We start from the raw sequence: 144,179 nt of genomic DNA on the forward strand, positions 1-144,179 counted from the left end.
AATTGAACTAAACTGGTACAAGGTTTTACTTATCTACTATGATATCTTAGTACTAGCACACAGTACTCTGTAATGTTTGTCCATTTCACACATTGGTAATGCTTTTGCAATAATTCGATTAATATTTGTAGGGTTTCTGATCAGTTTTGTTTTTGTGAAATTTCTCAAAATATATGGATTTATTCCCCCACCCCACCCATTGTCATAACACCTTTCCATGAACAGATTGAATTAGCTTTTACACTAATTACACTGAATTTAGCCAAATCCCATGTGGTTGATAACTCAAAAATGGACACATGCCAGATTTAAGTAAGAAAAACAGCATTTTCAAATTTGGGTGACCTGACCTGTTCTGGTGATTGTGTAAGATTTTGCCAGTTTTTTTGAGTTCAGGATACATTAAAGTGTCAAAACCGGGACCAAAATTGCCGCTGTAATTACAGGCAGATAAGAGATGCAGAGTAAAGTCGAGAATTGTTAACTGCTGAATACAAATTCACTGGCAATTTCAGGCATTTTGATGTTCAGAGTGTTTATGTTAGGGCACAACCAGAGCCAGGAGTTATTCCTACCCATTTCCCCACTTACAGTAAACCACAGGGTTATCACGTAGGGTTAGGCTCTGAGTACAACACAATTTCATCTCTAGGGCCCTCTACAGATGAAACAGGCTTGCATCTCAGAAAATATTACAGTTAAAAAGAGTGCATTGACCTGGGTCTGATCAGAACCTTTGAGCTAGTCGAGCTGAAGCAGCAACATCACAGAAGATGTGCCGCTCACATAATGGGGTCAAACTGTTTGTTGGATTTGCGCAGTGCTGACATTCTAGTGGGAAACTGCAGGTGAAAGGGAGTGCAGCAAACATTTTGGAGAGGAAAAACAGTTAAGTCCTCAAGTACTGACTGACCTATGTGAGTACAGTTACTGTGGTGTAGAAACACAATGGTTGTGGCTGAGACAGCGGCTTGTTCGCTGTTATTTGAGAGGGATTAGGCCTTCATCTCTAAGTTGCAAGAGTTCCATGTCTTGTACAAAGAAAATGTCAAACCAGCTACCTGACCTAGCCACCCTTGGGACCATATTGAATGACGAGAGGTCAAAGTTGGACACCTGTAGGTTCAAACGATAGGTTCAATTCATGAATGTTCTGGTTCAATGAGATGTTCAGAACACCCATCCGCAGGTTACCAGACATATTCGTACAGCTACAGCAAGGGACAGCTGTAAATTTACAGCTGATTATGTACTTCCAGATTCACCTAAACTCGATATCCTGGAGAATTTCCATTTTAACAGAACCCTCATTGATTCAGTTTTTTAGAGGAATTACAGCCTGGATCAGTTTACCTTGTTACATTGTCACACTATGTTCTGGTCTGATCTCCATGTCCATTTCCGCTCAGCCTCCCCTCCCAGTCACCACAGCGCTGTCCAACAGACTTTTCTTTGTCCCTGTGGCCAGCCATCCATTCCTAATCTCCAGTCTTTTACTGTGCTGGAGACATGCTGCATGCTTTCAAAGAGCAGGGTAAGCTGTTGATGGATGCCCTCCATCTCACTAATAAGGCTTTGAAGAAACCTTGTGGCCCAGTAGTGACAAATGACTTTGTATATGGGGTTCACTATTACAGATACCTTATAGCTTTAGGGAAGCAATTAGGTACAATATTAAATATAAGTAAAAACATCTACCTAAAAACCCTACTTTTTTTCCAAGTCTTTCAGCAAACCTCACTTTTACTTCTTAAATATTTGAAAAACAGTTTCAAATTATTTATGTCACGACTCCGTCATAGCAAAGTAACAACAGTGGTGACCAACAATCATGAAATAGAGACACTAATATGCATTTGTTACGTTTGGATGATTAAGAACATTACGATAGTTTGGACTCTAAAACACCAGAATTTAAACCAAAATGCTGCAGCATAATATCTAAGAACTACAGAGATAGAGCTGCATCGGCTGATTCCAAACCATTCCTGTTATTCTGCTGTATCCTAAGATGATTCAATAACGACACTACAGAAATAAAACAAACAAACAACAACAAAAATAGGACTGAGATGGTTGAGGCCACTTCAGTCCAAAATGGTAAAAATAACTAACTGAACCAACCAATAATCACATCTCTTTATTACAACAACACGTGGTACAAACATTTGATAACACTTGATAACTCAATGACCTAAAAACCCCACACACCAATGAATCAAGCAAGCATGCCTGAATAAATCAACTGAGAAGCATGGTTCAATGTATAATGAAATTACAGTAAAACGTGCATGCACCCACCACTTATCAGATATTTCCTTGAAGTCCTTCCCATACCAGACCATCTGATATTGCAAATATTGTTTGTCAAGTGCTTTGGAGAAAACAGTTCCTGAGGACTATGTAGGTTTAAATATGTATAGGCAATAAATTCATGAAAACACCTATAATTTCAAGCAATGTTGACTCAAACCACAAAACAACCAGTCTCAAAAATGTGCAGCAACCAATGTAAACAACTGAGTGATGGCTTTAAAACTACAGATGATCTACCCCTCAGGTAAACCAGTAAACAGACATTTGAAAAAGCGAGTAGCTTGAGTACAGTGTAATGATGTTTCAGGTAGACATGCCATACAGAAAGATACCATCAACAGAGAGAGCTGTTAGCTAAAGGCACTGATATCCTGTTGGGAATAACTTCATTATGACCACTGCCAGGCCCAGTAAATGCAATTGCTAGCTGTTAGCGCAGCTGTGGAAGCCTGGGCAACTGATGGAAAGTGACTCAGACACAGTTATGAATGGTGCTGGTTGCTGTGCCTGTGTGCTCTTGAATAGTTATCATCTCCTCCGTGCGGTGGAGCATATTAATAAAGCACCTTACAGTTCCACTGTCTAAACAGACCGTAAATAACTTCCGATTAAACCCACAGAGGCAGTTACATCCTCGGCCCTCGACGTGCCAGAGGCCACCGGTTTTTAACCGCCACAATTAACACATTAAACACTTCAGTCCTAAATCGGTGTGACACAATCAGCTTGCATAATGATTAATTAATGGCTAGTGTAAAGTGTGGGCCAGCTCTAGAAATTCAAAACAAGAGAAAGCTAATCGTGCTAATTGTCTGAAACCATCTACATTAACATAATATTGTCACTAAGGAGAATCAGGGAAATTGGCAAATGGGACCTTTTTTCTTTTTCCTTTTTTCCCCGATAAATGCGCACATAAAAACATCTGGAAGTCCTACAATATTGCAAAGTACAATCACTGCATGTTAAAATGCACTCAGTTTTTAAAAAATGCTACACACAAGTAAGCAATTTTTCTTCCCCTTGCTTCTTCAGTGCCATGTTGCGATGGCGATCCTGTTTGTATTATCTCCACACAGTCATATGCTGAGCGTGATGCTGTGAATGGCGTTTGCTGGGATTTTAGCATCTGATTCTTCGCCGCTGATCCTGAAGATCACAGAGGTGTTGGAGGGGATGGTGGTGGTGGCATTCAGGGACTTCCCCAGCCAGCTGTTAGATCCACGCTTATACATTTTAACGGTTACCTGCAAAGTGCCAAAGAGAGAAATAATTAGAAATTTTGTTGGATATTTCTTGGTTTTAGGACCGTGTATACAACCTACGTGGTGGTGGTGGGGTGGGGGGGAGAAAGTCATTCTGCCCGGTGGAAAAAATGACTTATTTTATTGGTGTAGAAAGTAAACATCTTTGTTTACCTTGAGGTCAACTTTCCCCAGAAGTCTAGATTTGGCAATCTATTATACTTCGTGGGTATTCTAAGGAATAATAGGATAAAAATAAACTATACTTGGGAGGTTTTTTTTAGACATCAAGATGATCTACATGATAACTATATGAATTTGTATAGAGCCGAATCATAAAGTCACTTCCAGATTAATTTAATTTCCAATACCATCTACAACATATAACTCAGAAAGAAAGTCTGTTCCACTGTTGGATTTTAAGTTACTGATGCAGTGAATTGCATTTTGAATGAGGTTTTTCAGCTGTTGTCTTTTAAGCTCTCTATAAAACTGAAGTAGAAGGTACTGGTATATATTTAGATGCATCACACCTGCAACGTACTAAAGTAGTACTTCAGGTAATGATGTTTTTCATGGCTGGAAAATCTACAGTTTCTTTTGTTATCACTGTATCAGTTTATAACAATGTTGAATGAAGGTACTTTCACCTGCTCCTTGTTACAATGGGTGTCTCTGCATATGAGTTTTAACGGCAGATGCCACGACCCAAAAAGGGATTTATGTCTTGCGCTAGAATAAAACCAGCGACTTGGCAATTGAATGTGTAAACCACAACACTATAGAATCAATTTATAATATGTAAACCTTACTAAAATAATTGTAGCGTATGCATATATATCTGTATGCACCCCATCTCCTCCCATCCTTAACTGCTGGGCCAATCTTGAATGAAACCTTGCGCCAACACTGACACGCATACAGCGATTATTACCATCTATGTTTTGTTTTTTTAAAGATGTATTATAATACCAAAATCTGTATCTGACTTACCTCTAAATATGGAATATGGAATTAGAAATAAAGTTCTTGGATATCACAGACATATAGCTCAACAGATGATGATTAATTATGGTAAAGTAGAAGGCGTTCCTGACGACCACCAAGACTGCATGACCCCATGTAAATTTTAAAATGTTATAAATTGTAAAACTGTATTTTTAATTTGACATTTTTTGTAGTTGTTAATTTTTCATGTATTATATACAGAACAGATTTAAATATAGACGTTCAGTTATTTACTATGAAGTCAGCAGTTTGAGGTTAACTGATCAGTGGGCAGGTACATTTCAGGTAAGATGTGTACAATGTGTATTACAACTGGGATCTTAAATTATTGACCAAACAAAATAATACATGCACTATATTACTATCTTTTTTTAAATTACAGGGTAAAGGCACATGTTTTTCTTTTTTTAGATTATCACAGACAACACCAACATTAAGGCATTTACTTAAACATCAAACTCAAGGTTTACAGGTTGGGTTTTGTGTGTCTTATAACTGAATATATAAATAATACATAATATCAAAGAAATTATAAATTATATAAGAAAAGGTAAAACTAGTAAAATATTTGCCAGTCTGCTAGTTTTGTTCATCAATATAATGCCCGTCTGCATGGCCTAGTCTAGTCTGAATTAGGTCAACTGTTTTACACAGTAAAACAAACCAGATTCTGCTTCTATTGGATGCTAATCCTTCAATACTCCTTAAAACATATTTAGAAACGTTCTTTTCAAGCTTGTTCGAATATTGAGCTCGAACTCTGTTAGAACAGTGATCCAAACGGTAGCCCGAAACAGACTAAATAATAAATTAACCTCGGTCTCACTGTGAATTTTAATTCCCTCCGCATCTTGAATGGAGTCATACCTCTCTTGATTCTATGTAGGTTGTAGGGCATAATACGCTTTAACACTACAAAAACTGCCTGTTATGTTTCGAGCCCGACAATGGAAGCCTTAACTAGATTTAGACATGCAGGTAATTGAACCACATCCATTTCAAAAAGAATGCCTTGCTGCATCTCTTGTTTGGCTGCATTTACCGGGGATAACAGAATATTACAGTGCCTTTTCACAGTTCCATTTTCTTTCACTTTAGCATTAGGCAATTTTTCAATTATTATTATTTTTTCCATGTACTTTCATCCCCGGCTCTCCATAATGTCTGGGCCTTTTAGTTAATGGTAGCGACAGTCAGAGCCCAGTATATCGGCCCTTGTCCATTTTGCAGGTCATTGTGAAAGCCCAATAGGCCTTTTATTACGCCGACATCAAAAGGCAGATAAGCATTAGAGGTGGGGAAAATACCCTGCACTAGATATGTTCCCTCTTTCCTTTGTCTGCTATTGAAAGTGATCATTTTAATAGTGAAGAGGTTGGTGAGCTTTGGGGCTGATGGAAAGTGCGACACCCCTGACAGCCTACGAATATGAGCAAGTCGATAACACAACATGAGCACACAGTACACCCTCAACACCTGCACACTCTTGCTGCTAACCTAATTATCTACAACAAAGGCCACTGCGATTTCAGACACACATCTTTCCAGCATTTACTTACTTATTACTGTGCATTAAAACAGGGATAAAGATGAAAAAAAGCTAAACAATTGCATCTTATATTGCAGCCTTGGCCAAATGCCATGTGGCTTCTGCTACAATAGCATCAGACACTTCAGAGTGAGTGAGTGTCTATTAATTTGGGATACATGAAAAAATAGCTTAATGACAGCTGGTGGCAGAGAGGCACACAAACCGAGACAAAGACATCAGAAAGGAATTATTCTAACAAATCACAGCGCAGCGCAATAGTTCATAATCAGCAATTAGCTGATTTAATGGAGCCAAAGTTGAGTACTTCCATACTTGTAGTGCACAAGAGGCAGACAATATAAAACCCACACTGAAGCAGGGAAGCTATAAAACCCGCCGCAGAACAATCCTGCAAATTATATTAAGAAACATATTTACAGTAACAACCATGCTAATTTGCTGCCCGTGGTTGCTTTGGAGTATACATAAATCCTGTCTGAGAATGTTAGCGTAGAGATGAATTGTGTCAAATTTAATTTACAGCCATTTAAATTCATCATCGTCCATTTCTGCGGCATCATCCGCCAAACAATAGTTACCAAGTAGGTAAGCTACAGATTTCAAATACAAAAGAGCAAAACAAGTTTCTGTGTGGTCTAGACAAGCTGCCTGCCAGATGTTGCTCAGCACGGACCACGTGCCAGGTACAGGAACTGTCACTGCATGTTATCCCTCAAGTGAATGAGAGGGTGTGTTAAAGAGTAAAAGATCATGCTGTATCTGACTTGCAGCAGAAGGAAAAAAAAGTAAAGTAGCTGCTGATAGAAACCAAAATGTCATTTAAAGTGCAATCTCTATCCGACACTTAAGATGTATTGCAACGTGTCACGGCGACACACTCTCCAATAAGCCAAAACGAACACTTTAAAGTCACTAAAATTAGGTATTAGGTTTTTCTGTGATTTGTTCACAATTGTAAGGGAACCATCGCTACTTCAAGCACCAGCAGGCCAAAATGGTGCATTTCATGGAAAGAACAAGACCCTTGGGGCTAAGGCTGGGTGTCACACAAAGGGCTGAGAGCTCACCTAACGGTGTCTACCCTGATCTCCCTCTCACTTTCAGTGTCGCAGAAGCCATGTGAATGACATCACTCCTCACATTTCAACAAGACAAACTCATTCTTCTTATTTACCGTCTGCTACTAGTCATAAATCCTATGTCTGGTTCACTGTTCACCTTTTAACCTCTTATACTCAACAAGACAACTCATTCTCTGAAAACTTCTCCATGCAAATTGCTGATAGACATCTCCAGTGGTTTCCTTATCTCCCATCTGCAGGGATCTCCACGGTACAGATTCAGAGCTAGTTCTTTTAAAGACCGTTCAGGCATCCTAAATCACTTCTGCTAATAAAACCAACATGAATCAATGATGTTTAATTGTGACTACAGAATTATTTCTGTATAAATGTATTTACTGGTCATTAAGGTCTGACAGGTATGACAAATCCGAGGAACTGTGTAATTGGGTAGGGACATGTCACCACCTGCATGTATTGCCATTCACAAAGTTCAGATTCTTCCCCTGATAAAGTCAAAGAATCCCAGCGGTGTATCAGTCAGCAGAGGCTGTTACCTGGAGCCATGGTGCAGTGTTTCAGGTGAACTCAGAGTGAGCGTAAAGCCACACCAGCTTCAGACGACGGGCTCTTTGTTCCACTTCGTGTCTCACTAGACACGGACAGAGGGGGGGGGGACACTGAGTAACACACCTTTGGTGCACCAAACCTCTTTGTCGATGGGCCAAATGTCATGGAAATGGACCAAAAATGGTTTGCAAGGCAATTAGGTAAGCACTGTGTGGTTTGGCTCGGAAGGTGAATATATTAACAATCTGTTGAGTGAGTGACTACCAGCGGTAATTTGATTCAACTCAAGTCATGATCTTGATGATCTGACTCAATGATTTTCCATTAAGACACAAAACAGAATCTGATTAACAATCAGCCAAAAGTGTCGTCCCCCCCCCCCCCATAGAAGCGGCTAAATTAAATAAGCCAGCTTTATTCTAATTTAATACATAATAGATTTTGTTTTTACCTGCTAATTTTTTGAGGTTACAAGATATTAAAAAAAAGAAAAAAGAAAAGAAATGTAAACAGCATCCCATATTCTGAGTCCAATCTCTATCTCTACAATACATTCACCCACTGAGTTAAATTCACCTGTTAAACTGCTTATTAATGCAAACAGCTAATCAGCCAGTCACACTACAGCAATGCATTTAAGCGTGTAGACATGGTCAAGATGACCTGCAAATGGTCAAAACGGGCATCAGGAATGGCTGTGTTGATACCAGACATCAGGGGAGAATGGCCAGACTGCCATATAACCACTTGTTACAATCAAAGCACATAGAAGAACATCTCTGATGACACAACATTTAAAACCTCAAAGCTAATGGGTAAGAGTAGCAGAAGACCACAACCTGGTGTCACTCCTATCAGTTAAGGACAGGAAACTGAGGCTACCGTTTGCACAGGCTCACCAAAACTGGGCAGTAGAAGATTGGAAAAATGTTAGTGATGAATGAGTGAACGAAGACGTCAAGAAACGATGGGAAGTGGCAATCACGGACAAGATGCGAGAGTCGAGGCTCCGATGGTACGGCCACGTAGTCCCTAGCGATGAGAACTCCATCGCTAAAACAGCCCAACGATTAGACCGGTAACAGGCCAAGAGGAAGACCAAAAAAAAAGCTCTGGATGGACCGAATCAAAAATGATATGAAGGCTGCGAATGTCACACCAGAAGACGCTCTGGATAGGAAGAAGTGGAGGAAGGCGTGCAAAACACCAGATCCTTCATGAGCGGGACATGAACCGCTAGGAAAGAGAGCTTTGAATAGAGGGCTAGAATTTGGCAAAATGAAAGCATTAGTTCATCTACAATTCAGGCTGACAGTGGCAGTATAATGGGTTGGGGGATATTCTTTTGAGAATACCTTTTTGAGCCCATAGTATCAACTGAGCATCATTTAAATGGCACATCTTACTCGAGTACTGTTGCTGACCCATCTTCTGATGGTTACTTCTTCCATAATGATGATGCACCATGTCACAAACCTCTCCCAAACTAGTTTCTTGAACATTACAGTGAGTTCACTGAAGAGCCTGCACAGTCACCAGACCTTTGTCCAATAGAGCACCTTTGGGATATGGTGGAACAGAAGATTTGCATCATAGTTGTGCAAGCAGAAAAATCTGCAGCTACTGTGTGCTGCTATCATTTCAATATGGATCAAAACATCTGAGGAATGTTTCCAGCACCTTGTTGAATCTATACCATGAAACGTATCAGAGCAAATCAGAGAGCTAGAGACATAAAGTGAATATCAATTAATTTAAACATTTAAATTCTGTATTTTGTTGTTTTTTTTCCTTTCATTTATATGAATCTTGGAATGGCTGTACTGTGATACCAATGTTATCTTGGGTAACGTACTGAATCATATCACGAGTTTCTATTTGACTCCCAACCCTATCCATTAAGATAGAGGTGGTGACATTACTGTCCATGTTAATCACTGTGCTCGTCTGAGGCCACAAAAAGAAATAAATAAATTATATATATTTTTAAAAAATGCCCGGTTAAGTTCCGATTAGATATGACTCCCCTTCCAACCTGCCTCAGCTAACAGGAAGCCATTAGGCTGGGCAATAACCATTTGCATGCAGTCACCCAGCTCTGACTGTATTTCCATCCACATAAGTGCATTTTCTGCGAGAGGTTAAAATATGAATCCCCCTCCTTTTTCTCCTCAATAGGTCTGGTTGTCTGGCTGACTTGAGAGGGCACAATCTATGACTGATTTAATTTGCTCTTTACGAACATCTCTAACAGCATTACCCCCAGAGCATACACTGACTGCCCCCATCTGACTCCATTAACTCCCAAATCAGGTTTAAAGACCATATTGATGCCGTCCGTTATTAAGGGTGATTATCAAAACAACAGACAATGGGCCAAAGTGTCTGTTAACTAGTTTATCCATAATTTCACATAACTGTAACAGATGGCAGGGCTGTCAATTATATACTGTATCTGCAGTGCACAGCAGTCACACACTGTCTGGATATGCAGCATATTAGCATTTACATTAAAAGAACGAGAGTCTGCTCACAAATGGTCAAAGAAAGCCTGAGAACAAAAATAAACTAAATATAAAATACAAATGTATCTATTTGAAAACAAAGGTGAGAACTTGGATCCATCTGGCTTTCAGGTAGAGGCTTGCTGTAATTTAAAAAAAGAAAAGTGACAAAAAAATTTTTTTTAATAATTTAAAAAAATTACAGTTTTTGCCGTTTAAGCCACTTCAGCACCTTTATTCTCCTCAATTAACGAGAATGGCTTTCGAAGCTGTAATTAAGTGCCTCTGCTCCACTCGGCCTCTTCATTATTCATGAATCCCTATTGATCATATCTTAGCACCTATGCTGCGGGGATCACTCTAATATCCTGAATCCATAAAACAAATAACTGAGCCTACAGAGATAAAAATGAACATGTTGGCCAATGACCGCAGAAAAGTTTCTTTTAAATACTAAAACCAGCATTTAATGCCAAATTAGATAATGTCACAGAACTGGGGAAAAAAAAGATATCTATGAAGCTTACATGGTCTTATTAAATGTGCTATGACAAAGGATTGTGCAACAATTCAATAATGGTTTCACAGGTGATCACAGAATCATATAGTAAGGGACATAGCTAATGATTTTCATTTCAAAATACTTTATTTTTGTTGTTGTTTAATTGTAAAACTGCACAAAAAAGGGAAAAAAATTCGTTCTAATTCTTTATTTATCTTGCAAAAGAATCAAAGACAGAGTTTTGATCTTCTAATTTTTTAAAATGTACCTATGCAATATTTATTATGCTTTCAATTCAACATTTGAATGTTGAAAATGTTCAAGTGAATATTTTACATAGCTGAACATTCGGATATTTGAACTGAGTGAAGAATCGCCCTGAAATACAGTTCACTGCATGGAACTTCATATTAATGGTGCTAACATATTTAAAAAGAAAATCCTGTTACTGCAACCATATTACAAAACCCTATTAATGCACGCGCTGTATTTTCTAGACAAAGTATACAAATTAACAATATTCTATATATATGCATGCAGTAGAGCAGATATTATTACCCACAGTGCCCTGCAAACCCGGGCTCATTCCACATTCACGGAAATTATTTGCTAATGAATAATAATGGCTTGGAGCTTAATCTTAAACATGTATTCAAATTTAGTGAAACTCAAACTCCACCTGTGTTAAGTAGGAATGTGTAAAACATGAACTCTAACGTTTCATGTTTAACTAAATTAACAAAAGAGCACTTGAAGAGCCCTCTAAAATGACTGGAACTGCATGCTGGGTGATGAATTTGGAGGAAACACATTGAGTCATCTTCAAATTGACAGATGCAGAATCTCTCCACGGGACTCTTCACTGCGGTTCAGTGCTCGAGTGAAAAAATAGATTTTTTTTTCTTTTTTTTTACTAAGTTTAATCACATGCTATTACAAGGCAGCTTTTATCATTGCCTTCCACTGTATAAGTGCCGGTGTCTTCACTAGTTCATTACAGACACTTGTGATTCTGCAGCACTCTTCTCATGCGTAATTGCATGGTTATTTTTCCTCCGTAGCTTCCTACACGCTCTTTGGCGCGAATTATTTCCAATTCCAGTTTCCTTTCGAGAGCGATCCTCCAATTACAGAAATCTGAACATCATGGTAGTGTCCACATAATTTTCATCTCTGCTGGGGAAATGCAATGCAACCAATAGATCTTTCTTTCTAGAAAAAAAAATCAATCTAAAAACTTTTCTTTGAAAACTTTTCCACAATGGAGATATCATCCTACGCACTGCGTCCCTACAGGCTTGTTGGGTACGCAATGAAATAAGTGAGCTATGAATCTGAAATTAGCGCCTAAATTGTAGTCTCAGTGACACAACTTTAAAGTGTGCTTTGTTTAATTTTGCATAACTGAAAAAAAAACTACAGTTGTCTTCTTTCTTTTTTTTTCTTTTAGTGAAACAGATCCTTTGATAAGTGGAGTTATAGCCATGCTCACACAGAACACATAGAATATGGTTTCTAATGATTATCATAAATATTTGAAAGTAAGAGTAATGGGGAAGGCATATATTTACCTCAAAGGGGTGAATGCTGTTTTTTTCACTACAGTAAAAGAAACCCCAAAAGACACAGTGGCTGACAATATTATCTATTTAGACAGCAGAATTTGCAGGCTTTGTAAATGGCCTGCTCCTGGCCTTTTGTGTGCCTCCATTCATTATCACACAAAGCAGTTGATGTCTACCCTCTCTGCCTTTTCTGTGCTAAGCACCAAGTGCACCAGCTGTCCATTACAGGCCCGTGACGCGTGCAGCCTGGGAGATGGCCAAATGGAGAGGAATGTCATGGTGGAGTTAAATTAACAAGCTACATTTGTGTGGAATCTGTAGCTCGTCAGGGAGACGAGATGTATCTCCGGCAACCGAGATCTGATTATTTGTACCATTCTCCGTTAGCCAAGATGTTGTCTGTGAATTTGCAGATTTTCACCTACCGGCTTTGCCTCTATTAATCAGCTAGGAGGGGCTGTGTAGTCAAGTTACGCTCAAAAGAACTTAATTGTTGCTTCACAGCTCTGCAATTAATAGATGCTCTGTATAGGCTGACTGCAAGTCAGAAACTTTTTTTTTTTTTTTTTTAAATCAGGGTCTTCTCTTGAATAAACTGCATTATATGAACTGGCCTTATTAGAAGAGGGGACAATATGAAGATGAATATCACAAGTAACCTGCACTTTAAATTATGACATGAATAGATCTTCAGCTCTTTCTTTCTCCTTAACACACACAGACACACACACACACACCGTAATTACCCCTCAATCCATACAAATTGAATGAAGCCAGAACCGTGGTCTAAGAATATAGACCATAATTAATAAATTACAGCCACTCCACTCAATCATTCTCCACTTTGGTGCATGTAGACATCCCATTCTCTGCAGAGTAATTGCCTGCGCTCACAGAATACACACCTACTGCCTCCATGGCAGCTTTCTGAATGCATCTGGTGCCACTTCATGCAACCTAACAGATGCCCGAGAGAAATCGTAGGTCATGTTGGAGATCTTCTAGCCTGTGTTTACAAGTTAAAAAAAAAAAAATCAAAAGCATGCATTATTTGTAGGCTCTGAAAATGGGGGTAGCTATCAGGTTTCTTTGCTGCCCCCCCAAACTTCCCCTGGCAGCTGCTGCACATGAGCAGAGAGCATTTTTTTCTCTCCTAAAGACAAAGTAGGTGACACAGTGAATTAAAAAGGCAAAACCTCCAAATATTAAAGTCGATTTCCCCCGGTGCGGACTGCATCAACACACCTAGAAACCGATCAGAGAAATAAAACCAATTTCACAAAAGCATATTAACCATCTATTCTCCAATTTCCTTTTTTTTTTGTTTTTAATATGAGGATGAGGTTTGCATCACTGTGCCTCCATTTGCAAATATCTCTTTGAAAATAATATATTTTCTTGTCATGTTTTGTGTCCCCCTGGGCAAGAAAAGAGCCCACTGGAGACTGTCTAATGACTGCTGGGTCATGTATCAAATACACAGCAGCTGGAGGCGAGGGGGGAGAGTACATACAGTCTGGGGTGCTGGGTGGTGGTGGGGGCAAACTAATGCCTGAGCAGGCTTGCATGGACATCGCAGGCTGAGTGTCTGGGTGTTCGAGGGTGGGTGTGAATCTGTAATGGATGCTGAGCTGGGTCGCACTCGCTGGTCTTTAAAGAGGTAACATTTAGTTAACTGACAAGCAGAAAAGAGGCACCACTGCCAAGTGAAAATAATTAAAGGTTCGATCCTGCTTTTTGGAAGAAAAGAAAATGTAACGAAATGACATTTTTTGTGTGTGAATCTAACGTTCTATCATCATTGCAATTTAACTTCTATATAAACCACCTTTTTCGGTCATTGCTCTAGTGACTGCTAAGATTTGCCAATCGCATCCCGAGAGGCAACATTTACCGAGTCTGAATGAAATCTGCTTATTAACCCAAAACATAAAATCAATTTTAATCAGCTCAAATTACTGTGATGCAAACAAAATACCTGCCCTAACGCTTCAATAACACCCAGGGTGTCCATTAAAATGATCTGAGAGAGAAAGAGTGTAGGTGGTCGAACTGGTTTAAAAAAAAAAAAAAAGAACCAAATTTACATTTTGTGAAAAAAGCATTTGTTTGGAAAATTGGTCAGTACAATTTAAATTAATTTATATCTAAATGCTGAACACTGTACTCAGTTAGACCGCTCTCTGTGGTGTGGTGAAAAAAAACAAAAAAAAAAACGGTTCACTTTCTTATCTTAATTGCTAAACTGTATCACTTCATCTGTGTTTATACAGTAATTTTCTCATACTTCTAAACAGAAATGATCCTAATTGCATTCAAATAACTGTGAAATTGGTGTCATGTTTTGGGGGTCTTCAGCACAAATCAAACCTGTGTTTTTCCAGTTACCAGAACAACAGAGGATAATTGATGGAGGCAGTCATAAAGTGCTACTGCCACCTGCTGGTTCATGATGAGCGTGATGCTTCACATTATCATTTGGACAAAGCATTCGATCCCAAGTTACAAATGGCGTTTATGTTTGTGACTGGTTCATCAGAACCACAGTAGTGGACTGACCTGAGGAACGTGTCCCAGCAGGGCCCAAAGCGAGTCAGCAGAAAGGGTCTTGACACTGGAAAACTCGAGGGTGTCCGTCTCCTGGCGGTTGAGAGCGATATACGGGCAGCTCTGGAAGTCTCCTTTTAGCTGCTCGCCACAGTGCAGCCGCACCAAATCCCACGTTCCCACCCTCCTCAGGACGTCTCGCACTGATTCCATCTGCCTGTACGACAGATGACCTGCAGGTCAAGAAAAACACAAGTTTAACTGGCTTTTTATGAGCCTTTGCCAATTTAGTCATAATTATTGCTAAATTTAAGTCAGAAGTTTACAAAACCCCATGAATGTCATGGTAATTTGGGTCGTAAATGATTTCTTTGAACTGTTCTGTTTACAGGTTGGAATAATTGCACAGCATAGATCTTCATAAAACAAGGGGTTCACAATTGTGAATTGATTTTGGATTGCCTCTAATCCACACACGGTCAAAAGTATAAATAAAGGCTAAAATCTATACATACATTTACTTCAACATTTTAATAAGTAGTGCTAAAAATTATACGATGTCTTTTAACTTGACAAGGCCAAGGCCAACTAAGTTTCTCTTTCTCATAAAAAGGATATGTTTGACAGCTCTCGTTGGATTGATCAACACGTAGAACAATGGAGAAGGAACTCAGTGAAGATCTAAGGAGCACTATAAAGTTACAGAAGTTGAGATGGTCTCTTGGAGGGATTGGTAAACTGCAGATTCCAAGACCATCAGCTCAAACAACTGTATGAAAGTACAAGTTATTCAAATGTATGACATCTTTGCCAAATGAGAAGAAAATGGTTACCATGCTCAGGACCAACTCAGGAACCACCAAGCCTGCCATGAATTAGAAATTGCTAGAATGCTAGCATCACTATCCTGTTGGTGGTAGCATCACTCTCTAGGGCTGTTTTGCTGCCAGTGGTAGTCGTGTATTGCACAAAGTGGATGATAGGGCTGTTCGATATAACGATATATATCGGATGACGATATAAAAACGTCTATCTTTAATTTTACGCTATCATTTGTTTCGTGGTGTCTCAAAATAAACTGTTTACGGCAATATTTTTTCTCCGTTTTGATGGTCACTGTAGTGGCTATATTAATTTCTTAAAGTTCTCTCTTTCTCTTATATTTAATATAACCACACTAAGGACGGATTGCGTGTCTGCTTGTTTATGTTCCACATAAACCTTTCACAATAAAGCTCAAGATCCTGTTGAGACTTTTCAAAATAAACTGAATCACGTGAAAGAGCAGATTATTTAGGGATGAGAAGCAAAAAAGAGACGCCAGGTGCTAAAAAATAAACCTTAGACTCAAACGTAAGAACAGGCTTTTCCCCGCAGCACGCCGTGTAATAAATACTCACAAAGAAAACGGCAGCCGTTACAACTTATGTCCAAAAATGTATCGTTTCATGCATCGGTTAAAACACTCGACTCCAGGTACCTGACGGGCAGCTGGAAACACTTCCCGCAAGTCGAGCTGCCCGAGATTCACAGAATTTACAGAAAATGTTTTTGTGATTTATATCGTTATCGGGACGATAGAATTTAAACATATATCCAGGCAGAATTATGCAAGACACTTGTTGATGGCAATCAAAGGTGTGGAACTTACTAAGGAACAGTTAACCAAATATTAGTGGGGGTATATGTTTATATTAGGCCTGTATTGATACTTTGGCCATGTATGGATTAGAGAAAATCCTAAATAAATTAAAAATTGATAAATGTATGCTGTACAAATTACCAAGACATTCAAGCCCATGATGAGTGTCTGTAAATTTTCGATTGATTCCACCAGAACTTTAGGCAGCAGTGGATATTTTCACAAGTTTTAGGACATAATAACAGACATATATCGTGTTATTATAGATCAGTTCTTTTTGCAATGTGTTGGAACACTGAGCGAAGTGTTAATGCATATTCACCAGAGATCCAGGAGGGCGTCACCGCATCTGATATCCAGGCAATATAGCCCTCCTTGAAAGATTTGAGGAAGTCCTCTATTTGGCTGTGGGAGACCAGCTCCCTCTTCTTCCTCAGCTCCTTATCCAGTTCACAATCTGGTGAGAGGAAGATGATTCTGGGGAAGAAGAGACTTTGGCGCACAGACACTCCACTCCTCTTCAAATGACTGCATAAGTTTGCTGTTTTAGTCTAAGAGACAGACATTAGGTAGATACTTATTATTTCATTTTCTTTATTAGTATCTAAGTAATAAAAACCTTTTCAGACGCCTGGATCGTTTTGGTTAAAAAGATGATTTGTTTCATCCAACACTGATATCCACTTTGCATAAAACACCTGGAGAAAAGTAGCAAAATGTTCAGCAGTTATCGAATTTAAAGGCCAGCCGATTAACTTATTAAATGTTCCAGTATTTACGTGAACAATGCTGAGACTCATCAAGTTTAGCATGCGCTCACATTCACAGGATGTCTCAACATTCCTCCTGCAATGACCTGAATCACACACTGTACTTTTAAATTTCAAAGAGGGCCCATTTAGAGAAATTATGTAACCTCAAATTTGTCGTGTTTTGTGTAGATTAATGAAGTTAATAGATCCAATTCACGCAGAACACGTTTCAATATTGCAGTGTGTGTTTGCCATTGAACTGTTCTGTCAAGCTTCAAGTCCAATTTGAGCATCTATAGAAATGGAAATGAATGACTCCTAACAGACCCAGCCACATAAGGTGACAGCTGTGTTTAGGCACCTGCCTGCTTTCATTCCCACCCCCCACCCCCACCCTCCTCAAACCGTGAATACAATTATGGCCTTTCAAATGAAGAGTGCCCACTTAGGAAGTTTAGGAAGCACTTCTGTATTTAAAATTTCCATATAAATTGTTATAGTGACTCAGAATCTCTTAACCCGACCACAGTTTGGATGAAAACAGTGTATTGGACAATTGGTTGGACCTTGGACTCAAGTGTGCCAGACAGTTTGACATTTAGGTTTTCATGGAGCCATTGCAACATTTCAGATAAAACTTGTCTTTTTTTAAAATTTTTTTACCATGATAGCTTTGAGTGGATCTTCAATCTGCTCAATGCACGTATTGGTAAAGTTCTGCTCCTCTTCTTTCACTTGCACATGCCAGTTTTGGTTGTGAGCAGACACTGTGCCTCTCCAGGGTTTAACATCTATGCAGAAGATCCCATGACCTTAGCAAAGAGATCAAGAAACATTAATCCTTGTCACTAGTCTTATAATATTAGTGTTATTGTTAGAATATAACTTATCCTTCCTAAAGCCATTTAATTCGTAGCATGCAGCAAAATAGACGATTACAAAAACTGTTGTCCGCTTAAATAATCTTAAACATTTAGATGGAGATGCTAAATCTTACATCCCTATGTCATATGCATATTATTTTCATATATTATTCCATGCATTTCTTCAGCAGATACCCACCTGAAAGGATAACAAGGTTGATGTCATCTTTGGTTGTCTGAAGCTGGTCGGGGATACGCAGATTACAGAAAACATATTCCTTTTTCAGCCCGGTGAGTTTCCTACAGAGGAAGTAAATGGTAAAAATATATATTTTTGTTATTCCACTTGAGCACAGTGGTACAAGCTGCAAGCAGAATTATCATTTTGCCTTTAAACTCCACCAATGCTACCCCCATAGAGGTTATATTAGATCACCATAAGCTGCTCCATCTCCACTATTATGCTGTTGGGTGCTGTCACAGGTTGTGGACACCAGTGTTAGGGTTGCAGGTTGTAGGCGATGGACAAGAACAATGAGGTGAAAGACACTGCAATGCTCAGAGTGAAGTGCATGGGCAGAGGATGGATTTCAGTGATGGGTAGGGGAACAGTAATTACAGGCAAAGATTGTTATAAGGGACAACTCTACCCAACTTAACCAAAAAAACAAAACAAAGATTATGGGCTTTATTGCCCACAATACTGCTAGCTGGGGGTTTGGTTGATGCATTACCTGTAATGGTAGGCAGGACCACAGCCACTTTTTCTCAGATGTTACAGAATTATTCTGTCTCTTAAATTTAAAGTATCTTATTTTATTTTATTTCATTGTTTTATGAACACAAATCTTCTATATTGCTACAAAAAAAGGGAAGCTGTACAAAATAAAATTCCTTTACAGTTTTTAGAATTTCTGATTTGGACTGTATTGCAACTCACTTCACTTTACTGCCTCAATAAAGCACTCTGTGCTGAAATAAAGTAGAAAAGCACCTCTCCACCACACTCTTACCTAATGGGACCAAGATCTAGTTTAAGGGTAGACTCTTCCGCTGCTCCTTAGAGTACAGGTGCTACACCTTTAATATGATGCATCAAGAAAAAGACAGATCTGGACTTCAATCATTTCTAAGCCCCATTTAGGGCCCAGTGACCCCCCCCCCCCCCCCAAATAAACTGTGCCCCTGGGGGTTTACCACTGCCAGTGTATCCCTGTACTTTACTTGACACACACTAACTGTACGACTAAGGTTAGTGCAGGTTTAAGTTGACCTAATACTTACATCACGCTTTGTAAAAAGTCAGGTACTGTCGGTGTCTGCTTTGGGATTTGGCCATGGGCAGCTTCTGACGCTTTGGAGGTTAGATGGAGCTGACTCAGCAGACTTCCAAGCTGAAACATTCTAGTCTTCATTATAAGCACATAAACAAAATGAGAATAAAGAAAAGCATAAGCATTCCAGTTGTTGGGGGTATTTTTACAGAAACAACGCCATTGTAAGGAAATGTAAATGATTTGTCTATATGTAACGGGAGATGTTTCCCTTAACTCGTAAACTGGAGACCGAAACCCTTGTTGTCGTAAAAACAGCATGTTTGTGTACACTTTTGTCCCCCTTTCTTTTCTCTTTTTTCAGTCCAATCAAACTTTTATCACTCCAGCATTTGCACTGTTTGCGTTTAACGGCGTGCTCACAGCTACACTCGGTTTAACCGCATTGTTGACGGTCTTTGGACGCTTGAACTTTAACGAACCTCAGAGAGGAGAACAAAGAGCGAGAGCAAAGCGGCATGCTGACGCCAAACAAATACGTACAGTTCAGGTATCGCGCTGTTTACGGAGCCTCTGAAGATGGAAACATCAGAGAATTCAGTTCGACATTTTCCCGACGTTAACGTCAGCCTGCGCGTCTTTTTCCCCCTCTCCACGGTAACCCTATCCAGGACAGCTGTTTCAAAATTTTGCCGACTCCCCCTCCTCCCCCTGTCTGGCTGCACTTCCACTGTTCCTGGAAGAAGTAAACAACAGACCACGTGCAAGACCTGCAGCATCAGATTTCTCCCACGGAGGAGTGACGTCACTCAGCCATCACTGCAGCGTTTGCATGATGATGCATTCAGGGAACCATTACTGTTGCTTTCATCCGCTGTGTAAATCGCAATAACACTGTGCAAAAGTACAAAGTCGGTACATGAAAAAGCCACACAATGATATGTGTGTGTAAATGTAAACAAGTGTAGGTGCATTTGGAGACTGACGTAGTGAAAAATGAACATTAGCAGAGTCTAGGAGAGGAAAAATATTAGACCAAGCTCCATCTGCTTCACACACACGGGCAAAACAGCCCCCCACCCCTCCACGTGACCTAAAGGAGGAACAAATAACCCCCCCAAAACCAACAAGAGGTAACATTATGCAAGAATCTCGAGGCTGCAGTGACCATACAGCTTATTCCAGAACTACAGAGGGGGAAGGGGGTCAACTGCCCACCCTGCTGTAGAGCCTTATTTATCCCTCCTTCCCCTATTTTAAGCTTAAGCTCTCCTAAAAGAAATAGATGACATTTGATTTAGATAAAACAGTAATTTAAGCTCTTTTCCTGAATTTGTTGTCTTTTTTATTCCTTTATTGCTGTATTTGTTTTGTATTTATTTGGGGGAAATGTTTTTGTTTTATTATACCTAAAATATTCGTTTTCTAAGAAGAGATCATGATACAATGAATCGTTTTAAAGTGTTTTTGTGTATATATTGTTGATTCCATTTACACATAAGGGATTTTGACATACTTTAATGAAGAGGTATCTGCCACCCTGTGTATACCTCTTCACACTCGTTTGCCCCCCCATGTAAAACTTTCTAGATCCACCTGTGACAGTTCTGCAATATCAGACAACTGGCAAGATGTAGATTAAGGTTGATGTAGTATTATTTTCTTTCTAATCAGAAACCATGTTTCTATTTCACTGTTCATGTGCAGCTTTAAATTTTACATCACGATCATTCTGTTTTCTTTCATAAAATTTCAAAAGGAATAGATAATAGAAATAAATAGTGTTGGGAGGAAAAATATCACTCCATTCCCATGGTATGAAAAACAGCTCGATAACTGGTACCAATTGGACATTCATTGGTCTTCTTTGGCTCTTGTCTGCCTTTGTTCTGGTATCTGTTGAGGTCCGGGTTCTGATGAGGCCAATCCATGACTGAAACTGCTGTCAGGCATTTTGTAGATGGCATTGCATGATGGATCAAAATCTAATCATACTTTTACTTTTCTGCATTCATAATTCCATCAAATGATGAAATGCAGGTCCAAACCATGAAAGAACCTCCACCTACAGCCACCTTTACAAATGGCTTACACCGACATGAATTTTAAATTTAGATTCATCGCTTCATAACACCCGCTGCCACTGATTTTCAGTCCAGTTTTTGTATAATTTGGCACATCTCATCCACTTCCCTTCTTTAAGAATGGCTTCTTGACAGCCATCCTTCCACTAAGACCATTTCTGATGAGGCTTCAGTGAACAGTAAATGGAGCAACTGAAGGGAATGACTAAAGACTGAAAATGTGTGAAAAAGCAGCAACCCCCCTGCAGAACTATTGCTCAAAACCATGTTAAAAAATACAAGAAAGTCTGGCCCCTTGGAGGCAAAACATGAAATGTGCGTCAAAACTTTTGCATACACGAATAACCTTGATTTGTCCAGGTAGTAGTGGGCTTTTTTTTTTTTTACATTACACTGTATCTGAGGTCACTGGAACATCTTGGACATGCTGATGAATATGAATGTGCTTTTGGGTTAATGGGTTAATATTCACGCTACCAAGTCCAGACTTCAAAATAACATAGTGAAGCTGCCTAAAATAGTGTGACTTAACATTTTCAAAGCATACACAGATGACAAATATATGTTCCACGCTGTTTTTTCTTCCTGAATTCATAGATCGTCAGCGAGGATTTGCTGGCACATCCAACAGGATTCTCACATCCTGCATGAGCCTACAGAGAGGATATTACAAAAGTGATGAAGAATATTTAATTCAGCAGTAAATACACAGTGAATATCTCAATGCGGTGATAAACAATATCCGGATAGCACAAAATACTATGAAAGAGCAGATAGCCAAATCAGCTCATATGGGCTCAATGGAAGCCAATAAACAGAGGCACTCTGCCTCTCCTGACCTTCACTTCTGGTTTAGATCGGGGCGATAAAGCAGGCGCAACCTCAATAAAACCCGTACAATGGAGTAAAATAAATAGATATTAAATTAAAGCAGAGGCGATACTGGCTGAACCGCCGCAGGAATTTGAGAACAAAAGCTCCTTTGTGAAGTTTAATATTGTCTACAATCACCACCTTATGATACATTTGCAATCAATTTCATCTCTTGCCTTGATGTATCAACACATATAATCATCTTGTATTGGAACTTGCAAATGACTTGTGTGTGCGAGAGGAGCCACGTTTAGATATTAAATGTGCTCCGTGCTCCCAGTTTGGCCTTTTCGGTCGGCATTAATATCAAATTCATAATCTCTGAGTCTCATCGGTGACTGGCCAAGGGAGGAGTTTATGGTGTCAAATACTGACATGAGTGTGTGTTTGTCTGGCACAAACTTTACACTGATTCATTCGATGCTCTTTTAGGCTCATCAAATTTTCAAAAAGAAGTATTTTGCAGATAAATTTGAAACTGTTTACAGATACTGCTGCTGCAGAACCTGCACTGTTATCTTCTGCCTTTTGTCCTGGACTAAAATATGGGTGCTCTTCAAGTCTATTGCATCCTTGAAGTGGATCCTGAAGCCACCATTGTTAGCGTCAATATAATTTTCACCTAATGCACCTGAAGAGCTCCACAGCGTGCACGTGAGGAGTTTCGGGTCCCCTTGTGAGGGTAATTAGGCTCAGAGTTCACACTTGGGGGCTTAGCTACTATTGTGTAAAGGGCTTGGTGGCAGTAGTAGAAGGAAACACCATAATCTAAAAAATGCTAGTAGTATGGATTTCATGCATTTACATTGCTAGTATTGTGCTGCAGTGTACATGAGGTGTCTTGCTCTGCAAAAGGAGGTCATTTTTCACACTGATGACATTTCCATTTTAAATCCTTCATATTAAATACCTCATTTGCAGAAGTAATGACTGCGCAACATCACTGATGCTCTGCTCACTAATTTTTACTCATTTCCTGTGAATTATTTATATGAGAGATTCTCCATATGCTCTCTGAGGATTCATGTCCATTCGTTTCACAGAGAATTAGCATTTTACAGTGAAGAGTATAAAGAGCTTAACTGCCCCAATCAAATAGGGTGATTTAAATCCTGTCTAATCAAGATGTTTAATAGGGGGGGTTGCAGCTGGATGTCTCAAATAAATGGTCTGAAAATATCCTAGGTCCCTGAAACAGACTGGATGCTTGAAAAAAAGTTGTTTTGGGGGTGCACTGCATAAAAAGGAAACTCAAAATGGACAAATAAAAATGTATTTGATACAATAAATACAGTTAAGCCTGATCTAATAATGAAAATCTGAACATCAGCCCCGGGACTGACCCTGGATAAGCTTCTTTGTGACTGGCCTGCTGTTATAATTAGTTGTGCTTTATGAAGAGGTAATTTGTCTGCTAAAGTTTAATTGTTCAATTATCACTGGATGTGAGAGGATGCCTTGATGCCATTTCATCAGGTTTGAAAATAGTGTTGAACCCCTCATGCCACGTATTGTAATAGTTGGCAATTACGAAGAGAGCCCTCTACCTAAGTTGAGTGATGCATGCTGGCCCTGCTGAAAAGCCTTTGCTACCTGCCTGCTGCAGTTGTTGGCAGTGAAGAGTGGGTCCATTCAGGCTCCAGAGCTGAACCAGACAGGCTCTCAGTGCAGAAAAGGACCTCAACCAGCTCCTGATAGACAGCATAAATACCAACTATATAAGCACTGCTGAGGACTACATGTCAAAACAACATTATCGCAGAGTAAACAAGAGAGGACAAATTGAGCTTTCAGTCTTTTCATAAAAGAAACGCTTGTTCCTTTTCGTTTTGAAAAGAGGGCGAAATCAGTATGAGCTGAAATAAACTGCCTCGTCCTCAACGTCACGTTTCAACCTGTGAAACACGGCACTGAAACACTGAAACTTCTGAATGCGTTTGTTGTTGAGCGCAACTCACCTGCTGATGAAGTACTTTCCAGTTGTTTTCTCGATTTCTCTGGAGAAACAGCAATATAAGAAAATGTACAAATGCATTATTATTCTATTTCAAACAAATTTTTCCTCAATGCCCTTATTGTCAGATTCATTATGTTCTATAAGAAAACATTTCATAAAAACTAAAAAAGACTAAGTAAATTAGGAGGCAATCCCTATTTAAGAAATCCACAGTATCCATAGTATACAGTCTGAAGAAAACAACAAAAATACTAAATCTGTGTGTTTTTAGGTATCGTTAACAAAGACATTTATCATGTAATTACAGCAATATCGTCAGTTTCAAATGACCTGGGTTGTTGACCAGTGATTATGGTCTTTTCAGGGGCCCAGATGGAAATCCAGGAGCTCACCCAGCAGCTTTTCAGTATTCTCATTAGTGCTTTAAATTACCATGTGTTACCAATGTGTGATTAGTCCCTATAGCACCAGGGATGACACGGCAGAGAAAAGGTCTACTCTATTAAAGGTGACAACACAAGATGTCTGTGATCAGTTTTTGGGGTTGTGACTAATCCTATTTGTAGTCAGGGAACCACTAACGTCCAAAATGTTAACACAGTAAAGCTATTTTTCTATAAGGATGTCAGCAGCAGAAATGTTTGCCCTCTCTAACGTATACATAAACTAAATGACGCGTGTTTGGTTTCATACTTGACCCTGTGACTCAGAAAAATTAGGAACTATTTTTCTGTCCACATTTGCCAATGCAAATAATCACTTTGAATTATCACTGGAACTCTGCTAAGGGGGGAATACATTTAGTTTTCTGTCAGGCTGTCACTACCATTTAGGAAGGTAGTTGGATGCTTTCATCTGTTAACTAACAAGGTGAGTAAAAAAAAAAAAGGAAAGCTAAAGCAAATTTTTTTTTACCAAAACAACGACCACAGGGAAGACATAAATTTGTTCTTTGTTTGAAAAATGCTTTTTACTCATTATTGCATCAGACTCTATTAATGTCTGATACAACATTAGTTTTTGTTCTGAAGAAACACTGTTGTATGTGTTTATTGCCTGTTTACAGGAGTTATAATTTAATATTTTTTAATATTACCCACAGAGCCACAGCAACCCCACTCTGGATCTGCAGAAGGACCAGGGAACCTCCTAATCAGAAGGTTGGTGGTTCGATACCTGTCCGCTGCAGTCTGTGTGCCAAATATTCTTGGGGAAGATGGGCAAGAATGTTAGACAGAAAGCACTTGTGGGGTTTTTTTGTATTTTTTTTAAGTGATTGTATGAATGAGGCAAGTTGTATAAACTGTGTTATGTACACAGAGTAGAAAATTACTATATAAGGGGGGAAAAGTAAATGTAATCAATTTGTTATTATCTTTTAGGATCATTATTATTATTATTATTATTATTATTATTATTATTATTATTATTATTATGAATTCTTACAATACTTTGGAATGTGTCAGGGAATTTTTTTTAAATTAGACTAGAAGAAACATAGCAATTTATACAACATGCATATCTGAATGCCATTATAAATTCTAATGTTTAAAATATTGACAATCATGTTGGCAAAAACCAAAAATTAAGGCAATTTCTGTACATTTTATTTTGTTTTAGTTAGTTTTATAAGTACAAAATACTAGTTTTTTTACTTATAGTTTCTTTTGTTGTAAAGCCTAAAAAAAGTTGTTTTTAAAAATAATAAATCTGTTTTACCTTTTTCATTTTCTGAAGTGATTTTGTGCACTTATTTAATTACTTATTTAACACACGAATCACTTGTTAAACATGTACGAATTCTATGGTAGTTGTATTTCTAAAAATAAAGATCATTCTTTTTCACTACTACAGCCTGTGGTAGTAACATTGAAAGTCCCTTTAATGAGTGATTTGTTAGACCAGGTACAACAGCAGATATTTTCAGCTCTATCCAAACAGTAAATATCCCTTTCATGTTCCTCCAACATGGCATTCACAATCTGAAACAAGGGTACAATTGTGGTTGTCACCAAACAATGACATTTTTTTCTTTCTTTTACTCCCTAAATTCCCCATATCATCTCTACACTGATGCGCAATTTGTCTGTCATGAAGTCCGGGTCATCGGCCCACTCTGGGCCTATTTCCACTGACAACACTGTTATTAGTGGTAAGCTGAGCCAGTGGCCAATGAATCTGCTTACTGTTCACAAGGCCGGGGCTCTTTTCAGCGATTAATTTGATAAATGTATTAATTATGAATCTGGATGACAGTACAATCAGATTGTCAGGCTTCCAGACTTGGCCTTTGTGATAATTTGGCTTTGAGATTGGGGCTCCTCGGGTTTCAGGAGCTATCATCCCCAGAGCTCAGCCTCTTATCAGCGCCTGACCCATTCACTCAGTAATTTCCTGTGTGTTGTAATTAAATGGGGGCTTTCTGATTGCAAGTGACTCTCTTTAAGAGGTCCTTCTTGGGTTTCAGGTGGATGGGATGTTCAGTGGACTGGCTGTCTCCTTCGCCCTCTGCAGGACTCAGTAGGCACTAAAATTGCCCAACGTATACAGACGTGTGTACACTTGTTGGCTGTTGTATAAGACACTGTTTGTCTAGCTGGTTATATATAGAGTATATAAACTGCTTCGTAACATCACAGTCTAAATACCACAAACTCCAACCACTACTCTCATATTGACTTTGCTTTGTGAAACCTGACTTATGGTATAGTTACTGGTGTGCTGGGATCTTATGTCTACTGCTACAAAGTTTAGGAAGTCCTCTGCTGGTTGATGACAGTAGACCACGGAGGTCCAAGTGGAGATAGATTCTACCAGTCTGTCTCCAGTTGGATACTGTTACAGAACTGGATGATCAGCATCCTGAGCTAAGGCGGGGCCTGAAGCAGCAGCCTGTCAGTCTAGCCTGAGTTTTTTCAGTGAAACACTTCTTCCTGCTGTATAATTTCTATACTTGTAATTAAAATAATAATAAGATAAATGGGATGATAAATGCCATTTTAACATTTATGTTTTAAAGTCAAAGCCTAATAATGTATATGACAAATACTTTTGCCCATAAACTGTGGCAAAAGGGCTATTTTTGCCCATATCCGAGTTGAATTTGGCTTGTAAAAATTGAACTTCATCAGTGGCGGGGAACACTAACTAGAGAAAGAAGACCAACAACACCACCCAGGGATTTGTACTCTACAAAATATGAATATAATAAACCTTAATTAAATTACCAGTTGGTAGTAAAAGCACACAGATTCAGCATGGCAGATTCTTTCCTTCAACAAAAGAAGGAAACTTAAAATTCCCTAAAACAATAGAAATAGATCAAATGTAAAAATAAGATTAAAATATTACCCTGAATATCATTTTTTCAAGAACTTGAGCCTGTGGAAATATCCACATTGTTTATGTTTGAAAGTCTCGCGATACACATTAAATTTTAATAACGAGCCATCTTGAGTCCCCTGTAGTAAAACACCTCCTTCTTTTGGTGACAGAAGGTCTCCCTGCTTCCCCCTTTTCACATTTTCCTTTTTGTTTCACCGAGGCTTACAGCTAAAAATCTTTTTCTTCTTTTTTTCTTTTTTCATGTGACCAGGGAGCATCATTAATATAGAGAATGGAGCCATTATGGAGGTTGTGGCTCCCTGGGTAGCACTGGGGAAGAGGTGGGACAATGGCTCCTCAGCATTAATGGCTCCTGTGTGCGCCTGCTATTAATCTCAACAAGGACTGAAGTGGCGTTACAGCAGCTGCAGAAGCAGGACAAACCAGTGCTGAGATTAAATGGAGTTAGTCTTGGGTCCTTTACTCTGACCTCTGACATCACCATAGCCGCAATTTACATTTGCTTAACATTACTTTGTGAATAAAATCAAGAATATTGCTATGCCTGAAATCCAGTTTTAGCACAAGCATCTTGGCATTTTGGACTGCCTCAAAAAATATGCTTTGGCTGGAAGCCATTTTTATGGGACGCATCCTGTTTAGCTTCAGAGATGTCAAATAATTCATGTAACCATGACAAGCTGGGCAAGCAATTTAGAGATTATGTTCAAGGAGTCAGGTACTTTAGCAGAAGGAATATGACAAAGTGGGTAAAAACAGCACTGACCTTGCTTTGCCACAAGGAGGACCCACTGATTAAATTTTGCTGCAGTCTCATTCATTCCAACAGTTCAAAAAACCCTTGGAGACTGCTTGTAATACTGCAGAGTTTCACTAGATGGCAGGAATACATGAGCTAACGAGCGAGATCCTGGCAATTAACTTCCAAGGCAATCTCTTTCAGAAGCAAACCACCTGAACAAACAGGACAGGCACACCTTTTGCTTTGTAGTTTAACAGCAGTGATCACTGAGCTATGAAGAAGGTTTCTCTGTAGCATTTTAATTAAATGATAATTAAATGGTCCGGTGCTAAATCCAAGCTACCATGCTACATCACATTCCTTCATAAACTTAATTAAGCTTGTCCTTCAGAAATCTGATCAGGTTTCCATCTGCACAGCAGCATATGTGTTAAAGAAAGGCTGGTAAGTTAATGAGACATTAATGGTTATATCACTGTATGAGCTGCATGCTTTAAAGGAGACACCAGAAGTTAATTGAAGTCTCGTCAAGCTTGATAAGGTGCCTCAATGCAAACGGAGGGTGGTGGGTATAGACACACATTCATGTAAACATGCTTATATGAGATTGTTTTTTTAGCTGATATCTGCTGTCATCCCCTTGTTCTCATGTATTCATGTGCTGGCTAGCTTAAGCTGGAAATAAAAGAATAATTATGCATTAGCGTTTCTAATTAGGGCTTCTCTCAACGGTGAATGGACCACTGATGAAATTTTGGGGGGACTTATTAAATTACTGTGAAATCAAATTAGAAAGGCAAATTAATCCTTGCAATGAATTAAATCAGTGAATGAGAAAATTGACTTTTCAACACAAAGCAGGGATGAGAAGGTGGGATTGGTATAAAGCACAAGAAGGACTGCAAGCAGCCGAGTTCAGATTACTATCGAGGAGGCATGGCAACAGCTCTTATTTCACTGACCACGCAAGTACCTTATTTACATTTAGGTGGGAGCAGAGAATCCACAACAAATCCAGGGGAACGAGAAACTGATTCGTCTTTTAATCTGGGGCTACTCCAGAGCACTTCGATTTATTCTCTCACACATAAGTGCATATGTGACATTGACTCTAGACATGCTCTTGCATACCATCACTTTGCTGGTATTTTCACAGTGACCTCAGAGTAAACCTCATCCAGGTAATATATTATTTTTGACTTATAGAACTGTTGTTTTAGTATGTTAAATATGAGGATGTATATACTTAATATACACTCACCAGCTACTTTGTTAAATGCACCTTTTTAATTGCTTGTTAACTCACATATCTAATCAACCAATCACATGGCAGAAACTCAAGTCAGCAACTCATTCTGCACATAGATATAGTCAAGACAACTTGATGTTCCATCTGAAGAATGAAGAAGAAAAGTGATTTAGAAAATGTTGAACATTGCATGGATGTTGGTGCCAGATGGGTTGGTCAGAGTATTTCAGAAGCTGCTGACCAATTAGGAGTCTCCTGAACAGCCATCTCTAGGGTTTAAGAGGAGAGTGAAAAAAGAGAAAATATCCAGTGAAGAGTAGTTCTCTGGGGAAAATGCCTTGTTGATGGTAAAGCACAGAAGAAAATGCCAGGCTGCTTGGAGTAGACAAAAGGTGACTCAAATAACCGCTTGTTACACCAAGGTATGCAGAACAATGGACAGCATGTTGAACCTTCAAGCAGATGTTAAATCCTGAATTCAACTCTTCTCCTTGCATACAAGGCCCACTAAGCCCAGTCTTATCTTAAAGACCTGTCCTGTCTTCCCCCCATTACCTCCAACTGGTTGTGACAGATGACTGCCCCTTTCTTGAGCCTGGCTCTGCCAAAGGTTGCCAAGCGTTTGCTCATAGGGGCTTGTCTCGCTGTTGTAGGGTTTTACCGAACAATAAAAAATGTCTTGAGGTGACTTTCGTTGTGATTTGGGGCTATATAAATAAAACTGAAGCAGATGAGGTCCAGCAGCAGAAGACCACACCAGGCGCAACTTAACTTTCCAGCAGCATGTTGAATAAGAGCAGTTCTGAAGTAAAAAATTCAGCCAAATTCTAAAAAGATGTAAATAACAAAGTGACTGGAAATCTCTGAATTCAAGGACAGATTTTGCTACCTTTGAACACAACTGTTTCTCAGTTTCTTCAGTCTTTATGCTAAGATGGACTGACAGCCTTCAAGGTCCAGTTTCGTACAGACAGACTTTCTTACAACACATTTACAAAAAAATATTCAACTTTTCCTTTAAGTGTCATCTGGTGTTTTAACATGATCTGTCAAATTCAACTTTTTCAGGGAGCATAGAAAGGTTGAGGGAAAGGCTGCGTAATCATTATTTGCTGTGTTATCACAAATAGTATCAATAAATTATCTCTAAATTATCTTCTTTATCTTTTTCTTTCATTTTTCCTGTCTTGGTTATCATTGTTATTTTTGTTACATCTCAGAGTTTTTCAACATTTTGTTTTTCGACTTCAGTAATTAACAGAACCAAATGGCTCCTGGATCATTGTCATCACAGGAGTAGATTATTTGTACTTTTTATGGCTGCCTTTACTGTCAGTGAAGCAGGTTTCACCTACAGTTTGATGGTGGGATAACACCCGCACTTAAAATAACAAATCTGGCACACTGCGTTAACTGTTGCTATTAACAGCATAAATTTCATGATTTGATATCAAAGGAAGATAAATATACAGCAGAGGTATTAGATTCAGGTTTTATTTGGGTCACAAGGTTCAGCCTCTGTCTCGATGGCTCATAGGGAGAACTGATTACCTGTCAGACATGCTCTGTAATTCTTAAGCCCTGCATTAAGGTGACTGACTCTTATCAAATTGTTGGTAGTAATAGACTATCTGGGTCCACAGGAAAAAGAGGATTGCTTTCTATTTTATGTATCTGAATGAAAAACTGATTTAAATGCTGTCAAGGGGAAAGGGTTCAGATCACAGTCCAACATGGGGGAGGAATCTAATCAAGTCCAAGTGAACTGCATTATGAAAAAATACAGGCCGCTAAAGTGCACCACAATAAAAGCTCTCATGCTCCAGAAACACTAGACAAAACATATTTCTCCCATCAGTGCTCATCTAGATACTTCCAGATAAAAAAAAACAAACTCTGCATCTTGGCATCACATCCTGACACTTCGTGTTCTGCCAGAGAATTGCTAATAACGAGATCAATACACCGCAAATTGTGTTTGCTTTCTCTCTTTGATGTACCACAGGCTTCGAGGAACGGCTGACAGTGTCGCTGTGAACTCGTCTGTGAAATCAAGAGATGAAAGACGGATGTATTTGACTTGATAAATGATCTAAATTTACAAGAGTGAAAGTGTCTTTTATTCTTATTTATTCTTAAGCCTATCCAGCTGATTTAAAGCTCCCTTGGATTTTTTTTTCTTTCTCCTTTGTCAACACTGGAAAAAATACAGCTCATTCCAGCTCCGTCCTGTAAGGTTCAACAGTTTTAGATAATTATGCTATAAAACTGACACCATCCTACAAAATCTGGGCAGCAAATGTTTGCATAAAACTGTCCCGCTAAAGATAATTATTGCACTCCATTGTTTTAGAGTACAAATATCAAGCAGGAGGCTGAAAGCAATTTGTCGGCACCTATAATAAAACACTGTCAAGCTGGAATGCTTTGTGCTTGTGTCTGTAGGAGTTGGCCAGCCTTGAACACACACAGCCAGCGCCTTCCAGGATCCATAATGAAAACAAGCTTGTACTAGCGTCTGTATTAACTGTGCACTGATTATACATTTCTGGTGGTGAGATCAGAATGGGTGCTGGGTTTTCTCTGCCTTGCCATATGTGGAAAGACAAGTCTCAGATACTACAGGAGGATCGGTATGGTGAGCAGCTCAGCAGGGCATACAGATGGAGGACATGAACAAAAGCTTCTTATGAGGGAGGCTTTTTTAAATTCATATGCAGCACTCAGTATTTTCTGTGATTACATTATTCTATTATTGTGCCCACAAGCATCAGTCGCATTTAATGTAGCTGATCGAGTTGGAATTCATTTCAAGTACTTCTGGATGTTGGTGCATCAATAATAAAATTAGAATTCGATATCTTTTAAAAGTCTTTGAATGCAGTTCAGTGGAGTACAACATTTTCAGGAAACCGATGACAGGAAAAGAACTGAAAGATTGTCCAAAATTTATGTAATTATGTAGTAGAAATGCAGCTGCTGATTGGTTCATGTTTTAAAAACTGTAAGGTGTCCAGTATATAAGTGAAAAACTACCTCAATACATTTAAATAAGATCAAGAGCCTATTTAGAACTTTTACTGTACTGTGGGCCATATTGTGATACAGAGAATGGTCTCAAAGAGAGAAAATATACATTGAGCAGCAGTTCTCCAGGCAAAAATGTCTTACTGATGTCAAAGGTCAGAGGAGAAAGGCCAGACTTCTTCAAGCTCATTATGCAGAAGAGCATCTTTGAATGCTGAATATGTTGAACTTTGAAGCAGATGGACTACAGCAGCAGAAGACCACACCAGGTGCAACTTTTATCAGCTAAGAGCAAGAAACTGAAGTTTGGAAAAACATTGCCTGGGCTTATGAGTGTTTGATTTGTCACAAACAACATGAAAGCATCGAGTCTCAGTTGTTCAGGCTTGTGGGAAAACTTTCCTAGCACAGTTTGGCTCCTTAGAAAAACTCGATAATAACACAAAGAATGTCCTAAAGCTCAGATCATTTCAAGAAATTTTCTTGAACATGACTCATTAAATAGTTTCCACACTCACCAATTTCAATCCAGTAAAGCACCTTTGGGATGGATGGGCAGCAAATCTGCAGCAACTGTGTGATGCTATGTCAATATGGACCAAAGTCTCTGAGGAGTGTTTCCAGTACATTGGATAATCAATGCCATACTTGTATATTTCTATTTCTAATCAGTACTCACTTTATGGTTACTAGACAACGACTCACACTGACTTTGGTACTCACCTGACTCTCCATACATCATCATGAAGTACAATGGGGCCAAGTTATGAAAACAAATTTACCTTTTATTGGTGTAAATGTCCTTTACCTGTGTAAATGCACTTTTTACTTTTTTATACGCCAGAATTTAGTCATTTGCAACAAATTATTATGTGGAGCTCTCGCCTACAGTATGTGTTGCACATCTCTGGGGGTTTTGGGACTCCACTTTGAGAACCAGTAATATCTGCTTCAAGGTAGTAATGCCAGTAATAGGTTTCAGAAACTCTACCAGCTTCACTCAGTAATTCTCTGCTGCTTCAGGTAACTGCTTTGTGTTTTAACATATGTACAAGCTTTATTAGATATCAGAGTGGTTGCATTGGTGATGACTAAGTCAGAAGTGACAGGAAACTGGCCTCTCTCAGCGTTATAGCTAGCTGTGTAAACACCTTCCTTTTCTCCTTACTTGCAAAGTGGCACTTCACGATGTTTATATAAAGCTTCTTGTATGAGTGAGCATCCCTACCGTCTTCACCGTGAGACCTTTATGAGCCATAAGGCTGCTGTTCTACAGCTTGCATGTACTCTTCTGAGTTACATAACTCAAGTCTTACTTTTACAAGTTTTCCAGTTGTCATATTTGCAGCACAACTTCTTCTCGGCTCAGAAATCCTGCATTATTTTTCTTGGGAAGGTTGGAAATATAAGTGACATGTCTATATTCACATGAGTCAGGAAAACCAAGAAGCTAAAGCACAGCCTATATCAACTGTGGGTTTTAAATATATACCAGCCTGCCAATCAGAGGGAAGTCAAGGGTGGAATTGGAACTGGCAGCAAATTCAAATTCACACTGTCACAGCATAAAGGAGGAGTGCCGCAGGCTCTCTCTCAACCTACTGTCTCTCACAGTCACGTCCTGCACTTGTTAAATCTTTTGACAAGAGGTATTATCTTCAAAGTGAAGATCTGCAGACTTGAGATTTTTTCTCAGCCACAGTAAACCCGAAGGATTCCCTTACAAAACAGAGATTTTAAGTAATAAAACCCCTAAGTTACACACTATGGGGCACTGTGATAGATTAGTAATTACAAAAGCTGTAATATTAAAAAAAATTAAGAACATATCAATATTCTCAATAATAATAATAATTCATATAATGCAGTGTGTGTCCCCAAACCTCCTCCTGACATTTCAGCTGACTCTAGGTGCCTTATCACTGTCTATTAAGTGTAATTGTTCCTTTTTGTGCCTTTCTGTAAAGTGATGGATATACACTCTCTCCATCTCCTGACAAAATGTTCGTGAAATTCATTTAACAGAAAAAAGGATGAATGACCTGAAGATGAATCCTATTTGTTCTTGTTCCAGTCGGTAATAGAAATAAATAATATAGTTGGTTGGTTTGGTCCAGGTCTTGTGCCACCAAGCAAAGACTCACTTACTGGGAGAAATACACTGGCTGGCCAATTTGTTAGGTACACCTGCTCACTTGCTCAAATTAGTAGCAAATTAGTGCATTTAGGTATGTAGAAAGAAATGTTATAGATGAATTTGATTGTTTAATTATCTGTAGAGATCATGATAGTGTTTATTCTTGATTGTTGTTTTTGTTCAAATGATCTTAGACTGTATCAGAAACCTTCCAGGTCTTAAAAGTGAAGTCTGTTTGGAAATGTCTTAGAGCTGCACTCTTTGCAATACTCAGCAGGGGGTAAATTCTCCTAGATGCAGCTGGATAGAAGCCTCTTATTGACGCCTGATCCATGCCTTCAGTAAAAAGTTTCCTGATGAAGCCTTAATTGCTAATTTCAAGTTTTACTTAGTAAAGCACGTATTTTATTTTGGAACTTATGGTCCCTATCAATGTCCCGAAGAATGAGTGGGGTATGTTGACAAAGAGCGTTTATACACTCAGTTAGCACTTTATTAGGGATACCGTGCTAAAACTGTTTTGAGCCTACTTTTGCCTTCAGAACTGCTTCAATTGTTTGTGGCTTTGATTCAACAGTTAGGTGCCAAGAAAATATCTCCCACACCATTACACCACAACCAGCCTTTACCTGAATAAAATGTCACTGCATAAATCAAAACACCTCATCGGGTCATGATTTTGAAATCATCTGTTGTTCAGTTTTGGTGAGTGTGAGTTGTAGCCTGTTCTTAGCTGACAGAATTGGCACATGCTATATTCTTCTGTTGCTCTAGCCAATCTGGTTCAAGGTTCAATGTGTTCATTTTATGTGAGATGGTTTTGCATTAAGATCCCAGTAGATGAACAGTTTCTCAAATACTCCACCAATACTAACAACCATGCCACACTGAAAGAGTCTTAAAACACCTTTCTTCCTCATTCTAATGCTTGACTTGAACTTGGACAGCAGGTCATCTTGACCGTATCTACATGCCTGAATACATTAAGTTGCTGCCATGTGACTGGCTGATTAAATATTTGCATTAACAAGGAGTTGAAGAAGGTGTACCCAATGAAGTGACCAGTCAATGTGTACATCTTGAAGCCCTAAACCTAAATTTTATTATTAATCAAGTTAGGGTATTAGTCAACAAAAATGAGAACTTATCCCAAAGGAAATAAGTCCAATTAAGCCCAGAAATCAAGACCCATCAATGTTTGTGTAAAGATGTGTAGATTTGGTGTTTTTGCACATGGGACTGGACCATTTTGAATGATCAGTACTTTTTGTTGCATTACACAAATATAATGTTGGTTGTGGGTAGACACAAACTTGAGACAACATATTGAATTATGTGTCATTCTTTAGCATTGTTTGATGAGTCAGTAAATGACCTCCATAATGTTAGTTTGTGTAATTCTTAATAAACCACAGTCGATAAGATTTGTGGGAACTAGGCATTATTTAATTGACACAACAGGAGCTGTGTACAGTGTTTTTATTCCGGGTAATCTCACGGGATGCCAGGAGGTATCAGAACCCATGTTTCCTTGAACCAGGCCATATTTGGATCTGTAAAGACACAGTGCTCTCTGAAAACAAGCCTTCTGTAAGGTGGTATTAAAATTAAAAGGTTTTCCTTGGCATATTTGTCTAATGTGGTGTAGTGCTGTGGAGAAATGTGAATGTTCTAAATAGTAAATCCTAATAAAAAAAATCTGCATTTTAAAGAATAGTATCCCCTTGTCTGTGGATATTGTTCATCCATGTCCCTCTGTCCCTTCTAAGCCATATTTTTAGAGCACTTTCCTTAGAGACATTATTGTCTCTGGACCTGACATTTAATTATGAAAAGAATAATTAAAATGATGCATACAAAAAGCTGCACTTGTGCCTGAGATCAACTGGTGGCTCTGTGCTGATAAGTCCCTTTAAGTGACGAGATAAAAGCCGCAGAAGCAGTTGCTTGACAGTATGCAAGTGTCCGCTCCTGCAAAAGCTGATTGTCCCATCACATGTACAACATGCTGATAATGCATCCATCACAGCCAAAGCCTCATGGGGTCCAAGATGGAGCTCCATTTCTGCCTAATCATACACAGCAGCTGCCAGGGTTGTCCACCCCTGCAGCCACCTTCTCTTTGCATCAAGAACAAACACCACCCCTATACTCCACTACCTCATAGTATACGACTTTAATGAGGCTCACTTTCAACACAAATCCTCCTCTTTTCCTCCTGTTTCTGTTCACGTTTAGCCAAAGAAAGAGGACACGGTAGACTGCATTTATTACATCCTCACACTCAAATATCACGTATGTGTGTGTGCACGGTAACAATAACTCCTTCCACCCACACACTACCCCCTCCCGTCCCCCTCCCCTTCTGAAAACCACAACCACCACCTCACACACACTGCTCCAGCGCCTTCAGTGGCTCACGTGCCACAGCACACTCCGCTGAATCCCACGCTTCAGAGGAAAAATTCTCCCCACACTGAAGTCCAGAGGGGCAGCAGAGTGTGGGGGTGTTATCCAGCTTTCAGGGAAATAGAGGATTTTGCTCTTTATCAATGTGATGATGCAGACTTAATTAGTAAAGATGAAGAAGCAGTACTGCTGGCAATCGTGATTTGGAAGAATGAGATCAGAATCAGGCACGAGAACTCATGTTAATCTCTGTTTTATTAATGAGTTTGACAGGTTTAAGGATTTTAGGTGATTTGGTGAAAAGTCAGATTCGTGCCTCTTAATTGTGTACCTTATATGCTCTTTAGTGTAGTATTTATATTCTTCTTTCACCTTGATTATGCTGTCTATCTTGTATTTATTGTCAAGATAATTCCAACTCCCTTTTTACAAAAGTCCTGAAGGAGAGTTTAAAATGGAAAAAAGCCGTTTTGCGAGTTTAACATTTACAATAGTCCAAAATAATAATTTTTTTTTAATTTTGAAAAAAACAAACAAACAAAACAAGCACGCTTATTTTGACCATATCTGCCATTTTCCGTTAAATGAGCTTAATAATTTCTCATTTTAGCTGTAACTAATGCTCTTTTTTTCCTCTTACTTTTACCCAGAAGAGGAGAGAGGAGAGAGATCAAGTAGCCCACACACTGTGCAATGTGTGCGGAGGGGTGATGCCTCGGGAGCGCATCACAGGACACAAAACCCCACTGCAAGACGCAGTGCCAGAAGAGAGCAGCTTTGGCAAGAGAGCTTGTTTTCTGTAGATTAGAGTGGGGAGAAAGAAGGAAGTTAAAAAACTAACAAACATAGGTTTTCTATCATGTCGGAATCCTCCTGAATATCTTTGCCGAAGAAGAAACAATGTAGTTGAAAGAAAAGGGAATCTCCACCGGTGAAGAGATCCGGGGATGCATGGACACGGTTACGGGTGATTAGTGTAATTTTGCAGCTGCAAAATAAAGACTGGATATGCGCAGAAAAACTGGAGAGAAGTGAGTTTCGGGTGTCCACAGGATGGACACTGCGGAGGTAATTCTCTCGGTGCTGGTGGTTGTGATTATTATAGTGTCGCTGCTGTCCAACGTCCTGGTGCTGATTTGCTTTTTGTATAACCCGGAGATCCGCAAGCAAGTCCCCGGTCTGTTCAACCTCAACCTCACCTTCTGCAACTTGTTGCTCACCGTCTCCAACATGCCGCTCACTTTGGTAGGACTTGTCAGTAAAGCTCAACCGGGGGGAGATGGCTTCTGCCAGATCGTGGGCTTCTTGGAGACTTTCCTGTCCACGAACTCGATGCTGAGCATGGCAGCTCTGAGCATCGACAGGTGGATCGCGGTGGTGTTCCCCCTGAGGTACCACTCCAAAATGCGCCACAAAGACGCGGCTTTTGTGCTCGCGTACACGTGGGCGCACTCCATGTCCTTCTCCACGGTGGCCGCCTGTCTCTCCTGGGTTGGATACCACCGGCTTTACGCATCCTGCACCCTGTCCAACCCCAGAGCGAGCAATCGGACACAGTTTGTCGTCTTCACCATCTTTTTCCACTCTTTCACCTTTCTTCTATCTTTCATAGTATTATGTGTCACATACCTCAAAGTACTTAAAGTAGCAAGGTTTCACTGTAAGAGGATCGACGTTATTACAATGCAAACTTTGGTGCTTCTAGTGGATATACACCCCAGGTGAGCTACTTTAAGTTATCAATCCTGCAACTATAACGTTATATGGTATAGCAATCTGGTACCTTTATATTTGTAGAGCTTGAAAAGTATTTAAAAATTAGTTAAAAGGAAGGGTTTAGCCTCTTTTATTCTCCTATCTAAAACAGCGAATCTTACATGTGAATTGAGTCCTCGCTCAAAATCTAATATAACTGAAATGTCATCTGGGGTGATTGCTTTATTCTGTCTCTGTGCAGAATAGCTCCCATGGAATTACTATACAATCTCTGAGTGTGTGTGTGTGTGTGTGTGTGGTTGAATAGCCTACTGCAGATTATAAATCCTGTTATTACTCACACAGATGACCTCTATTTCATAAAAAAAAAAAAATCTCCAAAGCAATGTGTCACCATGGCATCACAGCTGTGGTGCACTCAGGTATCACACAAAACCATACAGGCACAGAGAAAATGATTAAACTGGAATTCTTAAAAGGGAGATCCCCACTTTGAGCCTTTAATTTGACCCAGTTGATTTACCTGAACTCACCCTATACTGGATCTCCCCATGCTTTACCCCTACATGACACCCACTCCCTGTTGTCTCATATTAACCCACTTTGTGGGCATCCCTCTTTATGTGTTTGTGCTTGTAGTGTCCGTCAGCGTTGTCTGGAGGAGCAGAAGAGGCGACGACAGAGAGCGACAAGGAAGATCAGCACCTTTATCGGCACCTTCATGCTCTGCTTCGCTCCCTATGTGATCACGAGGTGAGTAGTAGAGAGACTGGGTGACCAGAGGGAATCCATGCTGGACCACCATGCAGAGTATGCAACCCTTGGATACCTCCTTGCACTCCAGTCACAGATACCCATATCCCTCCCCTCCTGCTTCCTTTCTCTCTCCCCTCCCCGCTTCCTCCTCACACTGGCCAGAGCTGGAAGATGAGATTGGCTGACCTTGTGATAAGTAATATGCCTCTGCTCTGCTGTTGCTGCTGCTGCATTAGCACTTTTTCTCTTCGAGTTCGCGGGGTGCATATCAGTTTGTCAGGTAGAATCCACTCACATCAATCACTAAACAAAGACAGGATACCAAATAAGGCCTGTAGTGAGTGAGACACATAAGTCATCGGGTTGCTGTCATGTGAGACATTTACTTTAATACAGTCAGACCCACAAGCATTTGGACAATGAGAACCCACCACCACAACAGAATTTAAATCAAACAATCAAGATTGTTGTGATTGAAGTGCAGAATTTCAGCTTTAGATTAAGAGATTTGACAAAAGAATCTTTATGCATAGACCTGCTGCACTGTAAAGGGGTTGCTGTAAAATCTACAGCAACTACATGGCAGCTGGATGCCAGTAACTTACTGTAAATAAAACTCACAGTAGAAAAAAATTGAAGTAGACGTGATCTGAGTTAAATAAAGTAGGCTTTGGCAGTAACCTGTTCTTCTATGTGGACAACAAGTGCTCCCAATTTATTGTGTTTTCAGTGGATAACAAAGCTTAGCTGCAAAAGTAGGTATGACCTCAAATTACTTTGTCATATCACCTAAGCCATAAGTTCTGGAGAATTTCCTTTCTCCTGGAAAAGCAGTTTTGCCCTCCTAACAATTTAACTGTAAATATAATTACAGTAGCCTATGTAATGTTACAATATGAGATAATATGTGCTGAAAGCTCTTGTGCTAACTGTGTATCTGTGTACGATAAACAGAGATTTTGAAAAATGGACTCTGCTTAAAATTGCTTTGGACCACTGCCTACCATTTCCCTAACGTCTTTACTTCTACATAATGGGATGAAACCTACTAGCTGCATCTTCAACCAGTTTCCAAGAGGTTCGGTTTGGGGTATTCATTTCATGTTAAATTTTCCGATTTCCCCTGATCCTCTGCTTTGTGGAGTTCTAGCTTCTTCTGTGTTAACTCGTGTGACAAAACACCTTTGCATTTGTGTGGCGCTGTGACCAACATTCACTCGTTCTGTGGAGTGTGTGTGAACAAATGACAGGGATGGCTAGTAGCCCATGTAAGGCCTGTGGTAATACGCTGACAGAGCTCTATTTTGGATGGCCTAATCATACAGAGTGCAAGTGTAGACAATCAGCGGTTTTATACAGCTTTATGATGGTTTAATAACTTACACTTCACACAAATGTGTCTAAAAGCAAAAACAAGTTGGGAGTGCCACGAACTGCTTTGAGATGCAGACCTCACAAGACTGTAAAGCTTATTAAGAGCTGCTTTAAATTAAATATTTATATTATATTATACACTAATGAGATGGTGTTTTTTTGTTTTTTACCAGACTGGAAGAATTCACTGTCTGACATTTTCTGCTCAGTCTTCAGTCTAATGTGGTTGTCAGTTACAATCAAACTTTGTTCACAGACACTCATTACTGCTTATCTGTTTTACTCTTCTTTTGTCTTTTCTGGCTTTAAATATTGCTGACTGCAAATTAGAAATGAAATCTAATATAGCCCCACACTGTAAATCCACATTCACGACAGAAAGGCGGGGAAATCTTGTACTGTCCTTTGACAGCTACCTACTTTTTTTCTTGTGGGTAGATGAGAAAAATAACTTTATACAAATATGTGTTTAATGGGATTCCTGTATTTATAAAGAAGCAGAACATTTTCGTAAGTAACTCCCTGCTTACTATGGGGGAAAAATAGAACACTGTGTTGCAAATGTATTTCAGTTTCTGCTCAATAAGCTTAAGGCATGCATGTCTTTTCCAGCATGTTGACTTGCCTTTCTACCACGCTCTCTCTCACCACCCTCTGTTTATGCTTCCCTGCAGGATCGTGGAGTTATTTCCAGCGGTGCCTATCAACCCTCACTGGGGAATTGTCTCCAAGTGCTTAGCTTACAGCAAGGCAGCTTGCGACCCATTTGTGTACTCCCTCCTCCGACACCAGTACAAGAAGACATGCACTGACATCATCAACAAGCTGCTGAAGCGCAGCTCCTTGAACGCGTCCGGACACCAGCACGAGAGCCAGGTGAACAGCATACCCACCGTGGAGTGACCGGCATTGCCCCGATGGGAAGGTTAACCCGACAACTGTCAGGGAAAAAAGAACCTAGTTTAGTGTCGATGAAGAAGTGGAATAAATTTTGGTAGTTCCTGTCCATGTCTGCTTGAATTTGGTCTACAAAAAAAGGAAAGAAAACAGAACAGACAAGGTCAACTCCCTGTACAGGAATACCACTGCGCTTTCATACCGAGTGCCCAGGGGCCCGTTCTTCGTACCTCGCTAAGTAGGTTAGCCGGATTAGATTGTTGACGATTTCGCGTGATCCTGGATCGTTCGGTTCCCCGAAGCTCATCCGGGACTTGCTGTCATAGCAACAGAGCCGTAAGCGTAAACCTGCTCGGGAGCAGGTTTACTTTATGTAAACAGGATTAGATCGCGGCCACGCAGGTATGTCCGCTTCATTTATACGAAAGCAACAGCGATAAATAAATAACATCAATGTAACTGAAGATAATGCAGCACTTGATCCTTTTATTGATGTCACACAGATACATACAGGTCATTTCCTAAAAAAGGGAAATGTACTATTAACATTCTATTACATGTATGTGATTATTACAGATGTAATTCATATTTCAGAGTAGTAATTGTAAATTACTTCGTGTAATCAAGATGAGAGACCACGGCTATAAAAGCCAAGGTGGATTTGGGAAGCCTGTCGCAGCCATGTCCTGTCCGTTTACGCGAGCAACCCATTGCGGAAGGTGCAAGATTGATAAGGAGAGTCCTCAGAATTCAGCGTATATTGCGGGACAGACAGGATCCTTTAGCTCAGCGCGACAGTGTGCTCATTGAGAGATATCGATTTTCCCGTGAGGATATTATTTACTTAACCAACTTGTTGACGAGGGGGTGCAGGACCACCACCTGTCTTTTTTTGCTCTGCCCTTTTCTTGGTTGCTGTTATAAACAAACAAACAGATTATTTCAGGCTCTCTTTCCAAGAGACGAAAAGCAATATAAGTGATAAATATTACCATTCTGTAGAATATTCTTATATTTCACTTTTACTTGTTCCCATGTTCTAGTGGGTCCTGTTGTGGCTCTAATGTGAAAGAGGATATAATATAACAATATAATATAATGTAATATAATATTGGATAATATAGTGTAATATAATAAATCTACCCTACCGCCTACTGGTGTTGGCCAGAGGGGCCGATGGCGCAATATGGCAGCCTCGCTTCTGTCAGTCTGCCCCAGGGCAGCTGTGGCTACAACCGTAGCTGCCTCCACCAGTGTGTGAATGTGAGAGTGAATGAATAGTGGCATTGTAAAGCGCTTTGGGTGCCTTGAAAAGCGCTATATAAATCCAATATATTATTATTATTATTATTAAATTACTTACGAGTTTAATTTGTCAGCAACTTTCTGCCAGCCCTCTCTCCTTGCTTTTGCAGCCTTTGCAGTGTTCCCTTGCGTTCTGATTAAACTCTGAAACTCCTGAAATCCCTCACTCAGGAGTTCTTGCTCTGCTGCCGAAAAATACCGAGCCGAGCGCGCTCCTTCGACATTTTCGCCGACCAATCAGAGGGTTGCCGATCAATGTTTCTACTATCGATGCGTAGCCCCTTTTATGACACCCAGTGATGTCACATTACTGCGTCCAGCTGTACTAATCGTCAACAGCAGGTGTGTTCGGGGAACCGGATTAGCGAGCTCACGGTTAGCGCGATGATTTGATCTTGGATGTAGTAAGCGACGTACGAAGAACGGGCCCCAGAACAGCAAATCAGTGCAGTGAACTTGCTGTGAGGACAACAAAGAGCAGCAGATTCCATGTCCACCTGGAGAGACAGATGTGCTTACCCAGGATGAATGGCCACCTAAAAGTTTTATTATTTTAGGGTAGCTTACAGTCAGATATGAGATACAGTTTATTATATACAGATTTTGCAGTGTGTCTGTTTGTTTTGACATAACTGTAATATTCATTTTATCTTACAAAAAAGGGGGGAGGGTGGGCTGTATGTCTGTTTTAGTCTGTGCAAAGTGTTTGCAGTAATTTATACATTAATTCTGTATGTAGCACTGAAGACTAGTCTAACCAAAACTTGACAAAGTAGAAGAACAAGTTCCCAAATTGTATTGTAGATGAAAACATACAGCAGACTGTGCACACTGCACAGGATGGCTCAGGTATAGCCCAGTCCGAATTAAGCAAATTCTTTGGGTATTTTTTATTTTTCAATACATTATCTGGCTGTATTAGCACCGGATGTAAATATATTTTGTTTTATGTGTACTGGCATCGTTCATGCTTTAGCACCCATTTTAAGGACTTACTGATCTGTCCAAGCAGAGTTTTAGCAGAAAGAAAAAACCTTCAAACCGACTGCCTTTGCTGTCATGACTGACATGTGGCCCTCAGGTTGTTAAGTCAAGTGAAGCATGATCAACTGTATTTGCCTGGGTTTGTACTCACAGTCACAAGTGACCCGTAGAGACTGCTCGATGCTTTTTCACACATACAGGAAGGAAAATGCACGGGACATGTCTTTTGGCAAAAAGATGAGATGATTTAATAGAGATGACAGCCACGGACACGAGAAAATAGTAGAGCAAAGCACCTCTGGATGCAGAAATAATCAGTTTGAATGGGTGAAGTAAAAAAAGAAATATCTCTGAACAGCTAAGGCCAACTAAATGTGCAATGGTAATAGTTGAGAGCACCTTTACCACATAATATTATTAAAATCAGTCTGAATTACTGAATATGCTCAAAACAAGGGATGATAATCCTAGCTAAACTAAGATAGGATTAATAACTTGGACCGCAAAACTAAATGATCCTAGTCTGTGATTCCTATTAGTCTTTTTTTTTTCTCAGATAACCAGCAGCAGGTTTTCCAACTACTTTGCCAGGAAGTCAGCGACAGGAAAGAGCTAGTAGTGATAATAGATAAGTGGGCAGCTAAGCTACTAACACAGATATTAGATATTGATACTAATGCAAGGACTAATAGAAGGACTCAATTGTATTTATAAATATAACATATTGTTGTCTTTGCTGATAAAAAGGTTTTTCTTTTAAATAATCACCTGAAAGCAGTAGAAGGCAGATGAAAATCATCCAGTGCCACTTATATTTGTAAAGCTTTGGCAAATGATGGTGGAAGGCACCAAGTAGAAATAATTATGACCTTATAAACTTTATTTAAAGGAGACGTGCAACAAACAAGTCTCTAACAACACCAGGCTACCAGTTGGACCCTAACTTTAACCCACCTGTCCCACTAACCCTAAGTTATTTCATTTTTTTTCTTGGTAAAGAGATAAAAAAAAAATAGTTTTAAGCAATTTAGAATTATTTTGTTGGTTTGGTCCATTAAATCGAAACAAAAACATCCAAAGATACTGTATTTGATTTTATAGAAGACTTTGATAGAAGACAATAGAAAACCAGTTATATTTACTCGTTTACAGTACATTTTAAAATTTTTTGTCATGTGGAAACAAAATGCATTAAACAGTACATCTGACAGTGAGATGGGGAGTGAAAATGCAGTGCCAAAATTACTGATGATGCCCAGTGAGCTAAATATAAGCAGATGTAATTAATTTTCTAAAAGCAGAAAAGAAAACAAAAGAAGTGAAGGCTATTTATGTAGGGTGTAAGGATTCATAATTTTACAAAGGAGAAACAGTTGTCTTGACTATATCATGCATTGTACGACGCTCCAAGACAGCTGATGCCTTAAATTCTATAATATGTTAGTTTTAAGTTTTTCCAGACATATAGATATCTAGAACTATATTACTGGAATCAATAATTGCCTTATTCACTTCTGTTCATCAACGTTACTCGAAATCTGCTTCCTTTTTGTTATCCTCTAATTCTGATTTCCTGAAGTTCTCACTTGCCCACATTAAATGTTTCTCATAAATGATGACTAAAACGAAACCTAAACCTAAAACATGTCGACATATTTAGATGAAAGGCAATGTGAAAAGTATTTTTGAGTCTTTTGATATATGTAAATGTAATTTATTGGGATAATTTATTGTATGTCTGAGTTTTACAGAATGTGCTGCTACAAATGCAAATGAAGTTTATCCTGTTGTGGATCGGTGGCAATGAGTGGAGTGTAATATACCTCATTTTGTTTATCAGTGACTGACCTGACTGCCTAAAGTGTTTTGTTATGTACCTCCTGATTTATAAAACCATGGCTCGATGCTGCTGCTGCTGCTAAAGATGGCTAAGATGACAAACCCACGATGTTGGCAGTGATGGGATGAATGCTTTTTCCATAATATTTTTTTTTAATGGAGATTGTAATTGTTATGTTGGTAAAAATGACAAAGATGACTGTTTTAGATTTTAACCATGATGATTAAACTGATGACAACTGTTATTGATGCGACAACAAAGAAACACTTACTCTCACACTCACACCATCGTAACACAGCTCACACTTGCACATATAACTTTAGTTCTATTTGACATAATGGATAAGATGAATCCATAAGAGGTCTTCATGAAGCTTCTCAGCCTCTCGTAATGGAGTCTTTGTGTCTTTGTTCACAGACATAAACACTAGTGCATCTTAAACAATTAAATATTGTGAAAAAGTCAAAATTTTCTGTGATTTAATTCAAAAAGGTAAAATTCACACAGTGAAATAATTCACGCCTTTTTGTTTTAATGTAGCTTTTTATGGTTTATAACTCACGACAATCAGAAACCCTGTATCTGAAATTACTAGAACATTTCATTTAGTGTTTTGAGTATATTGCTTTTCAGACAGTGTCTTATTCGCTACATGCAACCACAATCACAGGAAAGACTGCAGACTTTGCAGTTGTTCAGATGAAGGTCGTTAACACTCTCCACAAAGCACCGCAGAAGGTCACTGCTAAAAAGGCTGGCTGTTCACAGAATGCTGTATCAAAGCATATTAATGGAAAGTTGACCGGAATCGAAAAGCGCAGAAGGAAAAAGGTGCACAATCAACAGGGATGACTGCAGCCTTAAGAGGACTGACGTGCAAGGTTGATTCAAGAACTTGGGGAAGCTTTACAAGGAGTGGGCTGAGGATTGTGTCAGTGCATGAAGAGCTAGACACACAGAGCTCTTGAAAGGAGCTACAACTGATGCATTCCTAATATCAAGCCACACCTGAACCAGAGATGTCAGAAGGGTCTTACCCAGGCTGAGGAGAAAAAGAACTGGACTGTTGCTCAGTCCAAAGTCTTTGAGTTGCTGAAGTTGGTGTCCGTATCTTATCAGGAGCCATATTTCTTTTCCTTTTTTTCCCCTATTTTTTCTTTAACTTCCTGCTTTAGCAATAACAAGCAATAACTATTTGGTTTTTTTAGATTTTGAGAATGCATCTGTGTTGGACAGAAGGGGGGAAAAAGCAAGGGTTTGACGAGATGACTCTCATGTATCTGCGGCAATTCAGACTGTTACTACGAGCAATCAGTCTGAGTCACAGGGATGCCATTTTTTCTGTTCACACCACAATGCAGGTGGTAATGAAACAGCACCAGCTGACAGAGAAGGGCCTGGCTGTAAAACACTGATATCCTGTACACTGATTACCACCCCAGGAGCCAGTGATTATCTACAGGTGGGTGGCACTGACCATCTAATACGGTTTAATGGTGGTTAGCTTCAGCCCACTCGGGCTTTTTGGGGGGGGGGGAGTTTCAGTGAGAAATATGCCACAACTCAAAGTGAAAAGTAGACACCTCACACAAAAAGCAAAACACAAATCAAAAGAATATGTTGGGATCTTTTTTCCTCCATATGATACTTTTGTTTAGGACTGGTTAGGTTAGGTTCAGACATAGGTAACATAGGTACGATTTGTGAAACTCAATTATTATAAGAGTTTAATTTTTAAATGTAACTCAGGATGATTATTATCTTCCTGTGTGAAAAACCCCAAACATGTGGGGCTTATTCCTGCAGTTGTCCTTTTCTTTCTCTCCCATATGCTACCACATGCTTTTTGTTTGACTATATTTTTTTTTATATATATAAAAAAATGTGTGACATATTCTCACTATGCTGCTATGTGTGGCTGCTGCAAGAATATACTTTCACTAAAATGATAAATGTACTTGGCCTTTTTTTTTTGTTCCTTTGTTTTTCCTTTTTTTATTACATCCTTACACATGCTTTCACTTATTTGTCTGATTACACTTTTTTAAAGCAGCCCATTGGACAAAAACATGAAGTGCTTTATTAGCAAGGTGTGCCCAGAGGTGTATCAAACACTGAACACTGGTGCTCCACAGGTGTGTGTACTGAGCCCTCTCCTGTACTCACTCTACACCTACGACTGCACAGCCACTAACAGCTCCAACATCATTGTGAAGTTTGCGGACGACACTACAGTGGTGGGTCTTATCACCAACGGTGATGAGACGGCTTACAGGGAGGAGGTCAGCGCCCTGACCCACTGGTGTCAAGACAACCATCTCACCCTCAACGTCGCAAAGACAAAGGAGTTGATAGTGGACTTCCGGAGGTGCAGAGAAGTACACACCCCCATCACCATCAACGGCGCTGCTGTGGAGAGAGTGAGCAGCTTCCGGTTCCTTGGAGTACATCTGGCTGAGGATCTTACGTGGTCAGTACACACAAACAAAACAGTGAAGAAGGCGCAGCAGCGCCTCTTCTTTCTCAGGAGACTGAAAAGATTCGGCATGAGCCCCCGCATCCTCAGGACCTTCTATCACTGTGCCATTGAGAGCATCCTCACTGGATGCATCACCACCTGGTATGGCAACAGCACCGCCTACAACTGCAAAGCTCTCCAGCGAGTAGTGCGGTGCTCTGAACGGATAATTGGAGGTGAGCTTCCCTCCCTCCAAGACATCTACAGGAAGCGCTGCCTGAGGAAAGTGGGGAGGATCATCAAGGACTCCAGTCACCCCAGCCATAAACTGTTCAGACTGCTTCCATCAGGAAGGAGGTTCTGCAGCATCCGGTCCCGTACCAGCAGACTGAGAGACAGCTTTTTCCATCAGGCCATCAGACTGCTGAACACGTCATAGACACCTCAGCTTCACTACTGGAACTTCAACATTATGCACTCCACACTGTATATAAATGCCACTTGTTTTGCACATATTCAACTCTGTATATTTTATATATTTTATTATTATTATTATTATTATTATTATTATTTATTTATTTTTTTACTATTTAATTTGTAAAAATGTGTATACACACACACATACACACACACACACACGTAGGAAAATATTTAGTATACACATCCAGAAATGCATACACTATTATATATTGTACATATATTTATTAGTTTCAGGTTGGCCATTCTTGTATTTTGCTCGTTTGTGTTGTTGTGTTTGCACATCTCTGTTGCTTGTGGGGCTCGCACACAAGAATTTCACTCGCATGTGCTGTGCCAGTGTGCCTGCACATGTGATGTGACAATAAAAGTGATTTGATTTGATTTGATTTGAACAAATATACAAATCTGCTAATGAGCATCAATAACGTACCAATATAGTAAAAGAATTTCACTAACACTTGTAAACTTTTTTAGATTATAATGAACCATGCAGCAATTATTTCTCAGATTGCTGCACTGAAAATGTTCCTAAAGGTACCAAACAGCTAGCAGTCAGCTAGCAGCCAACCTACCAATCAAAGCTGACCTACTATAGATCATGCACAGTGTAGAGACTTTAAATTAAATTGTTATTTAAACAAAAAATCTGTTACCTTATAGTTTTCACAAAGTTGGTAATTAGCTATAATGACCAAAGTGGTTTTTGTTCCCATCTTGAATATACTGTATTGCCAAAAGTATTCACTCACTGATCCATATCACTGAATTCAGGTTTTCCTGTCCCTTCCATGGTCAAGTACCTAGGCTCGCTGTCACGAGTGAAGTCCTGTGCAGCAGGTCCACTCATAAAATCTCCTTGCTACTAAATATTCCACAATCAACTGTTAGTTGTATTATAACAAAGTGAAAGCAGTTGGGAATGACAGCAACTCAGCCACAAAGTGGTAGGCTATAGAGCGGGGTCATCGCACGCTGAGGCAGTGAGTGGGCAGAGGTCGGCAACTTTCTGCAGAATCAATCACTACAGACCTCCAAAGATTATATAGCCTTCTGATTAGGTCAAGAACAGCGCGTAGAGCTTCATGGGATGGCTTTCCATGGTTGAGCAGTTGCATCCAAGCCTGACGTCACCAAGCGCAATGCAAAGTTTCGGATGCACTGGACTCTAGAGCAGTGGAGACGTCTTCTCTGAGTCACACATCTGCACCTGTCAGCCTGGGTTTGTTGGTGGCCAGAAGTACTCGTCTGACTCCACTGTACCAAGTGTAAAGTTTATTAGGAGAGGGATTATGGTGTGGAATTGTTTTTCATGACTTGCCTCTTAGTTCCAGTGAAACTGGACCAACACATTTTGGACAATTTCATGCTCCCAACTTTGTGGGAACAGTTTAACGATGGCCCCTCCTGTTCCAACATGACTGCACACCAGTGCACAAAGCAAGGTCCATAGAGACATAAATGAGCAAGGTTGGTGTGGAAGAACTTGACTGGCCGCCACAGAGTCCTGAATTCAATACGACAGAACACCCTTGGGATGAATTAGAATGAGCCAAGCCTTCTCTTCTAATATCAGTATTTGACCTGACAAACGCACGTCTGGAAGAATGGTCAAAAATTCCTATAAATGCACTCTTTAACATTGTGGGAAGCCTTCCCATAAAAGTTGAAGCTCCAAAGGATGATCCAACATCATATTAAACCCTATGGAATAAGAATGGTATGTCATATGTAAGTGAATGCAGACAAAAGAATACTTTCCATTCTCGATTTGGGCATTCAATAAAAATAATTGACCATTGACACAGATCCAGCAAAAAGCATTAAAAGGCATTTATACATTTTTCCTTAAGCTCACCTGACTATCATCATTGAAGTAACATTAAGTACAGTAGTCTACAAAACCTCCCAAGTATAGACATATAAGATTTTACTGACTACAGATCTTTCAGAATACCATCTGTGTGTGATCACTCCGTGCATTGTGGTAGTGGTTGCATTTGGTTTGCTCATAACCTGCGACATCTGTGCTGGAGCTGCTACAGTTTAAAAAGTGTATCTCACAGGGTGGTAACCTCTTCTTGCAGTTTTTTTCTTTGTTTGTTTGCAACCTCCCACACGATACTTCACCACTAGTCTGCTCAGTAAGAGGCCAAATCTAAAATCAAAGTCTCTCTGCAGATTTTGATGCCTTCTTCCAGAATAATGTGGCCATTTCAGCTTTGTTTAAAACCTTTTAGTTGTCTGACTGCTCATGTTTCTTGCTTCATCAGACTTTGTATTATTTTTTCAAATTGGCATTTACTTTCTTAAACAGGCTATGTAGCATATGACCAGGCATGAAGACTAAAGCCAACTAAATGAGACTTTTTGAAATATTTGTTTTATGCTCATTAAGGAAATGTAAACGAGGAATAATGTGTCCAGTAAAATGAATCCAGAGTTTACAAAACTTCTCAACCACCATTTCTTCATGGATGTGCTTAACTAGCAGGGACCACTCCCTTGGTAACGATGGGCGATGAGGGATGAGGAAGTGTGATTAGTGCTGCGGTTTGGGGAAGGCCTTGAAGGGGACTGGCGACGGCTCTCGGGCCGGGCAGAACCCCCTGTACTAACGAGAAGTAAAGGGAGGAAAGGAAGAGAGGAGAGGACAGGAGAAGAGAAGAGAGAAAAAGGGGGGGGGGGGGGGGGGGGGGGGGGCATGAAAATGAGAACAGCGGGTATTGGACAAGGGGGGCTTTTATAGGCTGAGGCCAGAAGGGGCGTGAAGGAGGAGTGGTCCTGCTCCTGATATTCAGATGATATCTCCACTTGTCGCTATTAGATCAAAACCAGAGTGTGTAATCTGTCTCGGAGGCTCCAGAGAAGCAGAGGGGAGACAGGTTAAGAGCTGGTTTACCAAAGCTTTGTGACGTCTCACTCCTGTTATATCCAGAATGACGCTCTAACACTTCAAAGGCTGGACTGACTTCTGAAGAAGCACTGGCCTTTTAGCTTCTGGCAAGGTCAGCTGGTGCCTGTATTTTCCCACACATCTGCATGGTATCACAGCTGCTGGCCACAGCAGCTACACTGCACACACCCTACTTACAGTACAACTCCCCGACCCTCATACCCTGTCACGATTTACACAGATTTTATCTCACAGGGATTGTCTGCTATCCATATGGAGCAAGTATCATTAGTTTGTCTTGCAAGTTATTCATGAACATCACCAGTATTTTATAATCAATGTCCAATGTCCCATTTTTAACAAGTGACTTGCTTCTTTAGGTGGATTCAGCAGCTGTTTGATTTAACATTTATAAATACAGTAACATGCAAGACATTCAAAGGTAAGCATAGGAATGTAAATTAAGTACATAGTCAGCATTTTTTTTAAAAACAACTCTATATTCGAAGGTGTGGTGAACCGAAATAACCACATTTCTTCTCTTACAGTAGAGAAAAGGGTCTCCACTTAAATCAAAGGCTGAACCCTGGTTCTGATTTTTTACAGAAGCAGAAACAAAAGCTGAGCTGGAGACTTCAAGTAATTAAAAACTTTAAATAGAGGTACAAAGAAGTGTAACTGTTCAATGTCTATAAAAAAAAGTACAAGTAACTATGTAAGACTAACTCATAAATATGGTGATCTTGGGTTGTTGGGATGATGAGATGTGTCTGTGAAGGTTCTCAGTCATCCAGGTCATCGTAGTCTAAGGAGCTTGGAAAGAAAAGCGTCTGGACTTCTTTGAGTTGCTTGAAGATGTTTCACCTCCCATCCGAGAAGCTTCTTCAGTTCTAAGGGTCAAATGGTGGAGAATCCCACATTTAAACCCAGTGGGAGTAACCCCCCAAAGAGGGACAAAGGACCCCCTGATGATCCTCTACCTAATCACATGAGCCAAGGGGTGAAAGCGGGTGTGGGTCACAATCAGCCAGGGTTTCAGGTGAGCTCATTGTGAAACCTGGCCCCACCCTATCATGTGATTTCCTGAGGTCAGATGGCCCAGGATGTGAGTGGGCATTAAGGCGTCTGGGAAGGGATCTCAAAACTGGATTATAGATGGCAGACAGCTGGTGTCGTAAACCACCACCTCTGTTCAAAGATGGTCACTCACAGTGGACGTAAATGGCTTCTTTCACTCCTCTTTCAAACCATCTGTCCTCTCTGTCCAAAATGTGATCGCTGGCATCCTCAAAAGAGTGACCTTTGTCCTTTAGATGCAGATGAAATGCTGAGTCTTGTTCCGTGGAGGTGGCTCTTCTATGTTGTGCCATGCGCTTGTGAAGTGGTTGTTTGGTCTCTCTAATGTAGAGGTCTGGGCATTCCTCGCTGCACTGTACAGCATACACCACATTGTTAAGTTTGTGTTTTGGAGTTTGTCTTTTGGGTGAACCAGTTTCTGTCTGAGCGTGTTGCTGGGTCTGAAGTACACTGGAATGTCGTGCTTGGAGAAAACTCTCCTGAGTTTCCTGTGTTTCTTCTTCAGTCACCTTTTTCACTCACTATGTGTTTATACACCTCTCTGCACTTTCCAGCCAATGGGATGGGTAATTTTTATAGTTATTATTAATCTCTGGCTCAGATGGCCACCCCTCCCTGAGCCTGGTTCTGCTGCAGGTTTCCTCCTGTTAAAAGGAGGGTTTTCCTTCCCACTGTCGCCAAAGCCTTTGCTCATAGGATGGAACCTTAGATTTACATCAACGATATACCAGTGAAAATTCAAACCAGTACTTGCAAATTGTACCTATGAAGTGACCTGTGAGTCTATATCCCCCCCAAAAATGGCATTGAGTATTGTACTATTGGCAGGCTAAAATCAACCTTCTTCTTCTATTTTTATTACTAAATATCTGTAGCAGAAGTAAAACCACTCTGAGTGCTGTACAGTACAAATATACATATACTGTTTAGAAGCCCTGTGGTTTGTTTTAGTGGTTTTAAACTCTCCATCTCCCCATCTGCACATCATATACATCTCTGTTTCATTTGCCATCATATAAATCCACAGAAAATACATCAAATTAACAAGCTCTGTTCTTCTATTCTCCAGTGCTCTGAGATGATGACAGGTTTGCGAACCTCCGTTCAATAATCATTGAAGAACGAGTTAAGAGGCTGAGGTCCTCCTCTAATTGCATGTTGGTCGAACAGAAAGAAGGCTGGTGTTGTTGTCAGAATAATCCAGTGATGTGTAAAAGCCCCAACAGAGTTCTGATAATTAGAGTCTTCCTACCCTGACACTCCTACGATGCACCACTCGCCACTCCAGAAATCAAATTAGATGGTGCTTAAAATTAACCACAGTCGTTACTACTACAGTATGTTATGGGACTGAAATGGAGTTCCATCAGGGAGTTTCAGTCAAAAGGTGGAAGTAAAATGTTTCTCAGTTTGAAAATTAATCATACACATAACCTGCAACATCATAGTGAATCCCTTGTGGCTCAATCAGTTGATAATCTTGCTTGTTTTTTTAGTAGTATTTTAGTATTGATCTGCACTCCCCCTAAATTGCATGTTCGATGGGCTGAATGCTCGCCACTGCTGATGGATTCGGGGGTAGGTGTTTGCCTGTCAGTATGTGTTAGCACTCTGCTGGAAGGATTATCTTCTATTGCCCAGTGGAGACAAAATCCAACTCATATTGCCTTGGCAGGAATCAGTGTCTAAAAAGGGAATTTAACAGAGGTGTCTTTACTTACTTACATATATTTATAGAATCACTGGTATATGTTGTCAATAATCTCAAAGAAGCAATGACATAGTACAGTAGTTGCAGCAGAAATAAAATGCCTGGTACATCCAAAAGGGTTTTGTCTTTCATCTAATTTTTCCTTTCATGATTTCTGTATAGGGTTGAACTTTTATATGACTTCATAATGATAAGGTTTTAACTTATGCATGTTTTATGGCATGATCGCTTTGGGTGACAGGTAGCTGTCATCAAGCTGTCACCTGTCTTCAAGCATCAAAGTTATTTGAGTCACTGAACTGGGCCTTCTGACCGTTCTTGTGATGCTGCTCACGTCTGAAGACTTTTTAATGTATTTTTAAGTTTTTTAATTAAATTATCTGACAAGCAGGTTTTTTTACTGGCACATATCCATGCTACAGTATTGTTTGGCCTGTTTTAGCAACTTCATACTGTAATAATATATCCTGATAGTTGAGAATTTATCAAGCTGAACTACTTTAGAAACTAAAGTGATACACTGTTTTCATAAGCTATTATAGTGGATATATTATGTCTGATTTATCCACATATCATTATGTGCATACATGCTAAACGTGGTTAATTTTAGCCCACTGCTAAGTTGTTGCTAGGCAGCATGATGACATCATAATATCAGATATAGATAAGAACCTTCAGGTGCTTAAGATGAACCTGTGTGTCAAGTTTGGTTGCTCGGCTCCTGATCTCTAGAGAGAGTTCACCACACAGACAGACACAGATTTTGTGTATTATAGAAGATTTTAGTAGTAATAAGCATGTAGAGATCATGGATCACCCATGCCCTTTCCAAGCTATATGACCACTTCTGGCAAGATGGCAGTAATCAGTCGTGATGATTTTATGGTTTATAATGATTGCTGTGAAATTTTAATTTCTTATAACAAATACTTAGATATATATGTACAAAAAATTACATTTTTGCGTTTCTAATACCTCTTTGAATGTTTTAAACGTCACCTGAACCCCCCCACCCCCCACCTAGGGCAATGTGCATATTTTTGTAAATGAAAGAATTCATCTGTTTAGCCCAATTACTTTCCCTTATTTCTAATTATAGAATCATCTGGGTACTCCAGTAGGTTCTATTTGTATTAGACTATATTGATATTTTTGTTTTTGTGGTAGAGTCTGCTCAGCATGAAAATTGAATAAAAACAGCATTTTCTTAATTTCTGTTTCTATATGTAAGAAATTGTCTCTAGTTTTTTTTGGATATGTCTCTCCAAACTTACAGATTCTGATATGTAACTATTTTCAGGATGTCTCATGCAAATTATTAGAAGCTTAAAGTTTTATACATGTGGTGACAGGCATAGTGACTAGCAAAAATCTGTATTAAAAAGATGTTACACAGTTTGGCTTCCTGAGTTGAATTCACACACAACATAATCAGCTGAACGAGTTCACTTTGTGCAAAACACAGCTTTTATTTTAATAACTAAAAGAAAAGTGTATAAAACAGAATCAATGACAAAGGTCACTAAGTCCACAAGCTTTTTAAGGACTCAACATTATACAGCTGTTGGTAATAAAGCTTTTGTAACTGTTTATATAACTGTGTTACATAAGTTATTAAGTATGTGCATAATGACATTCATGGTAGTTCCTCACAGTGGCTTAAATTTCTATAGTCATTTATTAAAGAAAAATAGCTCTAATATGATGACAATCTCTTATCTGCTGTTATAGCTAATGCCACAAGATTTGCCCTATTAACAAACTTGACCTTCCACCAAATGAAAAGCATAAATGTTTCCCGTTGAGATGAGAGAAAAGTTGATGATGACAGTGAGTGCAAAGAAGCTCTAACCAAACAAGAAATCAAATAGAGTGCCCCGTTTAAATTAATCCACATTTTTAGTCTCAAAACACTAATTCCACTGACAGCACTCAGAAGGAATCTGACACAGATCCAAACCCAGGCTTGGCTTTCACCGCAGTCTGATCAGAGCAGATGTTTGTTTTTAATTCTTCCTCCAGCTACCTCATACGGTCATTATGTTCCCAGACGTCTCCTTCTGGACCCCCGGGCCGCAAGCTGCCTCATGGGCAATTTGATGGGTTGCTTTTTGAATTTTTCCATTATTTCTTTAATTCGTGACATGTTGGTGCGGCCAATGGTGAAGTCGCAACGGGTGGCACCCATCTCATAGCCCACCTCACACTTCTTGCTCAGGAGGCTGTATCCCTCAGCCCTCGCTGTTACTCTGTACTCCCCTGGGTTCAGCAGGCGCCAGTAATCACCGTCAGCAGCTGAAGACACAAACACTGAAAATTAACTTTGTTCGTAGGAAAGTGCTGTAGCTGTCATGGCTATCACTGAGTAAAGAGGTGAGCAGATTTTAGAAATACTAAGCACTTAGTGCTATCAAAATTAATATGTTAGCATCTGTGATTAAATGAATAACTTTCAGATAGTGTTCATTTGTTGTTTTTAGGCTTCCCACTTCTTTCATCCTTCATTTCTCCAGCTTCATCAAGTTTTTTAAGGACACACTGCATACAGTACTGTGACAGGTTTCTAGGTAATAACTCTTCGGGAATCACCTTGTTGGCACCAAAAGACTTTTTTCATGTCTGTAAAACTGTGTTATCGTTGGCATTTTTTGGCATATTCAACAAAATAAATAGCAACACATTTTGTTTTTAGTTTTTTTTGACAGACTGGTAGAGTATCAAAGTGTCTAAAGATACAAGTTCCTTTTCTTCCCTTTGCTAAATTGTTTAAGTGCAGACACAACACTGGTTCATCCCTTGAGTTAGGTAACTTTTTAAACTTGAATGAGTCACAGGTCAGTGTTAGGTGGCTTAACAAACAATGCAACACCATCCATCCATCAATTTTCTTCCACTTATCCAATTAAGTGTTACGGGAAGCTGGAGGCGATTCCAGCTGCCATAGGGCGAGAAGCAGGGTTCACCTTGGACAGGTTGCCAGTCTATCACAGGGCTAACACAGGAAACGATTCACACCTATGGGCAACTTAGAATCACCAGTTAATTTAACCTTACAAATTGCATGTTGTTGGACTCTAGGAGGAGGCCAGAGTACCTAGAGTAAACCTTGGGGGGAGAACATGGAGAAATCACACAGAAAGGTCTCAGTCCAGCCAGAATTTTAAAAAGCAAAACAAACAAACAAAAAAAAAAGAAAAAAAGAAAAGAAGAAAACAGGTTCCTCTGAAAATGGTTGGCTATAAGGACTGTATGGAAAATGAGTGAAAAAGCATGTTCATAGAAAAACCTTCTGAAATGTTCTGAAAGCCTGAAAAACTACCATTAAAAACCACCTAAATGTCAGGGTCCCTGTGCCTACCCGGTCGGCTCAGTACGGCTACATATGTTTTGTATTCCTTTTTTTAGTTTTTTCCTGCTCTCTCCTTTCCCCTCTTTCCCTCCTCCCTCTGCCTGGGCGGAGCTCACCTGCGGGCTCCTGCCCTTGGCCCACGCACCTGTGGCTCATCACGAGTGATCCAGCTCCTTTATAAGACGGCAGCCCTGTGTTTCTCGTCGCTGGACCGTTGCCGACCCTCGTCAGTGTAACCCCAGCTCAATGACTTCAGAAGTGTTTCATAGCGATTTACCTAACTACCCATTCGTGTCTCTGTGTACAGATTCCCTGGACCTACCCCTGTGTTACCCGAGTGAGTGGAGTGTGAGGAGGAGTGGACGGAGAGTGTGCGAGTGTGAAGAGGAGTGGACGGAGAGTGTGCGTGTCTTTCCCGTTCGTGTGTGGACCCCCGGAGCCCGGCTTTCCCCTCACTTTTGTAAATAATCACCTGGTGCATCATAATAAAGACTCTTGTGCTTTCAAGACCTAGAGCCTGCGCGTGAGTCCGTTCAGTCCCGTTGTGACACTAAAAGTTATCCTTGGAAACAAAATATAAAGAAATGACAGGTGGCTCAAAACTTGCACAGTACTGTATATGTCAAAAAAAAAAAGGAACATATGTCCATTTTAAGATTCTATAGAAAACTTTGTTCTCTTCAATGTTTTGCTTAATTTTACCTTAATTATTACTTAATTATGAGAAAAAAATGCAATTATGACCTTTAATTAATGGAAATAGTGCAATTAATTAGCTACTTTTTATCAGTTGACAGGACTTTGATGTGCTTGTGCATACTTGCCATACAGCCAAATTATTATTCCCTTCAGTTATACTGTTGGCCAACCAGTTTCTTTTCTCTTTTTCAAAAGCATGATGAGCACATTGATCAGAAGTAGTAAATTAGCTAATAACATCTTAATGGCTTGAGAAAAATATGCACCGACTCAGCAGTTCATCATAGAAGCTGACACCTAATGAATTTTAGTCTTTTAGATCCAGAGTTTTGTAATGCCCTTTGCATCTTTAGGCTTCACTTTTCTAATCCAGTGACTACGTCCATCTTTAATATACAGGCCATGATATAAAGCTGAAGCATAAATTATGGTGAAATTGATTTCTATAGTCTTGGCACAGCCACGAGTAAGAAATTTTACTATATGTGATGCACCCTTAAGTGTTTTACATATTATGGACTGTGAAAACACATTAAAGCACACTATTTTTGCCACAGTTGCAAAATGCAAATTCTGTCCTAGAAATCTGAATTTGAACAGCCCAGTAAGCAGTGGCAGAAAAACAAGCATCATAAAAGCCTTCATTTGATGCCTAAAATAAATGTTGGCGAGTTCTGTGTGTTCTACTTTTGACGAGGTAGGTGTTGTATAAAATTAGAAAGAAGCTCTTTTAAAAGGAGCTCTGCTTTGTTGTGTTGGATTTTCTTGGTCTCTCTGCGCCAAATACTGCCTTTACGTGACCTCAGTACACCAGTGCGCCTATGGAATATTTTCAGCCTTTGACTCACTCACAAAAACGACAGTGTTGCGTCCCTCCTGCCATCCAAACACCCACCTGACGCATCTGAACAACCACTGAGACAAATGAAATATGAAGGCAGGTCTGGTTCTGCTGCTGTCAGTCCAAATAGTTACACAACAGCATCCATGCTCATATTACTAGATGGAAGAAGAGAACTGAATTGTTTTCTGAAGTCACTGCATGAAAAATGCAATGGAACTAGAGCGTATTTCCATTATCTATTGGATATCAGTGTATCAGCAGTACCAAAGCTTTCTGTCATGTCTTCTTGGTGACTACAGCTGTTTCATCTTGATAAGAGAGAAACCGCCTTGCAAACGCCTGTTTCTAAAGGTCCATAAAGTTCCAAAGGAAATTCAAAGCAGCTGAAAAGGTACAGTCATCAAAGTAAATACCCTCACATCTTTCCTCTCTGCAGCTGAGAATAGTGAGAATCCTAAGAGGAAGCGCTGACTTAAACTTAGTTCCAGGAATAATAATGGCCAATGTCCTTTTGAACATTTGATTTCATGCTCTAAGTACAAAACTACTTTGGCTTGGAAAGCTGCATTTTTTAGGCATCAGAATAGATTGCCTTGAGGACTCACACTTGATTGTTAAATTCGGAGCAGGAGGCCTCGGCAGCACAGGCTATGACTGTGAATTGAGTCAGAGCTCCGCTAAAATACATAACCTGCTTTTGTTTGTGCCTTTTATCCCGTCTTATACCGAAATACCAACTCGTTGCAAGAATGATTCATTTCTGAGGAATAAGCTGGACTGTGGAGACAGTTGAGTCAGAGCGCCCCGAGGCAGCTTCTTCTGCTTTGATTGCAAAATCTGAGCTTACTCGCAAAAAATTTCAGATGAATGCAAAAACGCTGCTGCAAAACAGACGCTGACAGCTACCCAGGTCCAGACAATTGGAAGGGGGGGTTTCCTGTAAATATGTTTACTTTGTACTGGCTTACTAGCTCAAACCATTAACCGTTAATGACTCAGAGTACAAACAGAGATCAACAGTTAGTAGCTACTGCTATTGCATGAGCTAATGGGGATCTCAAAAAACTAAAACTAAGAAATGGCCTTTCATTTAGATGTCAAGCACACACATATAAAGTGGCAGACAAATAAAAAATAAACACACAGCTCACAGGCAACTTTGCAGCACCAGTCACAAGGACAATATTTTTCCATGTTTACACACATACAGAGGATAGACCGCACTGTCACAGTAATAAGAATCAGGTAAAAGCAGCATGATACCTGTACGAATGTCATGGTTGATGCCCTCCACAGAGATGATGGCATTAGCTATTCCACGACCTTGGTGGTCCTTGACTACACCTTTGATCCCACGGTGCACCTGTACGTGGAAGCATGGCACATGTCATCGTGTGTGGTTTAATGATGTGAAGTGTACCGTATGTTGACAGTTAAGGATTCTATAATATAGTTCCTCCTCATGTAGCACCGATATTCAAATAACAGCTAGCTAAACCTATATTTGACAACAGCATTAATTTAGTATAAAACAGTTATGGTATTGATATAACATTAGTAAATTAAAACCATGTACATTATAAAAAAGCTCTAAAATATTTAAAACACTCATGTTTAAGTGCCTTTATTGGTTATTTGTTAAGTTTTTTATGTACATGTGTGAAATTTAGGGGCTCCTTTGCCTCTGTACCTGCTCCATGAATACAAGAAGAGACTCGCGATTGTTCTCCCACTCCTCAGGCAGGTCACTCTCATGAGGAAATTTGTCACAACCCACATACATCGACAGCTCAAAGCAATTTGTGTGCAGATAGCTGAAATCATTCATACCTGCCAAGAAAAAGAGACAGCAGAAGCCGGTCAGGATTTAGTTCACTTACTGGCCAGATCTGTGAAATTAAAAGTGGGCTTAAAAAAGCCTTTCATTATTATTTGTTTGTCTGTGAATTATTACATAATGCTTTGGCTAAAACCTAGAAGCTCTGAAAGCAGAAGTTTTCCAAATATGCAGATATATGCTAACAAAAAGCTACAGCTCAAAGGCTCAGAGCTGAGCAGAGAAATCCACCCTCCAGATATGGACACTAACTGCCAGCTGCAGTGTGCCAGGATGCGCCGTTGATGGTGCCATCCTCCTTGGCAAAATCTTGTGTGTGGCAGACCCGTCGGTTGGCATCAGTCATCAGACGGTGGGTGGACGCGTAGGAGAAGGCCAGCCAGCGGAAGATGTGGTCATCTGGTGTCGAGGTTTGCTCCCTGACCACCCCTTGGGAGCGAGTTCTGTCATACGGGAAGGTCACCACAAGCTCCCCACCCTGGAGGTTACCACCCAGAACAAAGGGCATCTTCTCCATCCATGCTATCAGAGCTCGTGTCTCCAAGGCAACCTACAGGCGGGAGGGGATACAGGAAAGGGAATGATAATGTACTTCATGCAATCGTCTCGGCACAGTCACTAAATAAACTCACTCATGCTGAAAACAATTTGCTGCAATGTGCTGTCAAGAGGGAGTAATAACAATATTTAAATGTTAAAATACTGCAGTAGAATTTTAGTAAAATCCACTTTAAAAAGTGGACAAATATTCATCAAGAGGCAGGAAATTGATAAAATTGCCCCTGCTGTTCAGGCTCACGTAACCCCTTTTATCTCCAAGCACAGGCTGAACCAGTTAGCCAGGCAGGCAAGGATAGTTTTCACAGCTTTGTGAGCACAGATGGGGATCCCAGCTCTACAGCTGCAGCAGCTATTCTGGAGGCTTTGTATGACTCACTCGGGGCTCTCACCAACGTCAAAACACTCGTGAGGATGAGCTTTAAATAGATTGCTGGGTATATTTTAGCTCACAGCCCCTTTGTCATCACACAGCGAATGCATCCGCTTCTCCCAAAATAGACAGCACTGATATGCCCCCGTGAAATGTTTACCCTTTTCAAAAGACTGATAATCTTCTCTATGAAATTTGTTTGTTACGCTTCTAGGGAGTCCAAGACAAAAATACAGTGTCAGAATTTGTCACCTGAGGGAAAAGTCACTGGAAACCAAATGGCAATCACAATTTAAAAGACAGACTATGACGGGGAAGATTTACTGACTTACTGAGGCATTTGTGGACTGGTACCAATCTGGGATGGCGATATGGTGGTTGAACATTTTACGAGGAGCCCACTTCTTTGCCTCAACTGCCCACAGAATAGCGTTAAGATCAGGAAAGTTATGGTGAATGTCGATTCCATCGTTGCTCCATCGACCCAGAGACCAGCCGATGAGCTCGGAGCCCTGCGTAAAACAAAAGAAAACCACAATATTTGGAAAATTCAAAGACAGTGGGAACACAAATCTATGATCACAGATGGAATTCTGTCAGCGGCGGAGGTGGGAAGTGTGGAGTTATCATTAAGAGGCTTAGCAGAGGTATCAAGCCAGGCACAGGAGGGGCAGGGGTTGCAGAGACTGATCAAAAAATCCTGTGGTCCATCCGCACAGTTTGCCAAACAAACAACATGCTGTCGAGTGGAAGGTCATCACCTGCAAGCAAAAAGGGCTTAAAGCTGATTTAAGTGTTTTGTTTTGTTTTTTTATCACTGCAACACAGTTTAAAGCATCCTTAATAAAAATTTATGGAAGATATCTGTCCCTCCCTGCCTTCTTGCATGCCAAAACAGCATTTTGGGGCAAAGTCGCCATGCTTTTATTTGACTGATGATCCATGCAGCTTTAAACCCATCAAAATTAAAGTTAGTGGTCTTGTTTGCCAAAATATCTGATCAGAACTGGTGGCTGCCGAGTGCCATGGCAACTCATTTTTATTTGACAATATAAAGCCTAAATTTTTAATCTGTGTTCCGAGCTTGGTTAACCCATTTGTTACATCTTTCTTTTTGATCATTGCTTGTTTGGGAGTGGACACTGATAGTGTTTGCTGAAACTAATTGGCTATGGTTTGATGAGACTTGGGGCTAGCAGGAGCCAACTCAAACTTAAAGGGTATGTAGAGCCACAGGACCAAATGCTAAGTTGAGATGCAGAGCTGAGCATTTAGTTTAAATGAATGCAGCAGTTTTCATGTTACATAAGACTTTTATACACTGAACAAAAGAAACTGTGATCCAAGAAACTATTTTTAAAAAGTCAAGTATGAAAAAAGCACTAAAACTTTATAATACAGCCCACAACTAAGGGCATAATCCCCTATAATTAAATGCCATGTCAACATATTTTATTTGAAATTATAATGTAATTATATTTATCTACAAATACCTAAAGGTAGGTACACTAGAATAAGGGGGTAAAAAGTCTAATTTTTACAGGAAACAAAGAAATAATTGTAATGTAAGTAATTGTAAGTAATCGTAGGGCTTTTGCAACTGTTGTTGCAATTTGGCTTTATATAAATACCATAAAAAGCTTTAATCCATGGCTCCACAGTGTAGTAGTCATTCACCTAACAAGCTAAAGTTTCCTTGTTTTCCTGGGAGGAGACACAAATCCCTTTGGGATTGCATCAGAAAGGGCAGCTGGCGTAAAAGAAATCTGTCAAATCAAACATACACAGCTACCTGCTGTGCCAACCCTGGTGAATAAGTGAGCTACCAAAAGTAGCTTCTTCTTAAAAAAAAACTTTAATCACTTTAATCAGTCAGGAAAACAATAACTTTTAAAAAAACTGGCTTGCCTGCTGCCTTTATATAAGCGTCACAGGATTCAGTAGCTTCATCTCTTTTAACTTTGCATGTACTGAAGTAAAACATGACCCTGAAACTGGTTGTTAGCTTTTGTGAAAAGTGTGTTACAGTATGCGCTCACATTGAATGATGTACAGAAAACGAACAAACTAATTTTCCAGCACCACATGCACTTTTATTAGGAGGAGACCAAGCAGAGAGATGCTGCTTTCACCAGAGGCCAGATCGTGGTAGGAGGTCACAAATGGCTGTCTTGCAGACCTACCACTTCAAAGGCTTTCTCGTACCCATCAGGGTTGACAGATGGCAGTAGATGGATTCTAGTCTCTTCCACCAGGTGACGTATCCGCTGGTTGCCAGATAGGTACTCCAGGCACATGAACTGCATCAGCAGGAGGAGCAGTTCTCGTCCCAACACCTCATTACCATGCAATCCTGCCGTGTAACGAAACTCTGGTTCGCCTAATCAACAGTTTCACATTAAGGGAGAGATGGAGAGAGAGAACAGATGGAAATTTATAGAGCCATCACTACAACTGTAGAAAGAAAATAACTCTTAGGAACACTGTGTGTCTTTGATGTTCCTTTTTTCTGCATTATATTCAGCAATCATAATCCACTTACTTAACTACTCACCAACTTCATGTTCTCCCGGATTGTCAGAGATCTCGATCGCATACAATTTGAGGCCACTCTGACTTTTTCCTATGTTATAGATCCGGGTTATGTTGGGACACATTTCATTAACCACCTTCATAAGCTGTGGAAAGCAAATAATGAGGCATTAGCTACTGATACTCTATATAAAATCTGACCTAAATGTGAGAGCTAATATCTACTGCAGAACTCACATTATCTTTGGGGCTCCGAAAAACTACTTTCAGAGGTACAAGAGATCAAAAAATACATTTATTTAAACAGCTAGGTGGAATTTTTGTGGTATTTACAGCTGAGATACAAAATTTTCAAAGTCACAGAAGTGCTCAGAGGGACAGAAAATCACGGCACATCAGTCATTTCATGACAAGACAACAGCTGTCATCTTCTGAAAGCTGCCCAACAAGCGAGCAAATCGACCTTGAGTTGAGATTGTTTTGACAACTGCTGTTTTCAAGATAATGAGCAAACTGTTAGGCTCACCATATGCACTAGTTTAAAGTTTCACATTTTTTAATCAGAAAATGGTGACGAGTGGGTTTGGTCACAAATTTGTCTGCTTCTTCACATTTGTCTGAGGAAACAGATAAAGCTTGTTTTGAGTTGCATGGATTATGTTGTATATCATCAATCAATCAATCAATCAATCAATCAATCAATCAATCAATCAATCAATCAATCAATCTTTATTTATAAAGCACTTTTCATACAAAAAATGTAGCACAAAGTGCTTTACATGGTTAAAAGCAGCCCACCCCGCCCTCCAACTCACTCCCCACACTCTCATTAACATAAACGATGTGAATACACACATCCCCCCCCCCCTCCACACACACACACACGCACACTTAAAGAGTAAAATTGGGCTTGGTACGCATGAGCCAAGTGAGGAAACACTATCACAGGGAGCCGTCTGCACCGGGAGCCGGTCACAGATCGCAGCCTCCAGGCTGGGCACACAGCAGGAGGGAGGGATCACAGCCCCGGTGCAGAGAGCGCCCTCTGAGGAAACACTGGAGATATGACACAATAGGATATATACAGGGTAAAAAGATGAAATAAATAAGAATGGGATACAATATAAAGTAAGAAGATAAAAAATGAATAAGAATAAAATCAATCATAACTGCAAATGCCTCCTACATGTTGTAACCTGGCATGCACCTCATTGGAAATTTCACATCTGCATGCCAGGTTACAGACTATAAAGATCCATCACTTAAATCTAAATCAATAGTTACACTAAGTTTCTTAAATGTCCACTGAGAGCTGGCATCCAGAAGTGAGTTAATCTGCATACGTTTGCTTAAAATATTCAAATTTAATGATTAAATTAACAAATTAGCACATATTAAAAATATATATTTTTGGTTTAGACAAAGTTTAAGCAAAGTGATGCCTTGGCTGTTCGCAAGAGGTCACCTTAGCTAATTCACTGAACTGGGTCTCTCTACCTTGTTTGTGTTATTAGTGCCCTTTGGAGCAATTGTGATTAGTTTGAGTTTTATTGCTAACAACTTGTTCAAGAGCACTAATTCAATCTATCTATCTATCTATCTATCTTAATAATGGCATTGCTTAGTTGTAAGAACATGTGCACATATCCTTAAAATATAAAAATAAATGACACTCCAGAAACACATTCTCCAGTGCTGTGTTAAAGCCCTTATTTGATAACACTGCAGCCAGTGTGAGGGGCTTTGCAGCAGCAGTCAAGGCAATTATGAAGCCTGCAAGAAAGGCCCATTGAATGTCCCCCACAGAGGCAGATTAAAATAGAAATAATTATTGTATACTCCTCTTTGTAAGAGTGGTGACACAAAGAAAATGTGCAGTTGGAGAAAGACTAACTAGCTGTTAAGTAAAGAAACCCCAGTAATGTCAGACATTTGTGTGTGCTAGCTCTTTCAGCTGCAGCAGAAGTTATTAGCCGGTCATGGGGTTTAAATCAAGTCTGTGTTTAACGTAACTTCTCATGTAAATCATTAAACAAACGTCTGCTTTTTATTGATAGAAATATAGGATCCTAAGTCTCAGCTCAATAAAGCACAGCATGCCCTTGATAAATAAACCTGGGCTGTTATTTACCATGATCACTGGGGGACAATCTGCCTTAGAAGAAGGAATCTTTTGCCCACTTCTCTGTAATTTTTTCTTACGGAAACATAATAAAACAGAACACAGCGCATGCTATATGCTTAAACTTTCTACTTACGCTAAAGCTGTTATCAAAGAGAAGCATCTCTGCCACCGTGTTCTTGGGCAATATTAATTTAGAGCGTGAAAAGTGCTCTTTCCTCACCATTTATAATGTCTTTTCACTGTCTGTGTTTGGCAATATCAGTAATCCCAAGGGCGCTGTATTATAATCAGCCGTGGTTTACAGAAAGGACAGTCCTTGAGCATCATAACGGATATCTTGTTCATTCCCTTCATTGGACACGTGCTTTATTCGGGAAGCCGCAAAGGGCTATTTCCAATTTAAAGTTCTGGCACAGCAGTATTTAAACAGCAACAGATGAAGGGGAGATATGGTACATACAAGAAGAAGCAAAATGCCAAGGGTGCAAGAGCCCTACAAAAGGAGTTTTAAAAATAGCCTTTCTTTATGGAGGCCTATTGGTGCTTGAACTTCCTGTGTGAGACATGTTAGCTTTAAAAGAAAAGAAAGCAAAGAAAAGCAGAAACTTTGATATTTCTATAATATAATTTCAGGCACTCACAGCAGCTTTCTAAAGACTCATACATAGCAGTCTGAGTGTGTTAAAGAGCAGTTCAGAGCACCTGTAGTCGAATGTTTGACACATAGAACTGCTACATTAGAGACAATTACAATTCACAGTCACCCTGGCAGAGTGTACGCAGTGACAAATACAGCTGTCCTCCTTCTCAGTACAAACTAGGCTTCTGCTCTTGACAACTATATGAATAAGTAATGTCACAAGCAGAGATGCTTTATGAATTTTTATGTGGCTGGCACTGTTCGCTTCATTTGTTACACTTGTACACTTTGTTCTTGCAAAGGACACAACTTGTCTAGTGTTGGCTCGAAGTTATACGCCATTTTTATTGCTTCACGCTCTGGTCTGAATAAGAAATAGGTTGAGTCTTTTCTCTTTTTTTACTACTGGTCTGCTTACTGTAACTCACCTGCCTCATTTCTTTGTAGCTGTGATGTCTGAAGTCCAAGTCATCTGTTGTTATGACTTCATTGCGTCTGTGATAATAATTATTTGGATCTGGAATCAGAAGACATACAGTTACTGGTTTTTAAAGATTAAAAAGCTTCAGAAAGATTTAAAATTTGCTCTCTTGGTTTCAGTTTAGGTTTAGCCTGTGCAAAATGAAAACATTTTCTTTCTTGTCTTGTCCTGTCTTTTGCACCAACAGTGTCATGATTACTGTGGATAATCTCTGCAGATAGAAAACCTTTAACTGGGAAAAGCAAAAGTAAATGCATAAAAGCAAAATCTTCCCTGCGAGAAAAATTAAGGACTAATTGTATCTGCTTTGTCCATACAAACCCGTCACCTGGCATAGGACAACCAAGGATCTCCACTCGCATACAGATGCTGCCCCTGGTAAACCAAGAGCGAGGGTTAATTCGAATGTATCGACTGACCACAGGTTCTGGGAAGATGTTCCGGACTGGGATCTCTTTTTCCCTGTTGCCCTTGAATATCTACTGAGACAAAAAGATAGACTTACATAAAATAAATGCTAAAGAGGCTTTTAAAATATATATAAAAACAACCAAAATATTATAAATATAAATACTTATTAAAAGAAAAAAGAGGTTGTACAGTTAGAACCTGAAAAGACCAACGAAAAATATAAAAACACACATAAATGCACCTGTACAATGTCATGAGACTTTGATACCACTGGGAGTTTATTGTAAATTTTAACACCCACGGTTGGAGCTGTCATCCGCACCTTTTGGCATTTTGAAAGACCAACAGAACAGTTTGGCATTTGGCTCAAAAGGTGGATGAGAGGGAGGCTTGTAGCAGACATTAAATTACCATAGGGATATTATCTCCCACACTGATGACATCACTAGCCAAGGGAGTGCACAGTTACACCAAAATTTAATTAACTGGGATGTGAACCACAGAGGGAGCAATGAGGATATGATTTTCCACAAAAATATTAACTTGATCCGATTTGCATGTGCAGAAGAGATTATTAATCTTTCCTTTTTTCTTTCTTGCTTTCTTTCTTTCAGCTGTATTTGGTTTCTGTCTATTCAGTTACATAAACTGCAGAAGTGTTAAGTGGGGAGAAAGATCCATCTCTGACAATGAGCCAGGATGAAGTTCCTATCTGCTTCAGCATCCGCACTGTTTTTCTATTGCACTTCAGCTAAGCTAAGAAATAACCAGGCGTCTAAATCTCTCTGTGTAATTACTCTGTAGCCTTTTTTAAAAAATGGTTCCATCCAACCATGGACACGGAAAACAAGAATCCTTATTAAGCTATGGTTAATAGGAATATTAACAGTATAAGTATTTTTCAGTATGATACATATGTCAGAAGACTTTAAATACACAATACTGTATGAAAGTCTTGAGTGGAAAAACAGTATAAGAGTTTTTGCAATTCTAACGAGCTTGAAAGTCAATATTTGGTTGGATAGTGGCTGATTGATTTCATTGTATGTTTTTCTATGCAAGTATGTTTTAGTGCATTGGAGTGTGTTTGGCATCATTGTTGTGCTGAAAAACAAAGCTGTTGCCATTCAGATGCTGTCCACATGGTATTGCATGTTGGATCGAAATCTAATCTAATGAATCATAATTCTGTGAAATTTGAAGATCGCCAATACAGCTGACTGAGATACAGCTCTAAACAAGTCTCCATCGTCTTTTATAGATGGAGTAGACACTCACTGTTGTAGCTCTCTCCTGACCACAAATTGGATTTGTCACTCCAGAAGTCCTGTTGCCACTGATTTTCAGTCCTGTTTTTGCGTAATTAGAAATACCTCAGCCTTTTATCCCCGTTTCCCTTCTTTAAGAACGACTTATTCACAGAAAATCTTCCACTGAGCCCATTTCTAATAAAAAGCAGATGTATCAGCTGAAAGGCCAGATGCAAAAAAGAAATTCAGAAAAGCCTGAAAAACCTCAGAAGAAAGTCTGGCTCCTTGTCCAAAATATAAAGAAATGAGGGGTGGATAAAGCACTTTAAATGTCTAGATTGTTACTCACCAAGTCTTCTGAGCCATTGTTCAGTGTTATCCAGGTATGGCTGTCATTGCTAAACATGACCTTGTACGAGGTGACCCAATCACTCCTGTTAAAAATTATAAGAATAAGGGAGAAATGTCATTTGAGGCAGTGCATTAGAAAACTGCACTGCAACTATGAAATCAAGATTTTTTGTAGAGTATTAATCATGTTGAATAAAAGGAGCATTCAGGCCTAGACCAAGCAGTGTGCCAGATTCACTGGGGGTCTAGTGGGAAACACTCAATTATAATATCAGGCTTAAGAAGTTATCTTATTTAGATGGGTTCTGTGCTCTGAAAACCTTCTGTCTTTTAGTCATTTTAATCTATTTTCCAGGCTTTTCCAGGCATCACTTGAGCTCTATTAATCTCCTTAAAGACTAAATGTCATGATTCGTTGTGTGGCAGGCAGGAGAAGGACCCAAGATGCAGACTCACAGACACGGGGATAAACTTAAAGATCACAGTTTTAATGCTGGCTTAAAGGTGAAACACAAAACAGTACTGAACTAAACTGGAAAAACTAAACATGAGATGTACCAGGAACCACGGGGAGAATAACACACAACATGAGGGAGAACGCGACGCCGAACAGAGGAAGACGCAGACAGAAATACACAGAGGGTTAACGAGGAAAGTGGGAACACACGGGGAACACAGCTGACACAGATAACCATAACGAGACAGGGCGGGGTGAACATAACACTGACGGGAGACGGGCAGAGTCAAACAGGAAGTACACAGAGGTTCAGACAGTAGGAGAGAGCACGGGGAGAACACGGACATAACAGGCTGGGGAAAACATGGAATAAAACACGAAAGGGGACAAGGGCTCATGAATACATAGAGGGGCACACAGGGGGTGAGAGTCACAAAGGGAAAGCACACAGGGAACAACATAACAGGGCAACTCAGGAAACAGAACCTAAACAGGGAACTAAATACAAAAATACAAGAGAACTAAGAATACTGGGCCAACACGGCCCAGGACCATGACACTAAAATCTATTAGTGCACTCTTGTAACTTGCTCACGCTGTTTAATCCATCACAGTGAGCATCAAATCTGTAAGACTGAGGACAATATGCATCAATCCTTCCTAGAGTTACACCATACGAACTTTTAAAACCAGGCCTCGACGGCATTATCATAGAACAATCGGGGCCATTACACAATTTTTCTTTAGGGAGATGTTGGTGGGCTACGTTGCACATTTGAAACTCACCATGTTGACTGTTACATAGGCAGACTCCTGCAATTAAACATAAACATACTGAAAAATAAATGGTGAACTGAAAAAACTCAGTTATACATATTTCTATACAAACTAAAATAAACTAAACAGAAAGAAATGTAAAAAATAAAAAAGAGGAATTTTATAAATATGAGAACAGAGGAGAAGTAATTAATGAAGTGTGCAAATATACCAGCCATGTCCTTTAGAGGTACTTTATGTTGAACACAGACAGGTGAGACATCACTCAGTACAATGCCTTTTAAATATGCCTATATAAAGAACTCACAGATGGCTTAATGTCCCATAACACCAGACAGACCTCTAACCAAAGTCTGCAGTATGTAGGTTGGCAGTAACTCCCTTGTGCCTCCTATGCTTCTGGATAAAGACATCAGTGCTGAGCTGGTCTAGCCTGGTAAGAATTCCCAGCTCTGTTAATTAAAGCACTGTTATAGAAGGAAGCCCCTGAGCTGGCACTGCAGACAGTTACATACCCTACAGAGCTAATTGCAGAGAAATTCTGTCTCGGGCATCTGTGTCTTCTGTGCCATTAGGTTGCACCAGCATTGAAGGGAAATTACAAACACAACTTGGTAAAGTCTCTCATCTTGCTCTCTGACTACATAGCAGTTTTCTACAAAGTCTGTGCCACCCAGTCCACTTAATAAGTACAAAGGTCTGAAGTGTTCAAATAACATTGTTGAGGGAAGTTGAGAAAGGTAGATGGCAGGGGAAAATCTGCTGGCCTTCTCGCTTAAATGCAAATGTGGTCCTCAGTTCCCTCCAGTTTTCCACTTTCTTGTTGTCAAAATTGCTTTAACACTTATTCTAACAATTTATTTAAGGCTTTTAGGCTTAATAGATAAGTACTGCTGTCCATCAGTCCGGAAGGGCTTATAAGGGCATTTCCACATAACGTGAAGTCCACCATACTGCAGTTAAAAATATTATTCACAAGTGGAAAACATTTGCCAATCTTCTTGGGACTGAATGTCCCAACAAATTCACCCCAAGGTCAGACCACGCAATGCTCAAAGATCTTTTTAAAAACAAAAAGTCTAAAAACAACATCGCAGACTCTGCAAGTCTTGTTTAGGATGTTAAAAGTTAAAGATTATGACAGTACAATTAGAAAAAGTTTGAATGAGTATGGCTTGTTTGAAAAGACTGGTGGGAGAACACCTCCTCTCTCTAAAAAGACATCAGCAGCATGACTTAGGTTTAAAAAGTTGCATGTGAACAAACCACAAGATTTCTGGAACAATGTACTTTGGACAGACCAGACCAAAGTGGAGACTGGTCATAATGCACAGTGCCACATTTGGCGAACACCACACAGCATATCAGCACAAACACCTCATACCAGCTGTGAAGCACGGAGCTGGGTTTGTTTTGGGTTTGTTTTGCAGCCACAGAACCCTGGAAATTCTCAGTCATTGAGTCAAACATGAACTCCCCCGTACACCAAGTATTCTGGAGGCAAATGTGAGCCCATCTGTCCAATAGCTAAAGCTTGGCCACAATTGTATCATGAAAAAGACAATGATCCCAAGCACAGCAACAAATCTACAACAGAATGACTAAACCAGAAGAGAAGTCTAGACCTCAACCTGACTGACATGCTGTAGTGTGACCTTAAGAGAGCTGTGTGTAAACGACCACCTGCAAACCCTAATAAAATAGAGCAATGTTGTAAAGAAGAATGGACTAAAACGCCTCCATGATGTGACAGACTGATACTGAACAGTTACTTCGACATACGCAGCTAAAAGTGGTCCTAGAAGCTGGTAAATCATGGCATGTGCGTAGTTTTTCAGAGCACTGCTTCTGTTTTGTGGCTTCATTTTTGTTAAAATATTGACATGATGAAATTTGTTTATTTATGTTTATGTCATTTTAAAAACTTCAGAAGCTGCTACAGTACCAGACGATTTTTGGTTATGTCCTGATATATAAAACCTTGGAATTGACAGAGTGTGTGCTTTCTTTACAAAGGCTGTCAGTTTGTAAGTAATAAATTGACCAGATTGAAAAAGTAGAACACATATAGTATCATTCAGTCTAATGTTGGCCCATTTTGTTACCTTTTTGGCTACATGGGATGCAATCAAATCTAGTTTAAATATAGTTTTTTCACATTTGTGGGTCTCTGGTAGCAGAAAAGCTCTTTTGATGTACTAACATGTATAGTTGCAGTTTTGTATAACAAAAAATGAAGATGACAAGGTGTTGTGGAATGTGTTTGAAATGTTTTTTACCATTCTTACACACATGCTTACACACAAAATGACTGAAACAAAGCTGCGGCAGTTTCATAAATCAGTTGATACAAACCTAGATAACTTTCACTCCACCTAGGGTGACTTACCCACAGTGAAGTGTTTGTTTCCTGCTCTGTGCTGTGGAAAACACCCTGATTTGATTTTAAAATGGCTTTAAAAACAGTATACACTGCGGCACAGTAATTGAAGCAATAGTGACTTGTAGGTGGTTTCTAAATTTAAGAGTAAACGCATGTGTGGATACTCAAAGAAGACCTGGCACACTTGTTGTTCAGATGTAGCAGTGGGAGGTGGGAGATATTTATAATTAAGTACATAAGACTCCACTGAGCCATTATGGTGCTGCAGTTTTTGTTTTACATATAGCTGCACACTCTTTCTAAAAGCATTTTTAAATAATAATGCCTACTTGTTGCATCTCTTTTTCCCTCTACATCTGACTGTGTTCAACAAGTCCATAAGGCTGTACAGTCTCTCTCCTCTGATGTGTTATTTCTAAAAATGTGGTGACCTTTTAAGAGTAATGAAAGAATCAGGCTGCACTCCAATCAGTCATATTCATAAATCCTTAATCCCACTGTGAGGGGATCAGAAAAGCCTCATGAAAAGGCCAAACACCAGTGAAGGTTCGGTGCCATGTAGACAAGATTGAAAAGCTTGTTTTGTTTATGTTCGTGGAGTTAAATTTTCCAGATGGATTCAAGGGAAAATCCAAGAATTTCGGAATGGTTATGTCCGTCTACGTTCAGTTTTATTACGGAGAGTCATTTTGAAACTCGTGCAACATGTAAACTGTTTTATGACCATTTACTGTGCTTGAGTTTGTATTAGCAACGTTAAGGGCGCGGCTCCATGAGTGGCAAAGCTAAATCTGTGACTCTGCCATGCGAGATTTACAGATTCATACTGAAACAGTATAATGTCATACTGTACTGAACAATAACTGCATAAGAGCAGAGAAACAACATCTGCAAAGCAAAAGGATTCTCAATATTTACTCTTGATGGAAAATTATTCAAGTTTCTCTATTCAAAGTTCAGGTAAATGGTTGCATGATAATGTTTTCAGTCTTGATTTTATCTCCCTGTTGTATAAAACATAAAAAGGACTTAATCAAGGTAAGTGGTTAATGCAAAGATTGCCTACATTCATAAACATTACATAACACTGCGCTTGATATTCAGTTATAAATCTCCTTGCAGATTTTCTTTAGAATTTTTTTCACAAATATATCAAAACAGGCTCCAATAGCCTGCATAAAATCCATCCCACATATTTATCCTGTTATGTTTCATGGACAAGAACAATCTAGATCCTCACTGTGCAACCATCTGCAACTCTCCATACATGTCTGCTGGGTTCCTACTCACGACCAGAGGGAGCTCCTGCCTTGTGTGATGACCCCAGTAAACTTTGTCAGCCTCCTGGCATCCACCTCAAACCACTGTAGAGTGTCATCTCTCCCAGCACACCAGGCCCCGTCATAGAGGTCATCTTCATAAAGGCCAGCCTGCAGGTCAGAAAAAGCCAATTTAATTCCACGTGCGCTTACAGTCTGAATATGGTCCAACACACTGACTGGGAACATTTTTTCTTTTATAAAATTCTAATTAAAACTTACTATTGAAGTGTTTTATAATGGAGACAGTGAAGTGTGAAGAATATCTTCTGAAATAAGGTGTATTAACTATAAATTTTACTATGTACGTACAAGCCTACTCTTTTTTTCTGTCACATAAAAAGAGCGAACAAGAGAAAAAAACAGAGCCAGTGAAGCAGAGTTATAGGAATGAGCACGTCTATAAAACAGGGCTCAGTGTTGAAAACTGTCCTTCCTCTCCTGCAACTCTTTCCAAATCCCACCATTTCTGTTTTTGTGTAACTCTTTTAGTATGATGTACGAATCTGGTGCAATAGCTGAAAATGTTGCACTGATTATAAGGGATCAAATGCTACTCTGTAAAGCCTGTGCTGTACCAGTCAACACACTGGCTCAGAGTACGAACACTCATTTTCATATTGCATGCTTACAGGCTTGACTGTTTATTTTTATCATCTAAATTTAAACATTAGAATGAGATACTTCACTACAGATGTTAAGGGCATGGAGTCATTTCCTCCTTACCATGACTTTCACATGCTTTAATCAGAAAGATTAGGATGTTAAAGGCCATAATATAAATTCAACAGCTGATCCTAATTCCAGTTACAAAGGGGTTAGGCAAGGAAAGGGAAGATACATTAACTTATGAAATCCAACAGACATGTGAATGTCTTTATATGCTTCTTTAATTTATATTAGTGTGTAAAAATGTCTTGAGTCACTCCTCATTTCTTTATATTTTCCTTCCACAGAGTGAGAGTTTGTTGCAGGTTTTTAAGTTGTGTTCATTATAGTTCTCCAGGCTTTCTTTCAGCCAACATTTTCCTTGACCCTGACATTTTCAGGAAATATTTTTTGTTCTTGTTTGCTAAGGCAGTTAACACTGACTGACAAATTACTAAAGAATAAAAAAGACACCTAACTCAGGCATGAACCAGTGTTGTGTCTACACATAACAGACAACTTAGGAAAGAATCAATTTTAAATTGTATTTTTAGGCACTTTGTTACTAAACACTAATTTCTTTCGTCAAAGCAGCAAAAAGTGCCAAAGATATCACAGCTTGGCCTATATGAAATAGTATGTTTGTACCAATGAAGCTCTGTTTTCACTTCTATTTATCTTTGCATGTTTTGCTGCATTTTACTAGAATAACATAATGAAATATAGAGGGACTCAAGAGTTTTGCACAGTATTCGAGCCATAAGAATATTTGGCTTATTTGAATTAAACACCTGGTTCATAGATGACATTTGTAGTCTCTTTTATGTTCTGTTTGTCAGCCAGTTAGAAGGGCGTCTCGAGATATTTTAATGAAAGATGAAATGCGCTGGCTACAGAAAAAAATATTGACTCCCGTATCACGTGTCTTGTCCAGGTGCAGGCAGTGAGACCTTTTCATGAACTATTTAGTAGAATAAAAGAAAGATGGCACATCACTTCATACAGTATGTTCTGCTACCAGATGGAGACTCCGTTTTGAAACATTACATGTATTACAGATACAAAATTTATATAGGGCTTACTTTTCCTGGTTTTGCTTTCTTTCAATTTTGTTCCTCCATAGATTTTCCTTCTAATGCATGTCTTTCAAACTATAGTTAGGGGTTAGGGTTATATATAGTTATCTTATAGTAGTGTTTTATGTATAGTTAAATGAATCCCAGCTCTTTCAGTATCTTTCATCTAAACAACATATAACACTGAGCACAGGCCTGAGTCAACAGACATCTGCTTTTTGTGGTCCTCCTTATTCTCTTGACACCATCTGTCTTTCTATCATATCTGCGCTTACACACGCACGCGCACACACACATACACAAACACAACAAATCCTCTGTTTTGTCGTTTGCCATTTAATGTCGTCTTGAGTGGATTAAGTGTATTTGTGCGTGTCATTAATTGTGCAGATAGATTTGGGGCGGTGGAGCTTGCAGAATGTTAGGTTAGCTGCACACTGCATGCAGGCTAATGCACTCAAAGCAAAGCTTGCACTAACAGGAAACACTTCTCTTCTCCCAGATGCCAGTTATTTTTTATTAGGTTTGGGGATGTGCCCCTAGTTTGATGGTAACCTTATTACTTTCACTGTTTAGTTAGCTTTGGGGTATTAAAATATTCAGTGAGCTGAAACAAGAGGATAATGTCATTCAATCTTACAAGGGAAAAGCCAAGTTATCACAGCTCACATCGTTGAGTGCAGCTTAAATATGGATTAAAAATAATACTATCTTTCAATCTTATTTTTTTGTATTTATAATATGGAGCCGGAAAGAAAATGCCTTCACAAAATGTTAAAGCTTCCGAGGAAAGACGAGATAGCCCAGGGTATAATACGAGTCCCAACATTTCTGGTAAGTCTGCTATGCCAACACTTTACATTTCCGTCTCACCTGAATGTTAAGGCGACCTCTGTGTGCACCAAGGCCATAGCGTTTGGTAGATGATGCATGAAGCTGAAAATCATCAATCTTCAATGACTCCAGTCCAATGGGAGGGCATTCTAGGTAATGAGAATTACAAATTGGCTTGTGATGGTAATGTTATGTATCATGTGCAGCTGTGGTAGAAAGTTGCTTTTTGCAGAGTATGCAGATGCCCTGAGTCAGACACAATGCATCTGTATAGCTTGAGTAAACAGTAAGGTACAGTTTAGACTTTTCACAAGAAAATTAGAGGATCTAATGATACAACACATAGTTTTATGTGACCACTTTCATTCTAGTAAAAGGAACAATTCTCAACCTTTATCATAGCTGTTGGTGATCATTTTGTGCCTCAGTCCAACTTAGCATAGGGGTCTCACATGAACTACATTTACTTTAGCAGTCTCACAGTGTGATCTTTGTTTTGATTGTTAAACTGATATGAATTCCAAAATGTGTCAGCCTTCACGGGTGATTAATGACTCTGCTTTGAACGCTTGCTTTTTATAATTTAGCAAAGCACACCTATCAAAGTCATCAATCTACACCCTGAATACATGATTAAATAGCTAAAACGACTAAAGCGATATCAGTATCCCGAAGGAAGGAAAAAAAGGGGAAATTGCAGCAGCTACTGCTTTTAGCCTGCTGATAACTTTTTAATGTTATAAATGAGAACACGGCTTGATTTGGGGGGGGGGGGGGGGGGGGGGAGGTCTATTTTCATTGTTTTAACATGCATTAACCTGCACTAAATAATGAGAATATCAGATAAAAATGAAAACAGATGTTTCTATAACTTGTTTTTTTATGTTCGTTGGTGTAAAGCTAGGGTTAGAATTATGGGAAATTAAAATTAAAATAGATAAAACCATAACCACAATAAAACATCATCTTGAAATTTTATCTCTTATATGGATCAGGCCAAAGAAACTTTCAAGATGTGGCTTCCATTGTGGGATCATTTCCTGCAATGCAACCTGAGCCAACCCTTTCAGATAAACTTCACAACCACCATGTGTGTCATTTTGTTTTTGAACTCTTTCTATAAGCTGAAGGTAAAGTAATACTAATTGGATGTAGCATCATTTCGCAGACTTTCTGACTTTCAGACCCAGAGCATGCAATTGTCTTCACAGGCTGAAAGTCCCCATTTAACCACCATACATACGGTATGAAGTCAAGCAGAAATGCTAAAGTGTAAACAGAATACACTTGGCTTGCACAGATCATGCTAATTAACTGCAGATCTTATTTGTTTTTTTCTTTTAGCTTTTCCTCACTTGAGTCTCTCTGGAATATCTTTATACTTTCACAGTGTATGTGTCAAAAATGTTACTTTTATTATCACAAGCTTCACACTTTACAAACTGAGATGACACAACATATTTTTTTTACATCCTAAACTTTACGGTTTTATGTCCAAATTACAGATTTAGAAATCTACATGAATGCAACTCCAATAAAGAGATGTCTAATCTCTTATCCACTGGATCCCATAAAATACTGATAGTTTCAGTGATGACAATTAGCAGCCATCAAATCAAATAATCAACTGATAATTATCTCTGTGAGTGCAGAAGTTATTCAGTATCACCAACTGATGCTCCAGCAATGGGTTGGTTGCCTAGCACCCATACTCAAGATAGATTTCCGAAAAGCACGCAGATAAAACTCAGTCCCTGAGAGCTGCACATCACTAAAAGAGCTTTTGTTTGCTGCTGTAGAGCATTTGGAGTTTATTTGGACAGATGCCTGTATTTAAGTGATTGCAGAAACTGAGGTGACGTATACTGAACAGAACTACTTGGGTGATATTGGCTCATCTTTTAACAGTGCAAGGGAAATCATCCAGTGAGGGCCAAATGGGCAAATCAAAGTTGACGTGTGAAATCTCTGCTGCCCAAAAGCTCTTTAGGTCAGATCAGGCTGTTTGCAGACTTCCCTGGATCACAGCAATGGAATTTCAGCGCAAGAATTTCCGATTGGGCACCAGAGTGTTTGTACATGCGGCATATGCTGCACATGTCGCTGTCACACAGCCAGGCTGGCCTTCATAAATGAACAACCAGAAGTGTAACAGGCTGAAAAAAAAGACAAGTGAACTTTCCTTCTTTTACCTCTGCAGTAAGATTTAAATTTCTTCCAAAAGATGAAGCTGACTTTGCATACCTGACTGAAATATTTCAAACATTGCCAACCACAATCCCTGAGAGACACAACAGACAAAGAGGATCAGCATGCAGAATCTGCACATGCATGTCTTGATTTATGTTTGATGCATAAAGCAAACATAGCTCGAGCTCAAATTAATTCCTGCTGTAAAACTGAACCGTAAAATTTGATTAACAAGCCAAAGGCAAAGCCGCTGGGAAGACCAGCTAGCGTAGTATTTATAGTAACTCTATACAGTAATAAAATATGTGTTGCTGCACTTGCGACCCTGTGAATATATTTAAAATGCTCTCAGATTCACATTGTAAGTCCGTGGGGCTTCTGAATGCAGCGATCACAACATATTAGGGACAAGCCTAGCCCACAAAGCAGCCCAAGGATCAAGGTTAGCAGAACAAAAAAATAGATGGTTGTCTGCTTTCCTGCAAAGTCCTAAATCATCATTACCATCTGCATCCAATCCTTCACAAGAGGACCCCCACATACACACATCTGCCTTCAAAAGCAATGTGTAATAAAAATGACAAAATAGATACTGAAGGCATTGCTATTTAGGCTAACTGCCTACTTATCGCTGAGGCCAAAACCTAATTCTGTCAGTTACAAGCTCTCATTTTACATTTTGTGGTATAATAATGAAATATTTTCTGTGTATGATTTATTCATATTAGGATGTTTATGTGCTGTGAGTTTGAAACTGTTTCCAAACTAAAAGAAGTCAGCCCTTTATTTATTAGATACACTTTGAGGAAACACTTTGAACACTTGGGCAACAACTTCAACTGTTTCCAGTAAACTTTATTTAGTTTTTTAAACTAAGTAAATAGAATCACCATCCCTTGAGTTACAAAGCCCATATGATCACTTCACCATCAGTAAGTACTGCATCCAGTGCTAGGAAGTCAACTTTGGCACCCGCCAGTGTGTTGAATTTCTCGACATTTCCCAAGACTGTAACTCATTTTTAAATGACACAATACTTACTATTTATTCCCCTTACAAAAGCGACATTGTTTCGCCGTAATAGAAAAATTATTTAACAACTCAGTGTGCCAGAAGTAAGCCTCCCTACAACCCTTAATCCATTTTCTTTTCACTTTTCATCAGCCGAGCAGAAAGAAGAATGGGGTTTTTATCAAAGCCAGCATCTGCAGCTTTACAGAGTACATGTGACAAATCCTAGTTGAAATATTTGTTTCAGCTGATTTCTGTTACATCCGACGTGAATAATGAATGAGCTGTTGAAACATCTGCTGAATGAAACCTTGAAAATCCCTTTTGGTCTCAGATTACCAAAAACTCTCATTTGTTTTGGTATGTGCATGTGGCAGACACTCATGTTCTCCTTGACTTTTGACAACAGCCAAATAATTAACATTTCAGAGGTGGAACAAGTTCTGAGTATTGGAGGTCTTGATCTATAGAAAGTATAAGCCCTGAATTCCTGCCTCTGATAAATTAGCTGCTACCAGAAGCTGCTGAAACATATTCAAAAACCAGATTGAAGTTTAAGTCTTGATTTTTTAAGTCTGCACCGCATCTTGACAGTTCAAGGCATGCCAGGCATGTCGGCATAGAGTTCCTATTTTCCATCATGAAATAGTATCCAACTTTCTGCTCTGCTGCATGAATGCCAAATTAAAAATGGCAACCTTTCTCCCTGTCTTGTTTGCATAGCTTCAACATAAACACATAAATTTGCAGTTGGCCCCAGTCACTCTTAATTTCCCAGTATTAATAAATAGAGCTTCCTGCAATAGAAGAAAAAAAAAAAAAGAAAGGTCTTATCCTGTGTAAATAAGTCAAATAATGGCAATATTAGTACATTATGAGTTGTGGAAATTGTGAGGTTAAACCACACACACTTTGCACTGAATCACACTTTGAGTGGAGCAAGTTGACGTGCCAAAAACACAACTGGGGCATCCTGGTTTTAGTTTATATACAAATATACTGTGATCCATGGAAACCAAACACAATGCTTCATAGGCAAAGAAGACATCAGTGCCTCTGCGGCTAGACTCCAGTTCTGAGAGCATCATCTTATACTGCCAAACCTTTCCTCTCAGGGAAAATATGGTTTCTGAAAACACTTACTCTACCCAAAAGAGTTGTCATCTCTGAGAGAGCTTGTATCTTTTTTCCCAGCATAGAAATGATCCTTGCACAGTGCAGTATAGATGATTTTTTATGAAATCATGAATTTCCCATAACAAGTGAGTGTCAACTTTGATTTGCCCATTTGGCTTTTTTACTCACCCTTTTTTATCGGGTTGTATTGTTGTTCTCCTTCTGAGACGCTGTTTGGCTTTTTCACTGCAGTCTTCTTGGTTTTCTCTGCCTTTTTGTTGGGGGATTTTACTAAGGAAGGAATTGAAATGTTAAAAAGGGAAAAGAAAAGAAAATTATAAAAGGCTGAATCACATTTTAAATTGCTGATCCACTGATGTCAACGCAGAATTTGATAGGAAAAGTGATGACAAAGGAGAAAATGGTAATGGATTCAGGAATGGGGACTGAACCAAAAAATTATTTCTGGGCACAGAATCTGAAAACATTTAACTCTTGTGCTCCCTACATTCAGTTCATGTCTGTCTGCCTCTCACGTTAGATAAATAATGCATTTTAATTTGCACGTTTCTTGAAGTTCTCATATTAAATAATCAGGAAATCAAGGTTCAAATACATCATAAATACACCCAGTACATGCAGCAGGGTATGGGGCAGTGAGTTAACATTAAAGGTACTGAAAATGCTTTTTATTTGACTGAAGTTTGGGATGGGCTCCACATGACAACAGCTCTTCTCACATCTGTAAGTCTTTATCTGCATCTCTTTCTGGGGACAGGTTCAACTCCGCAGCGCTCTGAGCTCCACATGTGCTTCAGCAAAACCGATTAAGAAAGCACCAGCATATGGTTGTTGAGACACTGGTGAAATACTAGCACTACACATGACATTTAGTTAATCATAGTACAGTAGAAATATGACATTAAACTCCACTAAATGAATTCCAGAGATCCTACTTACGAGAAGCAGTGAAGGGATGGGTTCTTCCACGCAACAATCATCAATAAAAAATGCTCACTCTCCACATTTAAACTGTTCCCTACACTGACACTAAGATGTTAAGAAACTTCCATTCTTCTTCTCTCTTTAAGACTCTTAAGGTAAAGTAAAATATTGATTGTCATTGTGGATTTCAGTTGAAAGCAAATCTCAATTCATGACTAATTCTTTTTATTTTTTTGACACTTCAGTGCAGTCGTGAAAGCTGGAAATACAACATATATAACATGCAAGGAAACAATCGAGTCTTCTGCTGGCGCACCTCTAACTAATGGTCCTACACTAGCTTTGTTCACCAGCTAGTTTCTGTGCATTCCTGTTAGAAAAAGGTAACGTACAGCTTTTTTTGTTCTGTAGCTCGATGTCTATTTTGTCTGCAGAAAGATGTAGCTAGTTAATATTAGGTACAATTAATATTTAAAAAGAAAACCGTCTAAAAGTGCAGCTTTAAATACAACACTTGCATCTAAACATTTTCTTTGGCTTATCCAATTCAGGTTTGCATCTGGGCTGGAGCCTATCCCTGCTGTCATTGGGTAAGAGGCGGGGTACGTGCTTAGCAGGTCAACCAGACTGCCACGCGACTAACGCTGAGACATCTATTCACACCTACTTTCAATTTAGAATCAGCAAAAAAAACAGCAAGCTTGTGAACAGACTGCAGGAGGAAGCCTAAGTACCCAAAGAGGCACAGAGAGAACATGAGGATCACTCGCAGACAGGCCCCAGGCCCTGAGGCTCTGAGGTGACAGTGCCACCTCACCGACACAGATACTGTAAATAACTTTATCTGGAAGACACTAAAGTGATTAAGATGCATTTAATTCGATAAAAACTGTAATTGTAGGGAAGAAGCAGCTTCTGTATCACTGTTAACACCTTCCTCCTCCAGTCTCACCTGCAGCAGGTATCTCTGCTGAGACACGTGAAGTCAGATGCCTGAAACATGAGGTCACTTTCTACACAGCTGCACTACGCCATCAGCCACCAACCAACACAAACCCTCACAGCCTGTTACTGTCTCCCAATCACCTGGCAGCATTTCAAACACACCTACAAACCTGCTCCTGCATGAGCAGAAACTCTTTGAGAATGAGATTCAAGCTGTCCATTTCAACATGGACTACAGGAAGACCGCACTGCTGGTGCTTGTTACTTTTTGGGATAGCACAAGTTTCACATGTGCACTGCACACCACCACACAGTGCAATCCTAATCTCAACCATGCATGAAGCTTTAAATCCTGCTGTTGTGCTGCAGCCAAACAGAAACATGGGTCTGTATGCATACTGAGTAGTGAGGAGGACGACTACATCATGAGATCATTATTTTTATGAGTCAGTGAGCACATCAGGGTTGAATACGATGCCTCCAAATTTTTCATCTCTATTCATCGATTAGCATGAGCGTCGGCTGACTCTGGTGACTCTGAGAAAAGGTGATTATGAGTGATGTTTCCCTTTTTCCACACAGCAAGCACCCAATGATGCAAAATGCCAAATAATATGACATTTGTGATGTTATTTAATTCCAAATAATATTGACTATGAAAAATAAAATGCTAGAATGACTGTTTTAAAAACTGAAACCTGTCTCAACACTATCTCATAAGTTTACCTTTCCTATGGATTTAACAGAAAAAGAGGTTGCAGCAGCACAAGATACTGTTAGAATTGTCTGTTATCCAATCTTAAAGATCACTAATGCTCATTGATTGCTAATGATCATGCTTTTGTAGAGGATTTCTAAAAGAAAATGTACAGCAATACACAAAAAACTGATAAAAACTCACTGATATTGTTTTTCTTTAAAAGTTGCTTAAGTTGCTCTCTAAGTCACAGCAGTGTTTTTACCCGTTTTTGCATCTGCTGGGGTTTTATCTGTCTTCTTACTGCTGTCTGACTTCGCCTTGGCAGTCTTCTTGGCAGAATGCTCCTTTGGGTCTTCCTCACCATCGGGTATAAAGGAATTTTGCTTCTCCAACACCTGGACCTGGTTGTATTGTTCTCTTATCAGCAGCCCCTGCATGTAGTAATCCTCATCCTCACCGACAGAGCCGTGGCTAAGGTCTGCCAACCCCACAAGGAGTCCCAGCAGGGCCAGGGGGGTTAAGAGCCTGAGGTGTTTTCTTATCATTTTCTGGGGATTACCTCCAGTTGAGAGTCCTGATGCTGTCTCCAGAGGAGCCTGCTGCTGCTGCCATCAACTGCTCGCCTTTCTCTCCCTTCCCACTCCAACAGGAAGAGTTCACAAAGTTTTCAAAGCACTCCTAGTCACTGACGAAAGCTGGGAGCCAGAGGGTCCATGGACGCCTCTGCCTGAGAAAAATGCAGCGAGGGAGGGAGAAACAGAGAGCAGGAGATGAGGAAGCAGAAAGGGAAGAGGCAGGAAGACAGACAATACAGTTCTGTTTAGGATGCCACGAGGCATGGTAGAGACAGAAACTGACACATTTGGGATCAGCTGTCATATTCATCTCCTCCTACCTTCTCTGATCAGAGAAAAGTTTACTCTATCATGTGCGGGGGAAGCAACTGGGAGACCTAAGCAACCCTTAAACAGTTTTCAATTCTGGATCTTCAAAGGAAAAGCAGCACTAAGTATCCTTCTTGTGCCCACATGAGGTCTAAATTGGCACAACACATGTATCACCAAGCAAACAGGCACCGTGATCCACCTTTTTTTAGTTTGACGAGTCGGTTACAAATGTGTGTGCATCCGATAGTAAAAGTGTATTTAATCAGCGACCATTATACATCCTTTGCTTCAGCCAAGACATGTGTGGACTCTTCAGTAGTCTGCACGTTAACAAGCAGTGGAAATTAACAAAACACAGTCTCTGTGGAGCATTCAGGCATGTTCCAACACAGGGATGGAGCGCTGCCCTGTGTGTCACTGCTTATCACATCATGAAGCTTTTCCTCTTTTTTTTTCTTCCCCTCTCTCTCCCTCGCTTTCATACAGCCATGACTGCAGCAGCTGATGGAGCCTCACTTTCATAACAAGATGATAACAAAGCCTAAAGCGAGAGTCAAACTGGCAGATTCTTTATTAAACCATAATTTGTCCGCTGAAGAGATTTTTCTTTAGGTAAAATTAGAGGGGGGGGGGAAAGAGATAGAGAGAAAGGTTTTCTCTTGAGTGTGTGCTTTTTGTGTTAATGCTAAGAAAAGAAATGTCTAGCCTTGGGCTTAAAAGATGTAGTCATAAGGAACGGGGATTCCACCAAGCATTCGCACAACTAATAGCTACAGCTTCTGACATTTCATCAAGCTGAGGCAAGACAAACTAAGGCAGATATAATAATCTCTTAACAAGCCTGGTGGCCTGCCTGAATGCTGCCCAATTTAAATGTGCTGGTTCATTACACATAACTCATGTAGATGGACAGAAAACTGCAAAGGTTGCCTGGAAATCACTCACACCTGAGACTGAGACAGCCTCTGAACGGAGGCTAAAGTGGGCAGAGGCTGCAGGCTAATCACAGAAGAACAGGATCTGGAGTGGGTGGACAGCTCAGGGCTGGAAGACTCTGTTCAGCTGGCATAATCCTTCGCCAGCTAGGCAGCCATTCACTGCTCGCCCACTTCTCATCTAGACTACACCCATCCTGAGCCGTATGGGAGGAAAGGAAGGAGGGATGAGAAGAAGGCATCCAAAAAGGACTATAAAACTTTACTGAACAGGCTTTGAGACAAATGTCAGCCCTTTCTGCTAAAGCAACCACAACTGTCAGTGAGTTTCTCAAATGCAGGACCGCACCGTGGCTGTGATGCCTCTGCAGACAAGAATGTCTTGTATTAAAAGCTGGTAACATGACAGATCGCTTCTTTGAAACAGCCTCTAGGATTTCAGCTTTGATTCTCAACAAGTTGTGTTGCCCAGTTATTTTTTTTGTAACTGAATCTAACTAAAAGGAAGCTATATTTTGTTTTACTAAACGCAAAATAGGCACGCAAGAATTAAACAACCCCCTTTATCCCTCTGCACATCAGCTGACTCTTTATCTTTATTCTCAGGCACATCTTTCTTTTTATTTTAACATGGTGCACAAAACACGCTCTTCAAATATTTACCACAGGCGTCAGTGCATTATAATATTTGTGACATCAGTGGACAGATCATTTTGGCAGTTTCAACAGGTTCACCTTGCAAAGTTTCATATAAGAAGCATTAGAAACATTTTGGGGGAAATGGCAGCTTTTAGGATGAGGTTTGATTAAGTAATAATAATTTAATATTATGAGAAGAGAGTGTGTGTATGTGGACTAAAATGAAGGTGTTTGGAGTCTGCAGAATTATCTAGGTACTACTCCACTTGTCTTTGTGTTTTATTTTCAAGCTCCTGTTGTTTGCTTTGAAAATTAGTTTTCGCTGTTGTTGCTGTGCAGCTTTCAAAATGAAATGCGGATAGCAAAAAGGCCCAACAACCCTTATGTAATCTTCCACTTCATTTGTTAGTAGAAATGTGACCTACAGAACGGATATATTAGAGCGTAGACGCTATTTAATCTTGGTTAACATTTATTAAAGCATGAAATGATTTCCTAAACTCGACGTCAGAGTTTAATATACCTGATCTGGTGCCGGCTTATCAAACAGCTGCTTATCAGGCTGTGAAGTATAGAGCAGCTTGAGGCAGGAATGTTGTGACAATAGCTGTCTTTCTCAGTGAAGAACACCCAAGGTAGGAGTGATGGCCTCTGCCTCTCTCCATAATCTCTCACAGGGAGAAAATCCCCTGGCTGAATTCTCATTAACTGGGCGTCAGTGCCTAGAGTGACAGGTTAGAAACTCAATGGCAAATTTCTCCCTGCTGCTGCTTTGTCACTATGTAACTGATGAAAAAGGGGACACTGACTTGAGACTGTGAATCCATTGGTACAGTAGGGCATGGTAAGGCCAAGTTTGGTGGACAGTGGTAATTGTAATGAGTGCTTAAAATGGAGAGTGCTTTGCTTTTCATGCAAGGAGAGAACCTCATTAATGTTTTAAAGTCTCACACAAAGAGGCTGAAATGTATGCATGCAAACACCTTCAGTGATCATCCATCAAAAACAACCTTGGATGTGCCACACTGGCTTGTGCCCTATATTTCTACTAAATTCACATCCAAAGAGTTTATCCTGCCTGAGCGGGACAAACCCACCTTGACCTATTTATTTATTTACATGTAAAACAAAATGTGATATGACACATTTATAGATCCAAAACAGGGCATATTGCAACCTTGGGATTTACTGCTTTAAAGTATGTACATTTCATTAGGAACGACTCTCAAATCTTGGCACTACGTCTGACAAGCGGCAAGCTAAAGCTGAAAGCTAAATCACTGAAAGGTAAATGTGTTCCACACAAGGATGAGGCTGGTGCTGTCAGAGTTTGAATGTAAAAGCGGTGCTATATTAACCCAAATGACGCAGGAATACGATAAGTGCAGTAGAGCTTTGACACACTTAAGGCTTGGAATGCATATTAGAATGATCATATTTAACAATCCATAAAAAAAGGAATGTCTGCCACATAAAAAAGTTTAAAAAACTGTGTCTGTATCACTAAAATTGGCGAAATTAAGTGGTGAACATCTCTCATCACAGCATAGTGTGACAAGAAGGTAACAGCCCAGTGCTGGGTCTTAGCAATATTTCTTCTGTGTCCATGGAAACTGTGAGAAATGTGGCAATGGTCAATTTGCTCGACCAGCACACATGCAGAGCAGTCTGTTTTGAGACTGGAGGTCTGTGTCAGCTTATGTTTTCATGGTGTCCTTCATGGAACTCAGCTTGTTTCACCACTCAAGATGCCAGCAAATTTTTACTGGTCTGATTATAGCCAATAGATCCAATGCTTAATCTTGCTTTAGGTAGTGGGATCACAAAAGATGGTGAGATTTCTTTGCTGTTGTGTAATGCTATAATGAATGAATGAAATGAAATAACACTCCTCTCTATTTTTCACTTTTATTTGATTTGAACAGATGGCTTTAGCCTCTGGATATAAAGACAGTATAGAAATACTTTAGAATTATCTTAATATTTTAATGGCATGTAGAAGATGACTTATGTGGTTGCAAAGATAAGTCAGTGACAAAATGAACCTACTTCTCAACTGATTTGTGACCTCGGTAAGCAATTTCCTAATTACCTCCACCAAGGAGGTTATGTTTTTGGTACCATTTGTATGCGTGTCTGCATGTGTGTCACACTGTCTGTTTGAAAACAAGGTAGCACCAAAGGTTTTTATTGAATTCTGTTACATCTTTGTTGGGGTATAGAGTGGGATCATGTTAATAATCCACTAAAATTTGACTTACATCCACCAAGGCCCTCAACTAAGGTCACCTTAATGATTTACTGGTTGAAAATTGACGGAAAGCCTTATAACTTAGAAACTATGCTTCTTACAAGAGTAGTGTATATTGTAAACTAATCGAAAGAGTTAAAATGTCATGTCACATTTGACCTCTGACCCCTTTTTTAAGGTCAATAGTTTGATCTGAAGGTCAAATTCATAATAATGCTACACAGAGCTATTTAAAACAAAGTTTCTTACTGGTATTGTTTGTACTGCCAATACATGGGCATATAGGGAATTATATATGTGGGTTCCTCGGATCTCACTTTACCATTTCATATCTGCCTTTCTTTAAAAAATAACTCCACAATGTATTATATGTTTGTTTATGATGAGGTGATTAAGAAAATGGATGGATGGACTGATGTGATGACATTCAAATGATTCATTTCTTTCAGTTTTGTTTTTATTTATATATTAAATCAAATTATATTTAGTGCAGCATAGTGGCATCTTTTCCTAATCTTTATAATGAGAATATTGCTAAAGGAGAACTGCCCCGTCTGGACTGGAGCATGAAACGTCCTGCAGTTTCTATACACAGCATTTCAACAACTTTGAACATTGCTTTGATTGCTTTTTCATCTGGATTATTTCTAGAAGCTGTCAGCAGTTAATTCTACCCGTAAAAATACACCCCATTTCTTAAAATTAGCAGTTAGTTGGTTCAAAGAAAAGTGAATACTCATAATTCATAATATAATATTAGTATTATATGCAATTATACATTGTTTATAGCTTATTTCTACCATGGTTAACTAACTACAATACTTTCAGGGCTAAATATTACTGACCTCAATTAAAAAATCTGTTAAAGTTACTTCTTCTAAATCCTCAAAGCAAATGTTTAAACTGGAAGTGAATAGTGGTTTGTCACTGTGTGTAGTGTCTGGTTTATTCAGGCCAGCTAAATATACTTGGACATCTGTCTTTCACACTGGGTACAAACCAGTCTTTTGGTTTTCTACTTTCGCATTGACTGTGTTTTCATACAACAGCACTGCGTGGTTACTGTAGAAACTATTACATTTATTTTATTTCTGCAATTACGTGAAATTTATTTCTGTTTTTGGTTTGTTAAGCTCAGAATGTCGCCCCACTGGGGACCTGTAAAGCATTTTTATCTATTTATCACATACTCAGACCTCAAGCTGTTCTTCAACAATGTCAGTTTTATAACACAGTGGCCTGGAGCCTGTTGCTGTGCTGATGTGTTTCAGCACAGCCGCCCTCAGTTTCCTCCCAGAAAAGATTCCCTTCCTGAACACCTGTGTTTCTAATTCTTTGTCTAAATCTGCCCTGGCTATGACTGGGGCAGATTCCAGCTGGATGTGACCAAAATAAGGCCAGATGTTTACATCTAATGTCAGTGATATAAAGAGAGAGTTTTTTGAATGAATGAATGACTGAAACAAACTGGTTTAATATTGCAGCTGCATCCAGTGAACTGATACTAAAGCACTGTTCAAGAGTGGGCACCTCTAAGGACATGTGTCAGTTTTGCTTCAAGACGAGGATCCGCCCAGACACAGATGTAACCACATTAGAATTCTGTGCTGTTCTCAGATGCTTGGCTAGAGTCTGATGTGAAAGCTAATGCAGAGCAACGACCATAGATCCAGTGAACCTTGTTGAACAATGACACAATTTCAAGGGCACAAGAGGCTCAGAAGAAGCAAAGAAGTAACATCTGGTTTAACACATTCTCCACTTTTAAGAATTTGCCCTGATTAAAAATAGCTGAAGTGACAAATATGCCATATGGAGACTTGTCAACACTAAACAGAACCATATAAGGACAAGGAGGTAAACAAGCATGAAAGGCAGTGGCTTCCCTTATTTGTGGAGAAACGGCTTTCTAACAGTGCCATCGTGTCTTAGCTTAGTTTAGACTATGTGGAGAAAAAAACATAACCAGGCCAATCAGTAATAACAATCTCTGCCAAGGACCATTTCTATTTCTATGTGTGTCCAAAACAGATAAAACTGCATAGCACTGTATATCACAAGCAGATGTTTTCAGCTGAGCCCTTCCAACAAAATCAGAAAGCTGAACAGATCTCACAGGACTGTTCTGTTTAATATTATCAGCTTACTTTTGCATTCTTGTGTATACTATTAAAAAAGTTAACTGATTAATATTGCTATATTTTACCTAACTGAGGCAATGGTTTTATTTTAAAGATTGCGTTCCTCAGTCTCTCTAACGTCAGTGGGCATAACTGGGCCTCACACAGCCTCTTCAGATACAACTGGCAGGCTATCAGAGCACTCAATTAGCATGATGGATTGCAAATGTTTGTTGCATAAGCTTGTTTATCCAGTCTTTCTTTCTTGTTGTCACAAGAAACTCTCTGTGGCACTCTCTCTTACAGACAATAGAGACACACAGAACTGCGATTCAAAAGAATATACTTTTTCTTTTTTTTCTCAGCTCATTTCAGGGTATGAAGGATGGTTATGAGCAAGAATAGCAGCAGTAAGGTTCCTAATATAATTTTATACCCAGTTGGTCAAAAGTCTGAAGGTCTAACATTAACTTAAAGGACCACTATAGCATTAAGAATCCCGGAAGATCCGGGACAGTTTAATTTGACAGAAGACTAAAGAGAGCTGAGAAGGACAGCAGACAACTTGGAGGACAGCAAAAGAGTTAAGAGATATTTGATGAGAAGAAACGAAAAAACGATGGTGTAAAACAGGGAGCCCTCGCTGCTAAAGCCCTGCTTCGAAGCTTATCCAAACTGACAGAGAAGAAATGGACCTGGGGAGAAAAGGTCTCCCAAACACATCTAAGGTCCTGTAGTGAATATCATAAATGTGACCTGAAACACGATGTCTGCATCGTCATGCTGCTGGCATACACCCCCAACTCCTCTTTTTTCATGTTTTCCTTTTAGTCAACAAATCATATAAAAGAACGTTTTAACTTCTCATTATCTTCCAACCTTCCTAGCCTGTCTGTAAAACTTAGACACCAGCCCACTGATTTATACACAAACCTTTGCTTCTAACACAAAGTGGCAGTGGGGATCTAACATGTGTGCAGACTGACTGAAAATAAGAGAGTGGACGCATTTATAGTAAAAGACAAAAAGCATTAAAAAAAAAAAAGTGTAGCAACTTGTCTCATTCACATGTTTTTTGACAACAGGTCTCATCATAAAATTGAAAAATCGTATTTTGATGCTGCTACTATACCAGAGCTATATATTCACTCACAGGACATGAGGATATCTGTTTTATTTGTTACACCTTTCTAGTACCAGGATTCATAGACTCAACAAGGTGCTGGAAACATTCCTCAGAGATTTTGGTCCATATTGACATGAGAAGTTTCTGCAAATTTGTAGGCTACACATCCATTATGCAAATCACCACATCCAAAAGTTGCTCTGTTAGATTGAGATCTGGTGAATGTAGAGGTCATTTGAGTACAGTCAATTCATATTCAACCTGATGGGTACACTGCTCATAATCCCAATGTCACAGCAGAACTTGAGACTCATTAGACCAATCTTCCAATCTTCTATGGGGTCCAATTTTGGTCAACCCATGCAAACTGTAGCCTCAGTTTCCTGTTCTTAGCTAACAGAAGTGGCACCCTGTCATGGTGACTAGGCTGGACTCAAGTGCAGGACTTAGAACTGTTCAGACAGAACAAGGTTTATTTACAGCAGTGGGTGGAATAATTACATATGTACAGTGAGAGGGAGAAAAGGGGTCCAGGGATTCCAGGTGTAGGTCCAGGGTTGGGGAACAGTCACGCTCACAGTCCTCTTCAATCCGCTTGTGAAAAACACACACTCAGTCCAGATGTCCATACCTTTCCTCACTCACGCTCTTGCTCAACCAAAGGGTTTCCAGGGAAGGCAGGCTGGGGTCCAGGTAGGTCTGTGCAGGAGGAGATGGAGAACCAACAATTAGCCGCAGAACCAGGGAGCACAAGGAAAAATATCATGGAGAGCTGGGCTACACTAACTGAAAATAGCACAACAATCCAGCAAGGACCAACACTCCACTGAGGCCTTAAATGGTGTCAGGGGCAATTAGCCAGAACCAGCATCAGGTGAGTAGAAGGAGAGTGAGGCTCCAGGAAGGCACAGGTGTCCAGACGCCACCCTAGCAGAGAAGTTGAGTAACACATCTACAGCAGAAGCTTGACACACCTGGTATGGTCTTCTGCTGTTGTCACCAATCACATTCAAGTTTTGACATTACATACGTTCACAGATGGTTTTCTGAATACCTTGGCTCAGTTGTTCCTCTGAGCTTTGACATTAACAAGGAATTATCACCCTGAGAATTACTGGCCAATGGATATTTCTCCTTTTCTGACCATTTCATTGACTGTGTGGGAAAATCCCAGATTAGCAATAACGACCATGCCATGCTCAAAGTCACTTGAATCACCTTTCTTCCCCATTATGATGCTCGGTTTTAATTTCAGCAGGTCATCCTGACTACGTCCATGTATCTGCCATAAGAGGTTAAACAGGTGTACCTAACAAAGTGAGTTAGCGTATATCTACCTACTGCATATTTCTATAGTAATTTTTTTACTGATATTGTTCCATCATATTCTAAGTAAACTACTTTATGATTTATGACACTATTTCATAATTAAACCACCCTGCATACAACTGAAAGCTAATAATGTTGCATCCGGACAGTATGGAGAAGAAACAATTATAGAGCCTTTGATGCTACTAGCTAACTGTTTGCAACATTTCACCAACCTGGAATCTGATTTTCTTTTTCCTTCCTGGGATTTTAGTGACCACCTTTCCTGAAGGAGCTGTGGGGAATCACGTCTTCACGCATGTAAGTTTATTTGCTAATATTTATTTGTAATACGTGTTATGAGTTTCTTGGTGGCTTAGCTTGGAGTTTTGTTAGTAGCCGCTAGCACTTGCAGGCCGGTGTTGCTGAACCTCTTGCATGACGTAATTCTGGGATTAATATTGCAGTCATTTATGAATTATTACACTTATTTTAGTTAACTTTCTATGTTTTGGTCTCCTATTTGTGCACTATAATATTTATGTTATTGGTTTGTTTGAGTATGTTTTGTGTTGTTTCATTTTGCTGCATATTTCCTGCTGTCTTGTTTTTTTTTTTTTGGCTCACAACACTAAAGGACAGTAATATGTGTTGACTCTAGGAATGGAAATATGACAGCTTGTGCTAGAATATTTCACCTGATGCTTATGTCATCTAAGAATCAGGCAAATAATAGCTCAAAAATCCAACTTAGACCAATGCTACTTGATACTCTATATTTAGCTGGATTCCTTCCAACCCTCAGTGTTTATGTGCTGATAATTATGCTGATAATATATTTTCTAGATGTTATAATATCTACAGCTGATGCTGATATTATTATTATTATTATTATTATTATTATTATTATTATTATTATTATTATGATTATCATTATTATTATTATTAATATTATTATTATTGTCATCCAAAACATCCAAATTAAATTCAACCTTGTGCACCCAATTCTTGTTTTCTAAAGTTATTAAAGAAGAATTATTGCACCCTGGAAAAAGAACATCAATAAAAAAATCAATAAAAGCCCAAAATTGCCTTTCATGCCCATGATAAGTGTATGTTTCATACTGTAGTCTACATACTGTTACATGCCCGGGTCGTAACTTATGACCACAACCCACATGCACATTAGTGCACTGTATTTCCCTTATAGTCTTTGTTGCCCTTTGCCCTGCTATGCTTGCTCTGTCCAGCTCTTCTGCTGCACACTGCAGCATTTCATAAACTCCACCTACATCAGCAGGATTCATCTGTGGGCTAAATTTCAAAGTTCCCCTGAGCTAAAGTTTAAATTCCTCATTCTCCAGCTTCTGCAGTGCTAGTTTTAGTATATACCTGTGGGAAGTGTTGAGATCAGAACCTAAATGCCAATCTGTTCAATGTTTGGTTATTCATTAAGAAAATTGAAATAGTGTGATCTAAGTGTGCATTTCAGAAAGTCTCTTCTTCAGTTTCTTCTCAGTCACTGTAATCTGTATTCCAGATTAGGATGAAAGATACTTTGATAATATTTGTGAATTCAAAGACAACTGAAATTGGTTGGAGGCTCTCACTAAAGCCAAACTCCTTCAGCCAGTCATATACACATCCAACTCTAAACACAGTATGCAAATGACTTGGAGTCACTATTTTTCCATTCAGATTGTCTTGATTTCAGTGAGGATAAAGTAGCCAAAATTGCTGGCACTTCGGGTTTGCAGAGTGAAAGGGCTGCATTACCTTTTGAAAAACAGCAGCGAGAAGTAGAAGATCTCATGTCGTTAAACTGTTAAGCTCAAGTTTCTCATAGCTATTTGGGTCAAGTTGTCTTGAAGTTAAGATGGAAAACTACCACGGAATCCAAAGTACCATCAGGGTGTACACCCCACCCCTGGCGTCGTTGCCCACCTCTCAATGTTAAATACACGTAGACATTGAGGGCTAGCAGGAGGGACCATGCGTTTACCTGCTGCTCTCTGGCAGGTAGCTCCATGCCCTCCTGGGTTTTAAATGCACCTTAGAACACACATGCATCAACACTACAATGAGCGGGTGGAGGGAGGTTTGGAGTCTTCTCTCACCCCCATTCTCTGCGACCTGCTGGAGCGGGGGGGCTAGGAGGAGGAGTTGGCCGTCCGACTGCGGTCTGGAGTGTGGGGCCTCCCTGCTGCTGCGGAGTCGGGGCGGTCTGCCTCCCCCCACCGCAGGGAAAAGGGTAACACCACCTGGGTCTGGGTGCAGTTCCCCCCTCCAGGGGCAAGGGTACCTAGACCCGGTTTGTAGAGTACGCTTGGGGAGTGTGATCGTGTGTACAGCGTCTCTTTATGTCTGTCTCCACATTGGTTGAGTGTGGAGTAAGTGCATATGAGAGCATGAGGGTGGGAATGGATGTTTGTATATGTGTGTGCCTGTATGTCTGTGTCTATATGTCAGGTTGGGTGTCAGACGCCACCTCTCTGGGGACATCTCAGGCCCTCCCTGCCAGTGGCGGACTCCCTCAGACATCGGTGCGTTGGTGGTTCTTTGTGTCTGGGGGTGGGCGTCTAGGTACACACCGGCTCACTCCTTGGCCTGGGGCTCGCTCGGGCCACTTCGGAGGTGGGGTGCCCCCGGCCTGTCGGCCTGGGGCTTGGTCACTCAGGCACGGCTGGCTGCCGGCGGAGCTCACGGGCGCGTCACTGCAACTCCCCCTGGCTTCTGCTCCACGGCTGCTGAGTGAGCCCTCATCTGGGACTCTCCTCAGCTCTTACTGAGACAGTGGCGCGGCTGCCCCTCTGTTGGTCTTCCTTGGTCTCTCGTGTTCTGGGGGCCTCTGGATGTCTGGAGTTTTGATCTCTTCCATACCTGCTTCACGCCCTGGAGGACGGGGCTGTGGCCCCCCCCCCCACGCCCTCTAGCAGATCATTACATGAAGGAACCTTTAAAAAAAAAAAAACAAGCGCGTCCATGCTCACAGGTGTACACACGGGTGATCACACCCACAAACTACACCCTTTTTGGCTCCTACCTCAAAGCACACTGTGTTCTGTTGATCTTATGTGCTGCACAATAATGTTTAATATTTAGTATTTACTGTCATATTCCCATATATCATTGTGATGTTGTTTATTCTATTACTCTTGTTCTCTTCTGCTTGTTTTCTTTTTTCTTTCTCAGCAGGTGATCCAGGTGATTGATATATGCATTTTTTTTTCTGCTCATTCTGTTGGTTTTTGGTTTTTGCCCTTCTCCCCCGTCCCTCTTCTCAACTGTTTCTCTTTCCCTCTTTCTTTCTCCCCTTCTTTCCCCCAGTCAAGTCTGTCCCGTATTCAGTAAGTGAAAATAAAATAAACAATAAAAGGTGAATCAAATGGACCATTACGGCAAGGCTGGGATGGTCAATTTGGTATAGTAAATCCGTTGGGTATCTTTCTTTGCCTTTAGACAACAATTCTGATGGCAAAAGAGCCAAATGGGACAGGCAAAAAAAAAAAAAAAAAAAGATGGAAAACTATAAATATTGTCAGGAAAGAAAAATTACTGCATGATTTTTCTGTTTTTTTAACCCATATTCAAAATCGAGGCACATTTTCTTAAAGCATCACAATGTTTAATAATAATATTCTCATTAATGATGGCGTTAATAATTGCTGTAACTTACTAAACGTCCTGCTAAAATCGAAGTTACAATTAGGTATAGTTAAGTCTTGTCTGCCCTCTGGTGTAGAGAATAGATTGTACTCGAATTTCATTTTCACAGTCTCATATTTTCGTAATTGAAGTCATGCAACATTGTTTTAAAGACGTGAAATATTGTTTTTTGGGGGAATTTTTCTGGCAATATTTTGCTCCTTTGTAGGTGTGCTTCTGTATAAACTGTGAAATTATTTGCATTGTTAAATTAATTTGAGCTATGTGTTTCAGCAACACTCTGCAGCTACAGAAGTCCAAGAATAAACAATGCTATCAATCAATTTTCCCTCGAGTTTGGGCCTTCCTCCAGATGTTGGCAAAGCGGTGACTCATTCAGCACCACTTATTAAAAGAGTATTTTTTTTACCCTAGAGAAAATCCAAAAGTGGAGGAGTGGACATTGCAATCGTCTACATGCTGCTTATGATACTGATGACCCGACAAGACAGACTGCATGTAAGACTGTGCAGTGCTCTGTATGATTTGGTGATGTTCAGTACAGGAGCTCCACAGGAGACTGTGCTGTTTTCCTGCTCACCTTGCAAACCTCAGAACTTCTTTGTAAGTTTGATTCATGCCACCTGCAGAAATACTCTGATTACTCCGCAGTTGTTGGATGAGGTTGGAAGTGGAATGAGGAGCAGTACAGAGCACTAGTGGATAATTTTGTGGAGTGGTCTTGAAGAAATTGTCTTCTGGATGCAAATAAAGGACAGAGGACAGCTATAGAGCTTGTGGACCAGAAATGCTGATGTGGCGGAGGAGCACCTGGACATCCATGTCAGCAGCAGGCTGAACCAATACAGAGGCTGTATGCCAAAAAGGTACGAACAGGCTCTTCTTTCTTTTCTATAGAAAGAGATGATTTTTCAATGTGTACAGCAAAATGTTGGAGATTTTCTATCAGTCTGCTGTGATCAGTGTACTGTACTTTGCTGAGGTCTACTTGGGGAGCAGCATAGGAGGTAGTGACTCCAGCACTGGTTAACTAATGAGGTAGGCTGGTCTGTGACTGTACAGAGCCAGCCCAGAAGCTGTGATGGAGAGAAGGTTACTGAACAAACTGTTATCCATTATGGATTATCCTGACTCTCTGCACCTCTTACCGTACAGGCAGCAGAGCACCTTCTCTAACAGACTGATTAAGCTCTGCTGCAACAAAAACAGATACAGGAAATCTTTCATACCACATGGACTATTATGCATAATACAATATAACTATCTGGCAGGAAGTCATCTGCCAGATAATAAGTCCTTCAATTTAATTCAGAAACTATTTCTTTTAATTTCCTGTTAAAATCTCTGCTAACATTTAACATGAGACAAACCATTGTATTAATTTTGAGGATAACATATATTCCATTTCACATCTGTGTTTTTAACCTTTTAGTCTTGAATGAGGCCAATTTTAAGACTGCAGTTACACCTTCTTCACAGTAGAGGGCGCTGTTGTTTCACTAATCCATTGTGCCCCTACAAGCTCGTTTCACTATGCCATATTTACAATCCTTCTGATAAAGGTACAATCAAAGTAATTTGTCTCTGTGAGTATAGCTATCTTGGAAGAAAAGGACCAAAACTAGTAGATCTCATCTTTTCTCATCTCATCTTTCAGTCCTGTCGGACATCTTCCTCTTTAAATTAATTAAACATAAAGAGACAACGTAATATCTTCAGTTTCACTATTTAATTTTGGTACATCTGGTTAAAAAAAACAACAACAACAATCAGGGCCAAGAACAACTCAACTCTCGCTCACAGACTCTCACACAAAACCACCACACTTGCTTGTGCTATTTTTCTATCGTTGATTCATCTCTGCTTTTATAACTTAAAAAAATAATTTAAATAAAAAAACATAGATTTTATTGTTTTTGTTTTTTAATGGGCACTTGAGAGAGATGAAGTCCAAAGGGGCTGGTTGACACATCAGTGGTATTTTTTTTCTTTCTTTCTTTTTCTAAAATAACAGGAGTTGTGATGTTGGGATGTTCAGAGTTTAGAGTTATTCTCCCAGAGGAAGGAGTCATTCTGCAGCACTTTGGCCAATTTTTCATTGAACGGTGTGTAGAAGTCCCGCAGGATGTCTTTAGTGATGGGCAGCATGGGTCCTAGGTTTTTGTCAGCTGGCCTCCTGGTGTTTGACGCCGGGCTTCTTGTGATTTCTGACTCAATTTCTTTTGTCAGCGGCCCTGTGAAAAACACAGAAACATTTCTTTCACACCCCCTCGTTCTGGTCCACTTATTTTGATTTTGACGCAACACTAAACAAATGGAACAAAATAGTGAGAAAGGCAAAAGATTCTCTGGAAGGTAATCACACCTTAGATGGTGTTGGCAGCTCTTTGAAGAGCTAAGTCTGAGCTTTGGGGCAATTACACTGTGGGATAAACCAGTGAGTTCAGAGGAAGGAAGCTTCCACAAAGCTGGAAGGGGCTGTTTTTGGCTGTCATATTCATACACTCAAACCTGTGTGCGTGTGTGGTAAACTGTTCACGATTACTCCTAAGTGGAGATTTTATACTCCCGTATTCTGCATCGACAGATTTTAATTATATCGTTGCATGCCATTTTAAAGTGACATTTGTTTGCACAGGTTTTAGGTCGACGCATTTGTTTTTCTAATAATCACATTCACTGCTACACTACATATCCATATTTGTATGTATCTAGGGCACTGTTTGGAACTGTACTGATCAGAGTCCCCATGACTACACTTACTCACTTGTTCACTTACCCAGGTTAAGGAACTCGAAGACTTGATGCATTGTGTATTTCCTGTTAGAGGCATGGTCTTCCAACCTTAGGACCAGAATTTGTTTCCTGCTGAAGATGGTCAGCCAGTCCATTAAGTACACAATGTATAAGCCAACTTGCAATCTGACCTGAGGGCACAGAAGAAGAAAGTCAACATGAGATAAGAAATTCCTATGCAAGGCACTTTTTCTTAGCAAAGTGGTGCATGCATCCTCTTCTTTAAGGAGATAAACAGGTGGAGGGAGGAAATTTTAACTGCTTTCTTTTTCGTCTTCTCCATGAATTCGGCTCAGTGATGCTAGATGCTGTGTAGGCATGTAAATGTGTAGTGTTTATTATTTGAAGTGAGAGAGGGAGATAAGAAAGAGGGAAACCTGCATCATCATCACAACCAAACTAAATACTTTACGGCCAAACATTATATAGTATTTCAATTTAGTTTTGCATCATAATAAGGTGATTTTCCCTCTTTTGTAAAAGTGCAAATTGAAATAATCTAAAGATTTAATAATCTTTAAATTATTTTCTGGTCAAAACAAGTATTTTAAAGATCTCAACTTGGGCTCTGGGAACACAGGATAGACGTTTCTTTTAATTTTCTGAGGTTTTATTTGAGACGTAGATTAAACCACTACACAATTCATCAACCCCAGAAATAAATGAGCACACTGATCTTTTGTGAGATCTCATCAAAGCATTTGCTCGTAGCCTAACCCTTGTTGAAATTGATTTTTGGATTCCTTTGTGACAGTTCACTGCAGAACAGTAGGTGTGCACAAAATACGCTGTCCTTTCGCCTTTTTAGCGAAAATTGAAAGGCCATTTAGAATCGATGATTACAAGCCAGCTCAGCAATTCCTTCTTTGTTAAATCAATTTGGTACAACAGTTTAGGTCAGACGTGTTCTCATGCTGGGGTTTATTTGTTTTTTTTCTCTAAGACACTAATCCAAGCTCTAAAACCTTTATCAAGAAACCACAGGCATGAGAGTCTGCTGTAGGGACAGCTGTAATGCTTCTCACATGGGCTAATAACTCTTATAGATATTTGCGGATGAACAATTAGGTCATCGCTAGAGAGCAAACATGCTTATGAAGGGCCATAAAGACTGTTGGAGAACCTCTAAATACAAGGCAGCATAAAGGGAAAGCCAACAGAGGACAATCCTCATCCCCATCTCACACAGTCTGCCTCAGGGTGCTATGAGAAAAGCTGACCTAACACCAGCCCGGGCACTGGCTGGCACTAATACGTGGTCCATGAGTAAGAAGCAAGTTCACAGGAAAACGAGCTTTTGTAGTACACAAAGAGGCTTGAGGTGTTGAACTGCTCAGTGGTCCCACAGTGCTGCCAATCCTTTCCATTAAGTCTGTCCTGCGAACTTTAGCGTTTGCTAATGAAGCACGGACTTCTCTCCATCTGTCTTTTCTTACTTTCTTCGTTCCCACCAGCTAATCAACTGGTCACTAAGTGCCGCTTTTCAGCGGAGCTTTGAGACAAAAGCAGGAGGCGGGGAACACTCACTGGCATGGCGTTGTTGACGGTGGTGTTGTACACACAGGAGCGCATTGTGAACTCCGTAAGGCACCCCTCAAACAACTGCAGTGACTCTGACACCTTCTCGTGGAAATCCTCTGCAGACTTATTGGCACTACCAAAGTAAAGGTAGTCAGAGTACAGCCTGCAAGACAAGAGACAAATTTGAACATGGAAAAGACATCTCATTATGTTTCAGGTTTTTGTCTTCAAGCATTTACAAGCTGTAATATCACAGATATATTTCCTCTTCTCTGGTATTTTTAATATGTCTCCTAATTAAACTGTAGACAGTCATCATATTGGTCCAGCAAGAGGAATCCCCAGTGCCTCAGCCTCCTCTGACAGCAAATTATTTTAGCTTGTTAAGCCAGCCAGATGTTTATTGATGCTGGCACTGGTCTTGACTCTTATCTCTGTCATCTTAGTGCTTCCATTATACTTCTGTTGTTCTCTCTTAAAATGAAAAAAGATATTTCGATTTTAATTAAGCTGCCAGATTAAGTGACAATTAAATGAATCAAAATAATCATTTGGGGTTCAATTTACTAAAAATTGCTACTCTTGTTTGCTTTCAGCCAGCCCTTGTGAAAGATTTCTCTCTGTAATTAATTTGATCAGTCAGTAATGGGTTCCAGAATTGACAGGCCTTCACAGAGAAACCCAGATGTCCAAATTAGGACCTACAATTTGGTATTTTGTCGTTTCCAGTCAGTCTGTTAATGTTTTGTGTTTAGGCTTTTTTTCTAAGTCAACCAAAAGTATTCATAGTGAACTCAACTCAGTTCTTAATGGTTGACTCTATGACTGAAACATGTTTCTGCCCATATGTCAAATGAGAATGAAAGGGAATTGTGGCGACACTGATCCATATAAACTCTAAGTTGCAATTTAGTTTGAAATGTAAGATCGTATAGAGGAAATGCGGTACAGGGTGTAAACTGATCTCACCTAATAAAAATGACACAGCTAATCTAATTGAGCATGCAACTCATTTTTTCCTAGAATTGTTTCGGGGGAGAGGTTCCACGGGCCACGATTTGACAGACAGAAGCAATTACAGAGCATGCTTAGACATTCTCAGAAGTAAAAATCAACATTAACAGCGTTAAGAACCCTCCCCACCCCCGTCTAAACACATTATCACACAGGCATTCAGCTGTAAGGTCTCCACATGTCTGATAAAGGCATCATAATGATACTTTTGTAGCAGCCTGTCTGAGTAAAAGTCAACACATCTCTTGTGACAACAGGTCTTTTGTTTCTTATGAACCTGGAAAATGTCTGTCTGTGTCAGCAGTGTAAACACTTATGATAGGGGTGCAAAGACATGCACATCAGAACTAGATCTGCATCATCGCTAGCAAAGCAGATTTCTCCCACCTTTCCACTGGATCCCTGAGCATGACAATGAAGCGGGCATCAGGCTGCAGGGCATGGATGAAGTCCTGGATAAGGAAGGGAGGCTCTCCCTTTGTTGTGTTGTCATAGAAATATACCCAAGCGTTGTTATCCCACATGGTGGATGCGCTGGCTTCTCCTGGAAAATACAGCCACAGTGCTTCAAGTAAAAACATGCACACATACACAAAAATATTGTGCAGTCACAGACACTTTTAGTTTTTAGTGTAAGGCTCATTATTTGTGTTTTTTGTGTATTTTTACCAAATATACACAGTACAGGATCCCTGTTAAATTACATCAAATTACTGTTATATGTGTTATCTTACACCTAATAATCTAAAACAACATAAAAACATCATACTAATACACTTTTGTATTGTTATTTTAGCGTTACTATTCTTATCACCATAAACGTATTTTATTGTAAAATGTGATGTTGATTGATATTTAAAAAAACAAACAGAATTTGGTATCTCGTTTGGCTTAAATGTAAACTGGCCAAATGTTATTAATCACTGAAAGTTGGGTTTTAGATGGTGGACAATACAAAATAAACAGTTTGGTTATTAAGAAATAATGGGCATGTATTGGGAAAACCATTGTTGTTGTTGTTTTTGCAACTAATTTTTAAGCCTATTTTCATTTTTCATTTCCGTTTTAGTTTGTCATTACCTGCAAATGATTGTCTGAGATTTAAATCGCACGTTGTTATGAAACTTGAAACATACAGCCTCTAAATTAAAGCTTGAAGTAAAACATGAAAGCAAAGGTCAATAAAATGAGATGTTCTAAAGCAAGTGCTCAATGGGAGAAAAAAGAAAGAAAAAAGACAAACAGCAAGGGCAGCTAAATAGTACAATGACTGCAGTCTTCAAATCCTTGTCCAGACTGGTGCTCATACCAAGTCAGAGGACATTGTTTCTCAAACAATTTAGGACCATAAACTTTATCAAGCCAAGCTGAGAAATGATATCCTGGATTCATTAGACTGTCTGCGCCTTCATTATCCTCTTATCTGTGAAGCAAAGCTGTATTTGGAAGGAACACAACAGGAGCCTTATCTGCCTCCCTTCCTCAGAAAAAAAGGGACGATAGCCAGGGCCTATTTTTTTGCGATGAAAACGGTGAGAGCGAAACAGGATCACTGTTAATGCTGTTAACACATAAAATGATACACACTGTGATCAAGTCTATTTAAAGGTCTCTGTATCCATTAAAAGGGCTTATTTTGGTCCAGAGGGAGGGCTGTACAGGACAAACAAATGCAGGAGCCAGACTGGTCTCTCTGGTGTTTCATAGTGGCTGGGTCTTGGCCGGGGGTTGAAAAGAATCAGAAGCCCAAGATCCTGGCCATAGGCCTGCGCCGTGCTGGGCTCTCCCAGGGCATCGTGTGAATACTGAGTGGGGTTTTGCTCCCCCACACCCCTCTAACTAGGATTATTTATTTGAAATCGCAAACAAAACAGTGCAACATGCTAAGCTGCACCCAATGCAGCGAGCCAAGTGTGAAAAGCCTGTTGTTGAAAATTGAAATCAGTTTTTCTTTGTGACCGAGCAATTTCTTTGACACAGTGTTTAAGCGATGGAGGGGGAAAAAAGACAGAAACAGATAGTTGCAGAGGGGCTGGAGACAGGATATGCAGATAGAGGAAGGAGGTTTGTAAGACTTCACCACCCCACTGCGGGTATTATTGCTGTCCTGACACACACACACATTCACACACGCATGCACACAAAACAATGATTCCCTTATACAGCACTTCAGTGAAGTGGCTAAGTGAGGCAGACGGAAGTCCAGTATTATTAAGCTGTTAGAGCCTCTCTTTAAGGCTTAGTCACTAGCTCGTTTAGAAATACCTTCCCTCACTGAAGTGAAAGTGGCTGCTACAGAGCGGCCCCATGCTTCATCCTCACTACCTGCTGCTTTAATAGTAGTTTTGTAATATTGGACACAAGATTACAGGCGAAGTTTAAAGTGAGTGTCAGGTCACCCCAGGCCCAATGCTATTGGCTGCAGCCCGACGAGGGCACAGAATGCTGCAGGACCACGTTCTATAGATGGATCACAACAGATACATGACCCGAGTAATTAATAAGATTCTCAGTAGAGAGTGGGGAACAATAGCTGTTCCCTGAAGCAGTGAAAGAAAACAGGAAGACAGAGGTTACACTCAACAGGAAATGTTTCCGCTTAGAAAACTACCAAGAGATGCGATTAGCAAGAAGTCAGGCAATGTTTTACACACTATCGCCTGTATCTTGTTGGCTTAGCTACCCAAAAACATGTTATTCTGATGATAATCAGTCTGTAATAGTTGGGTATTTTTTTGTGTGGGGAAATGCTGATATGCAGTTTCCTGTCATAATGTGCAACTCAAAGTTTGATTTACTGTGCTTGCATAGCACAAAAAGTGCAATATGATATTCAGTGTTTGCATTCTGCACAATCTTAGTTCATATTAAATGCAAAATGTAGCTGGGTCACTTTGGAATATGAAGGTTTTGATGACAGTTAGATTTGAACTGGATCAAGGAATGATTTGTTTGAATTATACCTGCTCCTGTCACCTCATATTACTCACAGTGTATTTATTCAAGAGACATTTCATTTAAGAGCATCAGTTCTTGTTTTCTTGTTCAAATATTGCAACAGTCCGCTTCAAAACTTTGCCTTTGGACTCAAATAAACCACATAGATTTGTTCGTCTACTGCGCAAAATTGTATGTCTGCCCTGAGACGGACTGCTGCCCGCACAGACATCTTGTCCTCTAACTGAACCTCTATATCGTTGCACTCAAGTCATTTCTGTTTGCTTGCAAAACTTCCACTTCTAAATCTCTGCTCCTGCTCCCAGCATTTTGCATAATGAGTGACAAACCAATTGCCAAGTGGTTAGTACTTATATCACATGGCTGCTAATCATCTGAGCAATGGGTACCAGGTTTTATGACCTTTCCCTGCTCTTTGGCAGTCCTTGTTAGATCCATTAAATTACTGCAATGGGACATAAACCAGGAAGGTAATGTTGCTCACATCCACTGGAGGCTGCTGTGCAGTAGGCATAGGGCAACTACAGTATATGTAGGTATTCAGTTGTGCTGACTGTTTAATTCTAAAGATTATAATCTTCCATTGTATAACTTTTAAAGCCTTTGTTAGCAAGTTACAGTAGCACCAAGTAGAAACGACACAGAGTGAATTTTCAACCACCCGGAAATTAAACTAGATTTGGGCCAGATGGTGGATTTGAACCAAGGACCTTCTTACTGTAAAGACCACCATGCTGCCCAAAAATATTTTAAGTCTATTTTATAAATCTCGGTCCCAATATGCTACTAAGACGATAATTATCCATGTTATCCACACTGGCTAACAACTAGTGGTGCAGAGCCCAGTTGGAAAATGCTTCAATAAATTTTAATTCGAAGTGTTGCAATAATATATGTTATAATAGTTTCATTTCTACAAATGGGAGCTGGCTGTCATCTCACTTACCTATGATCATATCAGGTTGGCTGGATCTCCTGGTATTTGCTGTGAGGTTGCCCTGGATTTGGTAAGCAGCCTGATCGAACAAGTCCAAGTAGTCTTCCACTGGGTATCGATCATGGAAGCCCTCACTGAGACGAATGATACCTGACAGAGAAAAAGATGTTGACTTTAGGCAGGTATATTTTAGAATTTTTTGCTAAGTTATTACACTTAAAAAGCTGTTGGAGTGGATACGTTGGCTTTAAATGGGATTCTAGAAGCAAAAGTGGGTGTGTTTTCAGTCCCGCCTTCTTGTTTCTCTACATGTGTTTCTGTGCTCACACTAAAGGGGGTCATTAGGGTTTTGTTGTTGTCCTGACTGCAGGATGACCTAATAAAATCCAAGTAAAGATCCAATCCAAATTCAGCAGGGAGTACTGTCTCTGATCACTTTCTCGTCTTTCCAATTAAAGGCCAATGTCAAGTTAATCCTTAAAATGCAGGACTAGCAAATGCGTTTTCCATCTTAGCTGCTGTGGTGTACATTATAATTATAATTTAGTAGGCTATCGTGGAAATATGGTTTAGGACTTGGGAGCATCCATGCAGCATAAGGATAATGAGGTAACTCAGGCGGCTGTTACTTTCAGCGATGCTTTGATGGTGTCCTATTAAACCACCTTTTCTTAGGAGGAAAAACATGATTAGAAAACTCAAGTAAACTCTCCAAACACCCAGTCTGCATCATTACTCATCCAGAACGGTCACACTTGTATGAGGTGTGATGGCTCTGGCGAGTCTTGCTTCAGTGCTTTTCTTTTTTTTCCCCCGTCCCTGTGCTTTTTCATATGAATTAGGCATAGAGCAGTTTTCAAATAGGCTGTGTTTCTTGATGGGAACTGTACACAACAGACACATCTGCTTAAGATTCAAAATGCTCCTCCAAGAAAGTTATGTAGCACGGATCGCATCAAATCACCTTTTTACTGCATCGACCGAGCAGCGCCTCGAGGGGGATCAAAATAAATAAATACAAAACAAGACCATTTGAATTCTGAGAGCTCTCAAAGGATGTCTTAAGAGAAAAGTGCTGATTAGCAGCCCGAAGTTCATGACTAGAAGGAATAGAGAGAAAGAAAGTGACAGCAAAGATGAAAGCGCACCCAACGAGGGGGAACAGTAACTGAGGGGGACCTGTGTCCTTGGGATATAACTGCATTTGCTGCTATGCAACATCACAAGCAGCAGAAAACACGGAGCATGAGGCAGACAAATTAAGGCAAACAACTCATCTACAACCCACAGCTTTACGAGCTTCAAATAATTATCAACTCAGATTAAACCCAACATATTAAAATAAGTATTGCATGCAGACTGATCAATCCACCAATTAGGTTTTGTGAGTCTCGAAAGGATTAGGGGCATAGTCAGCAACTGGATAAACTTCAAAGGGATAGATTTGGCTGTGACACTTAAGCCTCTTTTGATATTTGTGGTGAGAATTTGGATGATTTTTTTTCCAAAGATTGTGGCCAATACTGTATGTAGTGCCCTTAACAAGGAGTACACCAAAGCCATGAGTGAATTTATTCAAATCATTAAGTAACCTTTAGACAGACAGCTGCTGGAAAAATAAAATGTCAAATTAGTCATTGTTGAGTAGAAGAATAGCCCCCATCCCCAGAAATCACGGTGAAAATCGAGCGCTCGTATTGCACTCGTGTTATAGCGTAGCTTCATTTACTAAAAGATAATTATAAAATAATCTGAGCACTGCATATACAAAATTCAGTATAAAGCTGTTGTGTTATTGACTTCTGATTTTGAAATCAGAACTGAAAACAGAGCCATCGGTCAAAAGGCAGATCGCTCCCCTAAAGTTTAACTGCTGGGCTTTGTATTTCTTTATTTCAGGCACACATTAGTGAGACGCACGCGCTGACTCACTCGCTGATGTCCGCATCCTGGGCTGATGAAGGATTCCCATTATTCATGAGTCTTAATGACTCTTTCAGTATCAAAGAGAAACAAAAAAAACCTCATAGGTATGATGATCTGCTTGTTTAGAGACAACAATGCAAGAGAGAAAAAGAAATCTTGGCCTACTTAAGATTTTTACTACAAGCCTTATTATCAGCTAAATTTGTAATTAAAAATATTTCAGATGTAAGAGGAAATCGAGTAAAGCCTTCGTGGTGTCTAAAATCACTAAATCAAACCAAACAAGCGATTTAACATTCAACTTAAGGGTGTCCAGAGGGTTTTCTTCTCACATGAGGTGCATTCAGTCTCACTCCCGGGTCTTGCGTATCTTTTAATCCCATCTGTGATGGTGTGGTGGTTCTTTTTACATCACAGATGCTCGTGGAGGAAGAACACCACAATGTCAGGCACACTGTTAGAACTGCCATACGACCCAGATGTCTGCTGCGAGGCGGCTCTTACTTCTTGACGCACAGGGTTTTCTCTTTGTTTGTGCAAATGACTTGTTCGAGTTACCACCTGTTCAAACGCCTTGAGTGCCAAAATTATAAGCCGGAATTTTGGCAGTAATTTGTGTGCGTCTAAACAAACAAGCCAATATATTAACAGATAGTGTTAAACTCTCCATGAAATTGGCCAGTATTTTCACTATTTATCCATTATTTATTCAATATTCTATCCAATAAGAAGTAACAACTTTAATTGCCTTTATGCAACAGCTCTATCATAAAATGGAAAGATTTGTTGTGTAATTAAATAAACCTATAATTGCTCTGTTACTCTTTTCAAGGAGAGTGTAAAATTCAAATTTATGCACAGTGGGAACAGCCCAAATGATGCACCTAGAAGCTGAGGGAAGCAAATTTCACGGTAGAGAGATGTGTCGCAAGGAGCGACTGCAACATTAACGTGCTAAACAAGTGCAAAAAAACAGCATGCGTGGGTTCAGTGTGCCTGAAGAAGCTTCGGTTGTTTTTATGTTCCTTTCAAGTGCTTTCTACCACAGAGATAAGTCTATGTCACAGATGACAATAAAGCACAGTTAATCTAGATCCTTCTGCGTATAGTTCTAGTCGAGCTGTTAATGAGCTTTGTTAGCACATAAGCTTAACCACACATACCAAGATGAGAAAGTTGCACTGGTAAGAGTCTAATGAAGGTGTAGAAGTACGCAGGAGGGGAACAGGGAATGGTTATAATTCAAATTGCTGCATAAAGATTGTAAATATACAATTAGGGATGTTGATCTGGGTCAACTCTCAGGCAGAAAATTAGCAGTTTCTGTTAATTGTAGTGCTTTTGTTTTGAGTATTAATTTCCCTGTAATTATACTGTAATTGCACTGGGAAAAGCTTATATAGCACCTTTCTTCTTAATTTTAAGCACTGAAAGCACTTTCTACTATAAGTCTCATTCACCCAGTGACACACACATTCATACAGTGCTTTTATCTATCCCTAAGCACTTTTATCTAACATTCACACAAACATCAGGGGCATCAGGGTTCAGTATCTTGCCCAAGGTTACTTGGGAATATAAAATATATTAATATAGATACATAATACGCTGGACAGCCGGGGTAGAAATTGGTAGAAAGCCTGAGACAGCTGGAAACTGAACTATATGGAACTAAATGTAAAAACAAATACATAAATGTGTATTTGTTTCAGAAAAGTCTTACTCTAACATTATTGTCAGTCAATACCCAAAGAACTCAAATTACCTACTAAAATATGCAGAAACTGTGCAATTCACGCATAAAACAATATGATGATAGTTATAGCATAGACAATTTCAATATTATGTCACTTAGTGGTTTTGTGGGGTCCACTGAGGCTATTTTACTGCCAAAATAATGACAGTGACTTGAGCTTAGCATATGTCATGGTCCCAGGCTCCCTTACCGCTCAAAATTACGTGTTCCTTACTCACCAAAACGTTTGCGGGTCCACCAGTGTGGCTCTTTGAAAGTTGTGAACTTCACGTCCGGGTGCAGCTTTAGTCTATCATACAGGTCTGTTGTGCCGCACTTTGGCTGACCAATGATATAGAAATAAGGAAGGCACCGCATGCGGTAGAGTTTCCTGTTGTGATGAAGCAAATGTTCGTGGAAAGTGTTCCTCAAGTGCTGGAAAACTGTTCTGAAGCGCCGCGAATAGCGTCCATATAAGTTTGTCCTGTATGGGTCGGAAGTGATATTCCCAGTGTATTCCTCATACCAGCAGGGGTTCTTGACACCAGGCAGAAATTTGCGAGGGATAACAGAAAACATCTGTAAATGCAGAGAAAGCAGGTTGCATCAGTCTGTTAGGCCATTTAGACATTTCACGCAAAACTTTTTGTAAACTCTCAATTATCATCGCACGGTAGAAGATGAATATGTTTGGGGTTTTTTGTATAGCCTACAGACCATTATTTTGGTAGGACTAGGCAAGCACTGTGTGCGTTCATGACAAGTTTGTGCAGCTAGAATGTGGTCTCTGGCAAATCAGACTTATAATAAATTAGAAACACAAGCAAGTGGCTTCATGCTAAATTTGTTGAGCAATGTTCCAATAAACACCAGCACACTCTATCATATCTGTACTGCTGATGCTCAGCCACATAGTCCAGCCATTCATACCTTTTTCCTTGTTCTGGAGGCTTTTTTGCATTCAGTCTGGTCTTGAATAGTTAAAACGACCATTAGCTGAATTGTGTTTGAGGGACTGATTTGGCCAGAAGGGAACATTGCAATTTGTGGCCATAAAAACAATCTAACTCAGATCCATTATCCACCCTCACACTCACAAAAAGAGCTTCAAATTCATTGTTGAGTAAGTGTGGAGGTGCAAACTCACAAAATGTTAACTTTCATTCTGGTAATTTTGTAACCAGATTAACCTCTAATCTCATCTCACACTTTCTGGTAGCACTACACATGAGCATGCATGCATTCATTCACATTGTTAAGATGTTATTTTTTTCTTTTTGTTGATGAAAGGCAGCAAATAATCACGTCACTATGACTTGCTTGCACTTTGTAAGACGTGGCTACTTTAAGGACAATTAATGCCGGATCCATCCACAGATGCAGTATTGATTGTCCTGCAGCCACTCTCTCCAATTCATTAGGTTGTTCAATAAGAAATTAGTTATATTGCAAATAGCCCAAGCACAAGCCATTATCATTACGATTAGCAATTAATTGAACTAAGCTTTGAGGTGAGACGAACAGTAAGAAAGCCTCAAGGCCAACATGCTGAAGGACCTCGAGATGGCTTTGAGCTTAAGGGGACCTATGTAATTATCTGGTTTGGCATAAAGAGTTATAGAAGGATTTCAGTGCAGGTTTATCTCTTTATGAATTAAATTAGACACTGTAGCCAATGGGGAATTACACCAGAGTAGCCGTATTCAGCCCTGGGTAGACAGCATGTAGGCAGGAATGCTGATTTCAATCACCTTTTCAACACATTTAATTATAGCACAAGGCTCTTCGGGCTGATTAAAGGAGTAATATAAATAGTTATATAGTACTGAAGTATGAATTTAATCAGTTTTAAATAAATCAATTTTGTGATAGCATTTGATATCCAAAGCCAAAGTCCATGCGTTAAATTGGAAAAAGAATATATAGAATAATTTGGATACTCACATGTGGCTCACTCTTAACCAGTGCTTTAAGCTCCGGAAGCTGTCTACTGCTCTGAAACTCCACCTTAGATGCAATGGATTTGACCACCATTTTAATATGTATGTAATCCTTGACCGAGGAGAGATTAAAGGTTAAAGGTCCTGGGCTGACCAGGCTGCTGAAGTGATAGGGAGAAGGGGTGAGGAGAAGGCCCTTTTTGTCCCCAGTCAGAATGTATGAAGCCGTGATGAGGAACATGACAGCCAGGCCAAACAGGAAGCTGTAGACACGGATCTTTCGGAACCACCCCAGGTTGCTCCATCGTCTTGGTAGATCCCGTTTTACCTCCAGAACTGCAAACAGGTTCATAGGTGTTTCATCCACCTGCAGGAGTAGCGGTCTCTTGCGGTAGTCCTCCACCGTGGAGCCCAGCAGGCTGTACTTGTAGTCCATCTGTGTCATGATGTCCACAGCCTGTGAGTCCCGGGCGTCCCAGCTCAAACACAGGGAGGTGTTATGGAGCAGGAGCCTTTCAGACAGGATGTTTTGAGATGGGTAAATAGCCAGTAGTTGATATCCATAATGGGTTATGGAGAACAGCCCACCTCATCCACTGACTTCTGCTAACTAAATGGAGAGAGACAGAGAAAGAAAGAAAACTAAGTGCGATGACTAGGTGTCAACATTATCTCACTGTTTTCATTATCTGGCTGAAATATTGTAAAAGAGCAGAATTATTATAAAAAAACTCATTTAAACCTCTCTGATTGTGTGAAATTGTGACGTTGCTATATTGTAATTACCTGCTGTGAATACGAAGAAAATATAAAATTGCAGCAGCTCACAAAATGTCAACATTTCTACCTCAACAAAGCGGTATAATCATGAGAAAAATGTAACTAATTGGAATGACTTCTTAAACTTCCTGTTTCAATCAGACATTACAGCAGCGCTCTACTCATTGTCCATCCTCCCATCCTTCCTGTGCATTGGAATCACAATATGGAAGAAACGATAAGGATGAGAGAGACATTCAGCCCAGAAACTATGAGGCTCTCACGGGGAGGGACATAGATATAAGAGATACGCAGCCGGGCCTGGACCACAGGAGGGATTATATTATCAGAAAATAGTATTCCTCACTGTGAAGTCACTTGGATCAACACTCACCTGCAGATAAAAAAGAACGCCAATGTCTAAAGGGTGAAAGAAATGTTGATCTTTAAAGATAATGCTCTCGCAGTACTACCTTCTGGTTTTATCCTTGAGGTTTTCTTTGTGTCTAAAGGTAAGCCATAATGATTTGCTCTGAACAAAATACAGCAGGATGACAAAAAGGATACTTTTTAAAAGGGTGAGCAGAATGATTTTATAGCTGAAGGCTTTGGAAATGTTTCCCATCTTCACACTTGGAGCTGCATATATATATATATATATTATACCCATGCAGTTGAAGCTGATGTATGCCATTCCTGCTCTTGCTCGCATACATCATAAGATAAGGGCACCGTGGAAGTGAGTCATTGCTCGTCCTCACAGCTGCTGATATTGTCTACCCCCAGCTACCCATTGCAGCTCTGTATTCCAGCAGCTTGCAGGCAGAGCTGATAAGAAGACGGAGTGACTGCCTCCCTGCTCAAGCAATGTCATTTACCCCCCGCTGGGCCATCAGGTTCACCCCACAGCAACAGTCTTTCTAGGAAACAGGTGTCGAAATAACAAGCTCTGCTCTGAAAAGGTTCCTTTCCAACCTACAAGAAGTTCACCTGACAGTACCTTCAGTTTGGAAAAGAAAGACGCAGATGTAAAATATGTTTTTGCTTTACGCCAGCAAAATAATGGATCTTAATCGATAGATTCTTCAGTTAAAGGATTGTACACTATAATCACAGCACTAAAGTTAGGATGACATTTACAGAATTAGACCTAACAAGCCCGCTGATTACTGTTGATGAGCATATCACTCTTCTGTATCACTCTTCTGTTCTGTTCCTTTATCAGTCAATTGGGGGTCATGGCAAAGACTACAAGGATGAAGGCAAAGAAAAATGGTGCATGAGGGTTACATATGAAGAGAGATCGAGACAGGTAAAACAGATGGATGGAAAATGCAAAAGCAAATAAGGGACGGTGTCATTGACACAACAATGTCACTCTCAAGGGAAGTTGCATCTAAATCAATCAGTCAGCTAGCTGTAGCAGTGGGTGACTGGCAGCTTGACAAATCTGCTATACTCATAAAGCAAATATGTTGCTCCTGTCCATCAAGTATGATGAAATAGCTTAACTGGAACTGAAATATGTGTAGAGGGCAGTGGACAAAGAGAACACAAAGTTGCATCATCTACCTTTTTCAGCTGATAAACCTTTAAATCTGTAATAATTAAAGCATGGATTTGAAGACTATCTGCACTGAAGGCCACCCGTCACATTCATTTTTCCACCTTTAGCATCCTTAATGCCTCTGAACACTGCCTGTAAGAAAGTAGCTGAAAAGTTTTTTTGCAACTAAGTTTTAAAGCATTAGTAATAATTCTTTCAATAATGTGTAATTAATCTATATTAAGCATTAAAAAATCTTAAACTATTATCTGGCCACTAGCTATTCAGTTCAATTCTTCCTATTAAATTCAGTGTACTGATACTGTGTTGCACCAACAACAAAAGTCAACCAAACAAATTTAAAGAGGAAACACAAAAATCTAGGTATAGTTTTACTGCTGATATCTATCTGTACTGACATCTATAAATAAGAGAAACACCCTTCAATCATCAATATTATTATGGGTGTTGACTTTGCATAGTTTGTTCACCAGCTTCCCTTGGCAGCACACATGTTTGAAACGCCACAGACACAACAACCAGCTGAGCAGAATCGCGTGAAGCATAAATAAAAAAAAAAAAAAAAATACAAATAAATATTATGGAAATCTGTTTATGTTTCATGTCTTTAAAAGAAGAAGAAAAATGGCATAAGAAATATTGGATTTTTTTTTTTTTTTAATTGACAAATATTGGTATCTGTCCTAAGAGTCCTATTGATCGGGCTCCAATGCCCTGCAGCTTGTGAGTAGTGAGACTAAACCTCTTTTGAAGAAAGAAATCTCATCTGCAAATATGTCTTTACTCAAATGTAATGCAAATGACTGTGTGTGTGTTTTTTAAAGATAAAACTTGATATCAGACTAGGCTGAGATGTTTTAGCTATGAATAAAAAAAAATTGTGTGCATCTATCTGAATAGAACAGATTTGAGTGCAATATAGTATAAAACCATTTGTGTGCATGTTCTAGTATAAAACCTGTTGAAAAGCTTTTTGTGCGTGCATCAGTACTTCATTTTCAGGTCTTTTTCAAACCACAGAATAATAAGACTGGATAAATTTGATAATACGATTTCGTGCTTTGTAAAATTAATAATGATCACTAAATATTTAATAAATTATTATCGCACAATCAATATCACCAGTAGTTTCAGATTTTATTTGAAATTGGCACTGAGAAATGAAATATCACTCATGTAGGGAGACCGCAGGTCAGGAAACTGGTTTGGCTGGAAAGATCAAACACATAACCACACAGATAATTACAGTTATTATGAATTTGAGTTAACTTTGAATACATAAGCCTCAGTAGTAGTGGTGTACGTGCTGCGCTGACGGCTCCTTCCCTGTGTGGTACAAATGGAATTGGCCACAGTCTTAATAACTCATGAAAGCGAGGCCTCTCCATACTATCTACCCTGTCATTTAGGGACATATCAGCACAGCCAATCAGGCTGATTTGTTTAAAGTCTGCTGTCTGCTTTCCTCCAAGCTTCCCATCCCGGCTCTGGAAAAAAACAGCCCTCCTCACACCAGCAGTTAATTGCTATTCTCTTTTGTACTTTCCCTTCTTTCACAAACAATTATTTTCTTTGTGTTTATTTCTGTCAATACAAAAATGTTTCTTTGTGTGAAAAGTTGCTGTGTGTAACTCATTTTTTGGCCAATCTGAATCTATTGTTGGCGATCACTATCACGCTATTGGCTGTAGCAAATCAAATTTAAACAGGCTATGCTACAGCTTTTCTAATGTTCTGAAGATGAAAATTTGCTTTCTTTGGTATTGATTTTGCACACACACAAAAAATGGAAAAGTGGTGACACAAAAGCAACATGTCCATGCGTTTTGGTCTCATTCTTAGAGAAAGCGAATGACAAAAACACTCAACAGCCCTTTAACCATTCATTGCTCAAACCACAGCAAGGAATTATTGTTATACCTGGCTGGAGAAACAGTCTGTGTAGCAGAGAGTGCACTGTCCTACTTCCTCAGCTCTCTGATATTTCAAATGGTGGAAATTAATTGCTGGCCTGCTGATGGGCCGTCTTTGTTTTGATTCAAAGCAAACCAGTAGTGCTTTCTCAGGCTACGGAGAACTCACAGGAAATGTTTAAAATACCATCGCTGTCTTCATTTTTGACTCATGGAGAAGATTAAAAGGCCTTGTTTCTACTGGGTTTAGCACTAACCCATTTTCAGAGGAAATGCTTTCTCTTTGAAACATTGTGCAAGAAACTCTTGAAGATGTTCCGCAAGATAAGTTGGCCGAGTATATGTTTGTGTCCTCTTGTGTCTCCGGGCGTTCTTAAAATGTCAGACTATCTTTTAATATTCAGTGCTGTTTACACTGCACGATAGCTAAAACTTCACTTATCTGGAGAAGCAACAGGCAGATTAGAAGTTGCACTCGTGGCTGGGATGCAGTGAAGCGAAATGCTATATGAGGTTTTGCACAGGGTCAGTTGATAAGCTCAGGCGAGCCCGATTCATATCACCAGAAAGACTCAATGAAAAATGGTTGAATCCTCAAGCATTTATTAGTCACCGGAAACCCAATCCATAATCAAGTGTTCAATCAGAAATGTGGGTGATGAAGGAATAAATCAAGATAGAAGGAAGAAAGCAAACATTTATATTCTCTTGTAGTGTTGGTCCTTATATAATCTCCCTATATAGTACCGCCTCTGCCAACAAGTCAAGTTGCACTTTACAGCCATGTAAATCCAAACATACATGTAAAGATGCCTTCAAAGACATGTAATACGTGGGCACCGAATATTAGTTTCACAAATTCAAAATGATGAAAAATCTGGACATTTCTTCCACTTCTGTTCTGAGGCTATGGTGAATAATGGCCAACAGTATGATGATGCACTAAAGTTGACCTTTGAATATAGCTCCAGGGCTCGGTTGTGGGACACAAGCCACTGTACTCCTACTGCCGGTCCCAAGTCTGGATACGTTGGGAGCCTAGTGTCAGGCAGGTCATCTCCTGTGGCGACCTCTAAACAGAGCAGCCAAAATAAAGAGGAGGAAGTAATGTTCACCTTTGAATCTGTGGCTTATAAAGTATTATCAATCATCATTGAATCACATAGATTTTCCAGTGAATATGGCATAAATGAGTTGTCTTTTGTCCTGTCTTCTTCCTGTTAAAAGGGAGTTTTTCCTTCCCACTGTCACCAAATACTTCCTCATAGAGGCTCATTTGACTGTTGGGGTTTGTTCTATATTATTCTAGGGTCTTTACTTTATCATATAAAGTGCCTTCAGGTGACTTGTTGTGATTCGGTGCTTTATAAACAAAAACTAAATTGAACACAATCACACCAAGTGTAACATGTGTGTATTTTATGAGGCTTTTTTTGGGTTACTATGTGCACCAAAATCTAATCAGTTCAGTCCAAGTGAAGGGTTGTTGCAGATGTAAAGAACATTTAGAAGCTATCAACAATATCTCAAATTTATTAGAATGGATGGACTAATGAATGGATGGCAGAGTAATGTACAGTCCCGAAACAATCCCAAAGACATAATGCCTCTAGCCATGGCCATCGACAGCATGGAGGTATAAAAATAGATGAACATAAGTGGAATATGACAATACCATAAAAATGAAATCTACTGCCAGCTTTCCTCTGCGGCAACAGAGCCAGAGAGCTCAATACCATTGCATTGCTCAAGGTGCAGAGAAAAATAAAACATGAAAACAGTATGACAGAGTGGACTGCAAACCCTGCAGTGGAGTCACTTGAGAGACCTTGAGAACAGAACAGCACATTCTGTCCAGAGAGTCCTTCTGGGCAGCTACCCAGAAGTGCTCTCGACAGGCTGATTCCAACTATCCATTGTTATAGTGAAGAAACGGTTTATCATTCAGGGACGATCCTGTCCACACACCATTATAAAGTCATTTCCCTTTTAGGACCACTTACAAAATAAGCAAAAAAACAGAAGAACAGAGGAGACAGCTAATGAGCCTACATGCCTGCAGACTCCAGGCAACTTCCTGTTGTGGTGTTTTGTACAAAAACAGCTGATAAGTTAACTATAAAAGCCAATAGAAGCTGAAAACGTGAATTTACTGTACGTTCACATCTGTGAAACCATCTGGTCCTTCTTACTGCCTCACCTCTCTTAACATTTCCAAGAGACAGGAAGTTGAATTTGGTTGAAGTCCACCAAAAACACAGGAAGTACTGGCAGGGGAAGAATGTGATAGAAGTAGTAAGATGGAAGAAGAAAGGAATTGTAGTTGCTGTGTCAGCTGAAAAAAAAAAAACGTTTTTCAACCAGGCCACTCACAATAATTAAAGTTCAGCATGAGGCCACTGCCAGGGTGGTACAGCCATTAAATGCTCTCTGACATGTGACACTGCGGCAAATGCTTGATTGGTCATATTGGAATTGTGATAAATAGCTGCTGGTGACAATGACACTGCCTCCTTCTGTGCTGGGGCTTTTTTATTCTGCCAGGGTGATATAAAGGGACAGAAGCTCTCTTATAATAAATTATGCATGTGTCTCATATTTAAATATTAATTTTCCATTAACATGTTGTCTATAAATCTACAGATGAGTGTTTAAAAAAAATAGCAAGGCTTCAAACCTGAAAATGTTGTGTAACATTTTGTTTTCCTGGTTTAACAACCTGCTTCTGCTAAATTGTGTGAGACTGTGGGTTACTGGAAGTAGGACAGTGTGGGTTTTTTCAAACTATACTAATATCCATTAAACCACTGATCTCATTCTCAGAAGCAGTGACATGATGTTTCTTACTAATTTTTCTTAATACGGTATTACACAAAATGTACTGACTCGAGCAGCTACAAACATTTCTCTTGCAATAACTATCTCTTATAACAACATCTTTAAGTTATATTAGGTTTCCATAAACTTTGCTTTCCTATAATTCATCCAAACATATAAGTTGTATATAGAGTTGTTTACATAGGTATTTTTTATAATGCCTGGGAAATGTATAATCTAGTACTTACTTACTGCGTGACTTACTTCGTGACTTACTTACTTAGTAACTTACACTACTTAGTGATATTTATATATTAGCATCCTTAGGGTAACGTTGGAATATTTTTTAGTGATTTCTGTTATTGTAACGTGATGTATGCTAATGTATGTTAGGAGTAATACAGTATATGTATTTGGTGTATATTATCTGATGTTTCTTGTATGTATGTACAGACATATCCCTCTTTGACTCGATTTTAACAATTTTCTATTGATTTACATGATCAAAACCTTTGGAGGCATTGATGAAACACATGAATATTGATGAATTCTTTCCTCAGACAACTTTGGCTTTAAAGCCAAACTGATTTCATTTAATTGCTCCTTTATTCAAGAGGTGTCACATGTTTTTAACACCAGATCCCGTTCCGGATACAACACTCCAGGGATTTGTGCCACTTCTTGGGATCTTTTACTTGTTAGGAAAATTTGTAAACCACTACACTATGGAACTACCTAATATGCACATTTATGTATATTAAAAATTGGATTTATAATAGTATACATAAAATTAACACAAATAATTCTTTTTTCTGTTTAGTTCACCCTTCCAATTTTTTTTACTTGCAGTTACTAACCTGAGGCCATTAACTTACTAATACTTATCAGACATCTGTATGCACAAACACATGATAAAGATGAGAAGGAAAAATAAATGACATTACTTTCTGGTTTGTTGAGTATCCCTATGGCATTAGATGAAAGGAACGCCAAGCTCCAACACGTGAAAAATTTACTCGCTTGATGTTATTATGTATTAAACTCCTTATCAGATGTAATTACTCATTATTGAAGATACGTGGGTGTGCAGCCCCATGGACAAGGAGGGCTTGATCAGTGAAGTCCAAAAACAGAAATCAACAAGAAGCACTCGGAAAGCTCAAACGTCCCCCAAGGCGGCTCACTCTCTGGATAGTATTTATGGTCAAGGGAATAGTATTATATTTTGTATGCAAACATTTTGATTTCTTTGTTATTTTTTAAATGTACTTTAAGATGTTTGCATTGCAGTAAAAATCAGATAAACATTATCTGGGACATTATCAATGGATAAGCTTATCCAGGGAAAAGTCTAGGGGTTCCCAGGCCAGCCGATGCAGTTAGGTTCATACATATTTAGACACTGACACAAGTTTTGTTTTGTTACCTGTTTACTAAAACATATTCCAATTATAATTAGATAATGGACATGGGCATAATATGTAGCCTTTCAGCTTTCATTTGAGGGTATCAACATTCAAATTGGATAAAGGGTTTAGGAGTTTCAGCTCCTTAACCCTCTCAAGGCAGGCGTTGCAGATTTGCAACAGTTAGAAGCTAACAACCTGATTACCCCACATACATATTTTATGAGTTTTCTTTTACTCAGAAGTACCACTGCAGGTATTCTTTTGTGCATTAGCAACAAAAACTTAATTTGAGCCTGAGAGGGTTAACATGTGTCGCCCTTAGCTGTCTCCTTTCAATGTGGAGGAGCAGCAACTATACTCAGAGTTCTCTTGGGAGAAATTTACTTTGGACAACTGAGGGAAGCAACTCATATAAGGTACCCCACAATTGCACCTATTACCATTTAGTAATTTGACTGATAATGGCACTAGAGACATTTTTAACCCACTTAGCTTAACAGTTTTGCGCCCTATAGCTTTTGGATTTGACCTCACCATGGCTATGTCCACATATTTTCTATGCAATCTGAGTAAACAACAGTAGAGCTAATATGCTGTTGAGTGTTAGAATCTGTAAAAACAGACGGTGAACCTTTTTACCCATATTAATATATTTTTCTAAAAACAACAATTTAAATGTAATAAATGCTCATAACGTGGCAAAAAGAGAATTATTAGCTTTAACTTTGATGTGTTTATTTGAAAGCAACTGAAAAAGGCTGGTTAGTGCAAATAAAGTGAGAACCAAAGCTATCTACTGAACCATGAAATTACTCCTTAGTATAGTTTGGGATTACAAGACAACACTTGGAAAAGGGGATTGTATTATATTGCATGTCTACAGTGTGCCACAAAGATGTCTGATAATAGAGTGAGCAGGAGCACCCTGACCTGTCAGATATGTCACTCCTTCTCCAGCACCCCCAAAGGTCTGTGGCCCAGTTCAATCATGTAAATTACAAGCACACATAAGAAAAACAAGGAGAAGATCTGTATTCACTGTGTGGAGTGGATTCATTTGTCATATTACCCAAGGAGAAGTCATCCATCACATTCATCCGGATCACACACTCTGTGGCCCAAAAGATCAGAATCTAATCCCCAGGAAGTCAATCTGACCTCAGCCTGACCAATGAGCACACAGGGTCAAATTAACAAACACAACCATCAGCCGCTCTCACCCCCGAGGAGGGTGGTGAGAAACGTGGCCTCTGCCCTGCATTCATAACTGCTTCTCAGCTGGGATCTCAGACAGCTGGAATCCCAGTTCAGCACTTTCCACTATCTTATCTTTTATTCATTATTTTAATTTCAGTGGCAGCACCTTCTGAGGTGAATAAGTGCTTATGATGGCGTCATTAAAAAGCAGAGAAAAACAATGGCTCCTATTTAAATTATTGATTGTGGTAATGGATATGCTGTGAAGAGCTGTTCTGGGCTCCAAACAGAACACAAATGATGAGGATAAACTAGGCCTGAAAATGATAACAGGGAAAGTGACAGGTCATGTGTCTTATGATGGGAGTATACTTTACATCAAACCCTGAACAAGGGATGATGGTTTTATTTGAAGAGCTCTGTCTTTAACACAATAAACAATTAAGGTGTATGTGTGTGGATAAAATGGTGTTTCAAACTTGAGGGGCATATGCAAAACAGTGCAGCGTTAGCACAGCAGTTTCAAACGAATAATTTATCAGGATGAACTTCGATGTGATGTGTCTGCAACTTATTATCTAACTTTAGAAAATTTATACCCATGTGAGTAAAAATAATTCTGAAGAGATCCTTGTGTGCATTTCAGCATTTTCCCTGCTACTGTTCTTTTTCCCCTTTGTTTTAAGCTTTCTAATACTAATCTTCCAGTCAATTAAATTCAGTTTCTCTGTTCTCTTTTATCAAGTGTTTTATGTCTGTCTATGTTCCTTTATGTTGATTATTCTTCTTATTTTTGTGAAATATTAATCCGTCTTGCTGACAGATTTTGTGATAAAAGAGATCCAGAGATCTTGAATACAGCACTAACTTGTCAGTAAGTTGCATGGAATGGGGAAGAAGATGTCATGAAATACTAGTTTAATTCACAGTGACTGGTTTTTCTGTTTGTGGTGGTAGAGATGAGTTCAAAAGAGTACAAACCCACATAAACTATATTACTTATCCAATTCAATTTAACTCGATTTTAATTATATAGCACCAAATCTGCTTTATATTGTAAGGTAAAGACCCTGCAATAATCGAATTACCCCCCTTGAACAAGCACTTGGGGACAGTGGGAAGTAAAAACTCCCTTTTAACTAGAAGAAAACTCCATCAAAAACATGCTCAGGGAGGGGCAGCCATCTGCCATGACTTCTAAAGTACAGAAGACCATTTTATACCACATGAGGTGCTCTTCTGTATCTTTTAATAGCAAAGAATTTGGGGACAAATAGCACATTTGAATCACCTGTGAGTCACTCATTTTGCAGATGGACACCAAATTTACCTGATAATTATCCTTCTGCTCTGTAGCCTTGGTGATCTCAGCATAGCAACAATTAATGAGGTAGATCTCAACAGAGATGCTGTCAGAACCCATATTTGTGATACCTTAAAGTACCGTAATTCTGACCACAAAATATTTTCTGTCTATCATAGGTACTGTAAGCAGAATGGGGTAGTATATGGCTACAAGTAGTCTGTTGTATCTTTACATGCTGATGGATGACCACAGGCACAGGGAAAGTTCATAGTATAAAAGATGGACATAGCTACTGTGACGTCAGCCACTGGTTTCCAAAGTCTCATTTCGAGGTCTTGAGAGGCTAAAGCTGTCTGCCAGTACAAATACAGTAACTTGAACCTGAACTCCGATGCATAGATAACCAAGGCATTAAGGTGCAGGGGGATAACTTATTTCCTAAAGGCAGTATGCAAACAATGCTATCATGCTTTTCAGATCAGGGGAGGAAATACTTCCAATTTAGGAAAGCACCAGAAAGTCCAGCATCCAAATCTGTTTGGATTTAAATGGTAAAAACAAATAATTAAAAAGGTGAATGTGCTTCAATTCAACAACTTCATCCAATATTAGTCTGAATGTGTTATCTTTTGAGACAGCTGACATTGCTGTTACAAAATCCCCCACGTTCCATAGGCTTAAATGTTTGCAGTGGTTAATGCTATGCAGTGCACATTTAAGTAGGCAGGATAATCATTTTCTTTTGCTATCAAACTGGGTGTCAAGTTGGGTATCGTGACATCCCTTCGTCTCACGTTGTTTAAAATGAAGGCAAAAGGAATGTGCAGTGTTGTTTTTAGATTATAAGGTGGATGTTACACCTGGGTGGACTGCTCAAGTGAACTCTGTGTGCCTGTTTGAATAACACTGAGTGTAATGAGAGTAGCTGTTAGTGGAGGCTTATGTCTGGAATTTATAATTGCTAGCAATGCATGTTGAATATGCAAGCCATTAACATGTATAGGATATTGTGCACCATCAAAATCACCTGTTTTCTTGGAAGGTAGAGTTTAAACATAAACAGATAATTGTCGAAATTAGCTAGTTTCGGTTATTTATAATTTTCAGCCATTGTAGCAGCTGTAAATGTACCTATCTGTTATTTGATCCCAATATCAAAGTCATTGTCCCCAGTGAGTGAATCCCACCGTCTTTGGTGACACAACAGCACATTGCCATTGCAATTTTAAAGTAAAGTTTTTGTGCTGATATTATTGTCAATTTTTATGTGTATTATACTGTCTGGTAAGGTGTAGATGATTAAAATAGCAATAATGCAAGTTGAAAATTCAAGCCACAAACCTCTATAACATATCGGACAACATCAGAATCCCAACAACGCACCTGTTTTCTTATAAGTTAGGTTTAAAAAAAAGACTACTCACAAACAATGCAAGATAGACATAGAAAGTTTCAAACTTGCAATAACACTTTTGTAAAAACTTCAAAGATCTGTACAAGAGATAAAACTACAAACAACTACAAGATGCTAGAACTTGTCCCTTTTACCTAATCTGACCTCTTCTTTCAGACATCCAACTTTTCATTTGTTCAACAATCCACCAACACCTGGTCCTACTCGCCTCCTCGCGCTTTATGAGACCTGACAGGCAAACTCTCTACATGTGGACCAAAGTTCATTCCACTGTTAACCTCCATTCTGACAAGAAACAGACAGAACAGAGGAAAAGGAGTTGGTAATTAATCCAATGGGAATGTTTACCATTTCCAGTGGAATGCCTCTCAACCCACAGAGCGGCATAAAAGATTTTGATCCCTACAGGCTCGCAGAAAAATTCAGGGGAAACTATATTCAGTCAATAACACTTGTATTAAAAAAGAAAACATATGCTGTGGTTAAGACTGTCAAGACTAAATTTAGATGTAAAACAATACTGCAGTTGTATTTTTCCATGCTCAGTGTCTTGCCCAGTGACCCTCTTAACAAACACATCTGTAAATGCTATTTTATACTTTGGAATCACGCTACACTTCAAAAGAGTGAACCACTACTAAAATACGATTTTATGGAGCAGCTGTGCATGCATAAATATATTTAAGGTTTGGTTTACACTCAGTGGAATTTGGTGAGAGTCCAGGTTGAGAAATTAAAGGACCTATGCGAAAATTTTCATCATGTTTTCTTCCCCAAAACAAGGCATGAGCATTGAATGTTTTTAGAAAGCAATTCCAAACTATTGTAGTCTTTGACTGGAGCTGAAACAAATAAAGTGTTGGACAGATAATTATCTAAATTAGATTCGATCTCATTCAAAGTGTATTTTGTTGTTTGTTTATGCAGTAGTGTCACTTGAGCACCACGGGGAATGGGTTTTACATTGCCCTATGTAGGAAACGCATTGAGAGCACAGGTGGAGAGAATTAGAGCCAGGAGGAAGCCACACAGATCTTTCAACCGTGTGGTTTTTGGTTCTGATGGTAGTGTCGTGTTTTTATCTGTTTTTGCACTGTGAATTTGGCTTTCAGTCATTCTCTCAGATTTGTCTGTTTTTTTGTTTGTTTGTTTTTTAAGAATTAGATGATAAAGTGTTAAAGGTATTGGCCATGGTGGACGTTAGTTTATTTCACCACAGCAGCTTGGAAATTACTTCAAATTGAGTCAAGTGGCCTTTTGGTGCTTGGATCATCACTACAATGACATGGAAACCAATACAAATATTTATGGTAACCCAAGTTTAAGGATCAGAAAATGTTTCCTAACACTCTGATGAAAGCATTGGGAGCAACTTGGCATTCAGTATCTTGGTCAAGGATACTTGACATGCCGAGGTCAAACCATTAATAGATGACCTGCTGTGCTGAACCTCCTGAGCCACAGCCACCCCAATATAAATATATTTAACTAGCAAAAGATTAAATAACAGCATGAGTTCAATGAGTTCCCCTTTTTCCCCAGCTCGATTAAGCAAAGAGGTTTGCATGACTACCACATGAATGGGAAATATACCTGAAATATTCTTTATTATATATAAATGCATTGTTATATATTTGCATCAGTTTTACATAGCATAAATATTGTATCTGCTTAACCTAAGCTTTTAAGCATATGAGTGCAGCCTTGCCCAGACTCCTTAGAGTGAATCAATGTGTTTTCATCTCACCATGCACATCTGAGACTGGACTATCAATCAATATATCAACTGACATAAACAGATACAGTATATACAGAGTTATTTTATATACACTGTGTATTTTGAGAATGAAAAATTATAAAGTCATTGCTTATTCAGCTTTCAGGGACATAATTTTCCATCTTACCACCTTAAGTGAAAACATTTAACTCTTCATTGCTATCACTATTACCTGAGCTGCTTTGCTGAACAAGATATTCAGTGACATTTGGAAATTACCCACCATTTCTAGCATTATGTACTAAAAGCAACTTTAACATCCCAGGGAAGAAAAAAATATACCTATGAATTAAGTATTCTTACCATTCCTATTCATTGAATCAGCCCTTTTTTGCAGATCCTTTGATAAGAAAATACTTATTTGGTGATCAGAAAAAAATGTTTCGGCAGTTAACAGATTTATGAGTTTATCTAATTGTTTTTGTTAATGTATTTGAGCACATGATGAAATTAAAACTATCAAACATGCTGTACAAACTGTTAACTTATTTTTTGTTTAAAATTGCAGCTCCCGGTTCAATTCAATTATCTTAATTCTAATGTAATGTTTGATGATTCTTTTGTAATATGTATGATGGTATTTGTCTTAATTTGTAACTGCTGAATAAAAGAAAACTTGTATTTGCCTAAAGGATATATATAAGTATAGTGATGATATGCTGAACTCATTCAAACTCAAGTAACTACGTACTGAATAGTTAAGAAATTAAGATATAATCTAAATAAAACTGAAACTGATATGTTAAATTAAATTAGTCTTAATAGAAATTTTACATCCAGCTGAGCTCATTCTCCACTCCACTCCAGTCTCCTGCAAATAAACTTGTTTACTTGTGAGACTCTGACTAAAACTGGAGGAAATAAAATAAAATCCTGCTGTTTTGAGGATTCCAGAAGCAACTTGACATAATCAGAGAAATGCAGCCTCTCTCTGCAAATACAACTTGGACGCTCTTGATACCCAGCAAGGCGCCATCTCCACTTAGTAAACTGGAGTCAGACAAGTTTTCATCTGCTGCTATCTTATTATGAGGAGAAGCATCAAAGGCCATGACGTGTTTAGAGCAGCTTCCTGTTTTATCTGTAATTCATTGATTTCTGCAGGTTCTCTAGTAGACATATATGGTAAGCCTATGCAATAGTGTTTCACACCTAGTTAGCAGTCAGAGCTTGTCTTGCCAGCTATGAGCATGGTTTGAGTCTTAGCCTATGACTGCCAAGAAAACGTGTGAATTAACAAAATGTAAGCTATTACTAAGTCAGTTGGCTCCCTCACTAGGGAGCAGGTCTGATGTAAACAGTTTTAAGAAGGCTACTCAAGGGCATCCCACCGGATCTATAATAATAAATTGGCCTGTAGGATTTCAGCTTATAAGGTGCTGTGCTTTATTTTCTCCCTGCTACATTATACAAATGACTCAACAGTAACGAAGGCTTGGACAGGCTTAACAGACAGCCAGGCAGGTTAATTTTCCAAATTAAAGGTGAGCATTAAGAGGTCTCCTTTTTAATAGCTAGGATTAATTCCATGGTATATTTTAATTTATAAGGCTGTCACTATGTTTCACCTCTAGCAGAAGGATTACTTACACTGTAATTTGAGTGTCAGGTAAATCACGGTAATACATCTGTCCTGTTCCTCCTAGAAGTAGATTATATATACACAATTCTACCTGCTTGGCCATATCCTGATGAATTGCAGCAGGCTGAGGGATGCTCTAACTACAACAGCACATCCGTCTTGCAAAGTGTAACAATTTCCCTGCTACACCAAAGGTTCATATTGGCAGCAGCTGCAGGCACAGATATAAAACTCCAGCTCCAAATTAACTTGGCAGGGATAATCCCACGAAATGATAGCTAAAGCGATGGAAATAACATTTGTACAAATTCCTTGTGACCCAAGCCACATCTGTGTCCTCACTGCCAAAAATTCACAAAAAAGTAAACAGCCTTACAGGTACGTCTGACACTTTAGCTAAACATTTGGGACCTGTCTGGTAAACGGAACTCGGTGTTGGCCTTTCAGCTAAACCAGACGTGCTGCCAAGTTGCATGTGCATGCTAAGATGCATCCTCTTCTTTGGGTTAAATAAGCCCCCGAGCTGTTGCTGTTGGTACTTCTAATTGCAGCTTTAACCTTGCGTTAAGGTACATTGCAAGTAACACAGAGTAACACACAACCAAAAGCAAAAGCTTTCAGCATAGTGCGGTTATTTTAAAAAATCCCATCTCACAGGTGAGAAATGACTGGGACACTGAAAGGTTTCCCAGTTGCTCATCAAAAAAAGAGTAGCCAGGGGTAATTGGGAAATCAACACATCTATCTGTGGTGCTCTATTTTGTTGAGGTGCCCACAGGTCTGTGCTGAGGCCCATTAGAGTGACATCTGGAAGAAAGATACTGGAGTCACACACAGAGAACCACTAATTCTGTCTTTCTACTGCCCTGCAACCCCAAGAAATTCCATGGGAACATACACACACACACACATCTATCTATATATAGATATATAGATATATCTATAAATAGAGATAGAGAGATAGTGTGATGGTATGCTGGACTCATCCAAACTCAAGTAATTGCGTACTGAATAGTTAAGAAAGTAAGATATGATCTAATATGTTAAGTCACATTAGTCTTAATAGAAATTGTGGTATATATTTGTCTGTTCTTTAAATTTATATTAATTAAATATTTCACAAACATGAAAAATTTCACAAATATGAAAAAATGAATAATTGATGAGAAGTAGTAGGTTTTACAGTAGTTCCTAATTTTTTCATGAAATGTTTGGATTGCTTGTCACAAAATGAAAGGTCACACTGGACAAGTTTTTCAGCACTAAATAATAGAATGACAAATGTTGAAGATAACAGTTTGACAGGCCTCAAATTGTATTTTTGAAAAAAGGAAGATGATTCCAAACAGCTATTACAGGAAATCGTGAATTATCTTTGGTGTGCAGCCAATCCTTAAGAAAATTTGTAAATTTGCCAAGTGGAGAACAAAAAAATTACAAAAACTATTCTTTTTACAGCAGATGAACGTATAAGTCATGTCCTTAAGAAATAGGAAAAAGATCAGACACAGTATCTGAGAGATAAATCTCACCTTTCAGCTGATCCGCTTTACTTTTGGCTAAAGCCTCAGCAGAAATGATTGATCATGAAGCCCGGAGAACCAGGCTTCATGATCTTCCTGAGAGCTTCCTGAAGACTGTTGAAAGAAAACTTGCCAAAAAGAGTTGCTTTTAGGAATAAAGGTGGTCATCCAATAATATTGTGAATATAAATAGTTTAAAATATTTCATATACACATGATTCTTGTGCTTCAATCCTGCTTTGCCCAGCCACTGGTAGGATTTCTTGATATCAGCCATTTTTTCTCTCTGCTTTACTAAGATTCTTTATCACTACTTATTTTAATATCATACTACACATCTAGACCTAGTGGTTTCACAAACCTATGTTGTTCAATTATTTCTCAATTATCTAAATTACATTTTCTTCCTTTTCCAACCCTTTTCAGTTTTTATGTTCTCCTGAGAGATATAAATGTCTCTGCTTTTACTAAACAAAAACAGTTGAAATCACTGAACTTCTTTTTGAATATTTAGTGGAAAACACAATATTAAACCTTGCATTAAATAAATAAGATGTATATCGTGAATGTGGATATTTGCATAATTGCAAATAGTTTTCTCTGCACACATTATCCCTTTGTGCCACAGTCCCATAAATCATACCACTGGCTGCTAAGGGGGGTTGTTCAGCTCGCCAAAATCCATCTACATGGCACAACTGGATACAGATGGTGTGGGAAATAAAAGCCAGTTCAGCTCCCCATGCATCATTAATACAAGCAATGACCCCCAGCTTGGCAGTGTCACGCAACCGTGAGTTGCCAGACTTACTCAGCACCTCAAAGTCCCAGTGAGATGTCTCAGTAGCACAAGGTTTGTTGCGTTATTGAAGAAATTTGAAATTGTTTCTCACAACAGTCATTTCTGCACATTAAAACTCGCATGCTGCTTGAAAACAGGTTGTTTTTCATGTGATTTTTTTTCCTTACCTTTAATTTTTCCCACTTAGCAGTACATGTAGTAGCTTATAATTTTTTTTATTCATTGCTTTAAATTTGCAAGGAACCAGAGACAAACCACTGTTTGACTAGCAAACCTTTGTGACTTATGGGATTACACCAAAAAGAAGATGAAGCATGTGACTTGCCATTAAACTTCCCATTGTTTACTGGAGCCAAATGAATTTTGCATGCAAGTCATTCACTTGATAAAGCAGATGAATGTCTGTCAGCATGGTAGCTTAATCACTGGATGTTCAGCACAATGACAAACAGCCTCAGTCCACCACTTCACACAGACAACATCTTCTGGAGTGGTTGCTCCTCCACCGCCACATAAATCCTCTCCTCTGATTCACTAGTCTCATCAGGAATACATAACATGACTTCATTGGAGGATCCATCTATCACCGGGCACCCTGCATGCACCGTTAGTTTCAAAGTCCAACTCCCACACTAAAACACAGCCAGAATGCAGCCGGATACTGTTTCTAGTACAGATCATTCAGTCATACACCGAAGCCCGCTGTCACTTAGACGCAAGCTTACAAAAACACCAGTCTGTTTATGAAAATTTACAAAGGCAACAAAGGATTTCCTGTGACAGGCGAGAAGCTGAAGACGACATATTTAAGAGCTGACATCTCTTTTGATAGACTGCTTGAATGGCCTAAGACTTTTAAATAGACATAGAGAACAACACAGCTTCTGACAGCCGGTTTGTTTACGGTGACGCAAAGAGCTCTTTTGCATACTAATGAGATACATGTATGTTTCCACTAAAGTCTGCAAGATGTGCAGTCTTCACAGGACATAGAATTAGTTGAATAATAAACCTCTGGCAAATAAATAAAGTCTTCAAATTACTTGTTTTGCTCAAACATTGAAAACACAAAAAAATATTCAGTTTTAAATTAGAGAAAATCTTTGAATACAGAAAATAAAAACAAGGTGGACGTTTTTTGTTTTGACATATAGGGAGGGTAAACACTTTACAGATTTTGAGGGTTTCAACTAGAGATGGACCGATCCGATATTATGTATCGGTATTGGTCCGATACTGATGTAAATTACGGATATCGGAGAGAAATAAAAAATGTAATCCGATCCATTAAATATCAAAAAAAGCACCTCACAGAACGCGTCATGTGATAGAGTGGCTGTGTGTATTTGTAGCCTTGCTACCAATCTGGCATTTCATCTCCGAGGAAGTTATCCCAGAGAGAAGTAAAGCAAGTGTGTAAGTTCATCTCTTAATGTTTGTAAAGCATTCCCGTAAGCTTTACAACTGATATATGGAGCGACTGCCTCTCATTCTCTCCCCCTCCCTCTCCTGCTGCTACTTCAATCATGAAACTGATCAATGATCAGCTGATTGGCTTTTCTGTCAAGAGTCCGTCTCTCTTGCTTGTCTATCGCCCACTGCGCGCCAGAAAGAGGAAAGCAGCGGCTGAACAACAGCAGCACGTTTAAGCTTGATAAGCTGTTAGAATTTATTTACTTTCTACACCAGGATCCTTTTCTACGTAGCTGACAGCTGGTAACTGTGCAGGGGCGGTTCTAGCAAAGTTTAGCCAGGGGGGCCGATAGGGCATGAACAGGGAAAAGAGGGCACAAAGACATACTTTTCTTTCTTATTCTCATTTAAAATGTCGAGCTTTTAATAAATAATTATCCAAATCTTACACCCAAAGTTTTAATCTGATGTAAAATGTATAGAAGTCCATTACTGTATATAGTAACTATTAAGTCTAATATACCCTAGTAAGCTATAGTACTTTTTCTTTGGGAAGGTACGATCTGTGCAGTCTGCAATTCTGTTGAAGAAAGATGTTGATTCTATTTAATTATTCTTGAAAAATAATTTATTTCTGTGCATTTTCTTTCACACTGCATCAAATTAAAGTTGATTACGTCAATTAAGCATCATGAGGTGGAGGGTGGGGTGTTCCCTTTTTTTTTTTTTTTTGCTGGGAGTTTTAGAGCCCTATTAGTTAGGTTGCTTACTCTTTAAAATACCAGAATAGGGAGAATGGAGTAGGTTTAAGTTTATTAGATTGATCAGTATTGCTGAACTATGAAATATTTTGGGTGCAGTGTATTTTTTGCATACAGGTATAACAGAATAGCTTTAGTGTTTTTTTTTAAACTTGAGTATGAACTTATACAAAAAGGAGCAAGATATTAAAAAAACTGTTTTATTGATTAAAAAACACTATATCGGATTCATTTCGGTATCGGCAGATATCCAAATTTATGATATCGGTATCGGACATGAAAAAGTGGTATTGTGCCATCTCTAGTTTCAACACTGACCAGAAATCTCTTAGCCAAGTGGGTGTCTAACCCACAAAGATTAGTTTTCAAAACAAAACTGCTCTGCGGCCGTGGGCACAGTTTATGAATGCACATTGCAGGAAGACAGGTATTATAGGGTTTTTCCACTGTGGTGGGTTTAGTCACACCAAACTATGCCATGAGCGACTGAGAGCAACTGAGTCGCCCTGGCTCTGTGCAACTTTTCACCTTGATGTGTTGTGGTGTGACAGTGGAAAACAACAGCAAGGACCAAGACACGTGCCGACCTTTTCATCTCGCTATGGCTGCTTCTTTTCATACGATTCTCCCACGCAAAACTCCGTAACTGACCAAACAGTACAGAATCTGTACAACGCTGCATTTCTAATAATGCCTTCACAGCAACCTTTTAAAGGAAAACATGGATGTGTCAGTATGCGTCAACAGTAGCACAACGGGGCTCCAATGACACTGAAAATCTCTAATAGGAAAAATGACACAGATATCTAAAATTGAAAAAGCAGAACTGAAACTATTTAAGCAAGAGGTGAATACTAAATATGGACATTTTCAAAAATGTAAGTTTCTCTCTAATCCTCAGAGCAGACTCATAGACCCTGAGGACACAGCTTAACTGAAAAGACGTCATGTTGTGGGAGTGGGAGGGGTTTGTATTGCTGAGGGTTGATTACATACTGAATCTACAGCATGCAACATGCAGCCAGTGCTGAAGAAAACAAAGGTTTCGTAAAAAGCCTGAAAGGAAGGTGAAAACTTGACAGATTTTTTTTTCATATTTCGATATGTCTACTTGATATAAAGCATCCTGCAGCAGTGGTTGAATTTTTATTTCAAAGAAACAAGACACAGGTCAGATGCTTCACTTGTGAAACACAGTTGTGCTACAGGATGGAAAAAGGCCATGTAAGAGAACAAAATGGGTGCCAGTTATCAGAGCAGGGCTGGAATGCATGAGTCACTGAGAAAAAGAAAGCTGTGTTCAATATCAAAAGCACTGATCTGTGGTGTGGTGTGAGGTACAATTTTGAGGAAGCCAAGTGAGACAGTAACCCTAAACCACACGATTGCATTTTACACAAAACATGCAGATACAGGATGTGCAGAGAGTATGCAACATACCCGATGCTGACGTTTACCGACATGCAGTGTGCTCTCTTTCCCAGTGCAATCAGGGCACCTTTGCTTACAAACCCTGTTTTACTTGCCTGATGTACAATGATACTGTCCATGCTTCCTTATCATTTAAAGCTAGATCAAATGTTCAGGGCCCAGCATAACAGACTGAGAACACAAACAAGCCTGCACAAGCTGTAAACAGCCACAATCTCTCCAGCATTCAGAAGTACAGTGCTTCAGTGCATTTTACAGACGAGTCCTCAGTGATGAGTGAGAAAGATAACAGGAGGGGAGAAGAATTACTGAAACTGTTGGACAGATTGTTTTTTTCTTTAAATAACTACTAAAATCTGAACAGAAGGGGGGGTAGTTGGCTTCCCTTGACCACCAGGGAAAAAATGCCACAGGGTCTGATCAGAGGCTTTTGGGATGAAACAGAGCTGCTCTGGGACACACTGTTGCCCCATCTGGTGCAAAATGTCCCAAACGAGTTCTCACTGAAAACAAAGAAATGTGGGGCAAAAGGAAGCTGGCAGGAAGACAGACCATGCACCAGTGTTCATTAATACTTCCGCTTTCTAGTTCATTTTGATAAATTATGACACCACCAGCAGAATATGAAAACGTTTCAAGATTTATGGGCTGGATTACCCGGTGAAAATTACACCTAAATTAAAACTGCATGAATAAACAAACGCACCGACGTGGCAAATGCATGTGACACTAAATGCACAATGGCACGATTCACATGAAAGTCTTCACTTCTCTCTGCTAATAAAAGCTGCCCCACTGCACAAAACACTTGGGTTCATCTTGTGCACTTGCACTAATCCGGTGTGTAATTCATCCTTCGTCCAAACATTGGGATACGTTTCATCACTGTCAGTGTCTAATGACTTTAAATCCATGACTCTGAAAAGACCACAGCCCTTTGCATATTTTCTTTTAAATTCTCTATGGTAATTGTAATGGTAAAGGTCACTTAAATTGAATTCCTATAGAATGCATCTGCTGTGTCTATTGCATCCCCTTCTCCTGAGAAAATTCCAACAAAGATAGGTTAGCATTTCTTCTTTATCAAACTCACAATATATAACAGCCTATAGCTTGGGTGTAGTTTATAAAACTACATCCTTGGAAATATACTTAAAGTTAGCCTTTGTCATTTGCTCAACAGAATGCTTGATTTTGAATACATAAGAAAATGCATTAGGAAAAACAAACCCTGCTTAAACAGCTTTAGCTTGTTATTTACATTCCTGTGATCTATACAAATCTCATATCAACTTAAATGAACTCGGGCCCTTTTGAAAGATTCTTGGTGAAAGTAGAGGCACTTGGAGCCAGGCAATTATTCATGGACTAAACGGTGGGTTGAAAAACAAAGGAAAACGCACAACTCACCACTGCAATGAACAAAGATAGGTCTAAAAAAGAGAGCTGCAAAGTTCAGTACAAGCAGCTTCCACTTCATAACCAGCAGAAAAATCATTTACATCAAGTCTGAGTCATCGATTTTGTAAATGAGATATAGACACGTAACGGTTTGGAGATGACAAATTTTAAGCCGCAAGTTTGTTTTTTTATCATAAGTTCTGCATTTTGGCCATTGACATCGCTTCCACTCCTTGCTCAGATGTCATGGGCGGGAAGTGGAAGTGAATCTTTACCCATTACGAGGAGTCACTTGTCAGTCATTTATTGGGTAACAACTTGTCATAGTCGTTTTCTGCTTATCATGTGTTTTACGTCAATTTAAACCTTTTCTTGGAAAATAATTATAGTGCTGCAATAACCCTTAGGGAGTGAGAACGTGTTGGCAATAAATATGGCTTGAAACTTGTAAATAAGGCCAAAAATAAAGAAATGTATACAAAAGAAAAGTATACTGAGGTCATACATCGGGAGAGAAGTAGGGTTATTTTCTCTTAAAGTTCTCTCTTCTTGGCTTCTGCTGATCTGCTCATGCATTCCCCATCGTTTTTCAGAAACCGAGGAATCTTTTACATACAGACTGTGATCTGCTTAGCAATAAGATGATCGCCACGTCATATTTATATGCATTTTTCTGCCGACGTGATGTTTCACATCAAAACTGATCTTATCCTTTCTGTGAAAGAAGCGTGATCATCTTCAGGACCGGAGAAAAACCAGTGTTTGAAGCTGTTAATCCCGCTGTGCTCACATTTACACGTAATCAAAGCCTCATTGAAAAAAATCTTTCTCCTCATACTTGACAGAAATATTATTCATTCATAGCTCTGCTTCTTCAAGATGCGAAATGAATGCCTCATCAGCCCAGTATGAAGAGAGACGTTGACGCTACACCAGTCAGAAGTTTGATATGATAGATCAACTTGGGCTGGCCAGAGTAATTCATCAAAGTGCTTCAGTCACTCCAGAAATCTGTTGTGGGTAGAAATCTTTAAAAAAGAGCTTGAACAAAAACAGTGAGGCTGCTAGAGGCCACGCACGCTACCCTCAGTCGAGGCATTTAAATCATTTTAATCATCCATCCCACTCACTGTATAATAATATACTGCAGTGAGAAAGAGAATCCCCACCACACTTACGCCTACGACTCGCCTTCCCACATAGACTGTGTCAACTTACAAACAGCTACACATCCTGTCACAGACACACACACACACACACACTGTATATATCCTGCCGCGCCAATGTAAACAACATGACATGATATATAAGCTTTAAAAATAAGTGTTCTTTATGGATGATAGCAATTATTAATTTCATCACGGGTTGTTCTTTAATTTATTTTTTGAATGAGTGCTTAGTAGTTCATGATATGTAATTAAAAAAAAGATGACGTCTTCACATTGCTTGCACAGTTAACTGCCCTTAAATCCCACAAATATGAGATGTATGGTGACACAAATCATTTAAGTTGATGGTCGCTATAGGATGCGTGGCATTTCTGCTTGATAAATGTCTCAGCTCTTTAAACACTTCATTAATTCCCTGGCATTCATCTAATCAATGAACTGCTCCAGCCAGCACTAGTGCTCTTGACAGATTTCCCATCACCTCTGCATTGTCCTGCTACTTAAGTTCTCTTTCGCCGATTAAGTTCTCTCAGCGTTTGAGACCACTGCAGCCACTTTGCTACCTGTGCTCAATTAAAAGCTCAATTACAGTAATTAAAATCCCTTGTAGTAGCTACTGTGCACATTAACTTAACCAAGCCGAAAGTTAAGGGGGAAGGAGGTTAAAGTGAGGTGATTCACACCGAGGGGCATGTGTCAGCCACTAACCAAGCACATCACATGACTCCATAAAGCACCAGCATATTCTAATTTAAATGTCTACCTCCTGCAAATTCTTTCAGGCAGTTAAAGATAAATGTGCAGGTGTTTTCAGATCCTGCTTGACTGTGAGGTGCGCCTTTACGCGCAATCGCAAAAAGATGCCGTCTCACTCCCAAACACCCCCCGGTCAGGCTGGCTTCGCGGCAGGCATCAGTGGTCGGTCTGGTGTTGTTGGACAAAGAGAGGACCGCTCCGTCCCTCCAGAGGCTTCCCCTGCTCTCATTGGTCAGCAAGAAACCTTTTGTTTGGTCTCTCACGGTTGAAAATCCTGCATCTCATGAATGGAAGCCACATTTTCTCGCAGGAAATGTAACCAAAGACCTCGCTGTGGTTACTTTGGAATAAAAGCGACCGCTTCACTGATTGCGACTCGAATAAGATTTCCTCGATAGTTTTGCGAATGATCTCCACGATGTTCGCCCACGATTGGCGCTCTTTTCGGTAACTCTCAGGAGCGGCGGCTCTCTCCGCCGCTTTAAAATGAGTCAAATCTTGGGTTTGATTAGAATACATAGTGACCTATTCATTCCCTTTAGGGAGAGCGGGCGCCTCTGCGCTGAAAGGAGTCCGTTATACTTATGATGTCTCCGTAGCTATACACTGTGCGCGCACAGTCAAATCAGCCATAAACTTTTCCATTTCTGCACCCGCTCCCTTCAGACACACAGCCAGAGAAGCGAGTGCATAAACTATTTTGAACTGGCGCAGACAACAGGTTTCACAGCAGAAAACTGATGTTAAAAAGGTTAAACAGCCGTGAAAATACAGCAGGCTGCTGTGTGAAATAAAACCTACCATGAGTTTATTTGTGCCGGCAGCGCTCGCACGTCCGGTCGGATCAAACAACTTCTCATAGCCGGCTCATATTCCCTGGTCAGTGGTCACGAGATTTAAAGGCATTTGTAAATCCATGCAATTGTTCTGTTTTCTTCTTCTGCGTCTTTCCTTCACGGGCGGTTACATGAGAACAAGTTAAAGCATGCGAGCCAGGCTGTGTGACAGTCTTTCTTTCGCTTCTGCCTCTCGCTCAGGCTCCCAACGCGAACAGTGGGAGTCAGTCTCTCTCTCTCTCTCTCTCTCTCTCTCTCTCTCTCTCAGTCTCTCTCTGGTGTTGTGTGATGCTTGGGTGAGAGGTCAAACGGATGACACGCGGGTTTCCTAAGAAGAAATGTAGAAATCAGTTCTAACTGTGGAGTCTGGGACCTTAAGCAAAAATTCACAGAAAGGGAGCGATGACCCTGCAAAGAGTCATCACTATTGTGTTATAAATAAGCTGACACCAACAAAATAAATTTGAAATAGAAACTGTTTAGATTTCCAAAGTTACCTACTATAATTTTCAATGTAACATGAAATGTACAAATAATAACATAAAAGACGATTTAAAGAAGAATTAAAACACAATTATTTAAATAACTTAACTCTAGAAATGGCAGAGGTGGTTCTGCCGGGATCTTCTTTGTCTTTACATGCCAAAAATCCGTGATGCATTTGCTGTGGTGACACTTGGGAAATAAGAGCGCATCTGAAATGACCTTCTAGACTGGAGAGGACATGTTTATTTCCAAAACAATGCCCTACACCACGCAGACTGGTTATAAAGTATTGACATAAATAGTAGCTTTTCAGCTCTGCTGCTCGTGTCCTAAATCCAACGAACTAAGTTAACAAATGTCAGACATCAAAGTAAACAAAGGAAACGATGCGATGCTAGACAAAGTTATCCTATTCAAGTGCTTCTTCCCCAAGGCGGGTTCTCTAACTAGGTTCATTATGAGTGATTTACATCAGCAAGTGTAAGCATGTTTAGATTACTATGAATTTCAAAAAATAATCAGTGTTTTTTAATCCAACTGAAATATATAAATATGTATAAATAAAATATATCCTAAGAATAAAAAGAAAAATAATTAAATGGCTTACTCTAGAAATGGCAAGAGTGGTTCTAGTAGTAGTTAGCACATTTCCCTTTTAGACCTAAATCCCTGGTTTGATTCTGGGAGGAGACACAAGCATCCAGTGTAAAATATGTGACAGGTGGATCAATCTGTGGTGACCCTTGGGAAATAACCCAGAATCTGAAATTGCCTTCTTCACTAGAAACAGCCAACACCATTCGTGCCCTAAGACCACGCTCACTGTTTATGAAGTGATAATACTGTAAAAATAGTCTGATCGTACTAGGCTGCTCATCCAGCTAATTTAACTAGCTAAGCTTTCCATGATGCACTGAGCGTTTCTCCTTCATTTATCTGTTTTCAAACTCTGTCTGTTTATACACCACTAATTATTTCTAATGATTAAATAAAGCAAACTCTGTCCTACAGTTTCCCTTTTGTCCTGTTTCTCTCTGCTCTCTTCTCTTTCCCTTCATCCCCCAAACCGTCACAACAGATGGCCGCCCCTCCCCGAGCCTGGTTCTGCCTGTTAAAAGAGAGTTTTTCCTTCCCACTGTTGCCAAGTGTTTGCTTATAGGGGATCATGTGATTGTGGATGGTTCTTTTGAATTATGTAGGGTTTTTTCTACCTTGCAATATAAACCACCTCAAAGCAGTTATTGGAGTCAGATGGGAGGTAAATTGTCTGGTACTTATATAGCATCTTTCATTCACCCAACCACACTCATTCATTTATCTGACATGATGCTAACTAACATGATAACAAATGCATCAGGGACAACTCAGGGTTTAGTATCGTGCCCGAGGACTGGAGGAGGTCGGGATCAACCCATCCACCTTCCGATTGTTAGATAATCGATTGCATGAGCCATGACTGCCCCTAGGTCAAGGTTCTGCTATTGATAGCTGTAGTTTAAAGTTTGTCCGTCCTAATTATTGGCTAGAATAAACACTATAAAACATAAAATAACTATTTATCCCGGTAAATGTGTTTACATAGTCAGCAAATGCCAAAAGATTAAAAACTACAACAAGATGTGGTCGCCATAAATTCTATAGTCACATAGAGCAGAGTGTACATTGAAAGGGTTTTTTTAAGTATCATGATAGTTCTGTTTTGTTTGTTTTTTTTAAAGTGGATTTGCTATGAAGTGTTATAAAGCAGATTTACACGGAAAACCATTTTGCTATTGCTGCTGAATAATAAAGACTGTATAAATGAACCAAAAAAATAATTAAGAAATGCAGTTGCTGAAATGTCCACTTGAGGCAAGATCACAAAAGCAAATCTGTCCTCACAGAGTCTCATGAAAAAAAAGGCCCAAATTTGTCTTATCCAGCTTCCTTATTCATTAATTTATATGAATAAGGAAGCTGGATAAATATTACCTGATGATTTATGGGATTAAATATGTGTGCAGTGCACTTCTTCCTACTCCTTTTCGATATGTAAACCAAATCAGAATAGGTGGAGCAATTTTGGAGTGTATGTAATGGGAACATGTGAAATAACCAATTCTAGGTTATGTAGGTTACTCGTGCCAGCTCTGCATCTTAAGAAAAGGGCAAAAAGTTTATGTTTTCCATATTTCTGAGTCTATAAAACACAATGGAAGTACATGGAATTACTTGGAGGTTTAGACATTGCACTGATGAAAAATTTCAGGCTTGTTCTGATGGGTTTTTCCCATTTATTTTCCTATAACCTAAGAAATAAAAACGGGTTTTAAGAAAATGTGAAAGCGCATATTTGTTAACATGTTTAAATATTGCATTGGCATAGACCAACAGGGACAAAAAGCAGCGAGAAACTGATTGTGCAAAAATGTTTTGATCTTTTGATGAGATTTTTATGAAATATTATTGTAGTAAATAACATAGAAGTGGAATAGTAATCATAATAGTGAAAATAATGTGTTATAAAACATCATAAACCTGCTACTGTTCAATTCATCACTGGACTGCTGTGAGGCTTTTTTCTTCAGAGACGGGAGTGACAGTGTGTAAAATGGGATGCCTTTAAACAACAGTATTCTGTTTGCCCCAAAGAAAAATGAATATAGCATAATACACTTACTTAAAAAAAAAAAAAAAGACACAAAGACCACAAGTGACACATTCATGTTCTTGGGCTTATTTATTTAGTTATTTTTAATCTTGGTGTTTCAAGAACAAGCGTACATTCTTATATGATGAAGACCAACAGGGAGATGCAATCTCAGCCAGAGATGTGGGAGATGATTCATCGTGACGCATCTGGAGGATTTAAAGCTAAACGGGTAATAGCTTGACTGTGGTGACTGTACAGCACATGGACACACTTCTGTCTGCAAGCAGCTGGGTGGTGGTGGTGGTGGTGGGGGTCCAGTTAAGAGAGCTCTCAGCTGGAAAATGTGTTGTCTCATATCGTGTTTCACTGATGCTGCCGTAATTCTGTAACTGCTGTCACTGAGTCAGCAATCACATCATCATCGCAATCATTGCACTGGATACCATTAAGCCTTCAGACGCTGTCTTCCACATGCTGGTTTCATAAGCTTCCAACGTCCATTACTGCTAATAGACAAGATACCCAATAGGTGTTATAGATTTTCAAGAATTTCATCTTCTCGCAATATGAATTTTTCCTGACTGCTGGCTGCATTTCACTCATGGATAATATTAATGTAATCCACTACTGAGACCAACAACATGATGACGATGATTATGAGGAAGGTGGTAGGCCTGTTTTTTTTTCTTCAGAAAGTCACCCAGAGCATATGAGCCACCCTGCCTATCAGAAACTGCCTCCACTTTGTTTATGCCTGGTGGAAATCAGAGAAAAAAGGAAACAGATGCAAAAAAAAAACAAAAAAAAAAAACCAGCTGGTTTTTGTTTGTTTTATCTTCCTGTGTTGTTTTTTTTATTTTGTGTATTAGGTCACATGTAACTCTGAGGACAGGGCAAAATATGTGCGTTCATTTGCAAGCAGCTTTTTCTTTGAGCTAGTTCAAGTACTGAATGGCAAGGTATTCGTACCACAACCTGATGTAATTCAGTTTGTCAGTGGTATTCGATTTATTATTTCATCACACACATCCTAGGATTGCTTTTTTAAAATATGGCTTGCCAAAGATCAAAGTGCTAATTTTTGGCAGCGTTGCTAGAAATGACTAGCTCCTTTATAAGCATTAACATGTCACTGCAATATTCAATCAACAGTGGGGCAGTGGAAAGCAGCATCTTTAAACCTTCAAATTTGATCAAAGGACTACAAAATATTCCATGAATTCAAGTTCTCTTCATATATTTTCAAAATTGGAGCCAAGGTAGATCAAATTGAAAAGCTTCTTTTTTGCAGTTTAGTCAAATATAACTTTGTTGCACTTTCTGCTTCAGGTGTGCAGTAGTTCAGTAGCTGTCACACTTTGATTGAGATGAGAACATTTCTTCTATCCCAATTTAACTAAACTCTACAAAGAGTCTCTGAACTGAGCGAGACGCTTCACGGTTTGTCTGTTAAATATCTACCATTGAGTCATTCTATGACCCGCAGCACTACCAAATCTTAACATGGTCTCTTTTGTATTCTGCATAATAGGAAGGGTTTAATTTGTTGCAAAGAACTCAGCAGGACAGTCAGATGAGGCTTTTGCGCAAGCCTGTTGGTGAGAGGGGGTGGAAATGATGTCTGATAAAATCATGAGTCATGATAATTGAAGGATAAATGCTGAGCTCATGCATAAATGATTGGGTTTCCATTGAATACAGTCTGTTTCCAGTATTGGTCATGAAAGGGGGGGTAAACTGTGTTTATTTCGTGCTCTGTGAAGATGTGTTTGTTGCTAAGTCTGGTTTAAACTCCAATGGGGTCAGGCAACTTCTGCCATGCCGTTCTTTTCAGCCTGCGCATTACTCATCTCTTTCATTTCACGTTGTGTGAGTGAAGGCTGAGCAGTGATTACAGCCTGACCCTGGCAATATGTGTGCGCTGTTCAGCACTAATATGAGGACTAAACAAAGACCCTGGGATGCAATTTCAAAGATTGAATAATGATTTTATTATTTCTCGGTGACAGTCGTGCCCTCAGGCATTATGTTTTTGAGTTGGTAGTCCCATTCACAAAAAGGCAGTATTTCTTTATTCAACACAAACATTCATTTGGACTCAAGGATGAACTGATTAGAGTTTGATTTGGTAAAAGGTTTAACTCAGGAATTCGTTTTAAAAATGTTTCATACAAATGCCTCATAGCTAGAATGATAAAAGGTCAAACCTCAACCTCACACTGACACACACTGAATCTTCAGCAAATTTCTCATTACCCTAATCTTTGGTGGCCACCTATTAAGGTCCTCCCTATTAAAAGCTTTACAAGCCACTTTGTTAGGTACACCTGTTCAGTTACTACACAGGCATCTAATCAGCCGATCACATGGCAGCAACTTGCATGGTCAAGATGATGTGCTGAAGTTCAAACAAGTATCAGAATGGAGAAGAAATATGATTTAAGTGCAAGATAGGGTGGTCTGAGTATTTCAAAAACTGTTGATCTACTGTACTGGGATTTTCCCACACAACCAACTTGAAAAAGAAAAAAGAGAAAATATTCAGTGAGCAGCAGCTTCCTGGGTGAAAATGTTGTGTTGATGCTAGATGTCAGGGGGGAAAGGCCAGACTGCTTCAAGCTGATTGGAAGCAGAAGAGCATCTCTGAACGCTGAACTGAAGCGACAATTTACATTATTTCAGCAAAAATGGACAGTAGAAGATTGGAAGAATGTGGCCAAGTTATGCAGCAGAGCATCTCTGAATGCACAACACGTCAAACCTTGAAGTAGATGTGCTACAGCAGCAGAAGACCACATCAGATGTAAGCTGAGAACAAGAAGCTGGACCTACAGTTTGATTAGGCTCACCAAAACTGGGCAGGAGAAGACTGGAAAAACATTAGCTGTCTCCATTTCTGTAGCA

General features: G+C 39.4%; 4 protein-coding genes across 5 annotated transcripts; 1 reads left to right on the plus strand and 3 right to left on the minus strand.

The window, feature by feature from the left end:
* Window positions 1-2,125: 2,125 nt before the first annotated feature.
* LOC308390496 (uncharacterized protein) lies at window positions 2,126-20,194 on the minus strand. Of its 2 annotated transcripts, none has more exons than XM_080872567.1 (7): window positions 19,944-20,194; window positions 19,411-19,530; window positions 18,326-18,426; window positions 17,927-18,075; window positions 16,834-17,062; window positions 14,882-15,102; window positions 2,126-3,563 (listed from the first exon to the last, which is right to left on the minus strand). In XM_080872567.1, the coding sequence occupies exons 1-7, from the start codon at window positions 20,177-20,179 to the stop codon at window positions 3,396-3,398; spliced, it is 1,224 nt and encodes a 407-aa protein (XP_080728693.1). In that variant the 5' UTR covers window positions 20,180-20,194; the 3' UTR covers window positions 2,126-3,395. The 2 variants fall into 2 exon arrangements, with proteins under 2 accessions (XP_080728693.1, XP_080728694.1); XM_080872568.1 differs by having other exon boundaries at window positions 19,411-19,535; window positions 19,944-20,084.
* A 17,841-nt stretch (window positions 20,195-38,035) lies between these two features.
* Window positions 38,036-46,328, plus strand: LOC308390718 (G-protein coupled receptor 26-like). Its single transcript, XM_080872979.1, has 3 exons — window positions 38,036-38,944; window positions 39,579-39,692; window positions 41,744-46,328. The coding sequence occupies exons 1-3, from the start codon at window positions 38,277-38,279 to the stop codon at window positions 41,970-41,972; spliced, it is 1,011 nt and encodes a 336-aa protein (XP_080729105.1). The 5' UTR covers window positions 38,036-38,276; the 3' UTR covers window positions 41,973-46,328.
* Window positions 46,329-56,174: 9,846 nt separating this feature from the next.
* cpxm2 (carboxypeptidase X (M14 family), member 2) lies at window positions 56,175-85,281 on the minus strand. Its single transcript, XM_080872098.1, has 14 exons — window positions 84,828-85,281; window positions 82,165-82,266; window positions 77,698-77,807; window positions 75,072-75,211; window positions 70,163-70,247; window positions 68,481-68,631; window positions 68,100-68,188; window positions 64,929-65,052; window positions 64,558-64,754; window positions 62,707-62,886; window positions 61,696-61,993; window positions 61,297-61,436; window positions 60,870-60,969; window positions 56,175-57,009 (listed from the first exon to the last, which is right to left on the minus strand). Exons 1-14 carry the CDS (start codon window positions 85,108-85,110, stop codon window positions 56,753-56,755), a joined length of 2,256 nt encoding a protein of 751 aa, XP_080728224.1. The 5' UTR covers window positions 85,111-85,281; the 3' UTR covers window positions 56,175-56,752.
* Window positions 85,282-98,937: 13,656 nt separating this feature from the next.
* On the minus strand, window positions 98,938-138,364 carry chst15 (carbohydrate sulfotransferase 15). The gene is made up of 8 exons (XM_080873638.1): window positions 138,123-138,364; window positions 112,329-112,934; window positions 110,624-110,963; window positions 106,733-106,873; window positions 103,216-103,372; window positions 101,821-101,977; window positions 100,277-100,424; window positions 98,938-99,731 (listed from the first exon to the last, which is right to left on the minus strand). The coding sequence occupies exons 2-8, from the start codon at window positions 112,767-112,769 to the stop codon at window positions 99,532-99,534; spliced, it is 1,584 nt and encodes a 527-aa protein (XP_080729764.1). The 5' UTR covers window positions 112,770-112,934; window positions 138,123-138,364; the 3' UTR covers window positions 98,938-99,531.
* Window positions 138,365-144,179: the final 5,815 nt, after the last annotated feature.

This window comes from Rhamphochromis sp. 'chilingali' (genome assembly GCF_963969265.1).
Source record: "Rhamphochromis sp. 'chilingali' genome assembly, chromosome: 22".
NCBI lineage: Eukaryota > Metazoa > Chordata > Actinopteri > Cichliformes > Cichlidae > Rhamphochromis > Rhamphochromis sp. 'chilingali'.

Excerpts from the sequence above, each read along its gene's own strand:
- LOC308390496 (XM_080872567.1), bottom strand. The coding sequence starts at position 20,179 with ATGCTGCAGGTCTTGCACGTGGTCTGTTGTTTACTTCTTCCAGGAACA. Across the intron at positions 19,531-19,943 it reads AACAGCGCGATACCTGAACT|AATGTTTCAGCTTGGAAGTC; the intron begins GTACGTATTTGT and ends AATGAAGACTAG. Across the intron at positions 3,564-14,881 it reads TGCTGGGACACGTTCCTCAG|GTAACCGTTAAAATGTATAA; the intron begins GTCAGTCCACTA and ends GGCACTTTGCAG.
- LOC308390718 (XM_080872979.1), top strand. The coding sequence starts at position 38,277 with ATGGACACTGCGGAGGTAATTCTCTCGGTGCTGGTGGTTGTGATTATT. Across the intron at positions 38,945-39,578 it reads CTAGTGGATATACACCCCAG|TGTCCGTCAGCGTTGTCTGG; the intron begins GTGAGCTACTTT and ends TTGTGCTTGTAG. Across the intron at positions 39,693-41,743 it reads GCTCCCTATGTGATCACGAG|GATCGTGGAGTTATTTCCAG; the intron begins GTGAGTAGTAGA and ends GCTTCCCTGCAG.
- cpxm2 (XM_080872098.1), bottom strand. The coding sequence starts at position 85,110 with ATGATAAGAAAACACCTCAGGCTCTTAACCCCCCTGGCCCTGCTGGGA. Across the intron at positions 82,267-84,827 it reads CCCAGCAGATGCAAAAACGG|TAAAATCCCCCAACAAAAAG; the intron begins GTAAAAACACTG and ends TTCCTTCCTTAG. Across the intron at positions 70,248-75,071 it reads GGCAGGAGCTCCCTCTGGTC|GAGTGATTGGGTCACCTCGT; the intron begins GTGAGTAGGAAC and ends AATTTTTAACAG.
- chst15 (XM_080873638.1), bottom strand. The coding sequence starts at position 112,769 with ATGACACAGATGGACTACAAGTACAGCCTGCTGGGCTCCACGGTGGAG. Across the intron at positions 103,373-106,732 it reads CCAACCTGATATGATCATAG|GAGAAGCCAGCGCATCCACC; the intron begins GTAAGTGAGATG and ends TGTATTTTCCAG. Across the intron at positions 100,425-101,820 it reads CCGTCAACAACGCCATGCCA|GTCAGATTGCAAGTTGGCTT; the intron begins GTGAGTGTTCCC and ends CTGTGCCCTCAG.